We start from the raw sequence: 144,179 nt of genomic DNA, 5'->3' as shown, positions 1-144,179 counted from the left end.
GATATTGGGAGAAGGGGAGTAGTGGGGGCTGTGGAGTTGGGATATTTGGAGATAGGTGAGTGGTGGGAATGTGGAGAAGGGATATTTGGAGATCGGGGAGCGGTGGGAGTGGGGAGAAGGGCTATTTGGAGATAGGGGTTGTGGTGGGAGTGGGGAGAAGTGATATTGGGAGAAGGGGAATGGTTGGGAGTAGGGAGGTGGGATATTGGGAGACAGGGTAGCCGTGGTGATTGGGGAGTAGGGCTATTTGGAGATAGGGGAGTGGTGGGAGTGTGGAGAATGGATATTTGGAGATAGGGGAGTGGTGGGAGTGGTGAGAAGGGCTATTTGGAGATAGGGTTTGTGGTGGGAGTGGGGAGAAGGGATATTGGGAGATAGGGGAGTGGTGGGAGTGGGGTTGTGTGATATTGGGAGAAGGGGAATGGTTGGGAGTAGGGAGGTGGGATATTGGGAGATAAGGGAGTCGTGGGAGTGGGGACGTGGGATATTGGGCGATAGGGGAGTGGTGGGAATGGGGAGGTGGGATATTTGGAAATTGCTGAGTGGTGGGAGTGGGGAGGTGGGATGTTTGGATATAACGGAGTGGTGGGAGTGCGGATGTGGGATATTTGGTGATAGGTGAGTGGTGGGAGTGGGGAGGTGGGATATTTGGAGATAGGGGAGTGGTTGGGAGTGGGGAGGTGGGATGTTTGGATATAACGGAGTGGTGGGAGTGTGGAGGTGGGATATTTGGTGATAGGTGAGTTGTGGGAGTGGGGAGGTGGGATATTTGGAGATAGGGGAGTGGTTGGGAGGGGAGATATTTGGAGATAGGGGACTGGAGGAGAGCGGTGTGTGGTGGCATATTTGGAGATAGTGGAGTGGTGGGAAGTGGGGAGGTGGGATATTTGGAGATAAGTGAGTGTTTGGGGGTGGGGAGTTGGGATATTTGGAGATAGGGAGTGGGGAGGGGGGATATTTGGAGACGGCGACTGGTGGGAGTGGGGAGAAACGATATTTGGAGATAGGGGTGTGGTGGGGAGTGGGGAGGTGGGATGTTGGGAGACGGGAGTGGTGGGAATTGTGGAGTTGGGATCTTTGGAGATGGGGGAGTGGTGGGAATGGGGAGGAGGGATATTTGTTGATAGGGGATTGGTGGGAGTGGGGACGTGGGATATTGGGAGAAGGGGAATGATTGGGAGTAGGGAGGTGGGATATTGGGAGACAGGGTAGCCGTGGTGATTGGGGAGTTGGGTATTTGGAGATAGGGGAGTAGTGGGGATTTGTGGAGTGGTGGGATATTTGGAAATAGAAGAGTGGTGGGAGTTGGGAGGTGGGATATTTGGAGATAGGGGAGTGGTAGGAGTGGGGAGGTGGGACATTGGGAGATAAGGGAGTCGTGGGAGTCGGGAGGTGGGATATTGGGAGATAGGGGAGTGGTGGGAGTGGGGAGGTGGGATATTTGGAAATTGGTCAGTGGTGGGAGTGGGCAGGTGGGATGTTTGGATATAACGGAGTGGTGGGAGTGGGGTGGTGGGATATAGGGAGAAGGGGAGTAGTGGGGGTTGGGGAGTTGGGATATTTGGAGATGTTGAGGTGGGATATTTTGAGATAGGGGAGTGGGGATGTGGGATATTTTGAGATAGGGGAGTGCTGGGAGTGGGGAGGTGGGATATTTGGAGATGGGGAGTGGTGGGAGTGGGGAGTTGGGATGTTTGGAGATAGGGGAGTGGTGTGGAATGGTGAGGTGGGATATTTGTAGACGGGGCCTGGTCGGAGTATGGGAGGTGGGATATTTGGAGAGAGGGTAGTGCTGGGAGTAGGGAGGTGGGATATTTGGAGAGAGGGTAGTGGTGGGAGTGGGGAGAAGGGATATTTGGAGATAGGGGAGTGGTCGGAGCGGGGAGAAGGGCTATTTGGAGATAGGGGTTGTGGTGGGAGTGGGGAGAAGGGATATTGGGAGAATGGTAGTAGTGGGTGTTGGGGAGTTGGGAGTGGTGGGAGTGGGGAGAAGGGATATTTGGAGGTGGGGGAGTGGTGGGGAGTGGGAAGGTGGGATATTGGGAGAAGGGGAGTAGTGGGGGTTGGGGAGTTGGGATATTTGGAGATAGAGGAGTGGTAGGAGTGGGCAGAAGGGATATGTGGAGATAGTGGAGTGGTGTGAGTGGGGAGAAGGGATATTTGGAGGTAGGGGAGTGGTTGGGAGTGGGAAGGTGGGATATTGGGAGAAGGGGAGTGGTGGGAGTGGGGAGAAGGGATATTTGGAGATAGGGGAGTGGTGGGGAATGGGGAGGTGGGAAATTTCCAAATGGGGAATGGTTGGGAGTAGGGAGGTGGGATTTTGGGAGATAGGGGAGTGGTTGGAGTGGGGAGGTGGGATTTTGGGAGACAGGGGAGTGGTGGGAGTGGGGTAGAGGGATCTTTGGAGATAGGGGAGTGGTGGGACTGGGGAGGAGGGATATTGGGAGATAGGGTTGTGGTTGGAGTGGGGAGGTGGGATATTTGGAGACAGGGGACTAGTGGGTGTTGGGGAGTTGGGATATTTGGAGATCGAGGAGTGGTGTGAGTGGGGAGAAGGGAAATTTGGAGATAGGGGATTGGTGGGAGTGGGGAGAAGGGAATTTTGGAGGTAGGGGATCAGTGGGGAGTGGGAAGGTGGGATATTGGGAGTAGGGGAGTAGTGGGGGTTGGGGAGTTGGGATATTTGGGGATAGGGGAGTGGTGGGAGTGGGGAGAAGGGATATTTGGAGATAGGGGAGTGGTCGGAGTGGGGAGAAGGGCTATTTGGAGATAGGGGTTGTGGTGGGAGTGGGGAGAAGGGATATTGGGAGATAGCGGTGTGGTGGGAGTGGGATGGTGGGATATTGGGAGAATGGGAGTAGTGGGTGTTGGGGAGTTGCTATATTTGGAGATAGAGGAGTTTTAGGAGTGGGTAGAAGGGATATGTGGAGATAGTGGAGTGGTGGTAGTGGGGAGAAGGGATATTTGGAGGTAGGGGAGTGGTGGGGAGTGGGAAGGTGGGATATTGGGAGAAGGGGAGTGGTGGGAGTGGGGAGAAGGGATATTTGGAGATAGGGGAGTGGTGGGGAATGGGGAGGTGGGAAATTTCGAGATGGGGAATGGTTGGGAGTAGGGAGGTGGGATATTGGGAGACAGGGTAGCCGTGGTGATTGGAGAGTTGGGCTATTTGTAGATAGGGGAGTAGTGGGGATTTGTGGAGTGGTGGGATATTCGGAGATAGAAGAGTGGTGGGAGATGGGAGGTTGGATATTTGGAGATAGGGGAGTGTTGGGAGTGGGGAGGTGGGATATTGGGAGATAAGGGAGTCGTGGGAGTGGGGAGGTGGGATATTGGGAGATAGGGGTGTGGTGGAAGTGGGGAGGTGGGATATTTGGATATTGGTGAGTGGTGGGAGTGGGGAGGTGGGATGTTTGGAGATAACAGATTGGTGGGAGTGGTGAGGTGGGATATTTGGAGATAGGTGAGTGGTGGGAGTGGGCAGGTGGGATATTTGGAGATAGGGGAATGGTGGGATTGCGGAGGTGGGATATTTGGAGATAGGGGAATGGTGGGGTTGGGTGGTGGGATAACTGGAGATAGGGGAGTGGTGGGAGTGGGGTTGTGTGATATTGGGAGAAGGGGATTGGTTGGGAGTAGGGAGGTGGGATATTGGGAGATAAGGGAGTCGTGGGAGTGGGGACGTGGGATATTGGGCGATAGGGGAGTGGTGGGAGTGGGGAGGTGGGATATTTGGAAATTGCTGAGTGGTGGGAGTGGGGAGGTGGGCTGTTTGGATATAACGGAGTGGTGGGAGTGCGGAGGTGGGATATTTGGTGATAGGTGAGTGGTGGGAGTGGGGAGGTGGGATATTTGGAGATAGGGGAGTGGTTGGGAGTGGGGAGGTGGGATGTTTGGATATAACGGAGTGGTGGGAGTGTGGAGGTGGGATATTTGGTGATAGGTGAGTTGTGGGAGTGGGGAGGTGGGATATTTGGAGATAGGGGAGTGGTTGGGAGGGGAGATATTTGGAGATAGGGGACTGGAGGAGAGCGGTGTGTGGTGGCATATTTGGAGATAGTGGAGTGGTGGGAAGTGGGGAGGTGGGATATTTGGAGATAAGTGAATGGTTGGGGGTGGGGAGTTGGGATATTTGGAGATAGGGGAATGGTGAGGGTGGGTGGTGGGATAAGTGGAGATAGGGAGTGGGGAGGTGGGATATTTGGAGACGGCGACTGGTAGGAGTGGGGAGAAACGATATTTGGAGATAGGGGTGTGGTGGGGCGTGGGGAGGTGGGATGTTGGGAGACAGGGGAGTGGTGGGAATTGTGGAGTTGGGATCTTTGGAGATGGGGGTGTGGTGGGAATGGGGAGGAGGGATATTTGTTGATAGGGGATTGGTGGGAGTGGGGACGTGGGATATTGGGAGAAGGGGAATTATTGGGAGTAGGGAGGTGGGATATTGGGAGACATGGTTGCCGTGGTGATTGGGGAGTTGGGTATTTGGAGATAGGGGAGTAGTGGGGATTTGTGGAGTGGTGGGATATTTGGAAATAGAAGAGTGGTGGGAGTGGGGAGGTGGGATATTTGGAAATTGGTGAGTGGTGGGAGTGGGGAGGTGGGATGTTTGGATATAACGGAGTGGTGGGAGTGGGGTGGTGGGATATAGGGAGAAGGGGAGTAGTGGGTGTTGGGGAGTTGGGATATTTGGAGATGTTGAGGTGGGATATTTTGAGATAGGGGAGTGGGGATGTGGGATATTTTGAGATAGGGGAGTGCTGGGAGTGGGGAGGTGGGATATTTGTAGACGGGGCCTGGTCGGAGTATGGGAGGTGGGATATTTGGAGAGAGGGTAGTGCTGGGAGTAGGGAGGTGGGATATTTGGAGAGAGGGTAGTGCTGGGAGTAGGGAGGTGGGATATTTGGAGAGAGGGTAGTGGTGGGAGTGGGGAGAAGGGATATTTGGAGATAGGGGAGTGGTCGGTGAGGGGAGAAGGGCTATTTGGAGATAGGGGTTGTGGTGGGAGTGGGGAGAAGGGATATTGGGAGATAGCGGAGTGTTGGGAGTGGGGTGGTGGGATATTGGGAGAATGGGAGTAGTGGGTGTTGGGGAGTTGGGATATTTGGAGATAGAGGAGTGGTGGGAGTGGGGAGAAGGGATATTTGGAGGTAGGGGAGTGGTGGGGAGTGGGAAGGTGGGATATTGGGAGAAGGGGAGTAGTGGGGGTTGGGGAGTTGGGATATTTGGAGATAGAAGAGTGGTAGGAGTGGGTAGAAGGGATATGTGGAGATAGTGGAGTGGTGGGAGTGGGGAGAAGGGATATTTGGAGATAGGGGAGTGGTGGGGAATGGGGAGGTGGGAAATTTCGAGATGGGGAATGGTTGGGAGTAGGGAGGTGGGATATTGGGAGACAGGGTAGCCGTGGTGATTGGAGAGTTGGGCTATTTGTAGATAGGGGAGTAGTGGGGATTTGTGGACTGGTGGGATATTCGGAGATAGGGGAGTGGTGGGATTGGGGAGGTGGGACATTGGGAGATAAGGGAGTCGTGGGAGTGGGGAGGTGGGATATTGGGAGATAGGGGAGTGGTGGGAGTGGGGAGGTGGGATATTTGGAGATTGGTGAGTGGTAGGAGTGGGGAGGTGGGATGTTTGGAGATAACAGATTGGTGGGAGTGGTGAGGTGGGATATTTGGAGATAGGTGAGTGGTGGGAGTGGGCAGGTGGGATATTTGGAGATAGGGGAATGGTGGGATTGCGGAGGTGGGATATTTGGAGATGGGGAATGGTGGGGTTGGGTGGTGGGATAACTGGAGATAGGGAGTGGGGAGGTGGGATATTTGTAGACGGGGACTGGTGGGAGTGGGGAAATGGGATATTGGGCGATAGGGGAGTGGTGGGTGTGGGGAGGTGGGATATTTGGAAATTGCTGAGTGGTGGGAGTGGGGAGGTGGGATGTTTGGATATAACGGAGTGGTGGGAGTGGGGTGGTGGGATATAGGGAGAAGGGGAGTAGTGGGAGTGGGGTTGTGTGATATTGGGAGAAGGGGAATGGTTGGGAGTAGGGAGGTGGGATATTGGGAGTTAAGGGAGTCGTGGGAGTGGGGATGTGGGATATTGGGCGATAGGGGAGTGGTGGGAGTGGCGAGGTGGGATATTTGGAAATTGCTGAGTGGTGGGAGTGGGGAGGTGGGATGTTTGGATATAATGGAGTGGTGGGAGTGCGGAGGTGGGATATTTGGTGATAGGTGAGTGGTGGGAGTGGGGAGGTGGGATATTTGGAGATAGGGGAGTGGTTGGGAGTGGGGACGTGGGATGTTTGGATATAACGGAGTGGTGGGAGTGTGGAGGTGGGATATTTGGTGATAGCTGAGTTGTGGGAGTGGGGAGGTGGGATATTTGGAGATAGGGGAGTGGTTGGGAGTGGGGACGTGGGATGTTTGGATATAACGGAGTGGTGGGAGTGTGGAGGTGGGATATTTGGTGATAGCTGAGTTGTGGGAGTGGGGAGGTGGCATATTTGGAGATAGTGGAGTGGTGGGAAGTGGGGAGGTGGGATATTTGGAGATAAGTGAGTGGTTGGGGGTGGGGAGTTGGGATATTTGGAGATAGGGGAATGGTGAGGGTGGGTGGTGGGATAAGTGGAGATAGGGAGTGGGGAGGTGGGATATTTGGAGACGGCGACTGGTAGGAGTGGGGAGAGAAACGATATTTGGAGATAGGGGTGTGGTGGGGAGTGGGGAGGTGGGATGTTGGGAGACAGGGGAGTGGTGGGAATTGTGGAGTTGGGATCTTTGGAGATGGGGGAGTGGTGGGAATGGGGAGGAGGGATATTTGTTGATAGGGGATTGGTGGGAGTGGGGACGTGGGATATTGGGAGAAGGGGAATTATTGGGAGTAGGGAGGTGGGATATTGGGAGACAGGGTAGCCGTGGTGATTGGGGAGTTGGGTGTTTGGAGATAGGGGAGTAGTGGGGATTTGTGGAGTGGTGGGATATTTGGAAATAGAAGAGTGGTGGGAGTTGGGAGGTGCGATATTTGGAGATAGGGGAGTGGTAGGAGTGGGGAGGTGGGACATTGGGAGATAAGGGAGTCGTGGGAGTGGGGAGGTGGGATATTGGGAGATAGGGGAGTGGTGGGAGTGGGGAGGTGGGATATTTGGAAATTGGTGAGTGGTGGGAGTGGGGAGGTGGGATGTTTGGATATAACGGAGTGGTGGGAGTGGGGTGGTGGGATATAGGGAGAAGGGGAGTAGTGGGGGTTGGGGAGTTGGGATATTTGGAGATGTTGAGGTGGGATATTTTGAGATAGGGGAGTGGGGATGTGGGATATTTTGAGATAGGGGAGTGCTGGGAGTGGGGAGGTGGGATATTTGTAGACGGGGCCTGGTCGGAGTATGGGAGGTGGGATATTTGGAGAGAGGGTAGTGCTGGGAGTAGGGAGGTGGGATATTTGGAGAGAGGTTAGTGGTGGGAATGGGGAGAAGGGATATTTGGAGATAGGGGAGTGGTCGGAGCGGGGAGAAGGGTAATTTGGAGATAGGGGTTGTGGGTGGGAGTGGGGAGAAGGGATATTGGGAGATAGCGGAGTGTTGGGAGTGGGGTGGTGGGATATTGGTAGAATGGGAGTAGTGGGTGTTGGGGAGTTGGGATATTTGGAGATAGAGGAGTGGTGGGAGTGGGGAGAAGGGATATTTGGAGGTAGGGGAGTGGTGGGGAGTGGGAAGGTGGGATATTTGGAAAAGGGGAGTAGTGGGGGTTGGGGAGTTGGGATATTTGGAGATAGAGGAGTGGTAGGAGTGGGTAGAAGGGATATGTGGAGATAGTGGAGTGGTGGGAGTGGGGAGAAGGGATATTTGGAGGTAGGGGTGTGGTTGGGAGTGGGAAGGTGGGATATTGGGAGAAGGGGAGTGGTGGGAGTGGGGAGAAGGGATATTTGGAGATAGGGGAGTGGTGGGGAATGGGGAGGTGGGAAATTTCGAGATGGGGAATGGTTGGGAGTAGGGAGGTGGGATATTGGGAGACAGGGTAGCCGTGGTGATTGGAGAGTTGGGCTATTTGTAGATAGGGGAGTAGTGGGGATTTGTGGACTGGTGGGATATTCGGAGATAGAAGAGTGGTGAGAGATGGGAGGTGGGATATTTGGAGATAGGGGAGTGGTGGGAGTGGGGAGGTGGGTCATTGGGAGATAAGGGAGTCGTGGGAGTGGGGAGGTGGGATATTGGGAGATAGGGGAGTGGTGGGATTGGGGAGGTGGGATATTTGGAGATTGGTGAGTGGTAGGAGTGGGGAGGTGGGATGTTTGGAGATAACAGATTGGTGGGAGTGGTGAGGTGGGATATTTGGAGATAGGTGAGTGGTGGGAGTGGGCAGGTGGGATATTTGGAGATAGGGGAATGGTGGGATTGCGGAGGTGGGATATTTGGAGATGGGGATTGGTGGGGTTGGGTGGTGGGATAACTGGAGATAGGGAGTGGGGAGATGGGATATTTGTAGACGGGGACTGGTGGGAGTGGGGAAATGGGATATTGGGTGATAGGGGAGTGGTGGGAGTGGGGAGGTGGGATATTTGGAAATTGCTGAGTGGTGGGAGTGGGGAGGTGGGATGTTTGGATATAACGGAGTGGTGGGAGTGGGGTGGTGGGATATAGGGAGAAGGGGAGTAGTGGGAGTGGGGTTGTGTGATATTGGGAGAAGGGGAATGGTTGGGAGTAGGGAGGTGGGATATTAGGAGATAAGGGAGTCGTGGGAGTGGGGATGTGGGATATTGGGCGATAGGGGAGTGGTGGGAGTGGGGAGGTGGGATATTTGGAAATTGCTGAGTGGTGGGAGTGGGGAGGTGGGATGTTTGGATATAATGGAGTGGTGGGAGTGCGGAGGTGGGATATTTGGTGATAGGTGAGTGGTGGGAGTGGGGAGGTGGGATATTTGGAGATGGGGAGTGGTTGGGAGTGGGGAGGTGGGATGTTTGGATATAACGGAGTGGTGGGAGTGTGGAGGTGGGATATTTGGTGATAGGTGAGTTGTGGGAGTGGGGAGGTGGGATATTTGGAGATAGGGGAGTGGTTGGGAGGGGAGATATTTGGAGATAGGGGACTGGAGGAGAGCGGTGTGTGGTGGCATATTTGGAGATAGTGGAGTGGTGGGAAGTGGGGAGGTGGGATATTTGGAGATAAGTGAGTGGTTGGGGGTGGGGAGTTGGGATATTTGGAGATAGGGGAATGGTGGGGGTGGGTGGTGGGATAAGTGGAGATAGGGAGTGGGGAGGGGGATATTTGGAGACGGCGACTGGTGGGAGAGGGGAGAAACGATATTTGGAGATAGGGGTGTGGTGGGGAGTGGGGAGGTGGGATGTTGGGAGACAGGAAAGTGGTGGAAATTGTGGAGTTGCGATCTTTGGAGATGGGGGAGTGGTGGTAATGGGGAGGAGGGATATTTGTTGATAGCGGATTGGTGGGAGTGGGGACGTGGGATATTGGGAGAAGGGGAATGATTGGGAGTAGGGAGGTGGGATATTGGGAGACAGGGTAGCCGTGGTGATTGGGGAGTTGGGTATTTGGAGATAGGGGAGTAGTGGGGATTTGTGGAGTGGTGGGATATTTGGAAATAGAAGAGTGGTGGGAGTTGGGAGGTGGGATATTTGGAGATAGGGGAGTCGTGGGAGTGGGGAGGTGGGATATTGGGAGATAGAGGAGTGGTGGGAGTGGGGAGGTGGGATATTTGGAAATTGGTGAGTGGTGGGAGTGAGGAGGTGGGATGTTTGGAGAGAGGGTAGTGGTGGGAGTGGGGAGAAGGGATATTTGGAGATAGGGGAGTGGTCGGAGCGGGGAGAAGGGCTATTTGGAGAATGGGAGTAGTGGGTGTTGGGAAGTTGGGATATTTGGAGATAGAGGAGTGGTAGGAGTGGGGAGAAGGGAAATTTGGAGATAGGGGATTGGTGGGAGTGGGGAGAAGGGAATTTTGGAGGTAGGGGAGCAGTGGGGAGTGGGAAGGTGGGATATTGGGAGTAGGGGAGTAGTGGGGGTTGGGGAGTTGGGATATTTGGGGATAGGGGAGTGGTGGGAGTGGGGAGAAGGGATATTTGGAGATAGGGGAGTGGTCGGAGTGGGGAGAAGGGCTATTTGGAGATAGGGGTTGTGGTGGGAGTGGGGAGAAGGGATATTGGGAGATAGCGGTGTGGTGGGAGTGGGATGGTGGGATATTGGGAGAATGGGAGTAGTGGGTGTTGGGGAGTTGCTATATTTGGAGATAGAGGAGTTTTAGGAGTGGGTAGAAGGGATATGTGGAGATAGTGGAGTGGTGGTAGTGGGGAGAAGGGATATTTGGAGGTAGGGGAGTGGTGGGGAGTGGGAAGGTGGGATATTGGGAGAAGGGGAGTGGTGGGAGTGGGGAGAAGGGATATTTGGAGATAGGGGAGTGGTGGGGAATGGGGAGGTGGGAAATTTTGAGATGGGGAATGGTTGGGAGTAGGGAGGTGGGATATTGGGAGACAGGGTAGCCGTGGTGATTGGAGAGTTGGGCTATTTGTAGATAGGGGAGTAGTGGGGATTTGTGGAGTGGTGGGATATTCGGAGATAGAAGAGTGGTGGGAGATGGGAGGTTGGATATTTGGAGATAGGGGAGTGTTGGGAGTGGGGAGGTGGGATATTGGGAGATAAGGGAGTTGTGGGAGTTGGGAGGTGGGATATTGGGAGATAGGGGAGTGGTGGGAGTGGGGAGGTGGGATATTTGGAGATTGGTGAGTGGTGGGAGTGGAGAGGTGGGATGTTTGGAGATAACAGATTGGTGGGAGTGGTGAGGTGGGATATTTGGAGATAGGGGAGTGGTCGGAGCGGGGAGAAGGGCTATTTGGAGAATGGGAGTAGTGGGTGTTGGGAAGTTGGGATATTTGGAGATAGAGGAGTGGTAGGAGTGGGGAGAAGGGAAATTTGGAGATAGGGGATTGGTGGGAGTGGGGAGAAGGGAATTTTGGAGGTAGGGGAGCAGTGGGGAGTGGGAAGGTGGGATATTGGGAGTAGGGGAGTAGTGGGGGTTGGGGAGTTGGGATATTTGGGGATAGGGGAGTGGTGGGAGTGGGGAGAAGGGATATTTGGAGATAGGGGAGTGGTCGGAGTGGGGAGAAGGGCTATTTGGAGATAGGGGTTGTGGTGGGAGTGGGGAGAAGGGATATTGGGAGATAGCGGTGTGGTGGGAGTGGGATGGTGGGATATTGGGAGAATGGGAGTAGTGGGTGTTGGGGAGTTGCTATATTTGGAGATAGAGGAGTTTTAGGAGTGGGTAGAAGGGATATGTGGAGATAGTGGAGTGGTGGTAGTGGGGAGAAGGGATATTTGGAGGTAGGGGAGTGGTGGGGAGTGGGAAGGTGGGATATTGGGAGAAGGGGAGTGGTGGGAGTGGGGAGAAGGGATATTTGGAGATAGGGGAGTGGTGGGGAATGGGGAGGTGGGAAATTTTGAGATGGGGAATGGTTGGGAGTAGGGAGGTGGGATATTGGGAGACAGGGTAGCCGTGGTGATTGGAGAGTTGGGCTATTTGTAGATAGGGGAGTAGTGGGGATTTGTGGAGTGGTGGGATATTCGGAGATAGAAGAGTGGTGGGAGATGGGAGGTTGGATATTTGGAGATAGGGGAGTGTTGGGAGTGGGGAGGTGGGATATTGGGAGATAAGGGAGTTGTGGGAGTTGGGAGGTGGGATATTGGGAGATAGGGGAGTGGTGGGAGTGGGGAGGTGGGATATTTGGAGATTGGTGAGTGGTGGGAGTGGAGAGGTGGGATGTTTGGAGATAACAGATTGGTGGGAGTGGTGAGGTGGGATATTTGGAGATAGGTGAGTGGTGGGAGTGGGCAGGTGGGATATTTGGAGATAGGGGAATGGTGGGATTGCGGAGGTGGGATATTTGGAGATAGGGGAATGGTGGGGTTGGGTGGTGGGATAACTGGAGATAGGGGAGTGGTGGGAGTGGGGTTGTGTGATATTGGGAGAAGGGGAATGGTTGGGAGTAGGGAGGTGGGATATTGGGAGATAAGGGAGTTGTGGGAGTGGGGATGTGGGATATTGGGCGATAGGGGAGTGGTGGGAGTGGGGAGGTGGGATATTTGGAAATTGCTGAGTGGTGGGAGTGGGGTGGTGCGATGTTTGGATATAACGGAGTGGTGGGAGTGTGGAGGTGGGATATTTGGTGATAGGTGAGTTGTGGGAGTGGGGAGGTGGGATATTTGGAGATAGGGGAGTGGTTGGGAGGGGAGATATTTGGAGATAGGGGACTGGAGGAGAGCGGTGTGTGGTGGCATATTTGGAGATAGGGGAGTGGTCGGAGTGGGGAGAAGGGCTATTTGGAGATAGGGGTTGTGGTCGGAGTGGGGAGAAGGGATATTGGGAGATAGCGGTGTGGTGGGAGTGGGGAGAAGGGATATTTGGAGGTAGGGGAGTGGTGGGGAGTGGGAAGGTGGGATATTGGGAGAATGGGAGTAGTGGGTGTTGGGGAGTTGCTATATTTGGAGATAGAGGAGTTTTAGGAGTGGGTAGAAGGGATATGTGGAGATAGTGGAGTGGTGGGAGTGGGGAGAAGGGATATTTGGAGGTAGGGGAGTGGTGGGGAGTGGGAAGGTGGGATATTGGGAGAAGGGGAGTGGTGGGAGTGGGGAGAAGGGATATTTGGAGACAGGGGACTGGTGGGGAATGGGGAGGTGGGAAATTTTGAGATGGGGGAGTGGTGGGAATGGGGAGGAGGGATATTTGTTGATAGGGGATTGGTGGGAGTGGGGACGTGGGATATTGGGAGAAGGGGAATTATTGGGAGTAGGGAGGTGGGATATTGGGAGACAGGGTAGCCGTGGTGATTGGGGAGTTGGGTATTTGGAGATAGGGGAGTAGTGGGGATTTGTGGAGTGGTGGGATATTTGGAAATAGAAGAGTGGTGGGAGTTGGGAGGTGGGATATTTGGAGATAGGGGAGTGGTAGGAGTGGGGAGGTGGGACATTGGGAGATAAGGGAGTCGTGGGAGTGGGGAGGTGGGATATTGGGAGATAGAGGAGTGGTGGGAGTGGGGAGGTGGGATATTTGGAAATTGGTGAGTGGTGGGAGTGAGGAGGTGGGATGTTTGGATATAACGGAGTGGTGGGAGTGGGGTTGTGGGATATAGGGAGAAGGGGAGTAGTGGGGGTTGGGGAGTTGGTATATTTGGAGATGTTGAGGTGGGATATTTTGAGATAGGGGAGTGGGGATGTGGGATATTTTGAGATAGGGGAGTGCTGTGAGTGGGGAGGTGGGATATTTGGAGATGGGGAGTGGTGGGAGTGGGGAGTTGGGATCTTTGGAGATAGGGGAGTGGTGTGGAATGGGGAGGTGGGATATTTGTAGACGGGGACTGGTGGGAGTAAGGGAGGTGGGATATTTGGAGAGAGGGTAGTGCTGGGAGTAGGGAGGAGGGATATTTGGAGAGAGGGTAGTGGTGGGAGTGGGGAGGTGGGATATTTGGAAATTGGTGAGTGGGGGAGTGAGGAGGTGGGATGTTTGGAGAGAGGGTAGTGGTGGGAGTGGGGAGAAGGGATATTTGGAGATAGGGGAGTGGTCGGAGCGGGGAGAAGGGCTATTTGGAGAATGGGAGTAGTGGGTGTTGGGAAGTTGGGATATTTGGAGATAGAGGAGTGGTGGGAGTGGGGAGAAGGGAAATTTGGAGATAGGGGATTGGTGGGAGTGGGGAGAATGGAATTTTGGAGGTAGGGGAGCAGTGGGGAGTGGGAAGTTGGGATATTGGAGTAGGGGAGTAGTGGGGGTTGGGGAGTTGGGATATTTGGGGATAGGGGAGTGGTGGGAGTGGGGAGAAGGGATATTTGGAGATAGGGGAGTGGTCGGAGTGGGGAGAAGGGCTATTTGGAGATAGGGGTTGTGGTGGGAGTGGGGAGAAGGGATATTGGGAGATAGCGGTGTGGTGGGAGTGGGATGGTGGGATATTGGGAGAATGGGAGTAGTGGGTGTTGGGGAGTTGCTATATTTGGAGATAGAGGAGCTTTAGGAGTGGGTAGAAGGGATATGTGGAGATAGTGGAGTGGTGGTAGTGGGGAGAAGGGATATTTGGAGGTAGGGGAGTGGTGGGGAGTGGGAAGGTGGGATATTGGGAGAAGGGGAGTGGTGGGAGTGGGGAGAAGGGATATTTGGAGATAGGGGAGTGGTGGGGAATGGGGAGGTGGGAAATTTCGAGATGGGGAATGGTTGGGAGTAGGGAGGTGGGATATTGGGAGATAGGGGAGTGGTTGGAGTGGGGAGGTGGGATTTTGGGAGACAGGGGAGTGGTGGGAGTGGGTAGAGGGATCTTTGGAGATAGGGGAGTGGTGGGACTGGGGAGGAGGGATATTGGGAGATAGGGGTGTGGTTGGAGTGGGGAGGTGGGATATTGGGAGACAGGGGACTAGTGGGTGTTGGGGAGTTGGGATATTTGGAGATCGAGGAGTGGTGTGAGTGGGGAGAAGGGAAATTTGGAGATAGGGGATTGGTGGGAGTGGGGAGAAGGGAATTTTGGAGGTAGGGGAGCAGTGGGGAGTGGGAAGGTGGGATATTGGAGTAGGGGAGTAGTGGGGGTTGGGGAGTTGGGATATTTGGGGATAGGGGAGTGGTGGGAGTGGGGAGAAGGGATATTTGGAGATAGGGGAGTGGTCGGAGTGGGGAGAAGGGCTATTTGGAGATAGGGGTTGTGGTGGGAGTGGGGAGAAGGGATATTGGGAGATAGCGGTGTGGTGGGAGTGGGATGGTGGGATATTGGGAGAATGGGAGTAGTGGGTGTTGGGGAGTTGCTATATTTGGAGATAGAGGAGTTTTAGGAGTGGGTAGAAGGGATATGTGGAGATAGTGGAGTGGTGGTAGTGGGGAGAAGGGATATTTGGAGGTAGGGGAGTGGTGGGGAGTGGGAAGGTGGGATATTGGGAGAAGGGGAGTGGTGGGAGTGGGGAGAAGGGATATTTGGAGATAGGGGAGTGGTGGGGAATGGGGAGGTGGGAAATTTCGAGATGGGGAATGGTTGGGAGTAGGGAGGTGGGATATTGGGAGACAGGGTAGCCGTGGTGATTGGAGAGTTGGGCTATTTGTAGATAGGGGGAGTAGTGGGGATTTGTGGAGTGGTGGGATATTCGGAGATAGAAGAGTGGTGGGAGTGGGGATGTGGGATATTGGGAGATAAGGGGAGTCGTGGAGTGGGGAGGTGGGATATTGGGAGATAGGGGAGTGGTGGAAGTGGGGAGGTGGGATATTTGGAGATTGGTGAGTGGTGGGAGTGGGGAGGTGGGATGTTTGGAGATAACAGATTGGTGGGAGTGGTGAGGTGGGATATTTGGAGATAGGTGAGTGGTGGGAGTGGGCAGGTGGGATATTTGGAGATAGGGGAATGGTGGGATTGCGGAGGTGGGATATTTGGAGATAGGGGAATGGTGGGGTTGGGTGGTGGGATAACTGGAGATAGGGGAGTGGTGGGAGTGGGGTTGTGTGATATTGGGAGAAGGGGAATGGTTGGGAGTAGGGAGGTGGGATATTGGGAGATAAGGGAGTCGTGGGAGTGGGGACGTGGGATATTGGGCGATAGGGGAGTGGTGGGAGTGGGGAGGTAGGATATTTGGAAATTGCTGAGTGGTGGGAGTGGGGAGGTGGGATGTTTGGATATAACGGAGTGGTGGGAGTGCGGAGGTGGGATATTGGTGATAGGTGAGTGGTGGGAGTGGGGAGGTGGGATATTTGGAGATAGGGGAGTGGTTGGGAGTGGGGAGGTGGGACATTGGGAGATAAGGGAGTCGTGGGAGTGGGGAGGTGGGATATTGGGAGATAGGGGAGTGGTGGGAGTGGGGAGGTGGGATATTTGGAAATTGGTGAGTGGTGGGAGTGGGGAGGTGGTATGTTTGGATATAACGTAGTGGTGGGAGTGGGGTGGTGGGATATAGGGAGAAGGGGAGTAGTGGGGGTTGGGGAGTTGTGATATTTGGAGATGTTGAGGTGGGATATTTTGAGATAGGGGAGTGGGGATGTGGGATATTTTGAGATAGGGGAGTGCTGGAGTGGGGAGGTGGGATATTTGTAGACGGGCCTGGTCGGAGTATGGGAGGTGGGATATTTGGAGAGAGGGTAGTGCTGGGAGTAGGGAGGTGGGATATTTGGAGAGAGGGTAGTGGTGGGAGCGGGAGAAGTGATATTGGGAGATAAGGGGGTGGTTGGAGTGGGGTGAGGGATATTGGGAGAAGGGGAGTAGTGGGTGTTGTGGAGTCGGTATATTTTGGACATAGAGGAGTGGTGGGATTGGGGAGGTAGGATATTGGGAGAAGGGGAGTAGTGGGGGTTGGGGAGTTGGTATATTTGGAGATAGGGGACTGGTCGGAGCGGGGAGAAGGGCTATTTGGAGAATGGGAGTAGTGGGTGTTGGGAAGTTGGGATATTTGGAGATAGAGGAGTGGTGGGAGTGGGGAGAAGGGAAATTTGGAGATAGGGGATTGGTGGGAGTGGGGAGAATGGAATTTTGGAGGTAGGGGAGCAGTGGGGAGTGGGAAGTTGGGATATTGGGAGTTGGGGAGTAGTGGGGGTTGGGGAGTTGGGATATTTGGGGATAGGGGAGTGGTGGGAGTGGGGAGAAGGGATATTTGGAGATAGGGGAGTGGTCGGAGTGGGGAGAAGGGCTATTTGGAGATAGGGGTTGTGGTGGGAGTGGGGAGAAGGGATATTGGGAGATAGCGGTGTGGTGGGAGTGGGATGGTGGGATATTGGGAGAATGGGAGTAGTGGGTGTTGGGGAGTTGCTATATTTGGAGATAGAGGAGCTTTAGGAGTGGGTAGAAGGGATATGTGGAGATAGTGGAGTGGGTGGTAGTGGGGAGAAGGGATATTTGGAGGTAGGGGAGTGGTGGGGAGTGGGAAGGTGGGATATTGGGAGAAGGGGAGTGGTGGGAGTGGGGAGAAGGGATATTTGGAGATAGGGGAGTGGTGGGGAATGGGAGGTGGGAAATTTCGAGATGGGGAATGGTTGGGAGTAGGGAGGTGGGATATTGGGAGATAGGGGAGTGGTTGGAGTGGGGAGGTGGGATTTTGGGAGACAGGGGAGTGGTGGGAGTGGGGTAGAGGGATCTTTGGAGATAGGGGAGTGGTGGGACTGGGGAGGAGGGATATTGGGAGATAGGGGTGTGGTTGGAGTGGGGAGGTGGGATATTGGGAGACAGGGGACTAGTGGGTGTTGGGGAGTTGGGATATTTGGAGATCGAGGAGTGGTGTGAGTGGGGAGAAGGGAAATTTGGAGATAGGGGATTGGTGGGAGTGGGGAGAAGGGAATTTTGGAGGTAGGGGAGCAGTGGGGAGTGGGAAGGTGGGATATTGGGAGTAGGGGAGTAGTGGGGGTTGGGGAGTTGGGATATTTGGGGATAGGGGAGTGGTGGGAGTGGGGAGAAGGGATATTTGGAGATAGGGGAGTGGTCGGAGTGGGGAGAAGGGCTATTTGGAGATAGGGGTTGTGGTGGAGTGGGGAGAAGGGATATTGGGAGATAGCGGTGTGGTGGGAGTGGGATGGTGGGATATTGGGAGAATGGGAGTAGTGGGTGTTGGGGAGTTGCTATATTTGGAGATAGAGGAGTTTTAGGAGTGGGTAGAAGGGATATGTGGAGATAGTGGAGTGGTGGTAGTGGGGAGAAGGGATATTTGGAGGTAGGGGAGTGGTGGGGAGTGGGAAGGTGGGATATTGGGAGAAGGGGAGTGGTGGAGTGGGGAGAAGGGATATTTGGAGATAGGGGAGTGTGGGGAATGGGGAGGTGGGAAATTTCGAGATGGGGAATGGTTGGGAGTAGGGAGGTGGGATATTGGGAGACAGGGTAGCCGTGGTGATTGGAGAGTTGGGCTATTTGTAGATAGGGGAGTAGTGGGGATTTGTGGAGTGGTGGGATATTCGGAGATTAGAAGAGTGGTGGGAGTGGGGATGTGGGATATTGGGAGATAAGGGAGTCGTGGGAGTGGGGAGGTGGGATATTGGGAGATAGGGGAGTGGTGGAAGTGGGGAGGTGGGATATTTGGAGATTGGTGAGTGGTGGGAGTGGGGAGGTGGGATGTTTGGAGATAACAGATTGGTGGGAGTGGTGAGGTGGGATATTTGGAGATAGGTGAGTGGTGGGAGTGGGCAGGTGGATATTTGGAGATAGGGGAATGGTGGGATTGCGGAGGTGGGATATTTGGAGATAGGGGAATGGTGGGGTTGGGTGGTGGGATAACTGAGATAGGGGAGTGGTGGGAGTGGGGTTGTGTGATATTGGGAGAAGGGGAATGGTTGGGAGTAGGGAGGTGGGATATTGGGAGATAAGGGAGTCGTGGGAGTGGGGACGTGGGATATTGGGCGATAGGGGAGTGGTGGGAGTGGGGAGGTAGGATATTTGGAAATTGCTGAGTGGTGGGAGTGGGGAGGTGGGATGTTTGGATATAACGGAGTGGTGGGGAGTGCGGAGGTGGGATATTTGGTGATAGGTGAGTGGTGGGAGTGGGGAGGTGGGATATTTGGAGATAGGGGAGTGGTTGGGAGTGGGGAGGTGGGACATTGGGAGATAAGGGAGTCGTGGGAGTGGGGAGGTGGGATATTGGAGATAGGGGAGTGGTGGGAGTGGGGAGGTGGGATATTTGGAAATTGGTGAGTGGTGGGAGTGGGGGAGTTGGGATGTTTGGATATAACGTAGTGGTGGGAGTGGGGTGGTGCGATATAGGGAGAAGGGGAGTAGTGGGGGTTGGGGAGTTGGATATTTGGAGATGTTGAGGTGGGATATTTTGAGATAGGGGAGTGGGGATGTGGGATATTTTGAGATAGGGGAGTGCTGGGAGTGGGGAGGTGGGATATTTGTAGACGGGCCTGGTCGGAGTATGGGAGGTGGGATATTTGGAGAGAGGGTAGTGCTGGGAGTAGGGAGGTGGGATATTTGGAGAGAGGGTAGTGGTGGGAGCGGGGAGAAGTGATATTGGGAGATAAGGGGGTGGTTGGAGTGGGGTGGAGGGATATTGGGAGAAGGGGAGTAGTGGGTGTTGTGGAGTCGGTATATTTGGACATAGAGGAGTGGTGGGATTGGGGAGGTAGGATATTGGGAGAAGGGGAGTAGTGGGGGTTGGGGAGTTGGTATATTTGGAGATAGGGGAGTGGTGGGAGTGGGAGAAGGGATATTTGGAGGTAGGGGAGTGGTGGGGAGTGGGAAGGTGGGATATTGGGAGAAGGGGAGTAGTGGCTGTTGGGGAGTTGGGATATTTGGAGATAGAGGAGTGGTGGGAGTGGGGAGAAGGAATATTTGGAGATAGGGGATTGGTGGGAGTGGGGAGAAGGGATATTTGGAGGTAGGGGAGTGGTGGGGAGTGGGAATGTGGGATATTTGGAGATAGGGGAATGGTGAGGGTGGGTGGTGGGATAAGTGGAGATAGGGAGTGGGGAGGTGGGATATTTGGAGACGGCGACTGGTAGGAGTGGGGAGAAACGATATTTGGAGATAGGGGTGTGGTGGGGAGTGGGGAGGTGGGATGTTGGGAGACAGGGAGTGGTGGGAATTGTGGAGTTGGGATCTTTGGAGATGGGGGAGTGGTGGGAATGGGGAGGAGGGATATTTGTTGATAGGGGATTGGTGGGAGTGGGGACGTGGGATATTGGGAGAAGGGGAATTATTGGGAGTAGGGAGGTGGGATATTGGGAGACAGGGTAGCCGTGGTGATTGGGGAGTTGGGTGTTTGGAGATAGGGGAGTAGTGGGGATTTGTGGAGTGGTGGGATATTTTGGAAATAGAAGAGTGGTGGGAGTTGGGAGGTGCGATATTTGGAGATAGGGGAGTGGTAGGAGTGGGGAGGTGGGACATTGGGAGATAAGGGAGTCGTGGGAGTGGGGAGGTGGGATATTGGGAGATAGGGGAGTGGTGGGAGTGGGGAGGTGGGATATTTGGAAATTGGTGAGTGGTGGGAGTGGGGAGGTGGGATGTTTGGATATAACGGAGTGGTGGGAGTGGGGGTGGTGGATATAGGGAGAAGGGGGAGTAGTGGGGGTTGGGGAGTTGGGATATTTGGAGATGTTGAGGTGGGATATTTTGAGATAGGGGAGTGGGGATGTGGGATATTTTGAGATAGGAGAGTGCTGGGAGTGGGGAGGTTGGATATTTGTAGACGGGGCCTGGTCGGAGTATGGGAGGTGGGATATTTGGAGAGAGGGTAGTGCTGGGAGTAGGGAGGTGGGATATTTGGAGAGAGGTTAGTGGTGGGAGTGGGGAGAAGGGATATTTGGAGATAGGGGAGTGGTCGGAGCGGGGAGAAGGGCTATTTGGAGATAGGGGTTGTGGTGGGAGTGGGGAGAAGGGATATTGGGAGATAGCGGAGTGTTGGGAGTGGGGTGGTGGGATATTGGGAGAATGGGAGTAGTGGGTGTTGGGGAGTTGGGATATTTGGAGATAGAGGAGTGGTGGGAGTGGGGAGAAGGGATATTTGGAGGTAGGGGAGTGGTGGGGAGTGGGAAGGTGGGATATTTGGAAAAGGGGAGTAGTGGGGGTTGGGGAGTTGGGATATTTGGAGATAGAGGAGTGGTAGGAGTGGGTAGAAGGGATATGTGGAGATAGTGGAGTGGTGGGAGTGGGGGAGAAGGGATATTTGGAGGTAGGGGTGTGGTTGGGAGTGGGAAGGTGGGATATTGGGAGAAGGGGAGTGGTGTGAGTGGGGAGAAGGGATATTTGGAGATAGGGGAGTGGTGGGGAATGGGGAGGTGGGAAATTTCGAGATGGGGAATGGTTGGGAGTAGGGAGGTGGGATATTGGGAGACAGGGTAGCCGTGGTGATTGGAGAGTTGGGCTATTTGTAGATAGGGGAGTAGTGGGGATTTGTGGACTGGTGGGATATTCGGAGATAGAAGAGTGGTGAGAGATGGGAGGTGGGATATTTGGAGATAGGGGAGTGGTGGGAGTGGGGAGGTGGGTCATTGGGAGATAAGGGAGTCGTGGGGAGTGGGGAGGTGGGATATTGGGAGATAGGGGAGTGGTGGGATTGGGGAGGTGGGATATTTGGAGATTGGTGAGTGGTAGGAGTGGGAGGTGGGATGTTTGGAGATAACAGATTGGTGGGAGTGGTGAGGTGGGATATTTGGAGATAGGTGAGTGGTGGGAGTGGGCAGGTGGGATATTTGGAGATAGGGGAATGGTGGGATTGCGGAGGTGGGATATTTGGAGATGGGGATTGGTGGGGTTGGGTGGTGGGATAACTGGAGATAGGGAGTGGGGAGATGGGATATTTGTAGACGGGGACTGGTGGGAGTGGGGAAATGGGATATTGGGTGATAGGGGAGTGGTGGGAGTGGGGAGGTGGGATATTTGGAAATTGCTGAGTGGTGGGAGTGGGGAGGTGGGATGTTTGGATATAACGGAGTGGTGGGAGTGGGGTGGTGGGATATAGGGAGAAGGGGAGTAGTGGGAGTGGGGTTGTGTGATATTGGGAGAAGGGGAATGGTTGGGAGTAGGGAGGTGGGATATTGGGAGATAAGGGAGTCGTGGGAGTGGGGATGTGGGATATTGGGTGATAGGGGAGTGGTGGGAGTGGGGAGGTGGGATATTTGGAAATTGCTGAGTGGTGGGAGTGGGGAGGTGGGATGTTTGGATATAATGGAGTGGTGGGAGTGCGGAGGTGGGATATTTGGTGATAGGTGAGTGGTGGGAGTGGGGAGGTGGGATATTTGGAGATGGGGAGTGGTTGGGAGTGGGGAGGTGGGATGTTTGGATATAACGGAGTGGTGGGAGTGTGGAGGTGGGATATTTGGTGATAGGTGAGTTGTGGGAGTGGGGAGGTGGGATATTTGGAGATAGGGGAGTGGTTGGGAGGGGAGATATTTGGAGATAGGGGACTGGAGGAGAGCGGTGTGTGGTGGCATATTTGGAGATAGTGGAGTGGTGGGAAGTGGGGAGGTGGGATATTTGGAGATAAGTGAGTGGTTGGGGGTGGGGAGTTGGGATATTTGGAGATAGGGGAATGGTGGGGGTGGGTGGTGGGATAAGTGGAGATAGGGAGTGGGGAGGGGGATATTTGGAGACGGCGACTGGTGGGAGAGGGGAGAAACGATATTTGGAGATAGGGGTGTGGTGGGGAGTGGGGAGGTGGGATGTTGGGAGACAGGAAAGTGGTGGAAATTGTGGAGTTGCGATCTTTGGAGATGGGGGAGTGGTGGTAATGGGGAGGAGGGATATTTGTTGATAGCGGATTGGTGGGAGTGGGGACGTGGGATATTGGGAGAAGGGGAATGATTGGGAGTAGGGAGGTGGGATATTGGGAGACAGGGTAGCCGTGGTGATTGGGGAGTTGGGTATTTGGAGATAGGGGAGTAGTGGGGATTTGTGGAGTGGTGGGATATTTGGAAATAGAAGAGTGGTGGGAGTTGGGAGGTGGGATATTTGGAGATAGGGGAGTCGTGGGAGTGGGGAGGTGGGATATTGGGAGATAGAGGAGTGGTGGGAGTGGGGAGGTGGGATATTTGGAAATTGGTGAGTGGTGGGAGTGAGGAGGTGGGATGTTTGGAGAGAGGGTAGTGGTGGGAGTGGGGAGAAGGGATATTTGGAGATAGGGGAGTGGTCGGAGCGGGGAGAAGGGCTATTTGGAGAATGGGAGTAGTGGGTGTTGGGAAGTTGGGATATTTGGAGATAGAGGAGTGGTAGGAGTGGGGAGAAGGGAAATTTGGAGATAGGGGATTGGTGGGAGTGGGGAGAAGGGAATTTTGGAGGTAGTGGAGCAGTGGGGAGTGGGAAGGTGGGATATTGGGAGTAGGGGAGTAGTGGGGGTTGGGGAGTTGGGATATTTGGGGATAGGGGAGTGGTGGGAGTGGGGAGAAGGGATATTTGGAGATAGGGGAGTGGTCGGTGTGGGGAGAAGGGCTATTTGGAGATAGGGGTTGTGGTGGGAGTGGGGAGAAGGGATATTGGGAGATAGCGGTGTGGTGGGAGTGGGATGGTGGGATATTGGGAGAATGGGAGTAGTGGGTGTTGGGGAGTTGCTATATTTGGAGATAGAGGAGTTTTAGGAGTGGGTAGAAGGGATATGTGGAGATAGTGGAGTGGTGGTAGTGGGGAGAAGGGATATTTGGAGGTAGGGGAGTGGTGGGGAGTGGGAAGGTGGGATATTGGGAGAAGGGGAGTGGTGGGAGTGGGGAGAAGGGATATTTGGAGATAGGGGAGTGGTGGGGAATGGGGTGGTGGGAAATTTTGAGATGGGGAATGGTTGGGAGTAGGGCGGTGGGATATTGGGAGACAGGGTAGCCGTGGTGATTGGAGAGTTGGGCTATTTGTAGATAGGGGAGTAGTGGGGATTTGTGGAGTGGTGGGATATTCGGAGATAGAAGAGTGGTGGGAGATGGGAGGTTGGATATTTGGAGATAGGGGAGTGTTGGGAGTGGGGAGGTGGGATATTGGGAGATAAGGGAGTTGTGGGAGTGGGGAGGTGGGATATTGGGAGATAGGGGAGTGGTGGGAGTGGGGAGGTGGGATATTTGGAGATTGGTGAGTGGTGGGAGTGGAGAGGTGGGATGTTTGGAGATAACAGATTGGTGGGAGTGGTGAGGTGGGATATTTGGAGATAGGTGAGTGGTGGGAGTGGGCAGGTGGGATATTTGGAGATAGGGGAATGGTGGGATTGCGGAGGTGGGATATTTGGAGATAGGGGAATGGTGGGGTTGGGTGGTGGGATAACTGGAGATAGGGGAGTGGTGGGAGTGGGGTTGTGTGATATTGGGAGAAGGGGAATGGTTGGGAGTAGGGAGGTGGGATATTGGGAGATAAGGGAGTTGTGGGAGTGGGGATGTGGGATATTGGGCGATAGGGGAGTGGTGGGAGTGGGGAGGTGGGATATTTGGAAATTGCTGAGTGGTGGGAGTGGGGTGGTGGGATGTTTGGATATAACGGAGTGGTGGGAGTGTGGAGGTGGGATATTTGGTGATAGGTGAGTTGTGGGCGTGGGGAGGTGGGATATTTGGAGATAGGGGAGTGGTTGGGAGGGGAGATATTTGGAGATAGGGGACTGGAGGAGAGCGGTGTGTGGTGGCATATTTGGAGATAGGGGAGTGGTCGGAGTGGGGAGAAGGGCTATTTGGAGATAGGGGTTGTGGTCGGAGTGGGGAGAAGGGATATTGGGAGATAGCGGTGTGGTGGGAGTGGGGAGAAGGGATATTTGGAGGTAGGGGAGTGGTGGGGAGTGGGAAGGTGGGATATTGGGAGAATGGGAGTAGTGGGTGTTGGGGAGTTGCTATATTTGGAGATAGAGGAGTTTTAGGAGTGGGTAGAAGGGATATGTGGAGATAGTGGAGTGGTGGGAGTGGGGAGAAGGGATATTTGGAGGTAGGGGAGTGGTGGGGAGTGGGAAGGTGGGATATTGGGAGAAGGGGAGTGGTGGGAGTGGGGAGAAGGGATATTTGGAGACAGGGGAGTGGTGGGGAATGGGGAGGTGGGAAATTTTGAGATGGGGGAGTGGTGGGAATGGGGAGGAGGGATATTTGTTGATAGGGGATTGGTGGGAGTGGGGACGTGGGATATTGGGAGAAGGGGAATTATTGGGAGTAGGGAGGTGGGATATTGGGAGACAGGGTAGCCGTGGTGATTGGGGAGTTGGGTATTTGGAGATAGGGGAGTAGTGGGGATTTGTGGAGTGGTGGGATATTTGGAAATAGAAGAGTGGTGGGAGTTGGGAGGTGGGATATTTGGAGATAGGGGAGTGGTAGGAGTGGGGAGGTGGGACATTGGGAGATAAGGGAGTCGTGGGAGTGGGGAGGTGGGATATTGGGAGATAGAGGAGTGGTGGGAGTGGGGAGGTGGGATATTTGGAAATTGGTGAGTGGTGGGAGTGAGGAGGTGGGATGTTTGGATATAACGGAGTGGTGGGAGTGGGGTTGTGGGATATAGGGAGAAGGGGAGTAGTGGGGGTTGGGGAGTTGGTATATTTGGAGATGTTGAGGTGGGATATTTTGAGATAGGGGAGTGGGGATGTGGGATATTTTGAGATAGGGGAGTGCTGGGAGTGGGGAGGTGGGATATTTGGAGATGGGGAGTGGTGGGAGTGGGGAGTTGGGATCTTTGGAGATAGGGGAGTGGTGTGGAATGGGGAGGTGGGATATTTGTAGATGGGGACTGGTGGGAGTATGGGAGGTGGGATATTTGGAGAGAGGGTAGTGCTGGGAGTAGGGAGGAGGGATATTTGGAGAGAGGGTAGTGGTGGGAGTGGGGAGAAGGGATATTTGGAGATAGGGGACTGGTCGGAGCGGGGAGAAGGGCTATTTGGAGAATGGGAGTAGTGGGTGTTGGGAAGTTGGGATATTTGGAGATAGAGGAGTGGTGGGAGTGGGGAGAAGGGAAATTTGGAGATAGGGGATTGGTGGGAGTGGGGAGAATGGAATTTTGGAGGTAGGGGAGCAGTGGGGAGTGGGAAGTTGGGATATTGGGAGTAGGGGAGTAGTGGGGGTTGGGGAGTTGGGATATTTGGGGATAGGGTGGGATATTTGGGGATTTGGGGTGGGAGTGGGGAGAAGGGATATTTGGAGATAGGGGAGTGGTCGGAGTGGGGAGAAGGGCTATTTGGAGATAGGGGTTGTGGTGGGAGTGGGGAGAAGGGATATTGGGAGATAGCGGTGTGGTGGGAGTGGGATGGTGGGATATTGGGAGAATGGGAGTAGTGGGTGTTGGGGAGTTGCTATATTTGGAGATAGAGGAGCTTTAGGAGTGGGTAGAAGGGATATGTGGAGATAGTGGAGTGGTGGTAGTGGGGAGAAGGGATATTTGGAGGTAGGGGAGTGGTGGGGAGTGGGAAGGTGGGATATTGGGAGAAGGGGAGTGGTGGGAGTGGGGAGAAGGAATATTTGGAGATAGGGGAGTGGTGGGGAATGGGGAGGTGGGAAATTTCGAGATGGGGAATGGTTGGGAGTAGGGAGGTGGGATATTGGGAGATAGGGGAGTGGTTGGAGTGGGGAGGTGGGATTTTGGGAGACAGGGGAGTGGTGGGAGTGGGGTAGAGGGATCTTTGGAGATAGGGGAGTGGTGGGACTGGGGAGGAGGGATATTGGGAGATAGGGGTGTGGTTGGAGTGGGGAGGTGGGATATTGGGAGACAGGGGACTAGTGGGTGTTGGGGAGTTGGGATATTTGGAGATCGAGGAGTGGTGTGAGTGGGGAGAAGGGAAATTTGGAGATAGGGGATTGGTGGGAGTGGGGAGAAGGGAATTTTGGAGGTAGGGGAGCAGTGGGGAGTGGGAAGGTGGGATATTGGGAGTAGGGGAGTAGTGGGGGTTGGGGAGTTGGGATATTTGGGGATAGGGGAGTGGTGGGAGTGGGGAGAAGGGATATTTGGAGATAGGGGAGTGGTCGGAGTGGGGAGAAGGGCTATTTGGAGATAGGGGTTGTGGTGGGAGTGGGGAGAAGGGATATTGGGAGATAGTGGAGTGGTGGTAGTGGGGAGAAGGGATATTTGGAGGTAGGGGAGTGGTGGGGAGTGGGAAGGTGGGATATTGGGAGAAGGGGAGTGGTGGGAGTGGGGAGAAGGGATATTTGGAGATAGGGGAGTGGTGGGGAATGGGGAGGTGGGAAATTTCGAGATGGGGAATGGTTGGGAGTAGGGAGGTGGGATATTGGGAGACAGGGTAGCCGTGGTGATTGGAGAGTTGGGCTATTTGTAGATAGGGGAGTAGTGGGGATTTGTGGAGTGGTGGGATATTCGGAGATAGAAGAGTGGTGGGAGATGGGAGGTTGGATATTTGGAGATAGGGGAGTGTTGGGAGTGGGGATGTGGGATATTGGGAGATAAGGGAGTCGTGGGAGTGGGGAGGTGGGATATTGGGAGATAGGGGAGTGGTGGAAGTGGGGAGGTGGGATATTTGGAGATTGGTGAGTGGTGGGAGTGGGGAGGTGGGATGTTTGGAGATAACTGGTGGGAGTGGTGAGGTGGGATATTTGGAGATAGGTGAGTGGTGGGAGTGGGCAGGTGGGATATTTGGAGATAGGGGAATGCTGGGATTGCGGAGGTGGGATATTTGGAGATAGGGGAATGGTGGGGTTGGGTGGTGGGATAACTGGAGATAGGGGAGTGGTGGGAGTGGGGTTGTGTGATATTGGGAGAAGGGGAATGGTTGGGAGTAGGGAGGTGGGATATTGGGAGATAAGGGAGTCGTGGGAGTGGGGACGTGGGATATTGGGCGATAGGGGAGTGGTGGGAGTGGGGAGGTAGGATATTTGGAAATTGCTGAGTGGTGGGAGTGGGGAGGTGGGATGTTTGGATATAACGGAGTGGTGGGAGTGCGTAGGTGGGATATTTGGTGATAGGTGAGTGGTGGGAGTGGGGAGGTGGGATATTTGGAGATAGGGGAGTGGTTGGGAGTGGGGAGGTGGGACATTGGGAGATAAGGGAGTCGTGGGAGTGGGGAGGTGGGATATTGGGAGATAGGGGAGTGGTGGGAGTGGGGAGGTGGGATATTTGGAAATTGGTGAGTGGTGGGAGTGGGGAGGTGGGATGTTTGGATATAACGTAGTGGTGGGAGTGGGGTGGTGGGATATAGGGAGAAGGGGAGTAGTGGGGGTTGGGGAGTTGGGATATTTGGAGATGTTGAGGTGGGATATTTTGAGATAGGGGAGTGGGGATGTGGGATATTTTGAGATAGGGGAGTGCTGGGAGTGGGGAGGTGGGATATTTGTAGACGGGGCCTGGTCGGAGTATGGGAGGTGGGATATTTGGAGAGAGGGTAGTGCTGGGAGTAGGGAGGTGGGATATTTGGAGAGAGGGTAGTGGTGGGAGCGGGGAGAAGTGATATTGGGAGATAAGGGGGTGGTTGGAGTGGGGTGGAGGGATATTGGGAGAAGGGGAGTAGTGGGTGTTGTGGAGTCGGTATATTTGGACATAGAGGAGTGGTGGGATTGGGGAGGTAGGATATTGGGAGAAGGGGAGTAGTGGGGGTTGGGGAGTTGGTATATTTGGAGATAGGGGAGTGGTGGGAGTGGGGAGAAGGGATATTTGGAGGTAGGGGAGTGGTGGGGAGTGGGAAGGTGGGATATTGGGAGAAGGGGAGTAGTGGCTGTTGGGGAGTTGGGATATTTGGAGATAGAGGAGTGGTGGGAGTGGGGAGAAGGAATATTTGGAGATAGGGGATTGGTGGGAGTGGGGAGAAGGGATATTTGGAGGTAGGGGAGTGGTGGGGAGTGGGAATGTGGGATTTTGGGAGAAGCCTACTAGTGGGGGTTGGGGAGTTGGGATATTTGGAAATAGGGGATTGGTGGGGAATGGGGAGGAGGGAAATTTTGAGATGGGGAATGGTTGGGAGTAGGGAGGTGGGATATTGCGAGACAGGGTAGCCGTGGTGATTGGGGACTTGGGCTATTTGGAGATAGGGGAGTAGTGGGGATTTATGGAGTGGTGGGATATTTGGAGATAGAAGAGTGGTGGTAGTTGGGATGTGGGATATTTGGAGATAGGGGAGTGGTAGGAGTGGGAAGGTGGGACATTGGGAGATAGTGGAGTGGTGGGAGTGGGGAGGTGGGATATATGGAGATTGGTGTGTGGTGGGAGTGGGGAGGTGGGATGTTTGGAGATAACGGAGTGGTGGGAGTGGTAAGGTGGGATATTTGGAGATAGGTGAGTGGTGGGAGTGGGGAGGTAGGATATTTGGAGATAGAGGAGTGGCAGGGACTGACGTCAAGGGCTATTTGGAGATATGGGAGTGGTTGGGAGGGGAGATATTTGGAGATAGAGGACTGGAGGAGAGCGGTGTGTGGTGGCATATTTGGAGATAGTGGAGTGGTGGGGAGTGGGGAGGTGGGATATTTGAGGATAAGTGAGTGGTTGGGGGTGGGGAGTTGGGATATTTGGAGAAAGGGGAATGGTGGGATTGGGGAGGTGGGATATTTGGAGATAGGGGAATGGTGGGGGTGGGTGGTGGTATCAGTGGAGATAGGGAGTGGAGAGGTGGGATATTTTGAGATGGGGAGTGGAGGGTGTTGCGAGGTTGGATATTTGTAGGCGGGGCTGGTGGGAGTGGGGAGGTGGGATATTTGGAGTTAGGGGAGTGGTGGGGGTGGGGAGATGGTATAATTGGAGATAGTGGAGTGGTTGGAGTTGCGAGGTGGGATATTGTGAGATAGGGGAGTGGTTGGAGTGGGGAGGTGCGATATTGGGAGACAGGGGAGTGGTGGGAGTTGGGAAGAGGGATCTTTGGAGATAGGGGAGTGGTGGGAGTGGGGAGGAGGGATATTTGTAGATAGTGGAGTGGTGGGAGTGGGGAGAAGGGATATTTGGAGATAGGGTTTGTTGTGGGAGTGGGGAGAAGGGATATTGGGAGATAGGGGGGTGGTTGGTGTGGGGTGGAGGGATATTGGGAGAAGGGGAGTAGTGGGTGTTGTGGAGTCGGTATATTTGGACATAGAGGAGTGGTGGGAGTGGGGAGGTAGGATATTGGGAGAAGGGGAGTAGTGTGGGTTGGGGAGTTGGTATAATTGGAGATAGGGTAGTGGTGGGAGTGGGGAGAAGGGCTATTTGGAGATAGGTGTTGTGGTGGGAGTGGGGAGGAGGGATATTTGGAGATAGGGGAGTGGTGGGAGTGGGGAGAAGGGATATTTGGAGGTAGGGGAGTGGTGGGGAGTGGGAAGGTGGGATATTGGGAGAAGGGGAGTAGTGGCTGTTGGGGAGTTGGGATATTTGGAGATAGAGGAGTGGTGGGAGTGGGGAGAAGGAATATTTGGAGATAGGGGATTGGTGGGAGTGGGGAGAAGGGATATTTGGAGGTAGGGGAGTGGTGGGGAGTGGGAAGGTGGGATTTTGGGAGAAGCCTACTAGTGGGGGTTGGGGAGTTGGGATATTTGGAGATAGGGGATTGGTGGGGAACGTGGAGGAGCGAAATTTTGAGATGGGAAATGGTTGGGAGTAGGGAGGTGGGATATTGGGAGACAGGGTAGCCGTGGTTATTGGGGACTTGGGCTATTTGGAGATAGGGGAGTAGTGGGGATTTGTGGAGTGGTGGGATATTTGGAAATAGAAGAGTGGTGGGAGTTGGGAGGTGGGATATTTGGAGATAGTGGAATGGTGGGAGTGGGGAGAAGGGATATTTGGAGGTAGGGGTGTGGTTGGGAGTGGGAAGGTGGGATATTGGGAGAAGCGGAGTGGTGGGAGTGGGGAGAAGGGATATTTGGAGATAGGGGAGTGGTGGGGAATGGGGAGGTGGGATATTGGGAGATAGAGGAGTGGTGGGAGTGGGGAGGTGGGATATTTGGAAATTGGTGAGTGGTGGGAGTGAGGAGGTGGGATGTTTGGATATAACGGAGTGGTGGGAGTGGGGTGGTGGGATATAGGGAGAAGGGGAGTAGTGGGGGTTGGGGAGTTGGGATATTTGGAGATGTTGAGGTGGGATATTTTGAGATAGGGGAGTGGGGATGTGGGATATTTTGAGATAGGGGAGTGCTGGGAGTGAGGAGGTGGGATATTTGTAGACGGGGCCTGGTCGGAGTATGGGAGGTGGGATATTTGGAGAGAGGGTAGTGCTGGGAGTAGGGAGGTGGGATATTTGGAGAGAGGGTAGTGGTGGGAGTGGGGAGAAGGGATATTTGGAGATAGGGGAGTGGTCGGAGCGGGGAGAAGGGCTATTTGGAGATAGGGGTTGTGGTGGGAGTGGGGAGAAGGGATATTGGGAGATAGCGGAGTGTTGGGAGTGGGGTGGTGGGATATTGGGAGAATGGGAGTAGTGGGTGTTGGGGAGTTGGGATATTTGGAGATAGAGGAGTGGTGGGAGTGGGGAGAAGGGATATTTGGAGGTAGGGGAGTGGTGGGGAGTGGGACGGTGGGATATTGGGAGAAGGGGAGTAGTGGGGGTTGGGGAGTTGGGATATTTGGAGATAGAGGAGTGGTAGGAGTGGGTAGAAGGGATATGTGGAGATAGTGGAATGGTGGGAGTGGGGAGAAGGGATATTTGGAGGTAGGGGTGTGGTTGGGAGTGGGAAGGTGGGATATTGGGAGAAGGGGAGTGGTGGGAGTGGGGAGAAGGGATATTTGGAGATAGGGGAGTGGTGGGGAATGGGGAGGTGAGAAATTTCGAGATGGGGAATGGTTGGGAGTAGGGAGGTGGGATATTGGGAGACAGGGTAGCCGTGGTGATTGGAGAGTTGGGCTATTTGTAGATAGGGGAGTAGTGGGGATTTGTGGACTGGTGGGATATTCGGAGATAGAAGAGTGGTGAGAGATGGGAGGTGGGATATTTGGAGATAGGGGAGTGGTGGGAGTGGGGAGGTGGGACATTGGGAGATAAGGGAGTCGTGGGAGTGGGGAGGTGGGATATTGGGAGATAGGGGAGTGGTGGGAGTGGGGAGGTGGGATATTTGGAGATTGGTGAGTGGTAGGAGTGGGGAGGTGGGATGTTTGGAGATAACAGATTGGTGGGAGGGGTGAGGTGGGATATTTGGAGATAGGTGAGTGGTGGGAGTGGGCAGGTGGGATATTTGGAGATAGGGGAATGGTGGGATTGCGGAGGTGGGATATTTGGAGATGGGGAATGGTGGGGTTGGGTGGTGGGATAACTGGAGATAGGGAGTGGGGAGATGGTATATTTGTAGACGGGGACTGGTGGGAGTGGGGAAATGGGATATTGGGCGATAAGGGAGTGGTGGGAGTGGGGAGGTGGGATATTTGGAGATAGAGGAGTGGTGGGAGTGGGGAGGTGGGATGTTTGGATATAACGGAGTGATGGGAGTGGGGTGGTGGGATATAGGGAGAAGGGGAGTAGTGGGAGTGGGGTTGTGTGATATTGGGAGAAGGGGAATGGTTGGGAGTAGGGAGGTGGGATATTGCGAGACAGGGTAGCCGTGGTGATTGGGGACTTGGGCTATTTGGAGATAGGGGAGTAGTGGGGATTTGTGGAGTGGTGGGATATTTGGAGATAGAAGAGTGGTGGGAGTTGGGATGTGGGATATTTGGAGATAGTGGAGTGGTAGGAGTGGGGAGGTGGGATATATGGAGATAGTGGAGTGGTGGGAGTGGGGAGGTGGGATATATGGAGATTGGTGTGTGGTGGGAGTGGGGAGGTGGGATGTTTGGAGATAACGGAGTGGTGGGAGTGGTAAGGTGGGATATTTGGAGATAGGTGAGTGGTGGGAGTGGGGAGGTAGGATATTTGGAGATAGAGGAGTGGCAGGGACTGACATCAAGGGCTATTTGGAGATAGGGGAGTGGTTGGGAGGGGAGATATTTGGAGATAGAGGACTGGAGGAGAGCGGTGTGTGGTGGGATATTTGGAGATAGTGGAGTGGTGGGGAGTGGGGAGGTGGGATATTTGAGGATAAGTGAGTGGTTGGGGGTGGGGAGTTGGGATATTTGGAGAAAGGGGAATGGTGGGATTGGGGAGGTGGGATATTTGGAGATAGGGGAATGGTGGGGGTGGGTGGTGGTATAAGTGGAGATAGGGAGTGGAGAGGTGGGATATTTTGAGATGGGGAGTGGAGGGTGTTGCGAGGTTGGATATTTGTAGGCGGGGACTGGTGGGAGTGGGGAGGTGGGATATTAGGAGATAGGGGAGTGGTGGGGGTGGGGAGATGGTATAATTGGAGATAGTGGAGTGGTGGGAGTTGCGAGGTGGGATATTGTGAGATAGGGGAGTGGTTGGAGTGGGGAGGTGCGATATTGGGAGACAGGGGAGTGGTGGGAGTTGGGAAGAGGGATCTTTGGAGATAGGGGAGTGGTGGGAGTGGGCAGTGGGGATATTTGGTGATAGGGGCGTGGTGGGAGTGGGGAGAAGGGATATTTGGAGATAGGGGAGTGGTGGGGAGTGGGGAGGTGGGATATTGGGAGACAGGGGAGTGGTGGGGGTTGGGGAGTTGGGATCTTTGGAGATGGGGGAGTGGTGGGAATGGGGAGTATGGATATTTGTAGATAGGGGAGTGGTGGGAGAGGGGAGAAGGGATATTTGGAGATAGGGTTTGTTGTGGGAGTGGGGAGAAGGGATATTGGGAGATAGGGGGGTGGTTGGAGTGGGGTGGAGGGATATTGGGAGAAGGGGAGTAGTGGGTGTTGTGGAGTCGGTATATTTGGACATAGAGAAGTGGTGGGAGTGGGGAGGTAGGATATTTGGAGGTAGGGGAGTGGTGGGGAGTGGGAAGGTGGGATTTTGGGAGAAGCCTACTAGTGGGGGTTGGGGAGTTGGGATATTTGGAGATAGGGGATTGGTGGGGAATGGGGAGGAGGGAAATTTTGAGATGGGAAATGGTTTGGAGTAGGGTGGTGGGATATTGGGAGACAGGGTAGCCGTGGTGATTGGGGACTTGGGCTATTTGGAGATAGGGGAGTAGTGGGGATTTGTGGAGTGGTGGGATATTTGGAGATAGAAGAGTGGTGGGAGTTGGGATGTGGGATATTTGGAGATAGGGGAGTGGTAGGAGTGGGGAGGTGGGACATTGGGAGATAGTGGAGTGGTGGGAGTGGGGAGGTGGGATATATGGAGATTGGTGTGTGGTGGGAGTGGGGAGGTGGGATGTTTGGAGATAACGGAGTGGTGGGAGTGGTAAGGTGGGATATTTGGAGATAGGTGAGTGGTGGGAGTGGGGAGGTAGGATATTTGGAGATACAGGAGTGGCAGGGACTGACGTCAAGGGCTATTTGGAGATAGGGGAGTGGTTGGGAGGGGAGATATTTGGAGATAGAGGACTGGAGGAGAGCGGTGTGTGGTGGGATATTTGGAGATAGTGGAGTGGTGGGGAGTGGGGAGGTGGGATATTTGAGGATAAGTGAGTGGTTGGGGGTGGGGAGTTGGGATATTTGGAGAAAGAGGAATGGTGGGATTGGGGAGGTGGGATATTTGGAGATAGGGGAATGGTGGGGGTGGGTGGTGGTATAAGTGGAGATAGGGAGTGGAGAGGTGGGATATTTTGAGATGGGGAGTGGAGGGTGTTGCGAGGTTGGATATTTGTAGGCGGGGACTGGTGGGAGTGGGGAGGTGGGATATTTGGAGATAGGGGAGTTGTGGGGGTGGGTAGATGGGATATTTGGAGATAGTGGAGTGGTGGGAGTTGCGAGGTGGGATATTGTGAGATAGGGGAGTGTTTGGAGTGGGGAGGTGGGATATTGGGAGACAGGGGAGTGGTGGGAGCTGGGAAGAGGGATCTTTGGAGATAGGGGAGTGGTGGGAGTGGGGAGTGGGGATATTTGGTGATAGTGGAGTGGTGGGGAGTGGGGAGGTGGGATATTTGAGGATAAGTGAGTGGTTGGGGGTGGGGAGTTGGGATATTTGGAGAAAGAGGAATGGTGGGATTGGGGAGGTGGGATATTTGGAGATAGGGGAATGGTGGGGGTGGGTGGTGGTATAAGTGGAGATAGGGAGTGGAGAGGTGGGATATTTTGAGATGGGGAGTGGAGGGTGTTGCGAGGTTGGATATTTGTAGGCGGGGACTGGTGGGAGTGGGGAGGTGGGATATTTGGAGATAGGGGAGTTGTGGGGGTGGGTAGATGGGATATTTGGAGATAGTGGAGTGGTGGGAGTTGCGAGGTGGGATATTGTGAGATAGGGGAGTGTTTGGAGTGGGGAGGTGGGATATTGGGAGACAGTGGAGTGGTGGGAGCTGGGAAGAGGGATCTTTGGAGATAGGGGAGTGGTGGGAGTGGGGAGTGGGGATATTTGGTGATAGGGTAGTGGTGGGAGTGGGGAGAAGGGATATTTGGAGATAGGGGAGTGGTGGGGAGTGGGGAGGTGGGATATTGGGAGACAGGGGAGTGGTGGGGGTTGGGGAGTTGGGATCTTTGGAGATGGGGGAGTGGTGGGAATGGGGAGAAGGGATATTTGTAGATAGGGTAGTGGTGGGAGTGGGGAGAAGGGATATTTGGAGATAGGGTTTGTTGTGGGAGTGGGGAGAAGGGATATTGGGAGATAGGGGGGTGGTTGGAGTGGGGTGGAGGGATATTGGGAGAAGGGGAGTAGTGGGTGTTGTGGAGTCGGTATATTTGGACATGGAGGAGTGGTGGGAGTGGGGAGAAGGGATATTTGAAGGTAGGGGAGTGGTGGGGAGTGGGAAGGTGGGATATTGGGAGAAGGGGACTAGTGGGGGTTGGGGAGTTGGGATATTTGGATATAGGGGAGTGATGGGGAGTGGGCAGGTGGGATCTTTGGTGATAGGGGAGTGGAGGGGAGTGGGGAGGTGGGATATTTGGAGACAGGGTAGTCGTGGGGATTGGGGAGTTGGGCTATTTGGAGATAGGGGAGTAGTGGGGATTTGTGGACTGGTGGGATATTTGGAGATAGAACAGTGGTGCGAGTGGGGACGTGGGATATTTGGAGTTGGGGAGTTGTGGGAGTGGGGTGGTTGGACATTGGGAGATAAGGCAGTGGTGGGAGTGGGGAAGTGGGATATTGGGAGATAGGGAGGTGGTGGAACTGGGGTGGTGGGATATTTGGAGATAGGGGAGTGGGGGGAGAGTGGAGGTGGGCTATTTGGCGATAGGGGAGTGGTGGGAGTGGGGAGGTGGGATATTTGGAGGGGAGTGGTGGGAGTAGGGAGGTGGGATATTTGGAGATAGAGGAGTGCTGGGAGTGGGGAGATGGGATATTGGGAGATAGGTGAGTGGTGGGAGTTGCGAGGTGGGATATTGGGAGATAAGGGAGTGGTTGGAGTGGGGAGGTGGGAAGTTGGGAGACAGGGGAGTGGTGGGAGTGGGGAAGAGGGGTCTTTGGAGATAGGGGAGTGGTGGGAGTTGGGAGGAGGGATATTTGGAGATAGGGGGGTGGTGGGAGTGGGTAGGTGGGATATTTGGAGATAGGGGAGTGGTGGGGAGGCAAGATACTTGGAGATAGGGGAGTAGAGGAGAGTGGTGGGGGAGTTGGGATCTTTGGAGATGGGTGAGTGGTGGGAGTGGGGAGGAGGGATATTTGGAGATAGGGCAGTGGTGGGGAGTGGGCAGGTGGGATATTGGGAGAAGCGGAGTAGTGTGGGTTGGGGAGTTGGGATATTTGGAGATAGGGGAGTGGTGGGAGTGGGGAGAAGGGATATTTGGAGATAGGGGAGTGGTGGGAGTGGGGAGAAGGGATATTTGGACATAGGGGTTGTGGTAGGAGTGGGGAGAAGGGATATTGGGAGATAGGGTAGTGCTGGGAGTGGGGTGGCGGGATATTGTGAGAAGGGGAGTAGTGGGTGTTGGGGAGTTGGGATATTTGGAGATAGAGGAGTGGTGGGAGTGGGGAGAAGGGATATTTGGAGATAGGGGAGTGGTGGGAGTGGGAGAAGGGATATTTGGAGGTAGGGGAGTGGTGGGGAGTGGGAACGTGGGATATTGGGAGAAGGGGTGTGGTAGGATGGGGTGAAGTGGGACATTGGGAGATAAGGGTGTCTTGGGAGTGGGGAGGTGGGATATTGGGAGATTGGTGAGTGGTGGGAGTGGGGAGGTGGGATATTTGGAGATAACGGAGTGGTGGAAGTGGGGAGGTGGATATTTGGAGATAGGTGAGTGGTGGTGGTGAGGAGGTGGGATATTTGGAGATAAGGGAGTGGCGGGGACTGACTACATGCGATATTTGGAGATAGGTGAGTGGTGGGGAGTGGGGAGGTGGGATATTGGGAGATAGGGGAGTGGTGGGATATTGGGAGATAGGGAGGTGGTGGAACTGGGGTGGTGGGATATTTGGAGATAGGGGAGTGGGGGGTGAGTGGAGGTGGGCTATTTGGAGATAGGGGAGTAGTGGGGATTTGTGGAGTGGTGGGATATTTGGAGATAGAAGTGGTGGGAGTTGGGATGTGGGATATTTGGAGATAGGGGAGTGGTAGGAGTGGGGAGTTGGGACATTGGGAGATAGTGGAGTGGTGGGAGTGGGGAGGTAGGATATATGGAGATTGGTGTGTGGTGGGAGTGGGGAGGTTGGATGTTTGGAGATAACGGAGTGGTGGGAGTGGTAAGGTGGGATATTTGGAGATAGGTGAGTGGTGGGAGTGGGGAGGTAGGATATTTGGAGATAGAGGAGTGGCAGGGACTGACGTCAAGGGCTATTTGGAGATAGGGGAGTGGTTGGGAGTGGAGATATTTGGAGATAGAGGACTGGAGGAGAGCGGTGTGTTGTGGGATATTTGGAGATAGTGGAGTGGTGGGGAGTGGGGAGGTGGGATATTTGAGGATAAGTGAGTGGTTGGGGGTGGGGAGTTGGGATATTTGGAGAAAGAGTAATGGTGGGATTGGGGAGGTGGGATATTTGGAGATAGGGGAATGGTGGGGGTGGGTGGTGGTATAAGTGGAGATAGGGAGTGGAGAGGTGGGATATTTTGAGATGGGGAGTGGAGGGTGTTGCGTGGTTGGATATTTGTTAGCGGGGACTGGTGGGAGTGGGGAGGTGGGATATTTGGAGATAGGGGAGTGGTGGGGATTTGTGGACATGGGATATTTGGAGATAGAACAGTGGTGCGAGTGGGGACGTGGGATATTTGGAGTTGGGGAGTCGTGGGAGTGGGGTGGTTGGACATTGGGAGATAAGGGAGTGGTGGGAGTAGGGAAGTGGGATATTGGGAGATAGGGAGGTGGTGGAACTGGGGTGGTGGGATATTTGGAGATAGGGGAGTGGGGGGAGAGTGGAGGTGGGCTATTTGGAGATAGGGGAGTGGTGGGAGTGGGGAGGTGGGATATTTGGAGGGGACTGGTGGGAGTAGGGAGGTGGGATATTTGGAGATAGAGGAGTGGTGGGAGTGGGGAGAAGGGATATTTGGAGATAGGGGAGTGGTGGGAGTGGGGGAAGGGATATTTGGAGGTAGGGGAGTGGTGGGGAGTGAGAACGTGGGATATTGCGAGAAGGGGTGTGGTAGGAGGGGGTGAGGTGGATATTTGGAGATAGGTGAGTGGTGGGGGTGAGGAGGTGGGATATTTGGAGATAAGGGAATGGTAGGGAGTGGGGAGGTGGGATATTGGGAGACCGGGTAGTCATGGGGTTTGGGGAGTTGAGCTATTTGGAGATAGGGGAGAAGTGCAGATTTGTGGAGTGGTGGGATGTTTGGAGATAGAAGAGTACTGGGAGTGGGGAGGTGGGATATTGGGAGATAGGGTAGTGGTGGGAGTGGGTACGTGGGATATTGGGAGATAGGGGAGTGGTGGGAGTGGGGAGGTGGGATATTTGGAGGTAGGGGAGTGGTAGGAGTGGGGAGGTGGGATATTGGGAGATAGGGGAGTGGTGGGAGTGGGGAGGTGGGATATTTGGAGGTAGGGGAGTGGTAGGAGTGGGGATGTTGGATATTTGGAGATAACGGAGTGGTGGGAGTGGGGAGGTGGGATATTTGGAGATAAGGGAGTGGCGGGGACTGACGACGTGCGATATTTGGAGATAGGGGAGTGGCGGGGACTGATGACGTGTGCTATTTGGAGATAGGGGAGTGGTTGGGAGGAGTGATATTTGGAGATAGGGGACTGGAGGAGAGCGGTGTGGGGTGGGATATTTGGAGATAGTGGAGTGGTGGGAGTGGGGAGAAGGGATATTTGGAGGTAGGGGAGTGGTGGGGAGTGGGAAGGTCGGATATTGGGAGAAGGGGTGTGATAGGAGGGGGTGAGGTGCGACATTGGGAGATAACCGAGTCTTGGGAGTGGGGAGGTGGGATATTGGGAGATAGGGTAGTGGTGGGAGTTTGTACGTGGGATATTGGGAGATAGGGGAGTGGTGGGAGTGGGGAGGTGGGATATTTGGAGGTAGGGGAGTGGTAGGAGTGGGGAGGTGGGATATTGGGAGATAGGGGAGTGGTGGGAGTGGGGAGGTGGGATATTTGGAGGTAGGGGAGTTGTAGGAGTGGGGATGTTGGATATTTGGAGATAACGGAGTGGTGGGAGTGGGGAGGTGGGATATTTGGAGATAAGGGAGTGGCGGGGACTGACGACGTGCGATATTTGGAGATAGGGGAGTGGCGGGGACTGACGACGTGTGCTATTTGGAGATAGGGGAGTGGTTGGGAGGAGTGATATTTGGAGATAGGGGACTGGAGGAGAGCGGTGTGGGGTGGGATATTTGGAGATAGTGGAGTGGTGGGAGTGGGGAGATGGGATATTTGGAGGTAGGGGATTGGTGGGGAGTGGGAAGGTGGGATATTGGGAGAAGGGGTGTGGTAGGAGGGGCTGAGGTGCGACTTTGGGAGATAAGGGAGTCTTGGGAGTGGGGAGGTGGGATATTGGGAGATAGGGGAGTGGTGGGAGTGGGGAGGTGGGATATTTGGAGGTAGGGGAGTGGTAGGAGTGGGGATGTTGGATATTTGGAGATAACGGAGTGGTGGGAGTGGGGAGGTGGGATATTTGGAGATAAGGGAGTGGCGGGGACTGACGACGTGCGATATTTGGAGATAGGGGAGTGGCGGGGACTGATGACGTGTGCTATTTGGAGATAGGGGAGTGGTTGGGAGGAGTGATATTTGGAGATAGGGGACTGGAGGAGAGCGGTGTGGGGTGGGATATTTGGAGATAGTGGAGTGGTGGGAGTGGGGAGAAGGGATATTTGGAGGTAGGGGAGTGGTGGGGAGTGGGAAGGTCGGATATTGGGAGAAGGGGTGTGGTAGGAGGGGGTGAGGTGCGACATTGGGAGATAACCGAGTCTTGGGAGTGGGGAGGTGGGATATTGGGAGATAGGGTAGTGGTGGGAGTTTGTACGTGGGATATTGGGAGATAGGGGAGTGGTGGGAGTGGGGAGGTGGGATATTTGGAGGTAGGGGAGTGGTAGGAGTGGGGAGGTGGGATATTGGGAGATAGGGGAGTGGTGGGAGTGGGGAGGTGGGATATTTGGAGGTAGGGGAGTTGTAGGAGTGGGGATGTTGGATATTTGGAGATAACGGAGTGGTGGGAGTGGGGAGGTGGGATATTTGGAGATAAGGGAGTGGCGGGGACTGACGACGTGCGATATTTGGAGATAGGGGAGTGGCGGGGACTGACGACGTGTGCTATTTGGAGATAGGGGAGTGGTTGGGAGGAGTGATATTTGGAGATAGGGGACTGGAGGAGAGCGGTGTGGGGTGGGATATTTGGAGATAGTGGAGTGGTGGGAGTGGGGAGATGGGATATTTGGAGGTAGGGGATTGGTGGGGAGTGGGAAGGTGGGATATTGGGAGAAGGGGTGTGGTAGGAGGGGCTGAGGTGCGACTTTGGGAGATAAGGGAGTCTTGGGAGTGGGGAGGTGGGATATTGGGAGATAGGGGAGTGGTGGGAGTGGGGAGGTGGGATATTTGGAGATTGGTGAGTGGTGGGAGTGGGGAGGTGGATATTTGGAGATAGGTGAGTGGTGGGAGTGGGGAGGTGGGATATTTGGAGATAAGTGATTGGCGGGGACTGACGACGTGCGATATTTGGAGATTGGGGAGTGGCGGGTACTGACGACGTGTGCTATTTGGAGATAGGGGAGTGGTCGGGAGCGGAGGTATTTGGAGATAGGGGACTGGAGGAGAGCGGTGTGGAGTGGGATATTTGGAGATAGTGGAGTGGTGGGGAGTGGGGAGGTGGGATATTTGGATATAAGTGAGTGGTGGGGAGTGGGGGAGGTGGGATATTGGGAGACCGGGTATTCGTGGGGGTTGGGGAGTTGAGCTATTTGGAGATAGGGGAGAAGTGGGGATTTGTGGAGTGGTGGGATGTTTGGAGATAGAAGAGTGCTGGGAGTGGGGAGGTGGGATATTGGGAGATAGGGGAGTGGTGGGAGTGGGTACGTGGGATTTTGGGAGATAGGGGAGTGGTGGGAGTGGGGAGGTGGGATATTTGGAGGTAGGGGAGTGGTTGGGGGTGTGGAGCTGGGATATTTGGAGATAGGGGAACGGTGGGGTTGGGGAGTTGGGATATCTGGAGATAGGGGAATGGTGGGGGTGTGTGGTGGGATATGTGGAGATAAGGAGTGGTGGGAGGTGGGATATTTTCAGATAGGGGAGTGGTGGGTGTGGGAGGTGGGATATTGAGGGACGGGGAGTGTTGGGGTTTGGGTAGGTGGGATATTTTGAGATAAGGGAGTAGTGGAGAGTGGGGAGGTGGGATATTGGGAATTAGGGGAGTGCTGGGAGTTGGGAGGTGGGATATTTGTAGATAGGGGAGTGGTGGGTGAGGAGGTGGGATATTGGGTGATATGGGAGTTGTGGGGTGGGGTTGTTCCGATATTTGGATTCAGGGGAGTGGTGGAGGTTGGGGAGATGGGATATTTTGAGATAGGGGAGTGGTGGGGAGTGGGGAGGTGGGATATTGGGAGATAGGGTATTTGTGGGAGTGGGGAGGTGGGATATTTGGAGATAGGGGAGTGGTGTGAGTGGGGAGAAGGGATATTTGGAGATACTGGAGTGGTGGGAAGTGGGGAGGTGGGATATTGGGAGATGGGAGTGGTGGGGGTTTTGGAGGTGGGATATTTCGAGATAGGGTAGTGGTGTGGAGTGGGGAAGTGGGATATTTGGAGATGGGGGAGTGGTGGGAGTGCGGAGGTGGGATATTTGGAGATAGGGGAGTGGTGAGGAGGTGAGATATTTGGAGACAGTGGAGTTGTGGGTATTTGGAGATAGGGGAGTGGTGGGAGTGGAGAGGTGGGATATTTGGAGATAGGGGAGTGGTGGGGAGTTGAGATATTTAGAGACAGTGGAGTTGTGGATATTTGGGATATTTGGAGATAGGGGAGTGGTGAGAGTGGAGAGGTGGGATATTTGGATTCAGGGGAGTGTTGGTGGTTGGGGAGAATGGATATTTTGAGATAGTGGAGTGGTGGGAGTGGGGAGATGGGATATTTGGAGATAGGGGAGTGGTGGGGTTTGGGCAGGTGGGATATTTCGAGAAAGTGTAGTGGTGGGGATGTGGGATATTTGGAGACAGGGGAGTCGTGGGGGTTGTGGAGGTGGGATGTTTGGAGATAGCGGATTGGTGGGGAGTGTGGAGGTGGGATCTTTGGAGATTGGGGAGTGGTGGGTGTGGGGAGGTGGGATATTTGTAGATAGCGGAGTGGTGGGTACTGTGGTGGTGGGATATTTGTAGATAGAGGATTGGTGGGTACTTTGGTGGTGGGATATTTGGAGATATGGAGTGGTGGGAGGTGAATTTTCTTGGAACAGCATATGACACCTCACTGCATATAAAAATAAATAGCAGTAGTAAACATTAGCTCTCCCTGAGCCTGCTCTGGTTTCAATGTCATTGCTGATCTTGTGACTTAAATCTAGTTTTGTAAACTGTCCCCATACAATTTCATTCTCTTCATTTTGAGAATGATCAGCCTTGAATTGACTCTGTGACATAGCCTCCACTCTCTTGAGCTAAATAGTTACCAAAAAATTATGTTCCTCGGTCCGTATAAAGTGACAAAGAGTGGAATAATGCAAAACATGATAGAATCAATCCATTTTCTCAACCTTGTTCACATCGACCTCAGGGCAGCAATTTGTATTTATCTCATCTTACCATATTTGGTCCATAGCCTTCTATGCCTGAACAATTCAAGTGCTCATACAGACACTTAAATGCTGTCAATGCCTCTGCTTTCTAGCAGTGCATTCTGCCTACTCACCACTCTCTGGGTGAAAATGATCTGCTTTAATTCCCCTCTAAATCTTTTACCCCTTAGCCTAAGCCCATGTCCTCAAGTTTTGGTCGTCTCTGATGAGAGGAAAATATTATGCACTTTACGCTATCTACAGCCTTGTACATTTATATATGTCAATTATAACCCCTCTAATCCTCCTCTACTCCAGGGAAAGCAGATTTATCCTCGTCAGTCTCCTCACACCTGGAATATCCTATCCCAGGCAATATACTAATGAATATCCACACTGCCTCCAGTGTTATCACATTCTTCCTATAGTGTAGTGAGCAGAATTGCACATAGTACCTCAGCTGAGGTCTAACAAATATGTTATGAAGTTATATTCAGTGGTCTGACTAATGTGATCAGCATCTCATATAATAATAATAATAATAATAATAATAATAATAATAATAATAATAATAATTATAATATATACTTTATTGATCCCAAGTGGGAAATACTTTCATTACAGTAGTAATATTTAAAAACACACTTAGCAGTGTGCAGACCTAACTAATAATAAAGTACAGAATAATAGTATACACAATAGTAATTTACCAATTTGTAATAATTTACAATAATGTGTAAAATAATGTACAAAATAATAAAGCAGAGACTGTTATACCATGATGTGTGTTCTCCTGTTGCACAGAGATGAATTATTGTATATACTTATTGCATTTGGTAGGAAGGATTTTCTGTAATGATCCTTGTGACAGCGGAGCTGAATGAGTCTGTTGGAAAGGGTGCTCCGCTGCTTATTCAGTTGATCATGGAGAGGATGTGCCAGATTGTCCATAATGGATAACAGTTTGTTTGGTGACCTCCTCTCCACCACTAGCTCAAAAGAGTTAGTACCATCCTAACCATATCATCTACCCACTCTGCAACCTTTTTGCACACCAAGGTACATCTGTTCCTCAATATTCCGTAGGACCTACCTTGTGCCCTAGCCTCATTAGTACACAGAGCACCTATCTGGATTAAATTTCATCTGTCATTTCTCAGTCCATTCACTAGCACTTTGATATCTCCCTGTAGTGTAAGATTATCCACCGTACTGTCAAGTGTCATCTGCAAACTGATTACATCACCACATTGTACATTCAAATCATTTACATATACTCAGAGCCATTTTATTAGGTAGGCCTGGCCTGCTTGTTAATGCAAATATGTTATCAGCCCATCATGTGGCAGCAACTCAATGCATAAAAGCAGCAGACAAGGTCAAGAGATTAAGTTATTGTTCAGAATGGGGAAGAAATGTGACCGGGGAATGATTGTTAATTTGAGTATCTCAGAAACTGCTTATTTCTGCAATTTCCACACACAAAGATCTCTAGTGTTTACAGGGAATGGTGTGAAAAGCAAAAATCATGTAATGAGTGGCAATTCCATGGGCAAAAGTGCCTAGTTAATGAGAGAGGACAGAAGAAAATGGCTAGATTGGTTCAAGCTGACAGGAAGGCAACAGTAACTCAAATAACCATGTGTTACAACAGAGGTGTGCTGAAGAGCATCTCTGAATACACAAAACATTGAATCTTGAAGTAAATGGGCTACAGCAGCAGAAAACCATGAACATACACTCAGTGGCCACTTTATTAGGTAAAGGAGATAGCTTACAAAGTGGTCATTGAGTGTATATTACAAACATTTAGGTTTCTAGCACCAATTCTGACAAAATACCCCCCATCCCGACAAAATACCACCTGTCACAGGCATCTAATCAAAAATTCAGCTGCAATAATCACCTTAATATTTAGCCAGTCTTGGAGTAAATTTGCCAGCATGCCAGGAATCCTATGAACCTAATGTTTTAAAATTGTCTCCACAGTGGTACCTCATTGAAATTCTTTTTGAAGTCTATGTAGGTCACTGCTTTGTCCTCATCAATATACTGTGCTATGCTACTTCTTAAAAAAATACAACCAGTAATAAAATTTTTGCTCAGCTTTCTGTTTCATGTCAAATGGAATATCATTGTCCAGGACTTCTTGTGCATCTCCAGTTAAACTTGCATTTTTAGAAGTGTTGAAATTCTAAGACCACAATTAAACACAGAATAAAATTAAATGTCAGGAATCTTTCATCTTTACTGAGGTTCAGGAGAAATTCTAGAGGAGGACTTTTACAGAGGCAGACTATAATTAGGGTCACTGCAACGTAGAATACCGATAATTCATAATCCATGCCCACATCCTGTGGGTTACTTATGTACGGACATCTTAACCTTATCAAGAGTAATAAGCTATGCTGAAAATCCATTATGTAAGCATGCATTTTGAATTCGTCACTTGTTAAGTTTTCTTTGCTGAAACATAACTTTGCATAAAGACAAGAAATGTTTATTCCAGCAAGTATATACTTTATTTATCTGTTACAAGGCACAGTTTGTTCAAATTGTAACCCTGTTGGACTGAACACTTTCTAAAGAGTGGAACACAAGTTTTTTATCCATTAGGTTTTGCTGAATTTTGCATTTAACATTAGCTCAGCTTTGCCAATATATTTGGCATTAATACGTAGCTTCAAAGTTGTTGCTGTTGACTCTGACATCAGACAAAACGGTGAGGACATGTTCCTAAATGTATTGCTTAACTGGGAAAATATGTTTGTGATTAGGTAATATGTTCATATTTAAAGATTTAGAGACATTTTAACTACATGTATCATGACCCTGCAATTGAGTCTATCAAATTTCCAGTATGTCTTTTTGCTATCACAAGGCATGTGTTAAAACATTAGAAAGATATTGATTCAGTTTTTCTAGTCTTTGTGGCCTTAAAAGATTCCTTCCTTTCTGACTTTATCTCCTGCTTCAATTCACTCCTACGCTTCAACCAAAGAGTCCTATGAAGGGGTGAATTATTGTGCAAATTATGAGTATATTTCCTAATATTGGATTTTTATTTTGTAAGTATCACAATGAAACAATGGGATCATTTTTGCCAAAAGACGTCAATGTAAATTAGATAATGAGAACATATAGAAGAGAAATAATCAAATAATACCTCTAATAAAGAAAATGTATCTTCCCAAGGATAATAGTTCTAATAAAATACAGTGAAATAATTTATGGTATTCATTGCTTATTGATTTTAATTCATGGAAATATCCCTTGGAGTCTTTGATTACTAGTCTTGTACTAACCATACTGTTCAATAAAAGTAGTAAAATATGAAAATTATAATGGATGTTTAATTTAATCCCTTTTTAAAGAGATAGATAACAAATGCATCTTTATCAGCATTGACAAAAATAAAAACAGCTCAGAAGTAGTAAGAGTATCTGTTCTTAATGGAAGTCTACTGTAGAATAGTTTGTAATTTTGCAGGAGAGGCTCATTATTTTAGTATTTCATTCTCCTCTGGACTTGCTGATTTTACACTAAAGGTCTCTACTTATGAGATTACTGCTCAAATTAATAGTTCATAACAATAAGATTAGTAGCAGCTGCTTATGGGTATGTATTTCCCAGTCTTCAGTCTATTGATATACAAGCACCTTGGCTGAGCCTATAAGTGTAAAAATCTGTCAGCTGATAACTGTAAAGTAGCACAGTGAGCCCTGTAATCTCTTGTCACTGCTTTTGTCTCTTGTTTTTCAAATATTCTGTTTTATTTGCAAGATCCTCACAATAGGAAACAATTCAAAAGCAAAATATTGCAGTCCCAAGGCACCTGAAATAGAAACGAGAAGTTTTTGTGAACAATAAATTAATAAACAGTCTAATATATTTTATGTTCCTTGTTTAGTAAAACTATTCTGACATTTCAAGATGCCATTTTTGTTCACAGAATGAGATCAATATTCCATCATATACTCTACAGAAAATTCCAGGTTATTCAAGGCAGACAAATTAATTTATAATTCACCTAATTTTGTCTCCCTCTTTTAGTTAGGAATATGACATGAATAAAACATTATTCCTAAGGCGAGGTAAGTTTAGACTGGTATCTTCAGAGATTATTTACTGATCCTTAGTTCATTTCATTGACAAATTTAGTTCTATCATCCTACGGAAGTTGTCCTTGAAATTTTAGTTACTTCAAGATGTTTGGCAACAAGAATTCCAGTGTGTCATCATTACCACATTGTCTTAGTTTCCACTCGGACAACTCTTAACAAATCATTGCATTAAAGCTTTAAGCCTGAAGTTACCTCATCAGCATATTAGTTGAATCAGCAGCTGAATATTCTCATAATCAGTTGGAAACCTGACTTTGAAATCTGCTGTTTATTTTAGAACGTGTTCAGGTGTGCTGCCTTCCACTGGACTGACCTGGTCAGCAAAGACCTCTGTCGTCCAGTGCAATCCGCAGAAACAAGTCCTACACAAAGAATTTCTTTGACAGTTGGTTGAGCAATGACAGAGGGTCGGCTGATAACCTTCACAGCCTAGCTCTTGCAGGAGCTCCTCTGCTGGGTTACATGAGGAATTCAAGATAAAAGGTCGATGTCCTAAGAGGACAAATTAGCTGAGCAGAGAGTCCTGAACTTTCATACAGTTACAAGGATAAAAAAATCATCAGGCCCAAGTCAAAAATGTAGCTTTTAAGTGAAAGGCCGATACCATTGTCTGAACACCGTCCTCTAGGATGGAAGTAAGAATTGTACCCTGTTGTGATCGGTGCCATGGAGATGATATCGTTGCAGGCGTAGGAAGGGAGGGATGACCCCAGTGAGAGTGAATACCTGAAAATGGAAACATTGGATGTTATAATGAACAAATAATGAATCACCCTGTTGCTGGAATAAATAAGTTAAATGTTTTCACTATCAAGAGGAACACACTTGCACCCATTATTTTTCTACTGAGATATAGTTTGCCTGGTGATGCACCATCAATAACTCTCTCTGAGACGTAAAGGTGAGATATCGGCTTTTATTGACTGGAAGAAGGAACAAGCAGTGGTTGACCACCATACTACATCCTGGAGACTGAGAGGCCGGGCTCAGACCTCAATCGCCTTTATACCGGGGTCTGTGGGAGGAGCCACAGGAGCAGTCAGCAGGGGGCGTGTCCAGACAGGTATATGTAGTTCACCACACCTGGCATACAGAAAATATATGTTGCAGAACTCTCAATCTATGCTGGTGAGCTTTCCTCTTTTCTAAATCCTTTCTGGTGGTAGAAGCTGCAGATGCACTCCATGGATATGCAAATAATTTGCAGCACAGTTCATCACTAATAAACAAAGTGGAGTGGTACTACTAAAAACACACAGAGACACAGTCCATTGGCAAGTGTTGCTTCTGAGCTCAGTCTGTTTCAAAGATAGAGATGCCTTTTGTGAGCTTCCAAGTGAATATCAGTCACAATCAGTTGAGTGCAATCAATGACATAGGATTTCCCAATTTGTTAGACCTGTGAAGATTTAAGGACATGTTATTTAGTATTTTGCTGGATCCTCTGAAAGCCTTGGCAGAGAGAGATTTACTGCAAATATCCACATTTTTTTGTCTTATTGCTAGTTTTACTTGATCTCGCCTCGTATCACAGAGGCATACATTACACAGTGGCAAGTCACATAGAATCCATAGGTCTGTTCCTAGGCATCCTACTCTGGAACCGGTGGAAAACATTCTACCTACTGTTTCCTTGGAGCTTTCTAAAATGATAAGGTAGTGAGGACGTGATTACTGTGGAGGATGTTGTGTCAAATAGTTCACTGCATTTAAGCATCAAATCAATTTAGAGTATGCACGGTGTGGATGTAGAACAGAGCTCCCAAGATGCAGTCGAACACTTCCAGTTCTATTGACTATATCAGATCTATTTTCTCATGCTTGTCTTCTGATGTAGTGTGGGATGCTTCCTGTACACTGTTTTTGCAGCCCCAGTAATGTGTATAATTTATAACCCAGCGAGGAGCCCACACTGGATGGTGTGCAATGACAATGGGCTATGTCTAGTCTAGTGCTGTATCTGAATTAAATTTCTAACTTTTTAACATCTCTATCATTTAGCTTCCCCACTAAGTGCTGCAAACCATCTCAATGTTTCTCTTCCCAGCCTTTTCTGAGTTCCCCTCAAATCTTCCATACCCAGTTTCTTTAGTGCAAAAACTCCATAATTCCATATCCCCCTTTTTCTTTCTTTTGATGCTTAACTCCAAAGCTATCTGTTATCTCTTGGTTGTGAAAATGTCATTAAAGTTAGAATGAATACTTTTAGATTCTGCAGAGCTTTTGCTTCTTTGCAAAGCTATTGAGAGGTATTAAGGTTATGCAAATTAATTGGTGATGTAATCTGTAATGTTGCTGCCAGCCATTTGGCCCTTTGAGTCTGCTCCACCGTTCAATCATGGCTGATCCCTTTTTACCCCCCTCAGCCCCTCTCTCTGCACTTCTCCCTGTAACCTTTGATACCATGGCCAATCAAGAACCTATCAATATCTGACTTAAGTACCCCCAATGACCAGGCCTCCACAGATGCCTGTGGTAACAAATACACTACTCTCTGGCTAAAGAAATTTCTCCACATCTCTGTTTTAAATGGATGCCACTCTATCCTGACACTGTGCCCTCTTGTCCTAGACTCCCCCAGCATGGAAAATATCCTTTTCACATCTACCCTGTTTAGGCCTTTCAACATTCGAAAAGTTTCATTGAAATTCTCCCTCATCTTTCTAAATTCCAGTGAATACAGGCCTGGAGCCATAAAACATTCCTCATATGATAACCATTTCATTCCCAGAATCATCCTTGCGAACCTCCTCTGGACCCTCTCCAATGCCAGCACATCTTTTCTCAGATGAGGAACCCAAAACTGTTCACAATACTTAAGGTGAGGCCTCACTAGTGTCATATAAAGCCTCAGCATCACATCAGGCTGTTATATTCTAGATCTCTTGAAATAAATGCTAAAATTGCATTTGCCTTCCTCACCACGGACTCAACCTGCAAGTTAATCTTTAGGGGGTCTGCACTAGGACTCCCAAGTCCCTTTGCATCTCAGATTTTTGGATTTTCTTCCTGGTTGGAAAATAGTCTACACATTTATTTCTACTACCAAAGTGCATGACCATGCATTTTCCAAAATTATATTTCATTGCCATTTTCTTGCCCGTTCTCCTAATCTGTCTAAGTTCTTATGTAGCCTACCTATTTCCTCTACACTACCTTCCCCTCCACTAATCTTTGTATCATTTGCAATATTGGCAACAAAGTCATCTATTCCATTATCTAATCATTGATATACAGCATAAAAAGAAGCGGTCCCAACACTGACTTTTGTGGAACACCACTAGTCACTGGCAGCCAACCAGAAAAAGATCTTTCTATTCTCACTTGCTGCCTCTTACAAATCAGCCAATGCTCTAACCCTATCAGTAACCTTCCTGTAAGACCATGGGCTCCTAAGTTGGTAAGCAGTCTCATGTGAAGCACCTTGTCCTATGTCACCAAGTACTCCATAATCTCATCCTTAACAATTGACTCCAACATCTTCCCGAACACTGAGGTCCACAGTGAAGACTGATGCAAAATACTCATTTAGTTCATCTGTCATCTCTTTGTCCCCCATTTTCATTTCTCTGGCCTCATTTTCTGGTGTCCGATATCACTCTCATCTCTCTTTTATTCTTTATATACTTGAAAAAGCTTTTTCTATCCTCTTCGATATTGTTTGCTAGCTCAGTTTAATATTTCATATTTTCTCTCTTAATGATTCTTTTAGTTGCTTTATTGTGCTGTTCCTCTTCAAGAGAAGAGGATGTCCTCTACACAGAAGAACTGAAGAAGTTGGAATGTCCCATTGAGGCACACATGGTCCCTTTAATCCTGTAGAACCACTCACTGGGGTTGCGGACACACTGGCAATGAAGTTAGGATGCATGGAAAACTCTAAGTCACAGAACGTGAGACTGCATGGGTTTGAATCTGGAAAACTGGCTAAAGAATGTATGCACTGGAAACAAAAGGTTATAAATAGGAGGTCTAGAATCGGACTGTCACTGAAAGATCGAGAATCTTTTCTTTATTCACTAAATTTATAAATTCTTGAACCTTGCCATTCCTGTTGTTTTACTTCACAGGAACATGTGAGCCCTGAACTCTAATCAGCTGGCCTTAAACATCTCCCACATGTCAACTGTGGACTTAGCCAATAACAACTGCTCCCCAGCTCCTGCCTAATATTGCTGTAACTGCCTTCCCCAATAGGGCACTTTTCTGAAAAATGGTTCTTTAAAGAATTGTTAAAGCTTACAGAGTTATGATCCTTGTCCCAAAGTGTTCTCCCATGGAAGCTCCAATCACCTGGTCAGGATCTTTTTCCAATACAAGGTTTAATATGGATTTAACAGGGACTATATACACACAGTGTCAATGACTGGGATATAGAATACTACATATTAATTCAGAGCACTTCCTGTAAGTACCTTCTAATACTTCCCTTTATGATTAAGCCAGGACATATTTTGAAACTGAGGATGACTTTGCATGAGCCATATAAGAAATTGCAGGAGACACGTCAATGTGACCTACAGCAAGGCAGGTAAAATTAGCTGGCAAACACGAGGAAATCTGCAGATTCTGGAAATTCAAGCAACGCACACAAAATGCAGGTGGTACCTGATCTGCTGCGTTCCACCAGCATTTTGTGTGTCTTACTTAAAATTAGCTGGATTTAATGTTAAGGAAGACAGACATATGGCCTTTTTGTCACTGGAGGTGTGACCTATTGACCAACCAGGGAATGATCAAATGGAGACATAAAAGATGGTCTCCAGAGCACGTCAAGATTATATCCTGGACAACATATGCTTTCAGCACCTAGATATGGTGCAAATGAAGTCTGATGCCTTGGACAGGTTGAGCCATAACAATATGAAACTTTAATGAAGATCACCAGAAGACCATAAGACTATAAGACAAAGGAGCAGAAGTCGGCCATTTGGCCCATCGAGTCTGCTCTGCCATTACATCATGAGCTGATCCAATCTCCCCTTTAGTCCCATTCCCCCACCTTCTCACCATAACCTTTGATGCCCTGACTACTCAGATACCTATCAATCTCTGCCTTAAATACACCCAATGACTTGGCCTCCACTGCCACCAGTGGCAACAAATTCCATAGATTCACCACCCTCCGGCTAAAAAAAGTTTTTGGCATCTCTGTTCTGAATGGGTGCCCTGCAATCCTCAAGTCATGTCCTCTTGTACCAGACTCCCCCACCATGGGAAACAACTTTGTCACATCAACTCTGTCCATGCCTTTCAACATTCGAAATGTTTCTATGAAGTCCCCCGTCATTCTTCTAAACTCCAAGGAGTACAGTCCAAGAGTGGTCAAGCGTTCCTCATATGTTAACCCTCTCATTCCTGGAATCATTCCATCACATTGTCATAGAAACCCAGCAAACTATAGGAGATGTTAACAGCCCAAGGAGATCATAGGGAGAATGATCATCAATCAACGTCCATATCAATTAAGGAAACAGAACTACAGTGAAGATCATGAACAAAAAAGCCAGAGTTGCTGTTGGGTTTATAAACTCAAAGATATTGGATCGCGTTGTTAATGTCAACTCTTCTTATTTTAAGAGCTAAATGGGTAGCAGGGTGGAGTGCTGTTGGTATGCTGATGAGTTGTTGAAGATAGTGATGTCATGGCCATGCAGGAATATCCCCTGTAATTACTGCAAGTAGACCTATTTTTCCCTGAGCTATAGGGAACAACTGAATAAACAGCCAAGTTCTGTATAAGTTCCTGAGGTAGTCAGAACTCTGTTGCACACTCATCACTGTGCAGACACTTCAACATGATAATTATTATGTGAAATATTGTCCTTGCCTTGCAAATATTCTGGTATCTCAAAAGAAAATATGTGCTGAATTCATGCCAGACAAAAGGGATAATATATGGTTTAACAAACAGGGAACAGCATTTACTGGGAAGTCTTACAAGAGTCAGCAGTTAAGGCCCTAATTTATTTATGATGCATACACTGTAAGTTGTCATTTGCCTCTGATGTTCTCACCACCTGTGATTGTTAGAATAGAGTAATAGGTGTAACTATATTATTATGCACATGTTTGGACCCAATGCCGTTCAATGGGTAGACATTTCTTCAAACCCACACGGTCTCAGGCTATGCATTGGACTCACAATGTAATCTTAAATGAGTTATCCAAAACTGAACCAAATTTTAGCCACAATCCTTATTAACACGCTTTCATCCACTTAAAAGGCTGGTTATTTTAATATTACTACTGAAGAGGGTTGTTAAATCATGCAATTCATGGTTGATATGATGAAATGTATGCAGATACAGTGCTAATAACCGCAGTGTTGGAAAAGCAGTACAGCTCCTTCTGACTCCAAAGGTTGTTAAATTAAATTTTCAAAAGTTAGCCTTTAATTTCTGACTAAGGTTGTTTGTTAAGAATCCTGCATGTTATGACCCTGACATTTGCCCAGTACACAGGAGCAAGATTTTTATGAAGTGAATCAACATAGGTAACAATCTTTTGTTTACACTTAAGTACAGAGAAAATAAAAGAAGTGCAGATGATGGAAATACAAAAATAAAATTGGAAAATTCTAGATGAACTCAACAAGTCCAGTAGCAGCTGTGGAGTTTTGACAAAAGGTCCTAACATTAACTCTTGTTCCATTTTCCACAGCAGCTGCCTGACCCACCAAATATTTTACACACAAGGTGCACTGCAGATGCTGTGGTCAAATCAAGACGTACAAAAAAGCTGGATGAACTCAGCAGGTTGGGCAGCATCTGTTGAAAGGAAAATATCCACCAAATATTTTCTTCTTTTTCAGAATCAGAAGTAGGTTTATTATCAACATAAAAGATTCCACAGATGCTGGAAATCTTGAGCAACACACACAAACTCAGCAGGTCAGACAGTATCAATGGAGAAAACTAAATAGTTGATGTTTCGGGCCAAGACCCTTTATCAGGACTGGAAAGGAAAGGGCAGAAACCAGAATAAGAAGGGGGGCAGGGGAAGGAGTACAAGCTAACAGTTGTAGGTGAGACCAGGAGAAGGTGGCGAGTGGGGGAGAGTGGATGAAGGAAAAAGCTAGGAAGGGAGAGGTGGAAGAGGTAAAGGGCTGGAGAAGAAGGAGCCTAATAGGAGAGGCCAGTGGACCGTGGAAGAAAATGAAGGAGGAGGGTAAACCAGAGTGAGGTGATGGGGAGATGAGAAGAGAAAGGGTGAAAGACTAACCAGAATGGGGAATGGAAAAAGGGAGAAGGAGGGAGAGGGGAAAAATTAACAGAAGCTGCAGAAATTGATGTTCATGCCATCGGGTTAGAGGCTACCCAGAAGGAATTTAAGGTGTTGCTCCTTGAACCTGAGTATTGGCCTCCATGTGGCAGTAGAGGTGACCATGGACAGACATGCTAGAGTGGGAATGGAAGTTGAGTTGAAGTAGGTAGTCACCGGGAGATCCTGCCTTGTGTGGCAGATAGGGTGAAGGTACTCGACAAAGCACTCCCCAGTCTACATTGGTTCTCATTGATATAGAATAGGCTGCACTAGCAGCACCGGATGCAGTAGGTGACCCTTGAAAGACTTGCAGGTGAAATGTTGCTTCACTTGGAAGGACTGTCTGTGGTCCTGAATGGTGGTAAGGGAATTGGTGCAGGGGCAGGTGTCCCACTTGTCACACTTGCAAGGATGTACCTCCTGCACCTAATAAAATGGCCACCAAGTGCACATTTGTGGCCTTCTGCTGATGCAGCCTATCCACTTCAAGGTTTGATATGTTGTGTATTCAAAGATGCTCTTCTGAACACCACTGCTGTAACACGTGATTATTTGAGTTACTCTCATCTTCCTGTCAACTGGAACCAGTCCAGTCATTTTCTCTGGACCTTCCTCAAAACTACTGCTCACTTGGTTGTTTTTGCACAATTGTCAATAAACTTTAGAGACTGTTGTGTATGAAAATCCCAGGAGATCAGCGGCTTCTGACATACTTAATCCATTCCATCTGGCACCAACAATCATGCCACAGTTAAAGTCACTAACAATCACATTTCTTTCCCATGTTGATATTTATTTTGATCAACAGCTGAAGCTCTTGACCATGTCTGTAGCTTATATGCTGCCACATGATAGGCTGATTAGATAGTTGCAGGTGTACATAGTAAGATGGCACTGAGTGTAAGTGCAAAGAGGGACATCGTGGGGAGGGACGAGTGTTTATTATTGCTGACATATGTCATTAAACCTGTTGTTTTGTGGCAGCCACACAGTGCAATATATAAAAATTATTCTAGATTACAATATGAAACTTAAAACATAAATAAATTATGCTAAAAGAGAGCAAAGTGGTATGGTAGAGTTCTTGGGCCATGGACCATTCAGAAATCTGATGGCAGAGGGGAAAGAAGCTGTTCCAAAAATACTGAGTGTAGGTCTTCAGGCTGTTGTACCTCTCCCCGATGGTAGTAATGAGAGGGGGGCATGTCCTGGATGGTGAGGGTCCTTAATGATGGTTGCCACATTCTTGGACACTGCTTTTTGATGATGTCATGATGTCCTTGATGGTGGGGAGCTAGTGCCCAGGATGAATAAATAAAAATATAAATAAATAAATATTTTAATTTAAGATTTAAGGTATAAAACACACATTTTAGGTGGATACTGGCGTCACATGTGAAATGGTGGTGAAAACTATGGGTGTGACATCTCTTAGGCCTATTTTATGGTTCCCACACTCTGATTTTCGCTCCAATTCATGTATCCAGGTGACCTGGGAGGAAATGACTCACGGTGGTCCAGAAGATTCTGCGTTGGAACTAAAATACTTGTCATACTCATAATAAATGAGGTAATAGAGCCATATACCTGAGTTTGCCAACAATCCAAAGATAAATAGCGCAGTAAGTAATGCAATTCACGTGTAAAACTACAAACTAAGTGACTTGGTAAAACTGGCTATTGGGTTTTAACAAGAATCAACGTGACATTTACAAATGGCCCTTGTTAGGGCAAATTGGCTTTGAAAGGAGTAAGTAAAGTTTCTTAGAATTTTACATTTTCTGAGTAATATGCTTACAGAGCTAAAATGAATAAAATGGAAAAAATTACACATTTCCTCACAATTTTTAGGATATTTAGAGAGTTTGATGAAACAAATATAACATCTTATGGCAGTTGTGAAGATCAATATGAATACAATCTTGAAATCAGAGCCAAGCAACTCTGTAAAAAAGATACAAATGAATTCCCCCTTAAATGTAAGGGAGCAGTTAGCAGACCTTTACTATTGGAAGGTGTAGGTGTGAACTGAATCAACATGAAGGAGACCTGAGAATTGATAAGATATTTGTAAATACTTCAGGGGACAAAGATTAAGAAATTACATTTATGTGAAGTTAATTATTCACTTGCACCTTCATGAATTGAATCAGATCAGAATCACCGGCATGTGACATGAAATTTGTTAACTTAGCAGCAGCAGTTCAATGCAATACATAATCCAGCAGAGAGAAAAAAGTAATATAAATAAAATAAAAATAATAATAAATAAACAAGTAAATCAATCATGTGTATTGAATAGATTTTTAAAAAATGTACAAAAACAGAAATACTGTATATTAAGAATAAGTTATTTATTACTAAAGATTCAATGTCCATTTAGGAATCGGATGGCAGAGGGGAAGGAGCTGTTCCTGAATCACTGAGTGTGTGCCTTCAGGCTTCTGTACCTCCTCCCTGATGGCAACAGTGAGAAAAGGGCATGCCCTGGGTGCTGGAGATCCTTTAATTGCATTAGGCTCTGAACCTACCTAGGTGTGATCAATACAGCACTCACTCGTCTATTTAAGCCTTTTCTTTCACTTAATTAAGGCCAATTTCCTTTCCCTTCATGCAAAATCAGCTAGGCAAATTAATAATACAGATGAATTATAAATAGAAACTAGAATTTAGTGTTTCTCCATTCCCTTCCCCCTCCTTTTAACTTTACCCCTCATCTTTTCTCAAGTCCTGCTGAAGGGTCTCGGCCCGAAATGTTGATTATACTCTTTTCCATAGATGCTGCTCGGCCTACTGAAGTTCTCCAGGAGTTTGTGTATGTCACTTGGATTGCCAGCATCTGCAGGTTTTCTCCTATGTGTGACTAGAATTTATCTTATTGTTCTTTTTGTTTGATTATTATGTTACTCATAAGGTAAGTAATTTACACTGGATTATAATGATCAACATTTATGGGGAATTCATTAGATGAACCTTGATTAGGAGATATAGACCTGTAGACAGAACTTATATGATAAATGTCAATATTCCACTCATTTCTAAAGCCACAGTAATATATGAAATAGTCATTAATAAGCAAACTATTTGAGGTGAAAATCACTAATAAGTTAGAGAAGTTATCTTTAATTGCCTTAAGGATTGTGTTGCTTTATTCTATGATCTACCAATAAGAAAGTTGTCATGATACATGACCGGATGCTTCTTTCCTCTCCACCACACCCATCTCATGTACAGTCCTTTGTGCCACTTCTTCTGTTTACTGGTGAGCTGCAAATTTCTTGACTGCTGTTTAAAGTCATAACTAACTTCAGTGAAAACAAATAATGCTATCTTGCTGATTTTTGCTGTCACTTTATAGCTAATAATTGGGCAGCATAAATCAAAATACACCCAGAAAACAAATAAACCTTTATGCCATCAATTATGCTGTTCAAAGAGTGTTACGTGCATAAAGAAATGGTTTAAAAATCTGTGGAGACAGTGGGATAGCTAATGTTTTAGTTGTGAGCCCATGGAGAGGAGATAATCAGTACTGAGAGGGGTATGGCATCTAAAAATTTGGCAAACTTCTAGAAATGTGTGGTGGTGAATATATTGATTGGCTGTGTCACAGCCTGGTATGGAAGCACCAATGTCCTTGCATGGATAATCTGACAAAATGTAGTGAACACAGCCCAGTCTATCAGGGTAAAGCCCTCCCCACCACTGAGCACATCTACAAGGACTGTTGTTGCAGGAAAGCAGCATCCATCATTGGGGACCTTCACCACCCAGGTCTTGCTCTCTTCTTGCCACTGCCATCAGGAAGAAGGTACAGAAGCCTCAGGACTTGTACCACCAGGTTCAGGAACAGTTAAATATATAAAATACTTTTGGATAGGTACGTGGATAGGAAATGAGGGATATAAGTTTAATGCAGGCAAATGGGATTAGTGCAATTAGGCATCAGGGTTAGCATGCATAAGGTAAGCCATAAGGGCCCACTTCTGTGCTGTGTGTGTTGTGCCTTTGCGACTACATATCAATTAAATAAAAGCACGCACACAGGAGATGGCTTTAACTGGTGCTTTCCCATTCCAGCAAGAGAGAGAGAAGGTGAGAGAACAGTGTGCATGCTTAGACAACTGATCATACATAATGCTAAGTGGAGTCATTGTTCCAAAAGAAATAGATCCATATGTTACACTTCCTCCCCTTTTAGATTAACACAATTTAAACTGTATATGTACCAAACATTCAATTTCCCTTTCCAAACCAAATTCAAATAAACATGCTTTCACAATAACAGTTCACTGTTCTAAAGATTCAGTCTTTTGTTTGGCACTCTGTTTATTTTATGATAGCGCCTCTGGAGTGGCACTAGGTTTGGTACATGTCTTGTTTAAGACAATGTTCTTGGTTGCTGTCAGTGACATGATCTTCACTGAGAGGTAAGTCTGGTGGCTGTAATTTGTCCATCTTGTTGGATGTAGTCAGCTCAGTTGTGTTCTTTGGTTGAGCATCCAGTATCTGCTCCACAGGACGTCTCCACATATGATCTCCGACATCCACTGTGTACATCAGTGGTCCAGTCCTGGGCATTATCCTACTGGGTGTCCACTTGTCCTCTCGGTAATCAAATGCTAGGACTTCCTGTCCAATCTCAAAGCTCCTTGCTGCTTCACTTGGCAACTGATTGAACTATTTATTCTGCACTTTCCTCTGTAGATCTGGTTTCAGGAGGTCTATGTGAAATCTCAGATTCCTGCTCATGAACAGCATTGCAGGTGTTTGATATGTCGTCATATGAACAGAGTTCCAATATACAAAAAGGAAGTTGTCCACCTTGTGCTGTAGAGAAAGGTCCTCCTTGTCAATTGTTTTAATGGACTTCTTCAATGTTTGGATAAATCTTTCAGCTAACCCATTCATTGCTGGGTGGTGAGGAGCTGACTTGAAATGTCTGATACCATTTTTCCTCATGAACAGTTGGAATTTTTCTGACGTGTATTGTGGTCTGTTGTAACTCCGAATTTGTTCTGGTAAGCCATTTCTGGTGAAGGTAGTCTTCAGGGCACCGACAATCTTTGCAGAGGTGGTTGACTTCATCAGAATGACCTGTGGCCACTTCAAGCATCAAAAGCAATCAGGAATACGTACTTTTATATGTACTTTTTGCCACGGTGAAGACGGCCACTCCCATGGGTGTAACAGTGTCTATGGGAGTGCATTTTGGACGTTTTGGCATCCCGAACAGGTTTTGGACAAATTTTCAATCTGTTTATCTATTCCCAGCCATCACACATAACTCTGAGCAAGACTCTTCACCTTGACAGTACCCAAGTGACTTTCATGCAGATTCTCTAACACAGTTTAAAGGGAACCACACTACGAGATCCACACATCAGTGTTCTTTGACATACTGACTGTTAGTCTTCTTAGTAAGAGCTCTGGAAACATAGTGCTACCATGAGCTGACTATCCTTGCATGGTGATTTCATAGACTTTTGACAATGTTGGGTCATTCCTTGTTTCCCTTTGTATTTCCGATTTTGTTATAGGCAACTGGTCCACCAGCACATTGTGGAACACTTCTGCTGGGTCACAGTATGAAGACTTTTCTTCTTCAGTTGCCAACAGTGGAAAATGTGACAAGCCATCAGTGTTGCTATGTTGGTTCGTACCCTTGAATTCTATGTCATATATAACCATATAACAATCACAGCACGGAAACAGGCCATTCCGGCCCTCCTAGTCCGTGCCGTAAGAGTCATAAGAGTGGACTTCTAGGAATAGTGTCCAATGTTGTAAACAGGTAACAGTCATCATTGGAATTCCCTTCCTGGGATTGAAATGGACACAAGGTGATCTGTCACTAGCATAAACTTTCATCCGTAAAGGTAGCGGTGGAACTTCTTTATTCCCCATACTAGACTAAGGGGCCTCTTGTTGATTTACGTGTCACGTCCACAAAATGAATGGATAGTCTCTACCCCTATCGGGGAACGGGTATTGCCGATGGAATGGGCACTTGCCGGTGTAGTGGGCAAATTGTCTCTTAATGTTAGGGCATTTTCCAATTGATGTCATAAGGACCCTGATTCAGTATTTCAATCCCTTTTCAGGAAGGTGGCAAAGAGGGATGTGAAGCGTTGGATGTTAATTGTAATTGAGAACGTGAGCTATGATCAGACCAATGACATTCACCGTGACTAAAAACACAGGAATGTGCCATCGTCGTGAACTTTACTCTATGTGCCTATCTTCTCTGGACAGACCCGGGCGTCTCGGATAGGTTGGAAGTTGTGGAAGTAGTTGCATTCTGCGCTTGTCAGTGATCTTGGAACAAACCCAATCAGATATTCAGATCCATCTTTCATAATGTGTGACAAAATGGCTCCAATGCCATAAGGGGACGCATTGCATACCAGTCTGATGGGCAGCAATGAGCCGTAATGGGTGAACAGTTAATTGGATTCTATTAGTGTCTTTGTTTCACTGAATGCTCTTTCACATCTTTCTGACCATTCCCACTTTGCTCCTGTCTGTAACACTGCGATCAATGTGTACAGCACCATAGTAACAATGTTTGGGAGGAACTGGAGGTAGTAGTTTACAAGGCCCAAGTATGACCTGAGTTGTGACACATTTTCTGTTTGGGTGTCTGTAGCACTGCTTCATTCTTCTCTTGTGACTTATGTAAGCCATGCTTGTCAGTGACATGCCCACAATATGAGATTTCATTCCTGAAAAACTCACATTTCTCTCTTTAAACGCAGACCATACTCACTCAACCTGGTAAGCACTTTACCAAGATTCTGGAGGTACTCTTCATCATTTTTGCCAATCGTGATGATGTCATCAAGGTAACATTGTGTCCTGGGATACCTTGGAGCACCTGGTCCATTGTTCTTTGTCAAATTGCTGGAGCTGATGTGATACCAAAGACAAGATGATTATACTGGAATGGTCCCTTCTGAGTGTTGATTGTGAGGAACTTCCTGCTCAACTCCTCAATCTCCATCTACAGATAGGCTTCTGACAAGTAAATCTTTGAAAACCTCTCCCCACCTGCCAAAATGCAAAAATGTCTTCTATTCATGGCAGGGGATACTGCACAGTACACAGATTGGGTTGATGCTCACTTTGGAATCCCCACTTATGTGAATGGCTCTGGCCTTCTCTTTCTTGATCAACAGGACAATGGACATGGCCCAATCTCTCCACTCAACCTTGGAGAGAATTCCAGATGCCTCCAAGCTCTGCATTTCAGCATCCACTTTAGGACATAGAGCGGAGGGCACTGGATGTACTTTACGGAATCTTGGTGTTGCTCCATTCAATTCTGGCCTTCATGCCTTTGAGTTTACCAATCCCCTTCTCAAACGCCTTCTCATTAGCCTTAAACAGCTGAGACACTCTCTGCTACCATTCGGGCTGCTGTTGTCTGTTGATGCCACACTGAGAGCTTTGACTGAGTGTCAGTCTAGTTGGATTTTTCTCAACCATTCTCGTCTGAAAAGTGTTAGCCCTCCAATTTTCAATACAGGTATCTCAATGCTGTGTTTAGCCTCCATATATCACATTCACTTCCTGTTTACCTTTGGCAGCTCTTTCTTGCCTGTGCAGGTCTTTAGCGTCACTGAGGTTTTCTCTGATGGTATCTTAGAGTATCTTAGAGAACAGTCTGTATGGACAATGCTGACCTTGTACCCAGCTCCTTTTTCAGTTTTACACCAAACTCATCTATGGTGATTCTATATGATTTTGTGATCTGCTTCAGTAATACTATGCAGGCCTAGGCATGACAGCTCACTTTTGTCAGGTTCTGTGTTGTCTGATTCTGTTTCACATTTGGTCACAATACATTTGCTGCATTTTCTGTTTGAGACTTTTCACTCAGTTGTGTTTTTGTCTGCCTTGCACACTCTCTCTATGTGACTTTGTCTGGGACACTTTCTGCAAACTTTTTCTTTGAACCAACAGTCATTTGCACCATGGGAGGATTCGCACACATAGATCAAATTTTTGGCTTTTTGCACCATTCAGGGATATTTGTGCATTTCACAGTCTAACCTTCTTTAGGTCTGCTGCATCCTTTTCTGCAGCCTCACACAATCCTGCAACGGTCAATGTTCATTCTTTCTGCTAGTAGTCTCTTCGGAGCGCTTTGACTATGCATACCACATACAAGCTTGTCCCTTAATGCATCAGAAAGCCCACCTCTAAAGACACAAACCGGGAAAGTTTGCGCAGTTCTGCAATGTATTCAGAAAAGCTTTCATCCTTTGCAAAACTGTAACAATTTTGTTGAATGTGTCGCTTGCTGGCATTTCAGGGGTTACTAAATTGCGTAAGAGACTGTATGTTCTTGCACCCCTTAAGCTAAATAGTGTGGGGGGGGGGGGCTTTCTTTTCTTCAACCACGCCATTTGCCTTCCAATACAGTTTAACCCTCTCGATATATGACTCCCAGCCTTCATTAGTGCTATCAAATCCATCAACTTCCCTGACTGAAGCCATCACCATGTGGGTTTTACTTTAAATTTGCTAGTTGCATCTTTCACTGTGTACTTTGCAGTGTACTCATGCATCCCTTTGTTAGTGTTCATGACAGCCTTACATACTGCTTAACTCCTTCCTCTCACTGTCTTGTCTCAGAACTGTCCGTGTAGTTCATGATATGTTCTGACATTCAGGTTCGTACTCATTGCCAATTTGTTGTGTCTTTGCATCTACATATTAATTAAATTAAAACACACCTAGGAGATGGCTTTGACTGGTGTTTTCACAATGCAGCGAGAGAGAGAGAGAGAGAGAGAGAGAGAGAGAACAGTGTGCGTGGGTTACCAACAGATCAATGTGCATGCATAGATAACAGTTCATACATAGTGCTAAAGGGAGGCATTACTTTAAAAGAAATCAATTCATATATTACAGTATGTTTCTATGACTCTAGCTCAAGTCTAGGTGAGTTTATTGTCATATGAGCAAGCACAGTGAAGTACAGGTACATGGAAAAACAAGCTTGTAACAGCGTCTCAGGAACATAAGTTCATAAAACACACAGAGCATAAATTATACATACACTCAGTGGCCATTTTATTAGGTACACCTCTACACCTGCTTGTTAATGCAAGTATGTGATCAACCAATCATGTAGCGATAATTCAATGCATAAATATACGCAGGCATGGCAAAGAGATCCAGTTGTTGTTCAAAGCGTACATTAGAATGTGGAATAAATAGGACCTAAGTGATGTTGACCATGGAATGATTGTTGGTGCCAGATTGGGTGGTTTGAAATCTCAGAAACTGCTGATCTCCTGGCATTTTCATGCACAATAGTCTCTAAAGTTTACAGAGAATGATGCAAAAAAACCCAACATTAATAAAACACCTGGTGAGTGCCAGTTCTATGGGTGAAAACACCTTTTTAATGAGAGAAGGTCCGAGCAGAATGGTCAGACTGGTTCAAGCTGACAGGAAGGTGACAGTAACTCAAATAACCACACGTTACAACAGTGGTGTGTGGAAGAGCATCTCTGAATGCACAACACATCGAATCTTGAAGTGCATGGGCTACAGCAGCTGAAGACCATAAACATGTGGAGGTACCTAATAAGGTGCCTACTTTATGTACATTTGTAATTGTTCTTTGTTAGAGAAATATGTACTTTGTGAATAAGTAATGTGAAGTACTCAACTTGTAAGTGTTGGTGGTAAGATGAAGTGAAATCAAGTTTTAAGATGTTCAAAAAATCTATTGATCCTCAACATTGCCAGACCACAGTCTGAACATATGGATAACACATACCGTTTCCCTTTAAGACAGTGGTTCACAAACCTTTTTGGTTTACCATCCCCTTGGCTCTAAGACCACAACCACAGTGCCCCCTCTCCCTTTCTGGCCATTACATAAAAAACTATAAAGAATTTTGATTTACGATCCACAGTGAAAGAAATTAGGAACTTCAAATTCAAAGCAATGACAAATAATTGCAAAAATTATTCAAATCTACTTCAAGCTACAAATAAAATTATTTATTTAATCACAGCAAAAACAATTTTCATCAACAACTTTAGAGCGTTCTTTAGAAGTCTAACTATTCACTACTTCATTGCTTTTTCACTTCTCATTGAGATTGATGGGCTTGGTGCAATGACTTCAATTTCTCAACATCAGGCTGAAAGTCACTCAGAAAGAGTCGCAGATTCCCATGCTCAGTAATTTTTCAGTCTATCTCATGCTTTGAAACAAGTTGGGTGACTGCAATGAAACTGTGCTCCACTAAATACGATGCTAGAAAGGCAATAAAGAACACCTTGACCTTTTTCCACGGTGCAGGATAGTGTTCAGAGATTTCTTTCTACTAACAAATGATTTTATGAACTGTGGCTTCAGCTCAAAGTCTTTCTGTAGTAAGTCAGTTATTCCTCCATCTTTCCTGTTAATTCCTTATTGCAAGTGTGCAGAAATGGATTAATTATCAAATTTAGAATGTGGATTGAGAGAAGATCCTGAAATCTCTCTGACATGTCTCTGTGCAGCTCCTCCAGGAGGGTACAGTATACTTAAATTAAAGACCATCATCTGGCATTCTTTCTTGCCCTTCCAACAGAGGCTCGGAAATTGGAAAAGGTTGCAATGCACTATGTTGCACATAAATAGCATGAACGTAGACAGAAACAAGGAGATGACTGATTTGACTACTTTGATAAGATTCAAATAATTTTTTTGCAATTGAAGATTGAATTCATTAAACAGGGAATAATTCTGACAAATAAACAATGTCATGCCTAATATTCTTGAGTTGATTACTGAATGCAGCACATGAGTCTTCAGAGAATTTTATCACAGTTTCAAAAAGCACAGAAAGCATCTCAGGCAATTTCGAGAAGCACCTGACTTCTGAGTGCAACGGCAATCATCCAAACTGTTCATTATTTGCAATACAAAGCTCTTGAAATAGCCGAGAATTGAGAGCATGGGACATGAGGTTATGCATTGCTGTGATAACAGTATTTAATGATTTGTACAGCGATCACTTAGGGGTTTTTTATGACAATATGTTGTCTTTGAATTATACGGTGTTAGGTACAGCCTTTTTACAATGAAGTTATAACTCCACGGTGGTGTCCTGTCATTGAAGGTGCCCTATCTGTGCAGAAGCAAGATTGTTGGTGAGTGGAATGTCCTTTTCTTTGAAAAATTGCTCAACAACCCAAAATATTGACTTCCGCTTCTTATCTGTTTCTACTCCCCTTGCAAATAACAACTCTTGAACCGTGCTTTCATCTTTTATGAAGCAAACAAAACCAAGAAGCAAAGATTTGTTGCCTGACAAATTTGACTCATTCAACTGTGAAGGAAATTCTGTTGTCCTAAATTTATTGCACAATATGTCTTCCACATTCTCAGACCATTTATCTATTCATCTTTGAAGAGAAGTTGTCAGTTAGTGGAATTTCTTTAATTATTTGGTCTGGTGACTTATCCAAAACTGTAGTCAGAACCTCCCTTATTGCAGACAGAATCTGTTCTTCTCCATTTGTATGGGGCTTTCCTGATTTAGCAATGAGCAATGAAAAGCTGTATGAAACACACAAACCATCACCGTTTAACTGTAAAGTGCTCCCTAACTTGTTTTTAAGTGTATTCCGTTTCTGAAAGTTTTCACAAAGTGACTGAAAATAAGTCAAGCTCTTGTTTGCTTTATCAGAGTGTATTCTCTTCAGATGCTCAGGGGTCTGAATGGTTCCATTATGTCATTTGAAAAAAACACCTTCACACAACAGACTCATTGGCTGCTGTTGGCTGCTTGGTGCTGGTATAAATCCTATTTCAGAAACTCCACGTTATACTGGCTGTACTTCTTTTTGGTTCGGTTTGCTTATGCCATTTTTGTTATGGACTAACAAACACGGTCAATCACCTATTGTTTACATCCAATCTCAAGTGCTGCAATCAATAAAGGGGAATGTTATGACATCGTTGTAGCTCAGGCAAAACCTGACTCTAGGCCTGAAGGTGCATTAAGTGGGGCAGCGATATCTTGGTTGGGTTGTGGGCTAGAGAAATACAGTCAAGACCATTTGAAAGAGCAGATTCTGAACTGTACCCTATTCAACTCCATATCCTAATTCACAGCAATTTCATCGCTGCGTGATTAGTGTATGGGAATCATACTAGCTAACACTATACTAAACTAGAGAAAGGCAATAATGCATAAGCCAAGCCTGGAAAATAACATGGTTTCTTCAGTCCAGAATTCTCATGATATGCCATATACAGAAGTGTCACATTGCTTCTCAACAAATATAATGCGTTTCAAGCAAAGTCTAAGAGAATGGCGGTTTAGCAAGAGTTGAGGTGATTATGTGATTCTAATCAATTATGAGGCACTGAGCATTAAATACTCACAATAAGTAATTCATTTTTAAAATTAAGCCTGTAATCCTTCAGTTGCCCTCCCCCTTGCTACTGAGGAACCCCACCGCCCCCTTAAGAATTCTCAATACCCCTGGGGGGAGGGGGGGGTATCTTGCTGATGAATGTACAGTCTCTGAAAAATAAAACTGAAGACCTCAGAGCAAGCTGGCAGTACCAGAGGCAGATCAGGAACCACTGTGTACTTTGCTTCACAGAAACAAGGATCACCTCTCCCATATTGGATGCAGCACTGCAGCCCGAGAGCTTCACCATCCACTGCATGGACAGAACAGCAGAGTCTCTTAAAGGTAGAGGGAGCGGAGTAACATCATGGTGCACAGACATGGTGGTTCTGTCTCATCTCATCTAGCGGTCAGGTATTGTCTATTTTATCTGCTGAGGGAATTTTCCTCCATCATCCTGGTAGCAGTGTACATTCGACCGTTGGCCAATGTCTGGCGGGCACTGAAGGAGCTGAGCACTGTGATCAGCTCTCATGAAACAGTTCACCCTGATACCTTCCCAATCCACCAGGCCAGAAGTCTCAAACCAACTACCACTAACATATCACCTGTGGGATTGGAGAAGCCAACACACTTGACAACTGTCATACCAACATCAAGCACACTTATGCCAGCATTTTGGCAAGTGTGATCGCCTGGCATTACTTGTAATCCTGGTGTACAGTCTGAGACTGAGGACAGTGGTCGTGGTGAGGGTCACAAGGTCAAGGGAGGCTGAGGAGTACCTACAGGACTGCTTTGAATCACTGGACTGGACAATATTCAGGGATACATCAGAATGAATATGCTACTGTTGGCTCTTACTGAATCAAGATCTGTACGAATGAGTGTGTGCCTTTCAGAGCATACTGGACATAGGCAAAACAAAAGCCATGGTTGAACTAGGAGATTCACATTCTGCTGAGGGTTAGATCTGTGGCATTCAAGCTCGGTAATCCAGATCTATACAAGAAGTCTAGGTACAACCTACAGAAGGCTTTTGTTAGGATGAAAAATCAATTCCAATTTAAGTTAGAGATGGAATTGGATGAATGTCAGCTCTGGCAGAGTTTGAGGCCATTACTTCCTACAAGGCAAAGCCGAACACCATGGAATAGCTGTAATGGTTCTTTCCCAGATGAACTCAATGTCTTTTATACATGTTTTGAAAGGGAGAATAAAACAACACTTGTACAAATCCCTGTGGCATCTGGCAACCCTGTGATCTCTACCTTGGAGACCAACATCAGAACATCTTTCAAGAGGGGGAATCCTTGGAAGACTTCAGGTCCTGATTGTGTACCTGTTAGGGCTTTGAAAACCTGTGCCAACAAACTGGTGGGAGTGTTTAAGTACTTCTGTCGCTGGAGCTTTCCACCAGCTTCACAGGAACATCCAAGAAAAGCAGGTGAACTGCCTCAATGACTATTGCCCAGATGCCCTCACATCTGCGGTGATGAAGTACTTTGAGAGGTTGGTCTTGGCCATAATCAACCCCTGTCTGAGCAGGGAGCTGGACCCACAGTAGTTTGCCTACTGCCACAATAGGTGGATGCAACGCATTGGCTCTCCACTTAGCCTTGGACTATCTGGCCAACAGCAATATCTACGTCAGGCTGCTGTTTATTAATTGCAACTCAGAATTCAACACCATCATATCCCCTACTAACCAACAAGCCTCAAAATTGGTCCTCTGTACCTCACTCTGCAAGTGGATCCTTGATTTCCTCATTGGAGACCATCACGGTAGAATAGCAGTTAGCGTGACACTGTTATTGCTTGGGGTGTTCCAGAGTTCAGAGTTCAATTGTGGAGTTTTTCTGTAAGGAGTCTCTGTATGTCTTTCCCGTGGAATGCGAGGGTTTTCTCCTGTCCTCCGGTTTCCTTCTACTGTTTAAAGGCATACTGGGTAGGTTCATTGGTCACTATACATTGTCCCGTAATTAGGTTAGGTTAATCTGGCTTGTTGGGGCTTTCTGGGGTGGCATGGCTCCGGAAGGCCAGAAGGGCCTACTCTGCACTGTATCACTAAATAGATAAAGTCAATTCAGATTGGAAATAACATCTGTTCCTCACTGAGATCAATACTGGCGCACTTCAGGGATGTGTGCTCTACTCTCTTTACATCCATGACAGTATGGCTAGGCACAGCTCAAACACCGCCTATAAATTTGACAATTACTGTTGTTGGTAGAATCTCAGATGGCGACGAGGAGGTGTACAGGAGTGAGATGGATCATCTGGTTGAGTGGTGTTGCAACACTAACATTGCACTCAACATCAGTAAGACCGAGGAACTGATTGAGGACTCAGGAAGGGGAAGCTAAGGGAATACACACCAGTCCTCACCGAGGAGTCAGCAGTGGAATGGGTGAGCAGTTTCAAGTTCCTGGGTGTCAATGTCTTTGAAGTTCTAATCTGCAGCCAACATATTGATAAAATTACAAATAAGGAATAATAGCGGATATATTTCATTTGGAGTCTGAGGATATTTGTTATGTCATCAAGGAATCTAGCAAATTTCTACGGAGATTACATTCTAACTGGTTGCATCACCATCTGGTATGGAGGAGCCACTGTACAGCATCAGAAAAGCTGCAGAAGCTTGTAAACCAGCCAACTCTGTCATGGGCACCAGCCTCCCCAGCATCAAGGACATCTTCAAAAATGCAATGCCTCAAAAGGGTGGCATCCATAATTAAGGACACCCATCACCCAGGACATGCCCTCTTCTTATTACTACCATCAGGGAGGAAGTATGAGAGCCGGAAGACACACATTCAGTGTTTTAGGAACAGCTTCTTCCCCTCTGCCATCAGACTTCTGAATGGACAGTGAAGCCATGTACACTACTTTACTATTGTTTTCACTTTCTTTCTGTACTGCTTATTTAATTATACACACACAGAGTACCTATATCAATATATATACATTTTTTCTTATCTTATTGTAATTTATATATTTTTTATGTATTACACTGTACCACTTCTGCAATATCACGTTATATCGTCATATGCCAGTTTTATTAAACTTGAATCTGATTCAAACATGACACTTTCTATTTAGTTAATTGTGAAGAATCTAGGTTATGAATGCGACCTGCTGCTTTTCAGCTCAGCTGCATTCCCTGCAAGAATAGAGCTGTTTTGCATTTATACATAGCCAAATAAGGTGAGTGACAACAGCAGTTCTGTTCCCCACTCTGAACTCAGTATAAACATAGCAGCTATTTTGTAAACTATTTATCAAAATTAAACTTATTCTAGGCATTATAAATGTTATGGGGAATTTTAATTTTTCCACAATAATGGCAGTTGTTGAATTCTAGCTCCTTAATTATTTAGAAAATATTACTTTACTCTGACTAATCTATTACACACATAGTGAAATACGGCATTGCATGTGTCCAACGTTATGCAAATCTGGATGTAACTACTTTCCGTTGAGATAAAAAATCCAAACAAGTTGACTATGGTATTTGAATAACTGTTATTAAACTGTTTTATGCTTGTTTCAATATGAGATGCTTAATGGTATTTATGAAAGAAGTACTACTGTTCAATTACTCTCATAACCAGGGAAGATTGACAAAGCTACAGAGGAGTAGTGTTAATTCTGGAAAGATGAAAGGAATCACTATAAGAAGCTCTGACTGAAGATTTCAAGCTATTAAAAATGGATAATTGATTCTAATTCAGTAAATTGTTCACTCCTATTAAAAATCCAAAGACAAACCAGTAAAAGTGGGATTGAATGGACTTGGAATAGGTGGCAGTGATTGCCAAAACTACTTTTAATACAATATAATTAAGGCTTGTGCAAGTTTCCATTGAAACCTATTAATGTGAAGAGTATAAATATGCAGAAAACCCAGTAAGATGCATTTCAGAAGAGATTGAAGAACACTATGAATAGACGGATAAGTGCTGGGTACTTAGAATTATTATAACAAAGGAAAAGATTATGGAATTATTTTTTATGTTTTAATGTAGCAGTTATAATACACTGGGAGACTTGCCAAGGACAAGACAGAAGGCATTATTGAGGACATTCAACACTGATGGAAGCCCTGAGTTACAAATCAATCAGAACCAGTAAGCAGAGAAGATCTGCTCCCTTAAGGAGCATTAGTGGACTAAGAAGATTCTTCTTGACAATCAAAAACTTTGTGAACACTAATTGTGTTTTATAATTACCAATGATTTTAATTGTAAACTTGCGGTAGGATTTGAATTTTACCACAGTCCCATTACCATAAATTCCATAGCTTGAGGTGGAAGATCCTTCAAGATTTTGGAAGGATTCAGTGATAGCTTCCCAATTTATGGTCTCAAGGCAGTCAACAAGGAGTATTATTTATAAATACCTACCACTGCTACCTCTCTACAAAATTTGTATGCTAATATATACAGTGATTTCCGGTTAGTTGGGACACATTGGGACCAGTACATTTTGGCCCAATTAAATGGCTTCTCCAATTAGCCAAAGTTTCATGTAATTAGTTAAGGTATAAAAAATACAAACTCAACTGAGGAACAAATTATGTATTTAAATTAAAAACAATCAACAAAGTACTACCAATACACTGTGATACTATAAAACTGTGTATTAGTTCCTAATAGTTATTCATGGATGAATTGAAATGTACTTTTGTTGAAGGCTATAATTTCCTAGATAACTGGAAATCACTTCTTTGCCATTTTCCTTCTTTTGCTCTCCTTTAAGGGTTTTGGCTTTGTTTGCTGAGTTAGCAGTCTGGCTGTGTCAACTGCAGATGCCCATCTGCATGTGTAGCCACTGAGATTTTCCCCAGGTATCTGGGTTTTAGTAGTGTCACAACTGATACGGACATCAATGGGTGACAAAATCTATTTGTGGTTGTCAGACTGTCCACAAAGAAGCACAATTATGGATAGCTGGCACTGTCCCTTTAAGGATTCTGGCCTGCTCCACTAATTGGCGGTCATGTTTTGGCACTGAGATTTAAACACCTGAACTCTGGTTTGGTGCTCCATCGTCAACTGAACTTTGGTTTAATGTGGTTTTGATTCTTGTATAGTCTCATCAAGTTCCCATCTAGCATCTAGTTAAGAACCCTGTTCCTGTCTCAGTCTTAAAATAGTGTCTCAATTCGAGTCTCCGATACTCCAGCACTTGGCTCCTCACCATCCTCACCTTGGTCTCCTATCACATAGAATCAGAATAGGCTTCATATTGCTGCCATTTGCCTTGAAATTTGTGGTTTTGCAGCAGCAATGCAGTGCGATATGTAATAATGAAAAAAACCTAAATTACAGTAAGGAAATATATAAAAATAATTTAAATAAATCATGTGAAAAGAGAACAATACTTAGAAAAAAAGGAGATTCATTGTCCATTCAGACATCTGATAATGAAGGGGAAACAGCTGTTGCCAAAACAATGAGTGTGTGTACCTCCTCCTTGCGGGTAGCACTGAGAAGAGAAGAGGGCATGTCTTGGGTAATGGGGGTTCTTAATAACGGGTGCACCTTTTGAAGACACCCTCAATGCTGGGGAGGCTAGTGCCCATGATGGAGGTGGCTGAGTCTGCAACTTGCTGCTGCTTTTTCTGAGCCTGTGCAGTGGCGCCTCCATACCTGATGGTGATACAGCCACTTAGAATGCTCGCCATAGTCCATCTGTAGAAACTTGCTAGATTCTTTGATGACATACCACATTGTCTCAAAGTCCTAATGAAATATAGCTGCTGTTGTGCCTTCTTTGTAATTGCATCAATAAGTTTGGCCCAGGATAGAACTAGAGAGACGTTGACGTCCAGGAACTTGAAACTGATAACCCTTTCCACTGCTGATCCCTCGGCGAGGATAGTGTGTGTTCCCTCGACTTCCCATTACTGAAGTCCACAATCAACTCTTTTGTCTTACGAGGTTGTTGCTGTGACACCACTCACCAGCTGATCTATCTCACTTCTGTGCACCTCCTCGTCAACATCTTAAATTCTGCCAACAATAGCTGTGTCATTGGCTAATCGGCCATTTTGCTGTCTCTTTTTGCCACTTGCTGTTTTCTGCTTTTTTTGTGTTCTGCTGAGCGTTGTGTGCATGCTGCCTTTTCTCAAAGCTGCCTTTTCTCAAAGCTCCCTTCTGGAAAGTGCTACAGGGCTATCAGAACAAAAACTTCACACCATTTTAGTAGTTTCTTCCCCCAGGCAGTTAATCTGATCAACCACTCTGGTTAGCTACCACCACCCCTTCTATTTACCTCAATCACTGCATGGCACTGTAAACACTTAAAACCACTTTTTATAAAGCTGCTTACATTGTAAATACATACTGGTATTTCAGTAAAGTATTTATTCACATTTTTTCCATATCCGTACTTTAACCACTAACTTTATTTTTTCTATAATTGTTTATCCTTTATAATTGTTGAATGCTGTTATCTTTTCTGTCAACTCATAACAGCAAATTCCTAATACATGTAATTGTACAGCCAATAAGTTTAATCCTTGTTCCTTGATCCTATGTTGATGCTGGAACATGTAGCAACACTTGTAGGCAACCCCCAGCACAACCTTAGGTGTTTAAAAACGCGAACACGAGAAAATCTGCAGATGCTGGAAATTCAAGCAACACACACAAAATGCTGGTGGAACACAACAGGCCAGGCAGCACCTCTAGGAAAAAGTACTGTCAACGTTTCAGGCCAAGACCCTATATACCTCCATCCCTCACCTAGAAGGTCTCAAAGCTCTCCGCTTCTTTTTGGATTCCAGACCTAACCAATTCCCCTCTACCACCACTCTCCTCTATCTTGCTGAATTAGTTCTTACTCTCAATAATTTCTCCTTTGGCTCTTCCCACTTTCTCCAAACTAAAGGTGTAGCAATGGGCACCCATATGAGTCCCAGTTAAGCCTGCCTTTTTGTTGGCTTTGTGGAACAGTCCATGTTCCAAGCCTATACGGGTATCCGTCCCCCTCTTTTCCTTCACTATATCGACGACTACATTGGCGCTGCTTCCTGCACGCAAGCTGAGCTCATTGACTTCATTACCTTTGCCTCCAACTTTCACTCTGCCCTCAAATTTACCTGGTCCATTTCCGACACCTCCCTTTCCTTTCTTGATCATTCTGTCTCTATCCCTGGAGACAGCTTATCTACTGATGTCTGCTATAAGCCTACGGACTCTCACAGCTACCTGGACTATTCCTGTTCCCACCCTGTCTCTTGCAAAACTGCCATCCCCTTCTCACAATTCCTCCATCTCCGCCGCATCTGCTCTCAGGATGAGGCTTTTCATTCCAGGATGAAGGAGATGTCTTCCTTTTTTTAAAGAAAGGGGCTTCCCTTCCTCCACCATCAACTCTGCTCTCAAATGCATCTCCCCCATTTCACGCACATCTGCTCTCACTCCATCCTTCCACCACCCCACTAGGGATAGGGTACTCCTTGTCCTCACCTACCACCCCACCAGCCTCAGGGTCCAACATATAATTCTCCGTAACTTCTGCCACCTCCAACGGGATCCCACTACCAAGCACTTCTTTCCCTCCCCCCCTTTCTGCTTTCTGCAGGGATTGCTCCTTATGTGACTCCCTTGTCCATTCGTCCCCCCCATCCCTTTCTGCCAATCTCCCTCCCGGCATTATCCTTGTAAGCAGAACAAGTGCTACACCTGCCCTTACACTTCCTCCCTCACCACCATTCAGGGCCCCAGACAGTCCTTCCAGGTGAGGCGACACTTCACCTGTGAGTCAGCTGGTGTGGTATACTGTGTCCGGTGCTCCCGGTGCAGCCTTCTATATATTGGTGAGACCCTTCAGATGAACACCTACGCTCGGTCTGCCAGAGAAAGCAGGATCTCCCAGTGGCCACACATTTTAATTCCACGTCCCATTCCCATTCCCATGGATTGATATACCTCCTCTACTGTCAAGGTGAAGCCACACTCAGGTTGGAGGAACAACAATTACTATGACAGGTTCCCGCTCCCCCCCTTAAACTTCTTGATAGAGATCGGAAAGAAATGGCAATGGACAAAGCAGTGTGAGGTGGCTTTCTAAATGGTAAAGGAAATGCTAACATTAGACAATGTATTCACACATAATGATCCACATTGACCAGTGAAGGTTGTCTGTTTTGCCTCTCCTTATGGTATAGGTGCAGGGTGCAGTCATGTCACATGTTATGAGTGATGGAAGTGAAAGCCTCATAGCCTTTGATTCCTTTACCACAGCAGAGAAAAATCACACACAGATTGACCGAGAGGCCTTGAATCTGGCTTGGGATGTAAAATTATTTAACTTGGATGGGAGAGAGTTTACCCTCATTATTGATCATATTGATCATTATTGAACAAGTGTTCATCTTCAATCCATAGAAGAGTGTTCTACTAACAGCAGCAGCACAAATACAGAAATAGGTTTTATTTCTTGGAGGGTACGATGATAAGGTCAAATTCAAGAGGACAACTAATCATGCAAATGCTGATGGATTGTTCTGTTTACCCTTGGAAAAGCAAATACCTGAAAAATTTACAAAAGGTCACTCTTCTTGTTGTGTTTTCCTTAATGCAAATCAGATGTCTTCCTATTATGACAGAGATGATCAAAAAGGAAACCAGTAAACATCCCACACTGTCTCAGGTCTAACTAATAATCCAAAATGACTGAAATGTGCAGAGGAAATTCAATTCCTCCATTTTTACCAGTTCCAGAATGAACTTGCCTTTGATAGGGAATGCCTTCTGTGGGGATTGACAGTTGCTGTCCCATCCAAGCTGAGAGCTAACGTCTTTAAAACTTATTCATCGCTACTGTTGTGGTTTATAAATCTGGAAATTAATTGAATGAAAACCACAGGAGCTCGGGAAAACATGTCTACTCCCTTGTACTAATTGAAGCGTGCACTAATGACATGATGACCTATTGACGTATGCCATTCACATACTTAGTACTTATAACCCACAATGAATTACACAAACAACAAAGAATGTTTAATCAAACAATAGATTTACAATATTACTGAAATATTAAATACAGAACACTTCACTTTTCTATGAAGCAATCCAATCTCCTTTTCATCTCCCAGGTTTTCAGAAGGTGGAAAAGGCAGTAGGCTAAGCTCACATCTCGAATGTTTAAAAATGAGGTACTCAGCTTCATTAGAATATTTAAATTACCATTCATCCTCCTGGGTATCAGTAGGCCTTTAGCTGTCTGAACCACCCCCATTAAAAACTGGAAGGGGACGAATTGGAGATAGGTAGTGCTCGTGTTTAAGCTCCAAACTTACTTATTTTTGCATTTGAAGTTTAATATTTTTGAAGCAGGAATAGGAACAAAAACAGAAAACAAAACAGGGAAATGCAAAGCAATTAATCAGAACTAATAAAATAAGCAGATTAACACATACAAAATGCTTGAGAAACTCAATGCGTCAAGCAGCATCTATGGAGGAAAATGAACTGCCGATGTTTTGGGACAAGACCTTTCATCAGGAGTGGAAAGGAAAGGAGCAGAAGCCAGAATGAAAGAGGACAGGGAGGAGCAGGAACAGGAGTCAGCAGGTAATATGCGAATCCAGGTGAGATGGGAAAGGCAATGGGAAGATCAGGATATTGAGTATAAAAGCTGAGTATTTATGTTGCATCTGTATAAAACTTTGGTTTAACAACAGTTTGGTCACCTTATTATAGGCCAAGAAGTAGCAGTCTTAGAAAGGGTGCAATAGTAATTTACCAGGATATAGACTGGATTGGTGTTTATTAGCTGTAAGTAAAAGTTGGGCAAAGATGGATAGTTTTATCTGGAAAATTGGAGGCTGAGGGATGATCTGATCAATGTACATAAAATCATGTGATGCACAAATATAGTTGACAGCCTGTTATTTTACCAAATTGGAAAGAACTAATACTTGAAAGCATAGTTTTAAGATATTGTTTGTAGGTTTAGAATGTGAGACATGTTTTTTACAGGAAGTGGTGGGTGCCTGTGATGCAATGCTTGAGGAAGAAAATGCGTTCACAATATTTAAGAGGCCTTTGGCCGAGCATGGGAAATATCTCAGGATCTACAGAAATGGAATGGTTGCAGGTCATTTTCAATCCCAAGATATTGCAGAAGAAAAGAAAAAAGATTTATTATCTGAGGGAAGGAACATAGTCAGATGGAGGTGTCCAGTTTGGGAGGGAATGTGAGAGAAGAGTTACATCCAGAAGAGAATCCACTTGTCCAAAACTACAATTTGACCTTTGAAGCATTGCAGAATGTCTAGTGGGGTACCAAGAGATTTCCCAATGCTTGTGTTACTGGGACACTTTCCCAATCAGAGCATAGGTTTGTAGTATTTCAAAAGATAAAGTGATATACAGTTTATTACCTATGTGACTGATGTCAGCCATTTCCACATCCTTAACTGAGCTTGCCACACCAGTTAATCATTATCTAGTGTCTCGAGCGTGGTAACCCCAGGTGGCTTACTCAGGGAGCTAGGACAATCAATATTATTTGTTGCACCTTTACACTGTCTTTAACATCAGTAGACAAACTTTCATCCCTTTCCTCCCATCCCAAACCTTTCACGAGAGAAAGCATCTAACAAAGTCTGATGTGAAACCATTGAAGAAATATTTTATTACTAATAAAGAACATGGCCATATTGGAAATTTTCAAGGAAAATAAGAGCTTACAAAAGGTTCAAAAAACCAGGCGATGATAGAGATCTAGAAGATTACAAGGTGAGTAGGAAGGAATTTAAGAATGAAATTAGGAGTGCCAGAAGAGGCTATGAGAAGGCCTTGGTGGACAGAATTAAGGAAAACTCCAAGGCTTTCGACAAGTATGTGAAGAGCAAGACGATAATACGTGAGAGAATAGGACCAGTCAAGTGTGACAGTGGAAAAGTGTGTATGGAACCAGAGGAGAGAGCAGAGGTACTATATGAGTACTTTGCTTCAGTATTCATTACAGAAAAGGATCTTGGTGACTGTAGGGATGACTTAGAGTGGATTGAAAAGCTTGAGTACATAGACATCAAGAAAGAGGATGTGCTGGAGCTTTTGGAAATCATCAAATTGGATTACTCTCCAGGACCAGATGAGATGTACCCCAGGCTACTGTGGGAGGTGAGGGAGGAGATTGCTGAGCCTCTGGCAATGAACTTTGCAGCATCAATGGGGATGGGAGAGGTTCCAAAGGATTGGAGGGTTGCAGACATTGTTCCCTTATTCATGAAGGGGAGCAGAGATAGCCCAGGAAATTATAGGCCAGTGAGTCTTACTTCAGTGGTTGGTAAGATGATGGAAAAGATCCTGAGAGGCAGGATTTATGAACATTAGGAGAGACATAATATGATTAGGAATAGTCAGCGTGGCTTTGTCAAACGCAGGTCATGACTTACGCGCCTGATTGAATTTTTTGAGGATATGACAAAACACATTGATGAAGGTAGAGCAGTAGATGGGTTTCATCAACCCCATGTAAGGGTTATTGAGAAAGTAATGAGGCATGGGATCCAAGGGGACCTTGTTTTATGGATCCAGAATTGGCTTGCCCACAAAAGGCAAAGAGTGGTTGTAGATAGTCATATTCTGCATGGAGGTCGATCACCAGTGGTGTGCCTCAGGGATCTGTTCTGGCACCCCTAATCTTCGTGATTTTTATAAATGACCTAGATGAGGAAGTGGAGGGATGGGTTAGTAAATTTGCTGACAACACAAATGTTGGGGGTGTTGTGGATAGTGTGGAGGGCTGTCAGAGGTTACAGCGGGACATTGATAGGATGCAAAACTGGGCTGAGAAGTGGCAGATGGAGTTAAACCTAGATAAGTGTGTGGTGGTTCATTTTAGTAGGTCAAATATGATGACAGAATATAGTATTAATGGTAAGACTCTTGGCAGTGTGGAGGATCAGAGGGATCTTGGGGTCTGAGTCCATAGGACACTCAAAGCTGCTACGCAGGTTGACTCTGTGGTTAAGAAGGCATACGGAGCATTGGCCTTTATCAACTGTGGGATTGAGTTTAGGAGCTGAGAGGTAATGTTAAAGCTATATAGGATCCTGGTCAGACCCCATTTGGAGTACTGTTCTCAGTTCTGGTTACCTCACTACAGGAAGGATGTGAAAACTATAGAAAGGGTGCAGAGGAGATTTACAAGGTTGTGGTCTGGTTTGGGGAGCATGCCTTATGAGAATAGGTTGAATGAACTCGACCTTTTCTCCTTGGAGCGGTGAAGGATGAGAGTTGACCTGATAGAGGTGTATAAGATGATGGGAAACATTGATCGTGTGGATAGTCACAGGCTTTTACCCTAGGGCTGGAATGACTAATATGAGAGGGCACAGTTTTAAGGTACTTGGAAGTAGGTACAGAGGAGATGTCAGGGGTAAGTTTTTTTATGCAGAGAGTGGTGAGTGTGTGGAATGGGCTGCCGGCGATGGTGGTGGAGGCGGATACGATAGGGTCTTTTAAGAGACTCCTGGACAGGTGCATGGAGCTTAGAAAAACAGAGGACTATGGGTAACCCTATGTAATTTCTAAAGCAAGTACATGTTTGGCACAGCATTGCAGGCTGAAAGGCCTGTAGTGTGCTGTAGGTTTTCTATGTTTCTAAAGTTTTAAAAGGACTTCACAAAGGTAGAAAGCGACAAGACACATAAAATGCTGGAGGAACACCGTGGCCAGGCGGCGTCTGTGATGGAGGGTCTCCGCCTGAAAACTCGACTGTTTACTCTTTTCCATACATGCTGCCTGGCCTGCTGAGTTCCTCCAGCATCTTGTGTGTATTGCTTAGATTTCCAGCATCTGCAGATTTTCTCATCTGAGAGTTGACTAAGTGAGGAGAGCCCTGCCCTGATTGCCAATTGTGGAGAGATTGGGTAAGATTTTCAAAGCAGCTTGCCTTTTGGTATGGCACTCCTTAAGAAAATGTCTTTTTTACTGAATATTTGGTATGTTACATGAATTTAGTCTTCCCGGTGAAATCCTGGAAGCTCACAGTGCACAGTATGTGGCTAACATTCATACATTAGTTATTCTTGTGTCTCTGAAGGCTTGGAATTGCACCATAGCTTTATTAAATGACAATGTACCATTGAATGTATAGTAATTTGCATTGACCATTTTTGAATGAGGATTGCTTAATTTACATCTAATGTACATGAGTAACCCGGGGCCTATCAAATTACTATTGAACCACAGCAGTGATATTAATTAGGTATATGTGAAACCGGCGCACTCACAGGCACAACAGCACTGAGTCACCAAAATGTTTGTGTCAAAGCTCAAAGTAAATTTATTATCACAGTTCATATACAACCCTGAGTTCCAGTTTCTTGGGGGCATACTCAATAAATCCATAATAAAATCAATGAAACTTTGGCATTTAACCAGTGAAGAAAATATAACATTTAATAACAATAAATAAATAGGCAATAAATATCAAGAATGTGGGATGAAGAATCATTGAAAGTGAGTCCATAGGCTGTGGGAACATTTCAACGATGGGGCAAATGAAGTTGAGTGAAGTTATTCCCTCTGGTTCAAGAACCTGATGACTAAGGAGTAATAACTGTTCGTGAACCTGGTGGTGTGCATCTTGAAGCTCCTGTACCACCTTCTGATGGCAGAAGTGAGAAGCGAGCATGTCCTGTGGTGGGGGTCCATGATGATGGATGCTACTTTCATGTGACAATGCTCCATGTAGATGTGTTGAACGGTGGGGAGGGCTTTACCTGTGATGCACTGGGTCGTATCCACTACTTTACAAAGTGGTGATGAAACACTGACGAAGATCCAAGAGTTACATCAAGCAAGGGTTTCTATTCCATAAGAGACAATGTGTTGATTGTGACCTAGCATGTAATGCACCCTTTGACATGTGTGCAGGAAATCCTTCATGTGGGTGAAAAAGAGCAAAAAAAAGCAGCTATTCTATTAATTTATTCAAAAGACAGAGCTGAGTTCAATCCATTAATTGCATTGTACTGCAATCTAGTATTTGTAATGATAAAGTCAAATGTTGAGCATAGCAGTTAATGAAAACGTAGCCAATAAATTTAGAAATTATTCTCCTTTCAGCATTGCTAGTCCACCTTGATTGTATAAAGTAGGGAAACCAGAATGGTCTATGATTTTTCCATTCAATAATCCTATGAAAGATTTTGTTAGGAACAATATATTTTCTACCCAGTAATATGGCATATCTGTATCATATTGTAGTTCAATTGCATTTCAGCCTGTTGAACTGACTTTTTCATTCAATGGTCACTACTTTTGCTCCTTGTCACTCTCCTAAACAAACATCATATCCCTTCATTCCTTTCACTAAACCTAAGTATCTCTGTCCTAAGTAAACACAGTGACTGAGCCTCCACAGAGCTCTTGGCTAGAAATTTTTCAAAGATTCACAACCTACTATTGGATTTCCACTTCATTGATGTGCTTAACGATTGACTCATTTTGAGACTTGGACCTCTGATTCTAGACAACTCAGCTGGGAGAAAATATCATGTGATCATCTTTTTATCATGTCCCAGAATTTTGCAGGTTTCAGTGAGATCGCCTCTTATTCTCCTTAGCACTCAAGAGTGTAGATCTGGTCTCCTTCTTACCTCTTGGATAATTCCACCTTCTTTTCAGGAATCTGGTCAATTCTTTTTTTGCACACCACACCTCTCTCTCTCACATGTATATTCTTCCTTATGTAAGGAGTCCTGACCTGTATACAATATTTCATGTGTGAAAATCAAATAAACCGTAGATTTTGGAAAACTAAATTAAAAACAGAAAATGCTGAAAATATTCAGCAGGTCAAGGCTCTCTCTGGCAAGAGAGGCATAGCTAATACTAAGTGAGGGACCTATAGTCAGAACTGCTTGTACTTCCACTAGGGCCTAATATGATTTCAGTATGATACCTTTTTCTTACACTCAGAATTTCTTCCAATAAAAGCAGATGTATTATTTTGTTTCTCAAATTCTTGCTCTTCCTACATATTAACTTTCGATGATTCAAAGATGCCAATTTTCTAGCATCATTCATGTATGTGTTGACGGTGTCAATGTATGCCGTGCTCTTTCCTGCTTGCAGCAATGGTGTTCAAACTATTACACTTTGAATACACTGTAAAAAGAGGAGCAGGATTGTTGGAAGAGATAAATTAAAAACATACTCAACAGAATATTGATGTATTCCTGTCTGCAAGTGCCTGCCTGTGTTTTTGATATTGCACATACTTTTTACGGACATTGTTAGATCTCACTGTACTTCTGGTAAGCTTGTAAAATCATGCGTTGCTCAGATATGCTGTGATCTCTGCCTGAATAATGAGGCAAATTTCACAGTGGGATAGACTCTGTCTTGGTGTGGGATTTAATTTGTGAGGATGTTTTAGGGATGTGAGTAGGCAGAAGGTAGGGTCCACACTGAAAACGTGAATATTCCCTCCCCAACCGTTTTTCTCCAGCTGCACAATAACCTTTTATGCTGCTGAACAGAGGCTGCCACAGAGAGAGTTCTTCAAGTCTGGGACATAGCTCCCAGCAGAGGTTATGACTGCAGACAGTTATAGGCAACAACCTGTGGGTCTCATTTTAATGTAACAGTCTGGATGAAAATGACTCTAGCAATATTTTTGAAGATTAATTTTCCCCCTGCTAATTGGGAGTCAGCACTAATTGCACTGCTGGTTTAATGAATCAAATAAGGATGAAATCCAATTACTAGTTGTATGACTCTATCCTTGACATCATCTGTTTCCTGACGCTAACCTGAGACATGAAAATGTAACTTTATGGAATTCTCCCATACATTTTTAAAGCATTTCAAAAATGCTTCATGGCATTAATTTATAATGCATTATATGTTCCATTAGTTTAATTATGGGGTGTTTCAGGGTTATTCATTAATGAAATGAAAGAACTATAGTACATGAATGCAAAGCAATATGATGAGGGTAGCAAAAGGAAATGCAGATTTCTGGCTTACAGAGAAATTGACCTAAAACTGTTCTCAGGAACAGATCCCTTGAGTGATCAGGGAATTTCCAGCACGGTTATCAAAAAGATCAAAACTAGTGTGCACAATTTATGAAAGAAGTCTATTTCTCATGGGTTTTGGAACACTGACCAGTGATAGAAGCTACTTTATTGATTTACAAGGTGAGACTTGAACATGTGGGAACAGGTGAGATCAGGTTCCACACCAAGCTCATAATTGTGACCATTCACCTGTGAAGACTACACCTGCACTACAAGAATGCCAGCATTTCCTTTTGCCTTTTATGGTCAGCAAACATTAGCTCATACTTTCAGAGATGGATGTTGTAATCAAGTACTAGTTCTAGCTCAACATGTTTTACAAATAGGTTCTGAGTTGCGTCACAGAGCAAAGATACATTCATTCAAGCTGTTGGCATGCTGAGCTACTTTGCTGATGTAAATGGGTCCCCTCCTTTGCCAAAAATTTTGCTGGGTCAGCTATCAACTGTCTGGGCTTTCTATACCAGTCCTCTTCGAGGCAAAAACAAGTTGTATTACTTCTTTCAATATGATTTTCTTTTGAGGTAGCTATTTGAAAGAACATGTATTGTATCCTAAATACTGCATTTTGTTTTATTAATGATTGGATGAAATGTGAGGGAAAAGACAAATTTTAGCAGAGTCTCACGTGAAATTTTAACGTATGAAAATGAGGTTCCAAACTTTATAATCTCACAAGTTTACGATGTCTGATGCCAGCTTTGCCCTGGCATTAGCGGCCAGTATGTGACGCTTCTTGGAACACAAAATTATGCCGCCGCCTGAGAATGAGTTTGTATATTCTCCCTGTGACTGCATGGGTTTCCACCAGACGCCCCCGTTTCCTCCCATATTCCAGAGTGTGTGGGTTAGTGGGTTAATTGATCACATGTGTGAGTGGGTGGCATGGGCTGGAAGGGCCTGTCGCGTGCTGTATCTCTAAATAAAGTAAAAGGAAAAAGGCTTTGCCAAAGCCGCATGCAGAATGGCATTGGAGACGTACAAGTTCGGGGGACATGAAAGATGTGAAAATCTTGAGGAATGTTAGTGTCATCGAAAAGTATACACAGACCACACTACATCATATGACAGATATTTCCTTTCATCTGAAGGTAATTAACACAAGACCTAACTACCGATTACACAAATTATTTCAATACCTTTGTAGGAATGTTATAAGGTTGGCCAAGAATAGGAGGGCCACATGGACGGATCAGTTTAGTGCAACACAAGTGCTTGCAATTTTGGTTTCTGTGATCTACATAGAAGCAGAAACATAGAAAACATAGAAAACCTACAGCACAATACAGGCCCTTCAGCCCACAATGCCGTGCCGAACATGTCCCTACCTAAGAAATTACTAGGCTTACCCATAGCCCCCTATTTTTCTAAGCTCCATGTACCTATCCAAAAGTCTCTAAAAAGACCCTATCATATCTGCCTCCACCACAGCTGCCGGCAGCCCATTCCACGCACTCACCACTCTCTGCTTAAAAAAACTTACCCCTGATATCTCCTCTGTACCTCCTCCCCAGCACCTTAAACCTGTGTCCTCTTGTGGCGACAATTTCAGCCCTGGAAAAAAGCCTCTGACTATCCACACGATTATCTTACACACCTCTATCAGGTCACCTCTCATCCTCCATCACTCCAAGGAGAAAAGGCTGAGTTCACTCAACCTATTCTCATAAGGCATGCTCCCCAATCCAGGCAACATCCTTGCAAATCTCCTCTGCACCCTTTCTATGGTTTCCTCATCCTTCCTGTAGTGAGGTGACCAGAACTGAGCACAGTACTCCAAGTGGGGTCTGACCAGGGTCCTATATAGCTGACAACGTTACCTCTCGGCTCCTAAATTCAATTCCATGATTAATGAAGGCCAATACACCATACGCCTTCTTAACCACAGAGTCAACCTGTGCAGCTGCTTTGAGCGTCTTATGGACTTGGACCCCAAGATACCTCTGATCCTTCACACTGCCAAGAGTCTTACCATTAATACTATATTCTGCCATCATATTTGACCTACCAAAATGAACCACTTCACACTTATCTGGGTTGAACACCATCTCCCACTTCTCAGCCCAGTTTTGCATCCTATCAATATCCTGCTGTAACCTCTGACAGCCCTCCACTCTATCCACAACACCTCCAACCTTTGTGCCATCAGCAAACTTACTAACCCATCCCTCCACTTCCTCATTCAGGTCATTTATAAAAATCACGAAGAGTAAGGGTCCCAGGGCAGATCCCTGAGGCACACCACTGGTGACCAACCTCCATGCAGAATATGACCCATCCACAAACACTCTTTGCCTTCTGTGGGCAAGCCAGTTCTGGATCCACAAAGCAATATTCCCTTGGATCCTATGCCTCCTTACTTTCTCAATAAGCCTTGCATGGGGTAAGCCTTGCTGAACTCCGTATACGCTACATCTACTCTCTTCCTTCATCAGTGCGTTTAGTCACATCCTCAAAAAATTCAATCAGGCTCCTAAGGCACGACCTGCCCTTTCCAAAGCCATGCTGACTTCCTAATCATATTATACCTCTCTAAATGTTCATAAATCCTGCGTCTCAGGATCTTCTACATCAACTTACCAACCACTGAAATAAGACTCACTGGTCTATAATTTCCTGGGCTATCTCTACTTCCTTTCTTGAATAAAGGAACAACATCTGCAACCCTCTGATCCTCCGGATTAAATGTTTAAACCATTTAAAAATTTACTGGGAATAAAATTTTCATTAATAACTTTGGTATGCTACAGAGCTATGTACCAAATAAAAACAGTACAGGCTACCCCCCAGGCATGATTGGGGGTATGCCTGGGGGGCATAAATTGGAAAATACACAAAAATCCCTTGAGATGACAACTACCTCCACAGTATTGTAATGAATGGCATCAAAAGCACATAAGACTGATAATAAAGATCAACTGGGAAAGTGTTGCGAGGGGAAACTAGTTTTGCCATTCAAAGGAACAAATATGTGTATAGTATTCTTAAATTAATAATATTATAGGAACTCAATCTTATGAACAGGAGCTCATTAGTCTGGTGTTCATAACCAGGAGGCAGCCTGTGCAGTCAGCACAACTTACTTTGGAGTAGAATCAAAGAGTCATACCGAGATATACTGTAGCATGAACACAAGCCCTTTGCCCAAGGCGTCTGCAGCAATCATCAATCATCTATTTACTCTTACCCTATGTGAACACAATTTTTTATACCTGCTGCCACCCACCCCCAACCCCCTACCCCACCAATTCTCATTAACTTACCCCAGATTCTACCACTTCCTTCTACATCTGGGGCAATTTGCAGTGAACGATTAACCTACCTTTTGAAAGTTAACCTTTCAAGATGGCACTGAGCTGCGGTCTCTGTCAAGATCAGGGCTCATACTTAGTTTTTTTTTAGCTTTTTTAAGGGGAGTTGAAGTTCAGTTTAGGGTTTAGGAACAACGATGTGGGGAGATTTGAGGTCAGATTAGGGTTTAAAGAGAGGGATGTGGAGGAGTTGGAGGTCCGTCCTCCACTTCTCACTCAACATTCTGTGCTCTAAGTCCACTGATATGGATGGGTAACAAAAGGCATTCACAGTTCAAGCCTCAGCTCTGTGGTTGAAGTCCATCAATGTGGACGGGTGATGATGGTCTGCAGACCGGGCTCTGGTCTGCGCTTGAAGACTAGTGATATGGACGGGTGATGAAGGCCATTCCACACTCAAAGGCAGTGAGCAGGAGACACTAGAACTGGTTAGTCAGTGATAGATAGATAGATAGATAGATACTTTATTCATCCCCATGGGGAAATTCAACTTTTTTCCAATGTCCCATACACTTGTTGTAGCAAAACTAATTACATACAATACTTAACTCAGTAAAAAATATGATATACATCTAAATCACTATCTCAAAAAGCATTAATAATAGCTTTTAAAAAGTTCTTAAGTCCTGGCGGTAGAATTGTAAAGCCTAATGGCATTGGGGAGTATTGACCTCTTCATCCTGTCTGAGGAGCATTGCATCGATAGTAACCTGTCGCTGAAACTGCTTCTCTGTCTCTGGATGGTGCTATGTAGAGGATGTTCAGAGTTATCCATAATTGACCGTAGCCTACTCAGCGCCCTTCGCTCAGCTACCGATGTTAAACTCTCCAGTACTTTGCCCATGACAGAGCCCGCCTTCCTTACCAGCTTATTAAGACGTGAGGCGTCCCTCTTCTTAATGCTTCCTCCCCAACACGCCACCACAAAGAAGAGGGCGCTCTCCACAACTGACCTATAGAACATCTTCAGCATCTCACTACAGACATTGAATGACGCCAACCTTCTAAGGAAGTACAGTCGACTCTGTGCCTTCCTGCACAAGGCATCTGTGTTGGCAGTCCAGTCTAGCTTCTCATCTAACTGTACTCCCAGATACTTGTAGGTCTTAACCTGCTCCACACATTCTCCATTAATGATCACTGGCTCCATATGAGGCCTAGATCTCCTAAAGTCCACCACCATCTCCTTGGTCTTGGACCCAGAGTTTGATCCTGTAACTTGTCTGGAGTTTGGGATCTTGTCACTGGCTGGTTCAGTTTTTGTTACCAAAAATCAGAGCATGAAGGTCAATCAGAAGTCTGGAAGTTGAAGCCCGATGGCTGGATCTTGGAGACTAGAGTTGGAGATCTGTCTTGGTGTTGGAGGATTGTCTGTGTGTTTGGGTGGATCTGAGGGAGGAAAGAGGTTTGTTTTGCCATTATTGTTTTGTTGCTTGTTGAGTTCTGCTTTACTGTCTTCTGCTGAGCATTATGAGCCTGCTAAATTGTGGCAACACTTGCGGGCTACCCCAAGTACATCCTTAGGTTGTGTTCATTGTTAATACAAATTATCTGAATCTGTATCTGAATCTGAACTCCTGTCACCTATTTTGTGAGGTAGTGCCTCCACCAGCTGCACCATAGTGCTGCCATAAATAATAACATAAGGCAGTAAATACTGCCTGCTTTGTCACCTTGTAAGATCATGCTGCTGGACTTCAACTAAGTTATGTAATTTTTCACGTGACCATATTCATGGTCATCTGATCACCTCTCGCTCGGGACACTGACTTCAATGGAATAAAAATTGCATTGACTGTACGACTGTTGGGGAAAGCAACCAATTGTATCCTATTGAAGAAATTCTATCAGGCTTGACAGGAAACATAATTTCATGTGCCAATTTTGTAACTTTTAATAATGACAATCTTAATAGACTTAATTAATCATTTATGCAGAATGCTCCCTGAAAAAGTCCTTGTGTTTTGACGATGCCTTTTGCAAATTTAAAAAGTGGTTCACAATTGGTTTGGTACTTCTTCAGCTCTAAGATGCTTTTGGACTTTTGGACCACAGTTAATATTTCATTTTTGCAAGGTCCCAAAGTAGCAAAGAAATAGTGACCAAAATACATTACGCTAGTGATGCTGTTTGAAGGATGTATACTGGTGAGGACACTAAAGTGGAACTTCCTGTTCATGTTTGATAGTGTCATTTACATCCTTCTGAGAGGCCAAAAGAGTTCTCAGTTTAACATGGCTCAGTTATCCTTCGGAGTTTTAGCAAGATTTTGTCTTTTGTTTTTATTTTTTAGAGATACAGCACGGTAACAGGCCAACAAGCTCATGCCACCCATTTACACTCTTGTGACTAATTAACCTACTAACCCGTTCATCTTTGGGATGTGGGAGGAAACCAGAGCACCTGGAGGAAACCCATGTGGTCATGAGGAAAGTGTGCAAACTTTTACAGCCAAAGGCGGGAATTGAACCCGGGTTGCTGTTGCTGTAATAGCATTTCACTAACCACTACGCTACCATGCTGCCACACAAGTGCTATGCTTTTCACTGGTGAGCAGGTACTTTGTGCTTATCATAGCTGAAGGAGGAATATTTGTCAGACTATCAAAGCAGAACTCCTTTTACGGAAAGGCAAAAGTGCAAGACCTGGGAAAGATATGAAAACGAATGAGAATTAACAAAAAAGTTACATTGGTTCATCAGGAGCCAACTTTGTCAGTTAGCACTGGAGGTGAAGTGGAGAAGATTTTATGTTATTTAAAGTTATTTAAAGCAATAAAATTATAGATGACACCATTTTCATGAGAAATAGTCAGAGAGAGGCCAAGTGGTGGTTCCTTGCAATTGTCTAGAGATAACAAACTCATGGATGTACAGATAAATGGACAATCTTTTTAAGTAGATTTAGTTGCTCTAAGAGTTGGCACAATGATTCAAGCCCTGAGCAGAAATTTTCCTTACATTCATATTGCCATTATAGAGAAATCCTTTTAGGAAATTGCAACCCTGAGAAATCTCAGTGAATCCATAGGGTCACCTGGTTCACATAGAATCATAGCAAAATTGTGATGCTGAAGAGGTGAAAAAGCTTATTTTGTCTGAGTCATATAATAAAAAATTATTCAGACTATAACTATTTCCAGCTCTGGTTCCAAAGTGAATGAACATTCCAAAAAGAGATTTATTTGCCACGGTCTTTTCATTTACATATCTCTTTGTAAATCAATGCTTCTTATACTGTAACATTGTCTTCAATGCTGTTTTGTGTCTTTGTGTCATCGGTAAACTTCGATGGCTATGTTTGCCTCATCAGATAACAGAAGAGAGCACCCCTGTGTATGATGCAAGCAACCTTTGTATAATCGGTAAACTTCAATGGGTGCCTCTCTGTCTTATTGTTTAACCAGTTCAACTCGTCTTTCAGCTTGCGTCCTCAAGATTCAAGATTGTTTAATATAATTTCCTGTTAAGTGTAAGGGGAGTGAACTTGTTGCTATTCCAGATCAGATGGAGCTAAAAAAACCCCACAAAAGATAAATAACACAATAATAATAGTAAAACACACCCAATAGATACAAATACAAAAGATAGCTTCTATACATTGATTGCATGTCCATAAAGTCTCACTGGGTTGTACATAGGTGACTGACATATACAAAAAAATAGTGGTGGATTTAGTGGGTGGAGATGTCTTATTGCTTGGGGTAAGTGATTGATTTTGAATCTGGTGGTCCTGGCATGGATGCTATGTAGTCTTCTCCCCAGAGGGAGTGGGACAAGCAGTCCATAAGTAGGGTGTGTGGGATCCTTTGTGATGTTACTGGCCCTTTCTGGCTACTTTTTCAACAGATATGTTCTCGATAGCAGCTAGGCTGGTGCCAGTGATGCACTACCAGTTGCAGAGCTTCCTGTCTGCCGCAGTGCACTTTCCAAACCAAGCAGTGATGTAGCTTGTCACGATACTTCTCTACTGTGCATCTGATGGGAGTATGGATGTGCAAAGTCCAGCCCTCTTCAGCCTCTTCAGAAGGCAGAGGCATTGGTGAGCTTTCTTGTCAGTGTGAGATGTGTTCTGGGACCAATTGAGCTTGTGTATGGTATGGACTCCCTGGAGTTGGAAACTACTTGTTGTTTCCACAGCTGTACTGCTGTACTGCTGATATAAAAGGGGGTGTGAGTGGTGGGAGTCCTCCTGAAAGCCATAAGCACTTGCTTTGTCTTGTTGACATTAAGGAAGAAGTTATTTGCTTGGCACGAAGCCTCAGTCTCTTCCATCTCCTCCCTGTAGGAGGAGTTGTTGGTGATGAGCCCCATCACTCTCGTGTCATCAGCGAACTTAACAAAGTGAATATTTGGGCGTTTAGCCGTGCAGCTGTGCGTGAGCAGGGTGTGCAGAAATGGGCTCAGCACACAGGCCTGGAGGGGCACCAATGTTGAGGATAATGGGGAGGGAGGAGCGGTTCCGTTCCGGAATATCTGAGGTAATTTTTTTAGGAAGTCCAACACCAGTTGCACAGAGGTGTATTTAGACGAAGGGGTATGAGGAGTTTGTTCACCAAGGTCTGTGGGAAAATATTGCTGAATGCTGAACTGAAATCCAGAAACAACATTCTGACATAGGTGTCCTTGTTTTCTACGTGCGTCAGAGGCAGGTGCATGACAGATTCTCTGATATCTGTCATAGAGCGGTTCTTTCGGTAAGCATATTGATGAGGATGCAATATGGCAGGAATGGAGCTTTTGATGCGTGCCATTACCAGCCATTCAAAGCACTTCATGGTGATTGGCATCAGTGCCACTGGGCATTGAGTTTTTGGTACAGGGGTGATGGTGGCTAATTTGAGGCATATGGGAAAAGCGAGGTGTTGAAGATGTCTGTGAAGACATCAGTGAGCTGATGGGTACACCTTCTGAGTACCTGGCCTAGGATGTTGTCTGGCCTGGCCATCTTACAGGGATTGTCTCTCTGCAGAGTTCTTCTCAGGGCATAACTGTTCCAGACAGTGGCTGCTCACCTGGAAGGGGGTTAGCTTTGGTGTCTGGTGATGTGTTGCATGCCTCGAACCATGCATAAATGTTACTTAGAGCATTAGAGAGGAAGGTGTCATTGGTATAGTCAATGCTGTTTTCCCTTGTGTAGTCAGTAATGCTCTCAAACCCAGCCACGTATGCTGGGGGTCACTATCAGACAGGTTCCAGAGTGTTTTGTACATAGGTGATCTTTGCCATCTTGATGCCTAAGATAAGGTTTCTCCTGGTTGCTTTGAGAGCTGTTCTGTCACCAAAATTAAAGGCAGCATCTTAGGCTTTTAGTAGGGAGCTCACCTCTGTTTTCAGACAGGGCTTCTGGTTGGGCAGTGAGATGACCATTCTTACACATTTGCTGACGAGGCTGATGACAGATGAGGCATATTCCTTGGGGTCTTTGCCTACTCTGTTTGTGGTGGCCTCCTTCAACATCTGCCAGTTGGTCCATTCAAAACAGGCGTGAAGCATTGGGATTACCTCATTAGGCCTGATTTGAGTTTTACACATCTGGGCTGGAGTTTGTTTCTCTGTTGGTTCAGAGTCTCATGGAATGACGATGGTTTCATTCATTCTGCCCCAGAGCTGATTCACCACACCCCCGTATCTAAAATTATGCAGAAATGCTTTGAAGGGTGCTTCCACCAGCACTTTACCTTTCAATTTGCTCCTGGGTTTGATGTGATTAACACACTGTTCTTTGAACTCTGACAATTGATTTTCAATGCTCCACATTTTATTCCACAACAAAATATGTCTGAATTGAAGTCTGGATTTTTGCTGTATTCTCCATTTTCTGATCACCGCCACGATAAATGTACCTTTGTCATTTCAGTATAACCAGACTTTGCTAACAATTTTCCTCATGTCAATTTACTAACACTTTGTCTGCCACCTGGTTTCAAAACCATCATTTCCATTTCCAATTCCCTCTCCCCCTCCCCCCAGCCTTTTAGATCATAGAACATGGAACAGTACAGCACAGGCACAGAGCTTTTGGCCTATCATGTTGGGTAGAACTAATTAAGCTGATGGCACCCAACCTCTTAGAAAAATAGAGAGCTATGGGTAACCCGAGGCAATTTCTAAAGTAAGTACATGTTTGGCAGAGCATTGTGGGCCAAAGGGCCTGTATTGTGCTGTAGGTTTTCTATGTTTCTATGTTTTCTGCCTGCACATGGACGATGTCCTGCCATTTTGTTGCACATTCATGTTCCTGTCTAATAGTCTCCTAAATACTTTCATCATTTCTGCCTCCACCAACACCCTGGCAAATAACTTTCTCTGTAAAATTCTTGCCCTGTACGTCTCCTTTGAACTTCCCCTTTCTCACCTTAAATGCTTGCCCTCGAGAATTAGTCATTTTGACCTTGGGTAAAATATACTGGCTGCCTACTCTATCTAAGCCTCTTGTAATTTTATTAACTTCTAAGAGGCCTTTCTTTCGCCTCCACCAGAGAAACAAACTTTATTTGTCCAACACCTCCTAATAGCTCATGTCCTCTAATCCAGGGTGTATCCTGGTAAGCCTTTTCTGCATCCTCTCCTTAGCCTCCACATCCTCCATTTAATGGTGCAACCAGAATTGAATACAGTTCTTCAGACACAGATTAACCTTTCATGAATTTTCTTTATTTTTTTCTCTTTTTTTTTAACTACACCAAGACAACTCACCTCCCCCCCCCCCACCCTCCTGTCACTGTAGCACTCTTTTTTCCATACTTTGGAGTCACTTCCTTTAATTTTTCACACTTTATGGAGGTTTTTTAAATATCCTATTGACCTTCTTATCTTCCTGCGACCATGTCAGATTATACTGTCTCTTGGTCAAGCCAACAGCTGCTCCCAAACTCTCCTGGTGTTCTTCAAAATGTCTATTAAAGTATTTTTATAAGTAGCGATCCCAAATATCCCAAAACTCTTGCTGAACTTTCCATCACTTTTGCCCATTTGGAAAGAATCTTCTGAACTAATGAAAAACCATCAACCTGAACATGTTAACTTGGTTGTTCCTATATAGATGCTGACTGTCCTACAGAGTATTTCTGACATTTTCTGGTTTTGTCTCAACATCTGCCGTTTTTTCTCTTTTTGTCCAATTTACTGTTTCTTTTCTCCACTCTAAATTGGCATATTTTACGTACATCTCCCAGCACCTGTATCTTCCTTAACGAGGGTTGGTGTTGTTAAGGATAGTGTAGAAGGTTGTCATAGATTGCAAAGTGACATTGATGAGATGCAGGTCAGGACGCAGAAGTGGCAGATGGAGCTCAATCCAGGAAAGTGTGAAACAATGCACATTGGAAGGTTGAAGGCAGAATAGAGGGTTAATGGCAGGATTCTTAACAGTGTGGAGGAATGGAAAGATCATGGGGTACACATCCATAGAACCTGCCAAGTTGCAGTGCATGTTGATATGGAGGTTAAGAAGGTGTGTGGTGTGTTGGCCTTCATTTGTTGGGGCATTCAGTTCAAGAGCTGCAAGGTAATACAAAACTCTAGTTAGACCACACTTCAGATATTGTGTTGCATCTGATCACCTCATTATAGAAAGGATGTAGAAGCACTAGAGATGGTGCAGATGATATCTACCAGAATGCTGCCTGGATTAGAGAGTATATTCTACGCAGATAGATTGAGCGAGCTAGGGATTTTGTCTTTGGAGTGAAGGAGGATAAGAGATGACCTGATAGAGGTGCACAAGATGACAAGAGACACGCAGAGACCTTTTCCATGCGTGTGGAAATGGATAATACGAGGGGGTATAAATTTAAGTTGTTAGGAGGAAAGTTTAGGGGCTGTCAGAGGTAGGTTTTACAGAGATTTGTAGGTATGAGATGTGTACTAAGAGGATTTGAGGCACAGACAGATACATCGGGGATATTTAAGAGATAGGCAGATGAATGAGATAAAAATGGTGGGCTTTGTGTGAAAGAAGGGTCAGATTGATATTAGAGTAGGCTAAGAGTTGGCTGATCATCATGGGACAGAGTCTGTGATGTGCTCTATTGGTCTATGTCCTATGGTCTCAAAAATCAAGGGTAAGGAATTTATGGATTTCTTTGCTGCCATGGTGAGACCAGCTGTCCTTGTTGATCCTCTCCTGCTAGCCCACCAACTGAGACATTTAACACTACTTATCCATAAACACAAATAATTCTTGTTTCTTTCCTGTGTTAACTCATGCTCTTTATAGTGTCATCTCAGTTCTATTCTGAATAAATTGGCAACCACCAAATGTTTCCTCTTGGACGACATATTACAGAATAGTTCTCAATGGCTCTGTCTCAGGTAGTGTTTTCTCCTCAAATTTAACACACCTCAATAAAAACATACATTTCTATCCTTTTAACCATCACCCTAAACAAAATCTTTCAACATATTGTACCTTTCCAAATTTCTGCCCCTCTTACCAAGGTTTCCTTCTTTGAATACTTTAATCAGATTTCTGTATATGATTAATCCTCTCTGAATGTTGCTAATGATATATTTGGGATCATGAATTTATTCCTCCTTGTCCTTTGACAAACTGCAATTACTTGCAATTCTTATGCATGACCTTCCAGCCGACAAGGAACTCATGTGACTAATTCCATTTTTACCTATTCAACTGCAACCAGAGCATCACCGGAAATGGCTTTTCACCCTAGCTGTGTTAACCTCATTGTTTCCTGTCGACAACATCTCATCTACAAGTTTACCCTTAGCAATGTCATCCGAAAGAGCATTAGTTTCCACTTACCCTATGCAATGGTGATACCCAGCTTTATTTTGCCACCACTTCTCTTGAACCTCACAATAGCTCTATCTTGTCCATCTCTGTTGAGTCATCCAGTATTGGATATGTTGACAGTACTCCTACGTAACATTGGAATGACTGAAAACAAGATCATCAGCTCCTGTCATAAAATCTGTTTCCAAGTACAATTCTTTCATATCTTGGTAACTTATTTGAAATGGAATGAGATGATTTTCAATCTTTTGGCGATACATGAGAAGATCTCCAGACCAGATATCTGTCCAGTCTTTCACGTAGTCTACTTTCACCCTGTAATAAGAACTGAAGCAATAATTCTTCCCTGCTTCTGATTACCTGTTGCGGAACCCTTGTCTATTTCTTTCACACCTCTCCTGATTCTTTTCATGAACTCCTTTACTGGCCTCCCTCATTTCAATTTCAAAAAAGTCAAACGTACACTACCTTACTGTTTATTTCAGAATCCCCTAATATCCCTGTGCTTGCTGGCATACACTGGATACTAATAACGTACTGTATACCATGGATTTGAAATCTTGGTTTTATTTTGAAATCCTCCATTGCCTCTTTTCTAACTGATCTGCTATTAGGGAATGAGACAGGGCAGGTGACAGAAGATTGTGTCGAGGAACACTTTGCATCCAGTGATGGTAATACCATTAGTTTCAAGGCAATTATGGAAAGCAATAGGTCTGATCCTCGGGATGAGATTCTAAATTGGAGAAAGACCAATTTTGATGGTATCATAAAGTGTCTGGCAAGTGTGGATTGGGCCAGGCTATTTTCTGGCAAAGGTGACATTTTGAGAGTACAAAGCTTGTATGTACCTGTCAGAATAAAAGGCAAGGATAACAGGTTTAGGGAACCTTGGTTTTTGAGAGATATTAAGGCTCTGATTAAGAGAAAAAGGAGGTGCATAGCAATAACAGGCATGCAGGAACAAATGAGGGACTTGGGGAGTATAAGAAATGCAAGAGATCATTTAAGAAAGAAATCAGGAGGGCTAAAAGAAGGCAGGAGATTGCCCTAGCGGACAAAGAGAAGGGGAATCCTAAGGGCCTCTACAGATACACTAACAGCAAAAGGATTGCAAGAGACAAAACTGATCTCTGGAAGATCAGATTGGTAATCCATGTGTGGAGCCAAGAGAGATGAGGGAGATCCTAAATGGATTTTTTGCATGTGTATTTATTCAGGAGACAAACACAGAGATTATAGAAGTGAGGCAAAGTAGCAGCAAAGTCATGGACTGTTTACAGATTACAAAGGAGGAAATATTTGCTGTTTTGAGGCAAATTAAGGCATTCAACTCCCCAGGGCCTGACAAGGTGTTCCCTCGGACCCTGTGGGAGACAAGAGAAAAACTGCAAGGGCCCTGGCAGAGATACTTAAAACATCCTTAGTGACAGGTGAGGTACTGAAGGATTACAGTATAGCTAATGTTATTCCCATGTTTAAGAAAAGCTTGTAGAATAAATCGGTGAACAAGAATATACCAGGACATTATAGGTGATTGAGCCCGACATCGGGAGTGAGAAAGTTATTGGAAGGTATTATAAGAGACCGGATATATGAACATTTGGATAGACATGGACTGATTAGGAATAGTCAGCATGGCTTTGTGCATGGTAGGTCATGTTTAATCAATCTGAAGTTACCAGGAAAGTTGATGAAAGCAAGGCAGAGGATGTTGTTTATATGGACTTCAGCAAGGCATTTGACTAGATCCCATGTGGGAGGTTTCTCAAGAAGCTTTAGTCACTTGGCATTGGGGGGGGGGGGGAGATTTGATAGAGCTGTACAAAATTATGTGGGGTATAGATGGGTAAATGATCGCAAGCTTTTCCCACTGAGATTGGGTGAGACTAAAAATAGAAGTCATGGATTAAGGGTGAAATGTTAAGGGGAAAATGAGGGGGATCTTCTTCACTCTGAGGGTTGTGAGAGTGAGGAATGTGTTGCCAGTGGAATTGGTGGATGTAGGTTCAGGTTCAACATTTAAGAGAAAATTAGTTAGGTACATGAATGGTAAGGGTACGGAGGGTGATGGTTTTGGTGCAGGTCAATGGGACTAGACAGGTTGAATAGTTCAGCATGGACTAGACAGGTTGAAGTGTCTGTTTCTGTGCCGCAGTTTTCTATGATTTCTATATAACATCTATAGACATTCCCTTGGTCATCCTTCAATCTACTTAGACAACACACTCCTTCCAAATCTATGCTGATTCTCTTGTCAGCTGAAAATCTTTGTTGCTTTTAGCCACTTTATCCATAATTAAAGATACCAGTAATTACAAGACAACGGATGTTAGACTGACCGTTCAATAATTATTCTGTGACCTTTCGGGAAAAGTAAAAGACACATGGAATTCTTCAATCGAAAGTAGTAGCCCTAGATCAAGGGAATTATGGCAAGTTGTCTATGCCCTGGGATAAAAACATTCCAGTAATGGGAATTTTTCACTCATTACTGTAATTTTGCCAATATTAAGTTTTCTATGTCTCTGATTCACAAGCATATCAGGCAATCTCTTCTTCCCAGGGCTGAAATGGCTAGCATGAGAGGGCACAGTTTTAAGGTGCTTGGAAGTAGGTACAGAGGAGATGTCAGGGTAAAGTTTTTTTTTTTTTTACACAGAGAGTGGTGAGTGCCTGGAATGGGCTACCGACGACGGTGGTGGAGGTGGATATGATAGGATCTTTTAAGAGAGTCCTGGATAGGTACATGGAACTTAGAAAAGTAGAAGGCTATGGATAACCCTAGGTAATTTCTAAGCTTTGTGGGCCTGTATTGTGCTGTAGGTTTTCTATGTTTATTTTTCTAGATCATGTAATTATTCAATACAATATTCTACTATTAGTTTTATAGGTTTTTTACATAGCATTTTCAATTCTTGCATCATTTGTTTAGATTGAACACATGTACCATACATAGAATCCAGGTTGAAATTTTAATATGCAAAGAGGCGACACAAATCTAAAGACATGTAAGTAGCAACTTTGAAAAAACACTGGAGATGAATTACTAAGAAAACATCCTCCTGAAATTGTTGTATGCTCATAAATCTTTCTGGAGCAATAGTTATAGTGAAGGAGAGAGATTTTCTATTTTAAGTTATAAGAGAAACGGAAAGTCTCTGTTCAGAGGCTACTGCTTTCACAGATATTCAATAATCACCGTACAATTAACAATAATTGTGCATTTAAGAAAAAATGTGTTAGGAATGCAGTATAACCAGTCAGGAAAACTGCAGAATACATCTTGCTTATGGAAAGATTTAAATTTGTTATCAATACAGTCTTCTTGTCTGTGACAATTTTTATTTTTGTTAAAGCTGAAAAGTGGCCCTTAAGAAAATTCTTACAATGTGTGTGATGATATCATTTTTAGTATGTGCATTAGTGCCAAACAAGTCAAGCAGTGTCAAATAGGTACAAGAAACAATCGACCAGAGGAATTCAGTAGGTCAAGATGCATCTGTAGGGAGAAAGGAATTGTCAAATGTTTTCAGTCAAAACCCTGCTTCAAGAGCTGTTTCTCCCAACACGTATTGCTTGACCTGCTGAGTTCCTCCAGTAGATTGTTTGTTACTCCAGATTCCACCAAATGCCATCTCTTATGTCTCAGGTGTCAAAAAACACACTGCATGTTTTATCCATGTTAATATTTTCCTTGATATGTCTTTTTAGCTTATAGGAATTATACCTGCATTTTGGAAATCCTTGGAAATCTTTTATAAGAGTGAGTTTTAAATGTGGTTTAGAACTTTATATAAATTTAAACGTGTATCACTACAGATAAATGAACTGTGTTTAAATTACTTTATTAGCTGGAAGCATCTCCTCCTTGGTAGGAAGGGGGACCCACTACTCTATTAGTGGGTATTGGCAGCTAATCTCACCATGGGGGATAAACAGGGAAGTGAAAGAGCCTTTGAAGATTAGGTGGCTACAGAAAACCTTGCCTTACTGAGGGTACGTTTAGCTGTCGATATCAGATGGGTCTCAAGGTCTTTGTTTGAGCTTAGAACTTCACAGACAGCAGACCCAATACCATCACACTAATACTGTTGTCATTACTTACTAATTTATGGCTAAAATTATAGACATTGATAATAAGTCAACAGCACATTTGTTTTGAGTAACAGATACATCACTGAGATGCAGGCCATTCCTCCCTCCTCCAAAACCTCCTCAGTCCCCAGCTGCCAGTGCCTTTAAAGTGCTCTTATTGGAATGCAGATCACATTTAAATCCTATGACAAATGCCATTTGGTGTGGGGGCTATGATACAGAAAGAAGAACTGTGGAGGACTTGTATTATCTAAAACAAGAGCTATGAGACAATTTCACTGGTCTTTAGGCCAACAATTCTTCGCAGTTTAACTTTGTTACATTAAGGAACATGATAGATGAAAGAATAACTGTTAATTAGCCATTTCTCTCACAGTCACGATGCACAAGCTATGAGTTTTATGCGATATTTGCAACTTCACAAAGATGATGAATAAAGTCCAGCTGCTGAGAAAGGATTGTCCTGTAACAGCTCCGATACTTCAAATGGATCCCCCTATTTAAAGTGTAACACATCCAGAGTAAAAAAAATCTGAAATAGCAAAACCCATCACTTATTATAAAGAAGAGCCTTCTACAGTTAACATCTTGTGATCAAAACCACTCCCTGCTTTTGATGCAAAGCAATGTAAAAAATGTCAGCGAAAGAAATATTATATCACATTAAGAGCTTGAGTGGGATGGTTATTGCAGCTGCTTGCCAATATTCAATTATCTCTGCAACTATTACTTTTTGGAATTCTGAAAATTTGGAAATTTACAGCAGTCTGATCACCTACATAGATTTGTTCCCCAACACTAACATGGGTGATAACAATTTAACAAGAAACTCAGCCGGCTTGGAGATAGCAAAACCCACCTGAAAATGTGGCATTCCAAAATACTATTCAAACCCCACAAGTGCTGCTTGCAGATTGAAATAAAATTTTTCCAGAATACAAATACCCACACACTGAGTCAACAGGAAGTTTAGGTATGGCAACCAGAAATTAAACTGCAATTTGCAGCCTTCAAACAACTGGCATTCATTACCCTGCAGGTATTGCAGATGTCTATCCTTGTCAGAAATGTGGAATTTTCCTAATTTATTTCATTGGGAGCTGACAATTTTGCATGGAATTATGTCTAGTGTAATACATAAAGTGCACGTTCATGATCAAGAAAGATCATATATGCTTTTGTTGTCTTTCTGTTCACTATAAATGATCTAGATTTACACAACAAGAACCCCATGTACAAATTAAAAGTATCAGGTTACTCTTTTTTTAATAGTTGCTTAATAGTTATATGGGCTTACCTCAGAGCATATTTGACACTCAGCTATTTTTGCCTTACTTGTTGATGTATATGGGTGAATATTGATGAACAGCTGATTACCTCTGCCTAGATACTTCAAAAATTTTGAACTAAATCATGATTCACATCATCATTTTATGAAAAGTCAAACAAAGCACTTACTTCTTAGAAATTCAAATGGAAAAGGTGTTTTATATTCTAAGCACTGAGTTTTATGACATTTATTATTGTTTCTTGAAAAAAATTAACACATTCTTGTTCTTTTCCAACTTATTTCGCAGGTATTTCAAAAATTAATCACTCGTCGTCTTATATCTTTCTGCAAAGACAAGCTTAGCCTTAATTAATCACAACTTCGCAGTTTGCCTGGCTTTCCTTCTCTTTGTTTAACAATGAAGATAATTGTGTTATGCAGCCAGGTTATATGCCAAATTTCCCAATGTTTTTAAAGTATGCTATTTGTAAATTTAGCATGCTGAGAATGTTACACTGCACATAGAGGTTCTGAGGTTAAAAGTTTGGCATATTGTCAAGATTCCATAGGTGTCAGCACTGGGCCCTCATTTATTCATATGAACTTACCCCTTTATTGTGACTTTAGTACCTCCAAGGATCTGCCTGATGCTAGATGAACAAATTCAGGCAAAGCACCTGAGCATGCAAATCTTGGCCTTCAAACTTGCATATAATATTGCTATCAGTGGGATGGGCACACACAGAAATGCTGAAGAATTTTATCCATCAGAATTTACTGGTACGGCTGCGGTGCGGCCATAGGTAAGTCTCAGACTATGAAACTACATGTCAAGATGACTAGTGCGACCAGTTCAGTCAGTTTCTCTGGTTTCAATGAACATTACTCACGGCTGTCTTGTCAGTTTTAGAACAAACAAATGTTCCAGGCGCCAAAAGAAAGGAATATTTTTCTATACATATTTTAGATTTTCAATACGCACACAGAATTTAACTCACAGTTTTTCCTTAAGCAGACAGCAACTATTGCATTTCTTGCACCCCTTCAAACAATACCAGGGTAAGTTTGAGGAGCAGCATCTTATCTTTTAACCAAATTGGCAGGACACAACATTGAATCCATTAATTTCCCATAATCAGTCTGCATCAGAACTGCTGAGGGGCAAGATAAACACTATTCTTCATTTGCACAGTTGCTGCCTGATGTACTGAGTAACTCCAGCATTCTCTTTTATGTTTGATTTCAAGAAACTGCAGACTTTTTGAATCTCACAGTTTGAATATTTCTCCTTTCTCCACTGTATTTCAGTCATTTCCTTCTGTTTACATCTCCTTCAGGCAGATTAACTGTGACTGACAAACATTCATCACCAGCTCTTGACTGGCAGTAGCATCGTGTGGGCCTTTCAACCTCTATTGGTCCCTACCCCATCACAGACATTCCCTTGCTTCTTCCACACCCTCCTCCTGCTCTGTACTTTAGAACATGTCTGATTTCTAACTTTTCCTGAATCTGATGAGAGATTATCAGCTTGTAACATTGATTATGTTTGCCTTTCCAGTGATGCTGTCTGACTTTGAATCTGAGAGTCCTAGAATCATAGAATCATTTGGCATGGAAAGAGGTCCTTCTATTCAGTTAGTCCATGCTGAACAAGGTGCCCATCTAAGCTAGTCCCGCTAGCCCATGTTTGACCCTTATCCCTCTAAAACAGTGGTTCCCAACCTGGGGTCCACAGACCCCTTGTTTAATGGCATTGGTCCTGGCATAAAAAGTTGGGACGTCCTGCTTTCCTATATGTGTACCTGTCCAAATGTTTTTTTTAAAACATCATTAATATATCCTTAGCCACTTCCTGTGACAGCTCATTCATACAGAGACCACCCACTGGGTGAGACTAGAACTAGGGGGCGTAGCCTCAAGATTCGAGGAAGTAGACTTAGGATGGAGGTGTGGAGGAACTGCTTTTCCCAGAGAGTGGTGAATCTGTGGAATTCTCTGGTCAATGAAACAGTGGAAGCTCAGTAAATATATTTAAGACAAGGTTGGATAGATTTTTGCATAGTAGGGGAATTAAGGGTTATGGGGCAAAGGCAGGTAGGTGGAGATGAGTCCATGGTCAGATCAGCCATGATCTTATTGAATGGCGGAGCAGGCTCGATGGGCCAGATGGCCGACTCCTGCTCCTATTTCTTATGTTATTATGTTCTAAGTCACTCCTTAGATACCTGTTCAATTCTCCTCTCTCACCTTAAACATATGCACTACAGAAATGGAGTCATACTGTCATATAGCATAGAATCAGGTGCTCACGAAGATGTCTGTCTGAGCTAGTTTCATTTGCCTGTGTTTGCCCATACCCCTCTAGGCCTTTTCTATCTATGTACTTGTCCAAATATCATTTAAACATCATAATTCTTCCTGCCTCTACAGCTTCTTCTGGCAGTTTGTTCCATATACCATTCATCGTCTGCATAAAAAAGTTGCCCAAGGTATGTTTCAAATCTTTCCTCTCTCACCTTTAATCTATGCCCACTTGTCTTAGACTCCCCAACCTGATAAAAAGACAATGACTATCCACTTATCTATCCACCCCATGACTTTACTACAAGATTTTCCTTCAACTTCCTATACTCCGGGTTAAGAAGCCCAGCCTATCCAGCCTTCCCTTAAAACTCAAGCCTTCCTGTCCAGAAACATATTCTTGGGTTGTTTCTGTACATCCTTCATATAGCTGAGTGATGCTGAGAATTTCCGGTAATTTATATTTCTAATTTGGAATTCAACCATCTGTTTTGTTTTGCTTTTCAGTAACTATAAATCTGGCTGGTGGTGCAGTGACATCAGCACTGGACCTCAAGGCAGATGGTCCAGAGTTCAAACCCAGCTGGGACCCAACCTGGACAGCAGCAGTTTCTGCGTGGAAGAAATGCCTGGCCATCTACTTCTCTATTTTGCCATGAAAACCCTATGGTCTATGAGGTCACAAAGAGTCGGACTCAACTTAACAACTGATCAACAACAAACTATGAATTTGACCTGGGAACTGGTACTCAGAGCCTATTTGTTCTGATTACAAGTTGGTGCTGAATAAACTTTTGAATTTTGGTTCTGGATGAAGTTAGAAACATCGAAACATAGAAAACCTACAGCACAATACAGGCCCTTTGGCCCACAAGGTTGTGCCAAACATGTCCCTACCTTAGAAATTACCAGGGTTACCCCTAGCCCTCTATTTTTCTAAGCTCCATGTACCTATCCAAAAGTCTCTTAAAAGACGCTATCATATCCTCCTCCACCACTGTTGCCGGCAGCCCATTCCACGCACTCACCACCCTCTGCATAAAAAACTTACCCCTGACATCTCCTCTGTTCCTACTCCCAAGCACCTTAAACCTGTGCCCTCTTGTGGCAGCCATTTCAGTCCTGGGAAAAAGCCTCTGACTATCCACACAATCAATGCCTCGCATCATCTTATACACCTCTATCAGGTCACCTCTCATCCTCCGTCGTTCCAAGGAGAAAAGGCCGAGTTCACTCAACCCATTCTCATAAGGCATGCTCCCCAATCCAGGCAACATTCTTGTAAATCTTCTCTGCACCTTTTCTATGGTTTCCACATCCTTCCTGTAGTGAGATGACCAGAACTGAGCACAGTACTCTAAGTGGGGTTTGACCAGGGTCCTATATAGCTGCAACATTACCTTTTGGCTCCTAAATTCAATTCCACGATTGATGAAGGCCAATACACCATATGCCTTCTTAACCACAGAGTCAACCTGTGCAGCTGCTTTTAGCGTCCTATGGACTCGGACCCCAAGATCCCTCTGATCCTCCACACTGCCGAAATGAACCACTTCACACTTATCTGTGTTGAACTCCATCTGCCACTTCTCAGCCCAGTATCGATGTCCTGCTGTAACCTCTGACAGCCCTCCACACTATCCACAACACCCCTACCCTTTGTGTCATCAGTAACCTTACTAACCCATCCCTCTACTTCCTCATCCAGGTCATTTATAAAAATCACGAAGAGTAAGGATCCCAGAACAGATCCCTGAGGCACATCACTGGTCTCTGACCTCCATGCAGAATATATCCCGTCCACAACCAGTCTTTGCCTTCTGTGGGCAAGCCAGTTCAGGATCCACAAAGCAATGTCACCTTGGATCCCATGCCTCATTACTTTCTCAGTAAGCCTTGCATGGGGTACCTTATCAAGAGCTCAAAGAAGGTTCGACACTGTCCCATGTAATCCTGCCACCAGTCACATCCTCCCTCTTTCCTCCAGCTTTCTCTGTTCCCCATGCCATCTGCTTTCTACAGGGACCACTCTCTTCATGATTCTCTGGTCCAGTCACCATTGCCAGCTCCATTCCCAGCAGTTTTCCCTGTAACTGTAGAAAGGAACACTATTCCTTCATCTCCTGAGCCACACACACCAAGTGCTGGAGGAACTCAGCAGGCCAGGCAGCATCTATGGAAAGGTATGAAGAGTTGGCTTTCAGACTGAGACCTTTCAACCTTCATCTCCTTGCTTACCACCTTTTATGAACCTAAATTTGAGATGAGGAGTTTACCCATACCTCATCCAACCTCTGCAATGTGCCCTCCTATGCACTGGAGAAACCAAGCATAGACTAGGTGACCATTCTGCAGGACACCTGTCCATCTTCTGGTTACATGTCATTTTAACACTTGATCCCACTCCCAGACCAATCAGTTTGTCTTTGCCCTTCTCCATTCCTGTGGTGAGGACAAACACAAATTGGAAGAACAAGATCTTATATTCCACTTGGACTGCTTTCAACTGAATGATATGAACGTTGAGTTTTCATGTGTCAGATTACCCACACCCTCAGGACTTTTGCTCCCTGACAAGCACTTGTTCAACTAGGTTTCTTATTCCTTTGTCAACATCCTTCTGCAACTGGTTCCATTCCCCCACCACCCCCTCTTCATCCCACTCCACCTATCTTCTACCAGCCTCAGAAACAATTTCCTTCGTACTGCTATTTACCAGCATTCTTTCATCTTTGCTTTCAGCCCTGATGCAGGGTTTTGTCCTGAAATGTTGATTCATAAGTTTTGCCTCTACCAGAGCTGATGAACCCGCTGAGTTCTTCTAGTGCCTTCCTTTCTGTTTTATTTTTTGCTGGAATTGCTTGGATTTGACATTTCTCTTTAGGATATTTGATGTTTGAATTGGATCTAACTTGGATACAATGTTATTATTGAGTGACTTGCCATCTTTACCTGGTTCATCTTTTGTGGGATTATTTGATCAATGTGAACACATCAATTTTATCACCATATTTAACTAGATATCTCTTGGTGCCTTAAACATTTACAATGATTCTTAATTCCCACTTAGTTGAGACTGATTTGCGGGGGTGGGGTTTAAAACAAAGATATTAAACTTGAAGCTGCAAGCTTTCTGATTAGTTTCATAATATTATGAAACACAAGTTCCATTATTTCCATTCAGATGAAAGTCCAAACATGTCGATCACGTTTTCACTTCCAACGGCAGAGTATGATTCTTCATGAACCATCTGATGACTCCATGGCCAGATCAGCCATGATCTTAATGAATGGTGGAGCTGGCTTGATGGGCCAGATTGCCTACTTCTTCTGGTATTTCATACGTTGAATATAAGACCATAAGTCAAAGGAGCAGAAGTCAGCTATTCGGCCCATCGAGTCTGCTCCACCATTTTAACATGAGCTGATCCACTCTCCCACTTAATCCCACACCCCCACCTTCTCACCATAACCTTTGATGCCCTGGCTACTCAGATACCTATCAATCTCTGCCTCATATACACCCAATGACTTGACCTCCACTGCTGCCCGTGGCAATAAATTCCACAGATTCACCACTCTCTGGCTAAAAAAGTTTCTTCGCATCTCTGTTCTGAATGGGTGCCCTTCAATCCTTAAGTCTTGCCCCCTTGTACTAGACTCCCCCACCATGGGAAACAACTTTGCCACATCCACTCTGTCCATGCCTTTCAACATTCGAAATGTTTCTATGAGGTTCCCCCCTCATTCTTTTAAACTCCAAAGAGTACAGTCTAAGAGCGGTCAAATGTTCCTCATATGTTAACCCTCTCATTCCCTGAATCATTCTAGTGAATCTTCTCTGAACCCTCTCCAACGTCAGCACATCCTTTCTTAAATAAGGAGCCCAGAACTGCACACAGTACTCCAAGTGAGGTCTTACCAGTGCCTTATAAAGCCTCAACATCACATTCCTGCTCCTATATTCTATTCCTCTAGAAATGAATACCAACATTACATTTGCCTTCTTCACCACCGACTCAACCTGAAGGTTAACCTTAAGCATATCCTGCACGATGACTCCCAAGTCCCGTTGCATCTCAGAACTTTGAATTCTCTCCCCATTTAAATAACTGTCTGCCTGCTTATTTCTTCTACCAAAGTGCATGACCATACAATTCCAATATTGTATTTCATTTGCCATTTCTTTGCCCATTCTGCCAATCTATCCAAGTCTCTCTGCAGACTCTCTGTTTCCTCAGCACTACAGGCCCCTCCACCTATCTTTGTATCATCAGCAAAGTTAGCCACAAAGCTATGTATTCCATAATCCAAATCGTTGATATACAACATAAAAAAGAAGCGGCCCCAACACAGACTCCTGTGGAACACCACTGGTAACTGGCAGCCAACCAGAATGGGATCCCTTTATTCCCACTCTCTGTTTCCTGCCAATCAGCCAATGCTCTATCCACGTATGTAACTTCCCCGTAATTCCATGGGCTCTTATCTTGTTTAGCAGCCTCCTTGTCAAAGGCCTTCTGAAAATGCAAATACGCAACATCCACTGCATCTCCCTTGACTAGCCTTCTTGTAATTTCCTTAAAAAATTGCAATAGGTTTGTCAGGCAGGATTTTCCTTTAAGGAAAACATGCTGAGTTCTGCCTATCTGTCATATGCCTCCAGGTACTCCATAACCTCATCCTTGACAATCGACTGCAACAACTTCCCAACCACTGATGTCAAGCTAACAGGTCTATAATTTCCTTTTTGCTTCCTTGCCCCCTTCTTAAATAGCAGAGTGACATTTGCAATCTTCCAGTCCTCCGGAACCATACCAGAATCTATTGACTTTTCTAAGATCATTGCTAATGCCTCCGCAATCTCCACAGATACTTCTTTCAGAGCACAAGGATGCATTCCATCTGGTCCAGGAGATTTATCTACCCTTAGACTATTCAGCTTCCTGAGTACTTTCTCTGTCTTAATTGTGACTATACACACTTCTCTTCCCTGACACCCTTGAGTGTCCAGTATACTGCAGATGTCTTCCTCAGTGAAGACTGATGCAAAATACTCGTTAGTTCCTCCCCCATTTCCTTATCTCCCATTACAATTTCTCTAGAATCATTTTCTATCAGTCCTATGTCTACTCTCACCTGTCTTTTACTCTTCATATACTTGAAAAAGCTTTTAGTATCCTAGAACCATAGAACCATAGAACATTACAGCACAGAAACAGGCCTTTTGGCCCTTCTTGGCTGTGCTGAACCATTTTTCTGTCTAGTCCCACTGACCTGCACCTGGGCCATATCCCTCCAAACCCCTCTCATCCATGTACCTGTCCAAGTTTTTCTTAAATGTCAAAAGTGAGCCCGCTTTCACCACTTCATCTGGCAGCTCATTCCACACTCCCACCACTCTCTGCTTGAAGAAGCTCCCCCTAATGTTCCCTTTAAACTTTCCCCCCTTCACCCTTAACCCATGGCCTCTGGTTTTTCTCTCCCCTGGCCTCAGTGGAAAAAGCCTGCTTGCATTCACTCTACCTATACCCATCATAATTTTACACACCTCTATCAAATCACCCCTCATTCTCCTATGCTCCAGGTAATAAAGTCCTAACCTATTCAACCTTTCTCTGTAACTCAGTTTCTCAAGTCCCGGCAACATCCTTGTAAACCTTCTCTGCACTCTTTCAACCTTATTAATGTCCTTCCTGTAATTAGGTGACCAAAACTGCACACAATACTCCATATTCCGTCTCACCAATGTCTTATACAACCTCACCATTACCTTCCAACTCTTATACTCAATACTTTGATTTATAAAGGCCAATGTACCAAAAGCTCTCTTTACAACCCTATCTACTTGTGACGCCACTTTTAGGGAATTATGTATCTGTACTCCCAGATCCCTCTGTTCTACTGCACTCCTCAGTGTCCTACCATTTACCTTGTATGTTCTAACTTGGTTTAACCTTCCGAAGTGCAATACCTCACACTTGTCCACATTAAACTCCATCTGCCATTTTTCAGCCCTTTCCTCCAATTGGTCCAAATCCCTTTGCAAGCTTTGAAAACCTTCCTCATTGTCCACTGCACCTCCAATCTTTGTATTATCAGCAAATTTGCTGATCCAATTTGCCACATTATCATCCAGATCATTGATATAGATGACAAATAACAATGAACCCAGCACTGATCCCTGTGGCACACCACTAGTCACAGGCCTCCACTCAGAGTAGCAATCCTCCACTACCATTCTCTGGCTTCTTCCATCGAGCCAATGTCTAATCCAATTTACTACCTCTCCATGTATACCTAGCGATTGAATCTTCCTAACTAACCTTCCATGCGGGACCTTGTCAAAGGCCTTACTGAAGTCCATGTAGACAATATCCACTGCCTTCCCTTCATCCACTTTTCTGGTAACTTCCTCGAAAAATTCTAATAGATTGGTTAAACATGACCTAGCATGCACAAAGCTATGCTGACTTTTTCTAATAAGTCCCTGTCTATCCAAATACTTGTAGATCCTTTCTCTTAGTATTCCTTCCAATAATTTACCTACTACCGATGTCAAACTTAAACCGGCCTATAATTTCCTGGCTTACTTTTTGAGCCTTATTTAAACAACGGAACTACATGAGCTAACCTCCAATCTTCCGGCACCTGACCCGTGGATACCGACATTTTAAATATTTCTGCTAGGGCCCCTGAAATTTCAACACTAGTCTCCTTCAAGGTCCGAGGGAATACCCTGTCAGGTCCTGGGGATTTATCTACTCTGATTTGCCTCAAGACAGCAAGCACCTCTTCCTCTTTAATCTGTATAAGTTCCATGACCTCCCTACTTGTTTGACTTGTTTCCATAGACTCCATTCCAGTTTTCTTAGTAAATACAGATGCAAAAAACCCATTTAATCTCCTCTTTGATATTATTTGTTAGCTTCCTTTCATAGTTCATCTCTTCCCTCTTAATGGCCTTCTTAGTTTCCTTTTGTAAGCTTTTAAAAACTTCCCAATCCTCTGTCTTCCCACTAATTTTTGCTTCCTTGTATATCCTCTCCTTTGCTTTTACTTTGGCTTTGACTTCTCTTGTCAGCCACAGTTGGATCCTTTTTCCATGCGAAAATTTATTCCTTTTTGGAATATATCTGTGTTGCACCTTCCTCACTTCTTGCTTAAACTCCAGCCACTGCTGCTCTGCCGTCCTTCCCACTAGTGTCCCCTTCCAGTCAACTTTGGCCAGTTCCTCTCTCCATGCCATGGAGTAATTTCCTTTACTCCACTGAAATACCTACACATTGGATTTCAGCTTCTCTTTCTCAAATTTCACAGTAAACTCAATCATGTTATGATCACTGCCTCCTAAGGTTCCTTCACTTCCATCTCTCTAATCACCTCTGGTTCATTACACAATACCCAATCCAGTACAGCCGATCCCCTAGTGGGCTCAACAACAAGCTGTTCTAAAAAACCATCTCGTAGACATTCTACAAATTCTCTCTCTTGAGATCCAGTGCTGACCTGATTTTCCCAATCCACTCACATGTTAAAATTCCCTACAATGATCATAATGCTGCCCTTCTGGTGAGCCTTTTCTATTTCTATCTTCTAAAATTCTTATTATCATCAACATATAACCTGCAGCACCAGGGGTCCCAACACATTCGACCACTGCTAAACCATGCCAGACTACATTTTGGTAAATCTGATCACTTGGCCATCCTACTCCTACCTGCTAAAGAGTATAGCTCTGGAGATTAGGACAACAAAGAGGTGGTTACAGAGGGCAGAGGAGTGGCTACAGGATTGCTTCATGCAGTTGGACTGGGCCTTGTTCAAGGATTCATCGGAGAATCTCAGTGAATACACTATTGTTGTCACAGACTTTAATAAACAGCTGTGGATGAGTGTGTCCCCACAAAATCATTCAGAGTCTTCCGCAACCAGAAGCCCTGGATGAAGCATGAGATCCACAATCTGCTGAGGGCCAGATCAGTGGTGTTCATATCTGGCAACCAAGTAAAATGCAAGAGGTCCAGGTACAATCCCACGTGCAAAATGCAACTCCGAATTAAACTTGAATAATGAAGGATGCTCAACAGCTGTGCAAGGTTTGAATGTTATTACCTCCTGCAAAGTGGAACAAGGTTTTACTCCCAGGTGAGCTCAGTGCCTTCTATGCTTGCTTTAACCATCAAAATATGGAGGAACCTTAACGAGCTCCCACAGCCCTGATGACACCATGATTTCAGTATCAGAGGCTAACATGAGAGCAACCTTCAGAAAGATGAACCCATGGAAAGCATTTGGCCCCGATGGGGTGTCTGACTGAGTACTAAAGACCTGTGCTGATCAACTGGCTGGAGTGTTCACTGAGATATTTAACCTCTCACTTCGACAGTCTGAGGTACCCACCTGTTTCAAGCAGGCTTCAATTATACCGCTGCCTAAGAAGAATGAGATAACCTGCCTCAATGACTATTGGTCCAGTAGCACTTACATCCACTGTAATGAAGTACTTTGAGGGGTTGGTGAGGAAGCATATCAACTCCTGCCTGAGAAGTGACCAGGATCTGCTTCAGTTTGCCTTCTGGCACAACAGGTCCAGAGCAGATGCCATTTCATTGACTCTTCATTGAAGCCTGGAAGATCCGGACGGGAAAGATGCATAATCGAGATGTTCTTTATTGACTACAGCTCAGCATTCAATACCATCATCTCCTCAAAACTTATTAATAAGCTTCAAGTCTTTGGGGTCAAATCTCATGCAATTACATCTTTGATTTCCTCACTTTCAGAGCCCAGTCTTTTAGGATTCCTTCAGAATTTCTATCAGCGCATGTGCACCACAAGTCTACTCCTGTTCTACTCACTTTATACTTATGACTGTGAGGATAATTGCAGCTCCTGTGACATATTTAAGCTTGCTGAGAAAATTTCTTTTATTGGAAGATTTAAAAGTGATGATGAATCAGCACATAGGAGGGAGATTGAAATCTGGCTGTTGTAGCTTAACAAAAACCTATCACTCTATGTCAGCAAGACCAAGGAGCTGATTATTGACTTCCGCAGGTGAAAACCAAAGGTCCATGAGCCAGTCCTCATCAGGTGATCAGAGGTGAAGAGGGTCAGGAAATTCCTTGGCATTAACATTTCATAGGATCTGTCCTGGGCCCAGCATTTAAGTGCCATAACAAAGAATGCATGGCAGTGCTCTACTATCTTAGAAGTTTGTGAAGATTTGGCATGATATCTAAAACTTTGACAAACTCCTGTAGATGTGTGGTGGAGATTACTGTATATTGACTGGTTGCATCACAGCCTGGTATGGAAACACCAATACCCTTGAGTAAAAACAACTACAAAAAATAGTGGATGTGGCTCAGTCCATCACAGATAATGGCTTCCCCACCATGGAGCACATTTACACAGAGTGCTGTTGTAGGAAAGCAGCTTCCATATTAAGGACCATGCCCCCTTCTCACTGCTGCCATCAAGAAGGTGGTACAGGAGCCTCAAGACCCACACCATCTTGAAACAGTTATTACCCCTCAGTTATTATCCCCCCAGGCTTTTGAACCAAGGGGGATAACGGAATTGTTGCCTCATCCTGTGGACCCACTTTATCTCATGTTCTTAATATTTATTGCTTATTTATTATTATTATTATTATTATTATTATTATTATTATTATTATTTATTTTATTCTTTTGTATTTGCACCGTTTATTGCCTTCTGTACATTGGTTGTTTTCCCATCCTGTAGGGTGGGCTCTTTCATTGATTATAATGTATTTCTTGGAGTTACAGTGAATGGCAGCAAGAAAATGATTCTCAGGGTTGTATATGTTGATATACATGTAGTTTGATTATAAATTTACTTCGAAGTTTAAACTTATTACACCACCAATCATGCACCTCTTGCAGTTCTTAAAACCTAAAGCATGAGGAGTAATGTTAATCAAGTTGTTTGTTTGATTTGATGGTCATGTACTCGGCTCTCAGCTGTGGCTCCAAGTAGCTGTTTGCATGCATCATCAGCCACACCCCGGTACACCGCTATGACCGGTGGGCTAAACCAGGTAAGGGTGGCCGGTGGCCTCATGAGATAGGGACAAGCCTGTTCTAGAATATAAAGTCTGGTGGACTAGCTGAATGAGATCCACAGCAAGATCCCACAGCCAGGAAGGTTGTACTGCAATGCTCTGTGGCGAGCGAAAGACGAGACAAGGCACAGAAGATGTCATGGTCATCCATCGCAACCATGGTATACCCCAGTTTGTGATACTTGTTTGTACCAGTGCACCCGGAATTCTGAGATCGAGAGTGGCTTTTCTAATGTGAAAACTCTCCCACATAGTTCTTCCTGTCATCGTCTGCTGACTATTTTCATTGATATTTAGTTCTGCACAGACATGGAAGAAGTCCAATTTTGTGGTCATGTTGATTGTGACTAAGTACCAGATACTGTTTGTCATCTGCAGCTTGAAAGGCAGCTTGTTTCTCCACATCAATGCGCTGTTTTGTCTCCTTATGCACAACCATGGTATGTTTTTAGTTTGATGGTACTTTCCATAAAATGTGCCTGGCTGAACATACAACATGTCTCTATCAGAAAGTCTGCACAGGTTTCAATTCACATATCCACAGAAAAGTTGATCATATACAGTGCACCTTCATTTAAAGGTCACCTTGTTTCCTGCCATTACTGTGGCTTAGATACTGTTCAATCTCAGCACTTTATTTTTCTGAAGTTCTCTTGACATCTGAAATTCTATAGTTGAAGTAAGTTAATATTATCATGTGCCTTTGAACAAAATGAGTTGTATGATATGAACAATACGATAGGATTTAGTTGAAAGGATCACAGGAGGAGATTCATGTGGAGTGTAAATTACAGTTGGGCTGAATGGCCTACACTGTGGTGTAGAATCTGTTTAATTCTACATAACAGCTCCTGCCTTTCACTCAGACTCAGTTGATTGAATGCAAAAACAAGCAAATACTTGAAAGGTAGGTAATGCACAAACATACATATCCAGGCAAGAATACTTGTCTATATTTCATTCTTGCACTGTAAGAATTGCCAAAATAGAGAACAATTTTAATTTCAGTCTTTCCCACAGCTCAACAGTTATGAAAGAATAGAAATAAATGTCCAGGCATACATATGCAATGAATGAATAGAATGTTTAACTTTTTTTATCATTTGACTTGTTTTGTCAACAGACTAAAACTTCTAAATGCCAATCAATTAAGAAAATACATAGTACCGTTTAAACATGCCTCTTTGTGAAACAAGCTTAGCTTGGCTCCTTGGTTTATTCAGGTGTTCTAGAAACACTGCAACTTGCTGACAAGAGCCGATCAAGCTAATGAAAAGCATAGATAGCATTTGAACAAAGTGACTGTCAATATGGATTGAACAAGACTTCTGAGAAATAACCCATGCTTTGAAAATAATGCTTCATATCATCAAGTACATTGAAGACCTACAATTAAAGGCCTTGAATTATAGTTCAGAGATTAGTGTGCAAACATTTAATGGATTGAGATGAAATTCCTTCTTTCACTATTTTAACTTAAAATCCTATATCACTCTATCAAAAAGAGGTTAAAACAATAGAATAAAGAATATTTTGAAGCCATAAGGGTAATTTTAATTCAATTGGTCCATTAGTAACTAGATACATCTGAAATTAAAATGACTACCTCAAGAGAACTACTTTGTTCTCACACAGTTTATGTTTGCGGCCACAAGCACTTACAAAATGGGACTTCTTAACTTGAAGTACCCCAAGCACATAATCTGCTGAGCTTCCTAAAGTCCTGCCGAAGGGTTTCTGCCTGAAATGCCGACTGCACTTTTTTCCAAAGATGCTGCCTGGCCTGCAGCATGTTTCCTCCAGCATTTTGCTCGGCTTTCCAACATCTGCAGATCTTCTCCTGTTTTTGAGCTCCCTTAAGTGTGGACCTAATGCAAATGCAGTGTAAACTCTGATTTACTACCTTAAAATAGAGTTATAGTCGAGGGAATTGTTCTCTCTCTTGTGCCTCATAACTTTTAATTTACCTGCAGGAGTTATGATGAGGGAACATTGCTAATTGAACTATGCTGTGCAGCTTGCTTTCCTCTTGCTCTACAGTAAACACAATGAAAATTCAACATATCTAACATGGTCTTATTACATAAATTACATTACCTTACATTAAACTAATCATATTATAAATTCTATTAAATACATCATAAACGTGGTCTTTATTTAAATTTCCTAAGAGTGTTTAAAGTGTATCCCAGACATTTTTGGTAATGATATGGGAATTCCATAAGGGAGAATTTCTGTTACCTGAACTGCCATAATGTCAAGAGTGGCTCATACATAAGCATTTTCAAGGTGGATAATATTGTGTAGTACAAACATGAACCTGTAATCCTGTGCAATTCTGTATATGCCTCATGAGACAACTGATGATTGAAGAAATTCATCTCGTTATACGTTCCTCTAGCAACACTTTCCACTGTTTAACCATTTTGGCATTCATGCAGTGTTCCAGTCATGGACGAATGCACATCCTGGCAGGAGACTGAAACAGGTTTGATCTTGGATGATCTGCCAGTAGAATCATGATCCATCAGGCAGCATACACTAGCTATGGTAGTCAGGGCCGAAAATCTGTTGACATTCGTTTGCAACTTCTAAGAAGTATATGTGAACACACAGACTATAAAGCAACACTTTCACACCAATAATCTGTTCATAAATCAACCACGCTCAACATTCTTTGCATCTGCCATAGGGACACAATGGTGGTATTTCACTTCTAAAATGCACTACAGCTATTCACCCAGCAGCACTTCCCAATCATTCCAACTCCACGAGAAAGGTCAAGGGTAGCAGGTAACATGGGAACATCACCACTTGCAGGCTTCCATCCAAGCCACACACCATCCTGAGTTGAAATACACTATCAGTCCTCCATCACCACAGGGTCTAAATTCTGGAGCTTTCTGTCCAAACTTCACTAAGATTACCTTCACCAGCAAGATCACAGTGATCCATGGAGGCAGATCAACAACATTTTCGCTTGGGCAATAAACTTTGTCTTTGCTGGTAATATACAGATCTCAAAAATTAACTAATGAAAAATTTGTTTGCTAAGTCTAGGTACTAGTACTTGCCATCCAATAGCTTGTGGAAGGTCCATCACTAGAAGATTGCAGCAGGTCAGTGAGGTGGCTGAGCAATTAGAACAATTAGGACAACAAATACAGGCCTTGCCTGAAAAATTTATAAATTAAGTAAAATAATAAACTACATCAAATGTTATCAAGGTTAGGCTCTTTCATTTGAAGAGAACTTTATCCACGTTGCATTTCCTTTGAATCTGTATAGATTAATTCTATACCTGTATGAGGGGCATGAAGCGGATAAATGTGCATTGTCTTGTTTTCAAAACTGGGGACTGAGGAACCAGAGGGCATGGGTTCAAGCTATGAAGGGAGAGATTTAATAGGAACCTGAGGGGAAACTTTAACCTGGGGTTTAGTCAGTATAAGCTGCCAGGGGAAATGGTTGACGTAGGAACTTTAACGGCATTTAAAAGATACTTGTTCAGGTACGTAGATAAGAAAGCTATAAAGTGATATGAGCCAAAAACTGCTTAGATCAGAATCTTGATCAGCTTGGATAATTGGGCAGTTTTCTATGCTGTTTGGTCTATAACTATGACTTCATGGGAAATTCGGTTTCAAATTTCATTGTGAGGATGAATGAACCGATTAGAATCATGAGTTTAAACTAATCTGCCCAGGAGGAATTGTCTGGGTGTGTATTTAAGGTGAATTATGAATTGGATCCTGCTATCTGCTGACTAATCAGGATTTTTACAAAACAACAGTGTCTATTTGGAAACACCCCAGCAAAAATTATAAAGTATCTAATGAGTATCTTTAAATCAGGTTTCCATCAAGTGACTAGAACTGCTATTTTAGCTGGCAAACTGAAATTTCTGTTAGTGGTTGATGTTCCAGCTTATGGCTATGCTTCTTAGCAAGTATTCAATAAATTTCCATACTTCCTTGCAAAGTAAGAGGAGACCATCAGTTCCATCAGTTCCATGCTGGTTTACAGAACTTTGCCACTTCCCCTTATTTTCCCTGTACTCCCACCATCTCCCCCCAGATTCTACCATGTACCATTGCTACCCAGATTTTACAACATCAGCTCCCCCAGATTCAACCATCTGCCTATACAACAGGAGCAACTTTAAGTAGTCAATCAACTTTAAAAATACTGCATACCTTTGAGATGTATGACGAGCTGGAGCGTCCAGAGAAAATTCTGATGGTCTCAGGGGGAGTGTGCAAACTCCACATACACAGCATTGGAGGTCAGGACTGAACCCGCCTCACTGCTGGTCTCATGCAGCAACTTTACAAGCTGCAAAACTGTGCCAGTTAAATTGGCCTTAGAAAGTGACTGGTGAGGCCGGAGCAAAATTTAAGGTGGCTTTCTACTTCATCTATTAATATTAGAACTAATTTTCTGCCTTTTTAGTTTACTGCTTTGTCAAGGAACTTTAGAAGTTGAAAATTGCTCCACGTTGATTTTTGCGATTTCAGGACCTGAGAAATTACAGTAAGATGGCGACACATTCAGATGCAGCGGCCACACTGGGTCCAATCAAGTGTGTATTTGATTGTTTTGTATGCCTTTTTTTTTAAACAATCAGAAGTTAGTGCAGGATACTAAGAACATCTAGTAACGTGGACCTATCCCATCAGCAAGTTGGTTGGTAGTGATGGAGCTGGACTTATTGCCTGGTGTTTTCTACTGTTGGACAGTGCACTGTCCAAGAATAGGTGAAAGTGATTGCCTTAGATATTTTTGTGATTACAAGGCAAGGCCAAGTTGGACATTGGTAATGTAGAATACTACAAGTCCGGTTCATGGTTCAATGGCAAGACTAACGAATGGTGGTGGTGGGGGGTGGTGGGGGGGGGGGAGGGTGGCTGCATTACCTCAGTTGTGGGAATGACTAGACCCAAACTACGGGTTCTCCAATGGCAGCTGATTAAGAGAGGAGAGGCTGTGGTAGTTTGGGAGAGCCTCTGTTGGGTGCGCTGGAATCTTTACTTAGGCTGGGGCTGGCCCCATCTGTCAGTGCTGCTCTCCAGTGTTTGCTCAATGGAAGAACAAGCTGGATCATGACAATGTACCATCAATTCTACAGTCATGCCACTCAGGAACTTGAGCTATATTGTAACTGTATTTTTTTTCCAGAAATTGTAACCATATGTACCATTCGTGCTCTGTGCTATCTGCTGTTGGTAATGTGTTTTGCAAGTTGGCCCCAGAGGAACACTGCTTCGTTTGGCTATGTTCATGTGTAGTTGAAGGATAATTAAACTTGAACTGGAACTTTACAGTTAAAGATAGCTCTCTATTTCTATTTCCTTATTCGGGAGTGGTTGTAGAAAGAACAATATCACCAACTTCTAACGTGTTTTTCCCAACAGAAGGAAAAAACTTGATGATGATGTTACCCAGCCTACAGAACTGGAATTAAAGGAAGCATCCTATGACAACAAAAATTTGAGTAAAAGTTGAAAAAGCTAGAAGAAAGACAGAAAGGCCAGAGTGATTGATATTTCACTGGGTTAATTGAACAGTTTAATTCACCCGGCAATAAGGTTAGAAGAGCTCTTTAAAATTAATAAACCATATTTCATGCAACTGCAATGGTCAACATTGTTTGGTTTATTTTTTTTTAGGATGCAGACAATTTGAAAATGCACACCAATTAATTACAATAAAATTAGTAGCAGCAGGAGATTAAACTGAAGTCTTTTGACATCAAGTGATATAAGGATGAAACTGGTCTTCTGAAAGTATGTGGGATCTGTCCTGGGACCGTCATGCAGGAGCCATCATAAAGAGAGCATGACAGTACCTCTACACAGATACAGCATGTCATCTAAAACTTTGAAAAGACTTCTATAGATGCACTGTGGAAAGTATTTATTCTGATTGTATCATGACCTGGTGCTAAATCTTGAATGCCCAAGAATGGAAAAGCCTACAAAATTGGTGGATACAACCCAGTGCATCACAAGAAAAGCCCTTCACACTATTGAGGACATCTACAAGGAGTGCTGCCCCAAGAAAGCAACATCAATCATCAAGGAACCCCACCATGCAGGCCACGGACTCTTGTCACTGCCATTGGGAAGGATGTGCAGGAGCCTTATGTCCCACACCACCAGGTTCAGGAACAGTTATAACCCTTCAACCATCAGGATCCTGAACCAGTGTGGATAACTTAACTCACCTCCACACTGAACTGATTCCACAAGTTATGAACTAAATTTCAAGCACTCTACAACTCATGTTCTCATTATTACTTATTTGCTTATTTAAATTATCATTTATCATTTGCACAGTGTGTCTTTTGCATGTTGATCATTTGCCAGTCTTTGTGTGTTAGTTTTTCATTGACTGTGTGTTAGAATTTCTCTGTTGTGCTGTAAATGCCTGCTAAAACTGAATCTCAAGGTAGTATATGGTGACATATATGTACTTCAATTATAAATATACTTTGAACTGTGTTGGCAAAAGTACTCAAGAAGTCCTTTGACAGTGTGACTGATTTTGTTTTTCTGCTGAAATTAACACTAGGAAAGGATGTAGTCCTTCATTGACCTGTCCTTTGGGTGATCCTTGCTATGATGCACTAATACGCAGTCTAACATTTCTTCTATTAGGTATTTTCCAAATTTTCTGATTTTTTTTTCATTTTGCAAGTATTCCAATGTGAAAACATGAAATCTGCAACATGAGGAGGTTGATTAGTGGGATGGGGAAAGGAAGTGAGAAGAGGAGTGTGGGCACTAAAAATAGGAAAGGTATATATTTTTATTTTATTTATATATTCTTACATCCAAGGGAATAAAAATCTTTATGTTGCATCTCCATTGCAATAAAGAGGGGAAATGTGGGAGGATAGTGTCCAAAAGTAAGATTGTATACATAACTGTTTTGTATACCTGTATGTACAGTTTGATACAAGATCAGATTAATCACCAGTCCAATGACGGTCTGCTGAAAGAAGCTGTCCCAGAACCTGTTGTTCCCAGTCTTAATGCTGCGGTACCATTTGCCAGATGGTAGCAGCTGAAACAGTTTGTGGTTGGGGTGGCTGGAGTCCCTGATGATCCTCTGGGCCCTTTTTATGCAACTGCTGCTGTAAATGTCCTGAATAGAGGAGAGTTTACATCCACAGACGTACTGGGCAGTCTGGACCACTTTCTGCGGTGTTCTGTGATTTAGGATAGAACAGTTCCTGTACCAGACGATGACACAGCCAGTCAGGATGCCCTCTATGGTGCCCCTGTAGAAAGTCCTGGGGATCTGGTTACTCATGCCAAATTTCTTCAGCCGTCTAAGGTGAAAGAAGCGCTGTTGTGTATTTTTCATCACATAGCTGATATGTACAGATCAGGTGAGATCTTTGGTGATGTGTATACCGAAGAACTTAAAACTATTCACCCTCTCAACTACAGTCCCATTGATGTCAATAGGTGCTGGCCTGTCTATGTTCCTCCTGTAATCCATGATCAAATCTTTCATTTTTTTGACATTGAGGGAGAGGGTGTTTTCTTGGCACCACTGCATCAGGGTGTTGACTTCTCCTCTGTAGGCTGTCTCATTATAGTTGGAAATATGGCCTACCAATGTCATGTCATCTGCAAATTTCAGCTGACTGGAGCTGCGTGTGGTAACAGAGTCGAGGGTGTATACGGAGTAGAGGAGGGAGCTCAGATCACAGCCCTGGAGGCTCCTGTGTTGAGGGTGAGAGGGGCAGAGGTAATGGAGCCTGTCCTTACTACCTGCCGATGATCCAACAGGAAGTCTAGGATCCAGCTACACAAGGTGGGGTGCAGGTCAAGGTCTCTGAGCTTCTGTTGAGCCTGGGGGGAATTACGGTGTTGAAATCTCAACTGTAGTCTAAGAACAACTTTCTAACATAAGCATCCCTCTTTTCCAGGTGAGTGAAGACGATGTGTAGTGTTGTGGCTATGGCATCATCTGTTGGTCAGTTGTGGCAGTAGGCGATTTGTAAGGGGCCCAGTGTTGATGGTAGCATGCTGCAGATGTAGTCCTTGACCCGCCTCTTAAAGCATTTGCTTATGATTTACGTGAGAGCAACAGGACGCCAATCGTTCAGATATGTTACTTTGGTTTTCTTTGGTATAGGAGCAATGGTGAATATTTTGAAGCAGGAGGGCACGACACACTGGGTGAAGAAGAGATTAAAAACGTCTGTAAACAGACCAGCTAGCTGTGCCATGCACACCTCGTGTACTCGTTCTGGGATGCTCTCTGGCCCGCTGCCTAGCGGCTGTTGACGTGCTGGAATGACCTACTTAACCTCTGCCTTGGAGATGATCAAGGTGCAGGTCGTGTCAACGGCTCTCCTTGGGGATTCAGTGTCAACGACTTCAAAACGAGTGTAAAAAAGATCTAGCTCGTCCAGGAGAGAGACAGTGATGTCGGCTGAGATGGTGTGCGGACCTTGTGTGTCGTTGGTGCAGAGTTGTGTCTGGATTTTGTATACGTGGAAGAGGAGCAAACAAGCCGATACCAATAACAATTTGCAGGAGAGCAAGACTTCGTGTGTGCAGAGAGCTTAGTACAGTTCACTGGCTTGCCTGTGATGTTAATAATATTTTTCTCCTATCTTGTCAGATATTTACCTGCCTAAACTGAAACTTCACTACCTAGCACACAGTGATGACATTCTATGAAGTGATATACAATTAGTTAAATCTGTACCTTATAGGAAGTGCCAGACACATACAATTAAGAAAAATATTGAGATATACGTTTTCTAATCTCCTTCATCAGTTGAGATGTACTTTGATTTCTCCTTCACATTTGTTGCTATCTAAGATCTCTAATTGAAAGATAATCTTACATAAGCATATTTACACTTCCCTGTTTATTTACTCTTGTTGTTAGGATACTGACATCATGTTACTATAATCACTTCCTCCAGCATTCACGCTGCTCAGAGCATAGATTAACTCATGAGGTGTGTAATTTGAGGATCTCCTAATATGGTTAGCACCTCTGCTCATGTACACCACATCAACTCTTGCTGTCGTCAGTCAGCTCCAGCATTAGGTGAGGAGGCTTGACAGATATGTACTCAGTTAACCGCAGTTAGTCATAGGACCTGTTAAACTGTACCACACGTTTATGATCTTAAACATTCTGAAAAATGTTACACAATAAAACAGAGCTCAGTTCATATTACATTTTCAATTTCTATTTAAACAATATCTGAAAGCGTTGAACCAGGACTCCCTAACACAAACGAAGTGGATGCTTATGATAGTTTTCTGCCAAAAGCTACTGCCACAATAATAAAACTAATAATTTTATTATTACGGGAATAACTGCCCAGAATTTTCTCACAGTTGTTCCCTAGTTTATGTGGTAACCTTGCAGGCAATTACTGTTTCTTCTGGGTTTTGTGTGGAATTACTACCTCATAATCCTATCTAAAGTTTGGTTGCAATTCTCAAGGAGTGCCATGTTAAAGAGGTGCCATCTTCTGAATGAAATATAACATTGCTCAGGTGAACATGGAAATTTATATGCAAAGAATAATGTGAATTCTACAGGTCAATATTTAAGTTCCAACCATGACTTCTTAAAAAAGTTATGAATGAGCCATTTATTTCAGTAGACAATGTTAAGACAACTGCCCTGCCCCAAAGAGAGCCATATGAGGTCATTCTCACCCTTGGCCATCAGGTTCTGTAATGAGTCAACCTATAGCCGGGAAAATGATTTTGTAATCTTTGACTTGTAAATCTTGTACATCTTAATTTTAAGGTAGCTTTTTTTTTTGCATCATGCACAAAATGCTGGAGAAATTCAACAGGCCAGGCACAATCTATGGAAAAGACTACAATTGATGTTTTGGGCCGAGACCTTTCATGAAGACACATCCTGATAAATGGTCGTGGTCTGAAATGACCATTCCAGCATCTGCAGATTTTCTCTTGATTTTTCAAAAAAAATTCTTGCTTCTCTTCTAATATTTGTGTAACTGAGCACTTGTAATGTTACTGTGAGACTGTAATTTCCTTTGGGATCCAAAAAGTATCTATCTATGGAAATCAGCTGCTGTTTTTGCATTAGCTGGAACAATCTAATATTTTATTTTCTGCCTTTTGAAACACATATCCAATTTTCCTTCTAAGGGATATTTAAACACTGCTTTAAGATAAAGTAATCTGAGCCATTATCATCGATAATAATTGCTACCCTCAAGATAAAAAGTCAAACTTTGAATGGGCGAATTAAGTTGGACACAATCTCTTGCCCTAACCCTTCTACCCACATGATTCCCTTGGCAGTATCAACCTTTCACAAATCTGTTCGCTGAAACAAACTGGAAGTTTCATTCACATACCTGTCCTGTGAAGTGGAACAGTCCACCAGAGTCAGCCAGACCTCAGACATCATCCTGAAGAAGGGTCCTGGCCCGAAACATCGATGGTTTATTCATTTCCATAGATGTTGCCTGACCTGTGGAGTTCCTCCAGTATTTTGTGTACGTTGCCTCAGACAGCCTTGATGGTACTTGTCAGCTGATAATCAGAGACAACTAAAGGTATTCAAACATTACAAAGATTAAAATATTAAGAAAATTAATAATAAATTACATCAAAGCGCAGTCCAACTGTTCCACTGTGTCTACCTCATTCAAACGATTGGAGGTTTGAAACTCAGGGAACAGTATGGAGTACCTTAGTTGAGAATAACAGAGCTGTGCTGTCAGCACTGAAACCAGCGGTGAAGCACAGCATCCAATACACTAGCATCTGACCGCCAATCCATTCGATACATTGGTGCAAGTTACGAATGCACTGACCCATACATTGCAGTCAGTCTACATCTACCCAGAAGAAGAATAAGCCTTTCTAGTCAAAAAAAAAATATCCTGGCCATTGTTTGCAAATGTTTCAACCAGTAATGCAATTTAGGGCAAATGAAGTAGATATCATTCTTTAAGGTAAAAAACTTATTTCATTGTAAATGATAACTGGACCTCTTTTGCACATTCATAATATTATTAAATGTCCAATTTAGGCTGAGGATTATTCTGTTTTTAATAATGCATTGATTAACATGCTCAGGTAAGGCTTTTCTGTGCACTATTTTAAATGAATAATTAATATGTTCAAAATAAATGGTGAACAACCTGCATTAAAGTAGTGCACTTCAGAATTTAATGTGAACATATTAGCAAATTCACTGTAAGTACTCTTAAAGCAATGTCTCCCACCGTACTTCTTTAACAAGCAGGAACGGGTAGCTGAGAATGATTTGCAGCAGATGCAAGGTCTATTTTTGAAACTGCATCCCCTGGTGGTCCAGTGGATTTAGATTCACCTAAGTTCCTTGGTGGTCTTATTTGTGTTTGAGTGCAGGTGGGGCGGATGGTGGGAGAGGCTGCTTGAGAGCTACTTGGTGGTCTTGTAAGGAAAGCCACAATGGTGATTCTTCATCTCTTCCTTTGGGAAAAAAAACAAATAAGAATATAGAATAACATTTTGAAAGAAGCATTATAGAGTTTAGAGTTCAGAAAATTAAATTCACTAAATAATCTCCGGAAAGAGCATTTAATTAAACAATACAACTTTTATATTATTTGCAGATGTTTTTACAATTATACATTCCAATAATACTGGTTTCTTTAATATAGGTATATCATTTGCATCTTATTTATAGAAAGCAGCAAGGCTGATTCTTTCCATTCTTCCCTCTAGCTTGTCCTGTGCCATTATGCTGAAAGCAATTGACTTATTACGTAGCACAAGCACTGCTTCTTTGAAACCCCTGTGTTTGTGTTGTGGTTTTCTACCGCATAGATGATATATTGAGGATTTGACCCACAGCTGCGTATATCTCACTTGGAACAGCCAGGGTATATTCAAGCCTTTGTGAGCAGCAAACTACAGCAAGATAACTAAGAGCAACCAAAGCTTAAAGTAACTGCCCTCTTACCTTGTATGTACTGGGTCATCAATAAAGATGTCAATTGTGTAACTATATTTAAATAAAAACAGCTGTTATTAGATCGACCATTCTGGTTTTGATGAATTAGTGATTCAAGTGCTCTAGATTCTGCATCATTCCGAGTAGAATGGGCAAATATAATACTGTTTTTCATAAAAGAAAGGGGGACAAGTAGGAAATCTGCAGGTCAGTTAACTTTTCATTAATCATTGTCTAATTGCTGAAATCAATTGTTAAGGATGTGGTAACAAGGAGCTCAGAAAATCATGATTAATTAGACTTTGCACAGCGATGAAAGGGAAATCATGCTTGACAAATCTAAGGAAGCTTTTAGCATACTTAAGCATCAAGGTAAGAAAAGGAGAACATGAGCACGTCATACATTTCAGTTTCCAAAAATCATTTGATAAAATACCGTAGAAAGTATTTTAATAGAACAAAGGTCTCATGAGGTTTTATATTAGTATGGATTGGTGATTGTTTAAAGTTCTGAAACAGGAAATAGAAATAAATTAGTCAGATTCATCTTGGAAGACTTAATAGTGGGTGCCAAAAGAACCTCTGCTTGGGACCTGAGCATCAAAATCTGACTTGATGATAAATGAGAAAGCAGGGTGAGCAGAGTCAAGTTTGCCCTCAATTAGAAACTGAATGAGAAATAAAGACTTTCCTTTAAGTTATGTTGTGGCATGAAGATGACTCAATGCTTTTTACAACTAGTGCATTAACTTTTTGCAGTGTTGTCATGTCGTAAATCTCAGCTGCTTGAATGCAGTAAGCTCTGGCAAGTAAAAATATGATGAGAGTTAATTTTATTTAGGCCGTTTTTGATGAATAAATGTTGGATTGCACTCGTGGGAGTAGTTACCTGTTCATCTTTCAAGGAGCACTATGGAATATTGTTTTATTTACTTAAGAGTGCAGTTGGATCTTTGTTTTAACATCTCCTCGAGAGGATGCACCAACACTGCAGCACTCCCTCAGAACTGCACTGCAGCATTATAAACCCTTAAGACATAGGAGCAGACTTTGGACATTCAGCCCATCGAGTCTGTTCTGCCATTCAATCATGGCTGATTTATTTTTTTCTCAACCCCATTCTCCTGCCTTCTCCTTGTAATTTTTGACACCCTTACAGTTAAGAACTTATTGACCTCTGCTTTAAATATACCCCATGACTTGGCCTCCACAACTGTCTGTGACAATGTATTCTACAGATTCACCACCCTCTAGCTAAAGAATTTTACAGTGAGATCCCCCTCATCCTTCTAAACTGAAATGAGTACAGGCCAAAAGGCATCATTCTCATTCTTTGATCACTCTCATAAACTTCTGGTAAACTCTCTGCAATGGCAGCACATCCTTCCTGAGAGATAGGGCCCAAAGCTCCAAATGCCGACCGACCAACAAATTATAAAGCTCAGCATCACACCATTGCTTTTATATTCTAGTTCTTTCAAATTGCACGTTAACATTGCGTTAGATCATGTGACGATAAGACATAGGAGCAGAGTTAGGCTATTCGGGTCTGTTCTGCAATTCAGTTATGGCTAATTTATTCTCTCTCTCAACCCCATTCTCCTGCCTACTCCCAGTAACCTTACTAATCAAGAACCTATCAACCTTCGCTTTAAATATACTCAATGACTTGGCTGCCACAACTATCTGTGGCATTGAATTACACAGACTCACTACCTTCTTGCTAAAGAAATTCCTCCTAATTTCTGTTCTAAAGGTACATCCAACTATACCAAAGCTATGCCCACTAGTCCTAGACTCCCCTAGTATAGGAAATATCCTCTCCACATTCACTTAATCTGTCATTCACTTTTGATATTCAATAGGTTTCAATGGGATCTCCCCTCATTCTTCTAACTCCAGTGAATACCAGGTCCAGAGCCATCAAACCCTCCTCCTACCTTAACCTTTTCATTCCTGGAATCATTCTTGTAAACATCCTCTGGACCTCTCCAATGCCAGCACATATTTTTTTAGATAATGGGCACAACTGCTCACAATACTCCAAGTGCAGTCTGACCAATGCCTTATATAAAGCCTCAGCATTACATCCTTGCTTTTTATTCTATTCCTCTGAAAATGAATACTAACATTGCATTTGCATTCCTTACCACAGACTCAACCTGCAAGGTAACCTTTATGGAATGTTGCACAAGGACTCCCAAGTTCCTTGGCACCTGATTTCTGAATTTTCTTTCCATTTGGAAAAGTATACAGCTTTATTCTTTCTACCCAAGTGCATGACCTTCAAGTGACTTCCCTACACCATATTCCATCTGCCACTTCGTTGCTCGTTCTCCTAATCTGTCTTAAGTCCTTCTGCAGCCTCCCCACTTCCTCAACACTATCTGTCCCTTCAGCTACCTTTGTATTGTCTGAAAAACTGGCCACAAAGCCATCAATTCTGTCATCCAAATCATTGGCATATAATGTGAAAAAAAGCAGTCCCAATACTGACCCCTGCGGAATACTACTAGGCGTTAACAAGGTGCCACACATGAAAAGCCAACCAGGAAAAACTCTCTTTATTCTCACTCTTTACCTATTGCCAGTCAGCCAATCTTCTATCCATGCTAGTGTTTACCTGTAAAACAATAGGGCTCTATATTGTCTTCCTCACTGCCAAATGAATCTGCAAATTTTCATTTATGGAATTCTGCACCAGGATCTCAGAATTCTATCCCCATTTAGAAAGCAATTTATGCCTTTATTCTTTCTACCAAAATGCATGACCATACACATCCCTACACATATTCCATCTGCCATTTCTTTGCCCATTTCCAACATGTGCAGGTCTTTCAATAAATACCCTGCTTCCGCACAGTACCTGCCACTCCATCTAATTTGTAATCTCTGCAAATTTAGCCAAAAAAGCCATCAATTCCATCATCTGGGTCATTAATGTACAGTGGGAAAAGTAGTAGATCCAACACCAGGCCCTGCAGAAGATCACTAGTCAGCCAACCAGAAAAAAGCTCCCTTATGTCCACTTTTTGCCTTCTGGTAGTCCATTAATCTTCTATATATTAGTGTCTTTCCTGTAACACCAAGGGCTCTTATCTTGTTTAGCAGCCTCATGTGCAGCACCTTGTTAATGGCTACATCTTTGTGTTTGAGTGTTGTGTGAATACACTCTCTCTTCAGGCTCAGATTGTAATGATCCAAAATACCATCCAGGTCATACTCTTGCCTCATTACTACCATCACAGAGGAGGTACAGGAGCCCGAAGACCTACACTCAATGATTCAGAAGCAGCTTCTTCCACTCTGGACAGTTTCATCAGGTTTCCGAACAATTCATGATCCATGAACACTACCTAATTATTCCTTTCTTTGCACTATTTATTTTGTAATGTATAGTAATTTTATCTCTTTACACTGTGCTATAGCTGCAAAACAACACATTTCATCCACATAAGATGGTGATAAGAAATCGATAAATTCAATTGGTATAATATTTTATTATTACTGAGATACAGTGAAAAGATTGTCTTGCATACCCTCCATAGAGATCAAATCATTACAATGGTGCTTTAAGGTGATACAAGGTAAAACAATAAATACAATGCAGAATAAAGTGTTACAGTACAGAAAGTGCAGTTCAGGTTAGACTGAAAGGTGCAAGTTGCGAGTTAGATTATGAGGTCAAGAGTCCATTTTACCATATTAGAGGAACTTTATAACAGTGGGGTAGAAGTTGTCCCTGAGCTTAGTGCTATGTACTTTCAGGCTTTGTATCTTCTGCCCAATGGGAAGGGGTAGAAAAGGGAATATCTGTGGGGGTGGGGGCTTTGATTTTGCTGGCTGCAGAGGCAGTGGGAAGAGTAGACAAAGGCGACTGAGAGGGAGACTGGTTTCTGTGATATGCTGAACCGTGTCCATACCTCTCTGCAGCTTCTTGTCGCCATGTGCAGATCAGTTGCTATGCAAAGATGTGATGCATCTGGATAAGATATTTTCCATGGTGCAGTGATAAAAATTTGTCAGGATCAACTGAGACACACCCAAATTCTGTAGCCCCCTGAGGAAGCAGGCTCGCTGGTAAACTTTCTTGTCTGTGGTGTCAATGTGGTTGGACCAGTGTGGGTCATTGGTAATGTTCAATCCTTGGAAACTGAAGCTCTCAGCACTGTTGATTCAAGCAGGACCACGTGCATTTCCCTCCACCTTCCCTGACGTCAATGACTTTTGTTTTGCTGACTGTCAGATACGTGGGTTATGGTCAAAGAACAAATGGCTGGAGTTGCCTACCACTTTAGTGCAAGAGTGTTTACTAGGTGTGCCAAAAATCAAACTTACAAAAGTTAGTGAAAATAGTGAAAAGAAAACTGCTAATATTTACAAAAAAATTTACCAGAAAACACCGTAGTAGCTCCATACTTCGTCCAGTGAGAACTCTGTGGCAGCCCTGATCGTTCTCTTCTTCAGTGAAGGTGATGATCTCCTTTTCATTCAGCACCAGGACATAGCATCTTTAATTACCACAAAGTGGTACTCATGAATTAGAATATGATGCACCCCACATTGTAGTTACAATCATATTACAAAATAAGCAGAAGTATCTATCTTAAGTACAGTACACAAACAACACATGTGCATTTACACATCCCCATTACTAAAGAATTGGAATATTTCTCAACGTATGGTGGAAAAGGCACCATAAAGCCAATCTAAGTGCATCAGTTCGATGTAGGACCCATTATCAGAATCAGAATCAGGCTTATTATTACCGGCATGTGACGTGAAATTCGTTAACTTAGCAACAGCAGTTCAATGCAATACATAATCTAGCAGAGAGAAAAAAGTAATATAAAATAATAAAATAAAATGATAATAATAATAAATAAACAAGTAAATCAATTACTTACATTGAATAGATTTAAAAAATGTGCAAAAACAGAAATACTACATATTAAAAAACTGTGAGGTAGTGTCCAAAGATTCAATATCCATTTAGGAATCAGAGGGCAGAGGGGAAGAAGCTGTTCCTGAATTGCTGAGTGTGTGCCTTCAGGCTTCTGTACCTCCTACCTGATGGTAACAGTGAGAAAAGGGCATGCCCTGGGTGCTGGAGGTCCTTAATAATGGACGCTGCCTTTCTGAGACACCGCTCCTTGAAGGTGTCCTGGGTACTTTGTAGGCTAGTGCCCAAGATGGATTTACAACCCTCAACAGCTTCTTTTGGTCCTGCGCAGTAGCCGCTCCATACCAGACAGTGATGCAGCCTGTCAGAATGCTCTCCAGTGTACATCTATAGAAGTTTTTGAGTGTATTTGTTGACATGCCAAATCTCTTCAACTTCCTAATAAAGTATAGCCGCTGTCTTGCCTTCCTTGTAACTACATCAATATGTTGGGACCCCAGGTTAGATCCTCAGAGATCTTGACATCCAGGAACTTGAAACTGCTCACTCTCTCCACTTCTGATCCCTCTATGAGGATCGGTATGTGTTCCTTCGTCTTACCATTCCTGAAATCCACAATCAGCTCTTTCGTCTTACTTTACTGACCTTGAGTGCCAGGTTGTTGCTGCGACACCATTCCACTAGTCGGCATATCTTACTCCCGTAGGTCCCCTCGATATAATGCAAATATATTGGAGGAAGACATTGAAGTGGTTACGACTGCAAAATGTCAAAGGGGGGGGGGGGGGGGGGGGGGGTGTGTGTGTGTGTGTGTGTGTGTGTGTGTGTGTGTGTGTGTGTGTGTGTGTGTGTGTGTGTGTGTGTGTGTGTGTGTGTGGACTGCATTTACCGAGTGCTCACTGTCACACTGACATTGAGGGATAGGCTGTTGTCATGACACCGTGTCACTCAGCTCTCTACCTCCTTCCAGTACTTCAGACATGGCTGTCTACAGTGGTGTCATCTGCAAGCTGGCAGATTGGGTTAGAACAGATTTAGTGCATTTGTCAGTGTCAAGAGCTGAGGATACAGCCTTGTGGGGATCTCGGCATTGTGAATAATTGTATCAGAGGTGTTGCTGCCGAGTAAAGGATCTAGTTGCAAAGGGAGGTACTAAGTCCTAGATTTAGGAGTTTCGAGATGAGCTCGTATTGAAGGTAGAGCTGTGTCTTTACTGTCCAGATGCTCCAGAGATCAGTGTGTAGATAGGTATATGTTGTCAGCCATAGACCTGTTTCTGCAGTCTATGAATTGTGGTGGGTTGAAGTTGTCTGGGAGGCTGGAGTTAATGCACGTCAAGACCCACCAGCTTACTGAAACATTTCATGATGATGGATGTCAGAGCCACTGGGCAGTAGACATTCAGTCAGGTTACCTCGTTTCTCTTAGGTACCAATTCTAATTCTGAAAGCCATCTGAGTAAAACAATTCTTTTTGCACAAGATGCTTGGTGCATTTGATCCATTTAAGTGGCTCTCAAAGTAGGGTGTTTAATTTTGTCATGACAAAGCAGGAAAACAAAGGGAATCTTGGGGATGAGATTCTTTTTAGTTTGTTTAGTTTCTGCAGCAGATGCAGTTAGACATGATCTGCAATTTAACCAGCCTGTCAGCATAATAACAAGAACATAAGAACTTTAAGCAGGAGTAGGTCATTAGGTTTTGTGTCTACTCTGACATTAACTCTGGTACTATAATATATTCCCGCACAAACCCATATTCCCACAGAATCCCATTTTCCCACACTATCCCATACTAACACCCCACATATTCCCACACCAACCCATTTTTCCACAGAATCCCACATTCCCACACTACCCCATATTCCCACAGAATCCCATATTCCCGCACTATCTTATATTCCCATACTAACCCCCCGACATATTCACACACTAACTCATTTTCCCACACTATCCCATTTCCTCTGGTTCTCCCCCTCCCCCTTTCTTTCTCCCTAGGCCTCCCGTCCCAGGATCCTTTCCCTTCTCCAGCTGCGTATCCCTTTTGCCAATCACCTTTCCAGCTCTTAGCTTCATCCCTCCACCTCGTGTCTTCTCTTATCATTTCGGATCCCCCCCTCCTACTTTCAAATCTCTTAAACTATCTCTTCTTTCAGTTAGTCCTGACGAAGGGTCTTGGGCTGTAACATCGACAGTGCCTCTTCCTATAGATGCTGCCTGGCCTGCTGTGTTCCACCAGCATTTTATGTGTGTTGCTTGAATTTCCAGCATCTGCAGATTTTCTTGTGTTTGCATCCTTCATGATGTTACTGGCTCTTTTCCAGCACCTTTCTCTACATATGTCCTGATGGCAGATAGGCTGGTGCCAATGCTGTGTAGGGCAGTTTTGAATACCCACTGTAGAGACTTCCTGTCTGCCACAGTTCAGTTTCTGTACCAAGCAGTGATGCATCTTGTCAGGATGCTCTACTGTGCATCTGTAGAATGATGTGGATATGGACATGAAAAGTCCATCTCTCTTCAGCCTCCTCAGAAAGTAAAGGTGTTGATGAGATTTCTTGACTGTGTAGGATGTGTTCTGGGACCGTGAAAGGCTGTGTGATGTGCACTCCCTAGAGTTTGAAACTACCTTCAGTTTCTGCTGCTGTGCCACCAATGTAAAAGGGGGGGGGCAGGGTGGGGTGTGAGTGGTGCAAGTTCTCCTGAAGTTGATAGCCATCTCATTTATTTTGTTGACATAAAGGATGAGGTAATTTGCTTGGCACTAGGCCTTGTGAAGAAAGTAATGTTGGTGAGATTTCTACCAAATAATTTCTTTCCTATTCCTTATGTAAGAAGGGGATCAGAAAATACATTATGCTTACCTAGAATCTGTGATCACCTTTTGAAAAAATCTCACTACGTTATAGAATTACAAAACTAAGCATAGATAGTTGTGAAAGCTGATTCTGATTGTAATAAGCCTATTAATTAGATCAGAATAAGAAAGGCAAGCTTATATATATTAAAACTAACATATAATATCCACAGATGATAGTGTGATAAGCCTAATTTATACAAATATCATAATTTTCAGGAACATAAAATGTCCTTTTTCATTAAAAGGAACCCCATCTTCAATTTCTTTTATGTCAGGCAAATATTTTTCAAGCTGCTTCTTACTGCCTTTTCAAAAGCCTCTAGTTTACAAGTTGTTTTGCAGCACAACTGATGGATGAAGATTTGCATGCTTCAGATGCAAGGGTAAATGACAAATGAGAACTTTGCATGTTTAATAGATTAAAAGGAGAACTGCGCTGTTTTCATTTGTTTGTGACGGAACAGCACCATGAACTTCCAACCTCAAGAAGTTTATCTTTTATAAAAGAGAAATTAACAGCCCTTCTCAAGTCAAAGCTGTGCAATTAATCTTTGCTTGGAGGAGAGGACAGATTTGTGAGAGTGGGTGTTACATTTCACAGAAGTTTGACTGCGCCAAGCTTGTTGGTTCTGACTTCTCCAAGCCTCTTGTCTCATAGAGAAGAACCAGAAAGCAGGCAGTGGGATGTGGAAACTGAACGTTAAGCTGCTGATCCTAGAGAACACTAAGAAACTAGAAAGGGGGTACACAAGTTGGAGAACCTGAAACCCTTCTTTGAATCCCCTGTTCTCTGGTACGAAGCAACCAAGGAGATCAACAAGAGGTTCTTCATCCACAAACAGGTTCAGAAAGCAAAGCAGGGTCAGAGGGAACTGCATAAACTCCAGACAGAGTTGCAGGAACTTCCCCTTCTGCAGTTGAAGGGGGTGGATGTGAGGGAAGAAATCCAAGAAGTGAAAAGCCGGCAAGCCCTGCATTTCACCGCCAAATCCTCCAAGATTACCTTCCAATCCAGGGTCACACCATAGAACAGGATGAGGCGTGCTCACATTTCTTTTTCTAGACTGTTCACAGGGGAGCTCTGTGATCCACAGTCTTAAGGAAGAGGATTGCTCAGTAGCATCCTCACTGATGGATATATTGAGGACCTGTGGTCCTTCTATGCGAGAAAGACCACAGACACCACAGCCACCCAGATATGCCTGCATCTATTACACAGGTGTTATGCAACAGCAAGTGGGAGAGTTTGAACTAGCCACTGACACTGGAAGAGCTGACTGGCTGTATCCGTTCCTTTGACATGAATAAAACTCCCAGAAGTGAAGGCTTATCAGCTGAATTCTACTCATCTCTGTGGGACTGGATGGGCCCAGACCTGCTGGAAGTGTACAATGCAATGTTCAAAGCTGGCAGCACGTTGGACTCCATGAGAAAGGGCATCATTATTCTCATCTATAGGCAGAAGGGAAAAGGGATGATGTTAAGAATTGGAGACCTATTTTGCTCTTGAATGATGATGGTAAGATCCTGAGCAAGGCCATCACCAGCAGGGTGAAGTCTGTTCTGGGACCAAGCCTCTGCTGCTGAGGGACATCGCTACCCACATGCAGGACAGGGTGGTGGTGGCCTGCCTGGTCAGCTTGAACCAACAGAAAGCCTCTGTCAGGATATTACACACGTACAGTATGTGATGAAGTACTCTCCAAAATGCGATTTGGGAAGGACATTTGGAATTGGATCCAACTGCTCTACAAATCAATGAGTGGGAATCAGAGAGCTTCCCCATCAAGTCTGAAATCAGGCAGGGTTGCCCAATCTCCCCATCTTGTTTATGTGCTGTACAGAACCCTTAGCTAAAACCATCAGGAAGGATGAGAGAATAAGCAGGTGATGCAGCGAGGCAATTGGAAATCTCCCTGGACATTGGCAACTTCATCGTCTTCTGCTCAGATCCAAGGCCAGCATCAGTGACCAGTTTGAGTTGGCATCAGGGGCCAGGGTTAACCACATGAAGAGTGAGGTCATGCTCTTCAGCCATTGTCCTGGCCAGTCCACTATCCCCTTCACCATCAGGTCTGATTACATGAAAGTGCTGGAGATCTGGTTAGGAGGGGCTGAGGTGTGCAACAATAATTGGCTGGAGTGGACTAGGAAGACAAAACAGAAACTGGGACTGTGGGGAGTGCACTTGCTCTCGATTACAGGGAAGAAATTGGTCATCAGGTGTAAGGTGCTCTCAGGGCTGCTGTACCTGGCACAGGTGTGGTCCATCCCCTGCTCCTCCAGGTTGGGAATCACCCGAGTTGTCTTCAGGTTCACCTGGGGATCCAAGGTGGTGCAGGTAAGAGAGGTCACAATGCATAAGTCATGGACAATGGGGGCAAAAACATGCCCAATGTTGCTGTCACCCTGATGACCACCTTTTTGTGTAGCTGCATCAATGTCTGCGTGGAACCTAAATATGTGGCACTAAGAACCACTGCGTGCCAAGGTTCTACCTGACCCAGTGTTGTGAAGGATGGGTCTAGCTCTGTTGGTGTGCAACGTCCCAGTCAGCAAGACGATGCTGAACTACCTGTCCTTCGCAGAGAAGTTCAACACCTTTGACCACAAGAGCATCAGGCAGTGGTCAGCAAGGCACATTCTGCAGACACTGCAGGAGAAGGATTCAATGGACACAGTGGGGTGGTTTCCTAAGTAGATGGTCCAAACCATCTGGCAGAATTCCTTATTGCCAAACTTCACCAGTAGGCACAAAAACCTTGTCTGACTGGCGGTGAGAAGGGCCCTCCCTGTCAGATCCGATTTGCATGGCCCATTGCAACAAAGCCCACAACTTGCTGCTCTTGGAGTGACTTCGGTGGGGAAGAGATAATAGCTCATCTCTTTGCACACTATAGGCTTGTGAAGTGAGTCTGGAGAAAGATGAAAGGGCCTGCGTGGTGCTTCATCCTGTCAGAGAACTCTCTGATCTCACGGTCTGTTCCCGGGGCAGACATGGAGCTAAACATCAAACGCTGCTGGAAAATCACCAACATAGCTCGTTGGTCCACCAGCCATTGAGATAATGTCCATGGAAGAAAACTGCTGATGGTCACTTTCCAGGCTGCTGGAGTATGTGCTGAGGGGTGCACTGAAGTCTGGTGCAGCCACTGCAAGGGCTCAGTGGGGAAAGACCATGGTATATGGTCCTCCTCCTACTGGAGAGGGAGAGGGAGAGGGAGAAGGGGGACCCCCCAATCATTGTAGTATTCAATATAAAACCTCAGAGTGCCACTTGAGTGGCAGCAGTGCTAGAACAGTCGGAAATGCATTGACTATGTACGTAAAGAATTGAAAGACGTGGAATGGCTTATTCTAGTAAATAATTTTTACTATGAATAAAGTTTATTTTGTTAACTAAAAAAGCTTGTTAGCTCAGTTCTTCTAATTTCAGAAGCAGGTCTGGAAGGCAGCATTGCAGCAGTCCGAAGCGATGGGCCATCCGAGAATCACAGAAATTTATTGCATAGGTCATTAGGTCCATCATGTTCAGACCTGTGATAAAAAGAGCTGTAGTAAATTAGAATCACTAGTCCATCTTTGAATTGGTACTTTAGGTACTGGATCCCAGATTGCACTGTGTGGGCCCTGATCACGTCCACTGCTGTGTATCCAAAGGAAAGCTCAGAAGGAAAAGGAAATAATGAGCTTTCAGAATTAAAATGCCACTGACAGACACATTAACCTTACTTACCTGCATAAATCTGGCAGAGCCAACAGAAGCTGACAGGTACCATAGTTAGGTTTGATATGTACATTCCTAAGACATTAAACATTGGATGGATCAGACTGGGTTTAAAAGAAAGTACTAATCACTGCCATTGGATTTTATTTGACTATATTAATCCATTGTTTAAAATAAACACACTAGCCCCCAGTTTCCACTCCCTAGAAACATGGAAACATAGAAACATAGAAAATAGGTGCAGGAGTAGGCCATTCGGCCCTTTGAGCCTGCACCACCATTCAGTATGATCATGGCTGATCATCCAACTCAGAACCCTGTACCTGCTTTCTCTCCATACCCCCTGATCCCTTTAGCCACAAGGGCCATATCTAACTTCCTCTAAATATAGCCAATGGACCGGCCTCAACTGTTTCCTGTGTCAGAGAATTCCACAGATTCACCACTCTCTGTGTGAAGAAGTTTTTCCTCATCTTGGTCCTAAAAGGCTTCCCCTTTATCCTTAAACTGTGACCCCTCATTCTGGACTTCCCCAACATCGGAAACAATCTTCCTGCATCTAGCCTGTCCAATCCCTTTAGAATTTTATACGTTTCAATAAGATCCCCCCTCAATCTTCTAAATTCCAGTGAGTATAAGCCTAGTCGATCCAGTCTTTCTTCATATGAAAGTCGTGCCATCCCAGGAATCAATCTGGTGAACCTTCTTTGTACTCCTTCTATGGCAAGAATGTCTTTCCTCAGATTAGGGGACCAAAACTGCACACAATACTCTAGGTGCGGTCTCACCAAGGCCTTGTACAACTGCAGTAGAACCTCCCTGCTCCTGTACTCAAATCCTTTTGCTATGAATGCCAACATACCATTTGCCTTTTTCACCGCCTACTGTACCTGCATGCCCACCTTCAATGACTGGTGTACAATGACACTCAGGTCTCGTTGCACCTCCCCTTTTCCTAATCGGCCACCATTCGGATAATAATCTGTTTTCCTGTTCTTGCAACCAAAGTGGCTAACCTCACATTTATCCACTTTAAATTACATCTGCCATGAATTTGCCCACTCACCTAACCTATCCAAGTCACCCTGCATCCTCTTAGAATCCTCCTCACAGCTAACACCGCCGCCCAGCTTCGTGTCATCTGCAAACTTGCATTTAATTCCCTCGTCTAAATCATTAATATATATTGTAAACAACTGGGATCCCAGCACTGAGCCTTGCGGTACCCCACTAGTCACTGCCAGCCATTCTGAAAAGGTCCTGTTTACTCCCACTCTTTGCTTCCTGTCTGCAAACCAATTCTCTATCCACATCAATACCATACCACCAATACCGTGTGCTTTAAGTTTGCACACTAATCTCCTATGTGGGACCTTGTCAAAAGCCTTTTGAAAATCTAAATATACCACATCCACTGGCTCTCCCCTATCCACTCTACTAGTTACATCTTCAAAAAATTCTATAAGATTCGTCAAACATGATTTTCCTTTCACAAATCCATGCTGACTTTGTCCGATGATTTCACCTCTTTCCAAATGTGCTGTTATCACATCTTTGATAACCGACTCTAGCATTTTCCCCACCACCGATGTCAGACTAACCGGTCTATAATTCCCCGGTTTCTCTCTCCCTCCTTTTTTAAAAAGTGGGGTTACATTAGCCACCCTCCAATCCTCAGGAACTAATCCAGAATCTAAGGAGTTTTGAAAAATTATCACTAATGCATCCATTATTTTTTGGGCTACTTCCTTAAGCACTCTGGGATGCAGACCATCTGGCCCTGGGGATTTATCTGCCTTTAATCCTTTCAATTTACCTAACACCACTTCCCTACTAACATGTATTTTCCTCAGTTCCTCCATCTCACTAGACCCTCAGTCCCTTACTATTTCCAGAAGATTATTTATGTCCTCCTTAGTGAAGACAGAACCAAAGTAGTTATTCAATGGTCTGCCATGTCTTTGTTCCCTATGATCAATTCACCTGTTTCTGACTGTAAAGGACCTACATTTGTCTTGACCAATCTTTTTCTTTTCACATATCTATAAAAGCTTTTACAGTCAGTTTTTATGTTCCCTGCCAGCTTTCTCTCATAATCTTTTTTCCTTATCCTAATTAAGCCCTTTGTCCTCCTCTGTCGGTCTCTGAATTTCTCCCTAGTCCTCAAACTGAAGAGATTGTGCAAATGCTGGAAACCCAGAGTAACACATACAAAATGCTGGAGGAACTCAGCAGGTAGTATCTTGGAGAGGAATAAACAGCTGATGTTTCAGGCTGAAACCCTTTATCAGGAAGGGAAAGGAAGAAGGAAGAAGCCAGAATAAGAAGGTGGAGGGGGGAAGAGGTAGGAGTGCAAACTCAAAGGGGAAAGTTGAAGCCAGGAGCGGGGCAAGTAAGTGGGTGGGGGAGGCGTATAAGTTGAGAAACTGAGAGGAGAGAGAAGGAAAAAGTAAGGGCCTAAAGAAGAAGGAATTTGATAGGAGAGTAGTGTGGACAATGTGGGAAAGGGAAGGAGGAGGGACATCAGGGAGAGCTGATAGACTGGTCAGTAGAAGAGAAGAGAAATTTTAAAAAGATGGGAGACAGAAATGGAGAATGGAAAAAGAGTGAAGTAAAGGGAGAACTTAGAGAAATTGATGTTCATGCCGTCAGCTTGGAGGCTACCCAGATGGAATATGAGGTGTTTCCCCTCCAACCTGAGGGTTGCCTCATCATGGCAGTAGAGGAGACCATGGAGCAGCATGTCAGAATGGGAATGGGGAGTGAAATTGAAATGGTTGGCAATAGGGAAATCCTGCCTATTGCAGACAGAGTGAAGGTGTCCGACAAATCTGTCTCCAAACCTACGTTTGGTCGCACTGATATAGCAGAGGCCATACCAGGAACACTGGACACAGAGATGATCGCAACAGTCCTCCAGCATTTTGTGCGTGTCACTCTAAAATTAACATGCTGTTTTCTCATTTCCACTTCTCATGAAGGGTCTTCAGCTTAAAACATTTGCCGTCTTTCTCTTTCCAAAAGAGATTGACAGAGTCTTTCCTACATTTGTTCTTTTTTTCGATCTTGTTTGTCACCCCTTCCCATCTGCGTAACCACCTCCAGTTTCTACACCCCTCCTGATCTATAAACCTTTCCCAACAACTACATCCTCCTTATCTTGTAACTTGTTCCAGATTCTAAACTCCTCCTTAAATTTGTAACCCCCTTCAACTTCTGCACTCTTTGTCTGTGACCCACAAGGCTATCCTCAGCCCTTATTATACTGCCTACACACTCATGACTGTTTGGCTAAATTCTGCTTAAACTCTATTTAAATTTTGCAGACAATTCCACCATAGTGGACCAAATGTCAAACAATGAGACAGAATACTGGATGATGATAAAGAGAGCTTAATGACATGATGCCAAGATAACAACCTTACCCTCAATGTGAGGGAAACAAATGAGCTGATCATTGACTTCAGAATGCAGGGCAAAGAACATGCCCTCTCTGCATTAAGTGTGAGAACTTAATGGAAAGTCTTTTAGACTTTTAGGAAAGTCTTCCCATGCACAGTAATGTTAGGAGAGACACAAACAGAGTACTGGGGTCCATCAGCCCTGATGTAGCTTTCTTTGCCCAAGGAGCTCAGGGTTTGGCAGGTAATTGTGTCTGCTTCATAGTTACTGGGGTCTTTGCTGAACTCAGACCAACCCCTCTGCCTGCTCCTCCACTGGTTTCCAGCAAATGTCTGCAGGCTCTGTGATGTCATGGTGTTGACATCACTTCAAATTCCAGAAATTAATAATGTAAAAATCACCTTGGCAACAATGAACATTGAGCAATCAGTTTGTGGTTTAAAAAATTCATAGGGTTCAATCACTTCCTTCCAGGGAAGCCTACTGTCCTCACCCAGTCTGACTGATATGTGAGTCCACATTCAACAATTCTTAGATACCTTCTGAGATAACTTACTACGTCATTCAATAATATCATTCCAGCAATGTCCAAGCAAATTCAGTAAAATAGTTTGTAATACACGCTGTAGTCAATATCTCTGCAGCCATCTAAGAGTTTCTTTGGTTTGCGTTTTAAAAAATATCTTTAGTACTTGCTGTTGTGTTCTTTATACGTACCGTGGGTTGCTCATAAAGAAACATATTCTGGAAGAACATAACTAGAACTTGCATTTAATAGCAAACAGCGACCACGCTTTACGTTTCCATGCTTCTCGATCATTCTATGATTTCTGCGCATGCTCATAACTCTGTCTAATCACGTTCTTACACATGACATGTGATATCACCACATCTTCTTTTCCTTAAAAAGAAAAACAATTAGCAACATTAATCAAAACAAACGCATAATTCAACATGTCTCTATCAGTCTCTCTGGGGGTTTATGAACACGAGTAGACCTTCTAAGTGGTTCACACAGTTCTTATGTTTCATTGTTATTTTCATGTTTCGTCTCGTCTGCATCCGTTAACTGAATCTCTGAAGTTGGCTCTTTCTTGAGGTCTTTGTGATTTCTTCTTACCACTGCTCCTTCTTCTGTTTGGACCATCTCTGATCTGGGTCATATTTGTTAAGTATTGTAGCTTTCTGTGTCCATGTGTTCATTTTGTCCTGTATCCTCACTTCATCTCCTCAGTGCAGTTCAGGTAATGGATGAGAACATCTGTCAAAGTATGTTTTCTGCTTTGCTTTGTGTTCATCTTTCCATCTTTTCACTTGTTCTCCTCCCTCTGTTCTCAGAAGGCTTTCATCTATTGGCAGATTGGATCTCAAATGGCGTCCCATCAAGAGCTGAGCGGGTGAAAGCCCACATTCAAGTGGAGTTCCACGATAGGCTAACAAAGCTTTATAAAAATCACCTCCATTATCTTTTGCTTTGTGCATCAGTTTCTTGATAATTCCTACAGAATTCTCAGCTAACCCATTGGACTGAGGGGAAAATGGACTAGATGTTGTATGAACAAAGCCCCATTCCTGAGCAAAATGTCTCATACATTCACCATTGAATTGTAGACCATTGTCTGTGAAAACTTCATCAGGTGCACCACGTCTGGAAAAAACTGATTTCATGCATGTATTTACATTTTCTGCTGTGTTCTGCTCAGACCACACACTTCAGGATACAAGGAGTAGTAATCTGTTATTAATAGATAATCTTTGTTGTCAGCTACAAAAAGATCAATGCCTACCTTCTGATAAGGTAGGACTAGGATGTGGATGCAATGGTTCCTTAGGGTTGCTAGGTTGGTAATTAAAGCATATTCGACAAGAAGACATCAATTCTGCAATTTCTTGATTCATCCTGGGCCAAAACATCACTTCCTACGCCCTTCTCTTACACTTCTCAATACCTGAGTGGCCTTCGTGAATTTTCCCAAGCATTTCTTTTCGGAGACTTTAAGGTATCACAATTCTACAACCTTTGTACTACAACCTTTTCCCATCCATAACAGACAGTTCTGGTTTGTGGTTCCAATATTCTTGTACTACTGAGGTACAGTCATGCCTATTATCTGGCCATCCATCCAACACCACTTGTATTACCTGACTGAGAATGTTGTACTTCTCTGTCTCAAGACGCAGCAGTTCCAACTTTTTGGGAGCAATAGGTACAGTTTCCATGACCACATCAATGAATACCTGAACATCAATAATGTTCCTGTGACTGTCTTTTGTTGTTGGATCCACAACTCTAGAAAGTGTGTCAGCCATGTACATGAATTTTCCAGGTGTGCATGACACATTCAATACATATCTTTGCAATTTGATCACCATTTGCTGAATACGCAGAAGACAGTCACTTAAAGGTTTGTTGAACAATGCAATCAGAGATTTATGATCAGTTTCAACATCAATAGATCGCCCTGACACAAACTGATGGAATCTCTTACATGCAAACATAATGCTGAGCAATTCTTTTTCAATTTGGGCATACCTTGTTTCTAGATCGGATAATGCACAAGATGCACATGCCACTGGTAGCCATTCCTGATCATGTTTCTGGAGTAATACTGCCCCTATGCCTGACTAAGGTGCATCACATCAGATTTTAATGGGTCTCTCAGCATCATAGAATTTCAACACAGGTTCTTTGGTGAGCACTTTCTTGAGATTTTGCCATGCTTTCTCCTGTTCATGATTCCAGCTCAAATCGTTGTTCTTTTCTGTTAGCTGCCTTAATTGAGCAAGCTGTTCCGAAAGATTGGGTATGAATTTTCCCATGTAGTTGACCATTCCCATAAACCTTTGAACATCCTTTTTACATTGCGGTCTTGGCGTGTTCTCAATAGCAGAAACCTTCAATGGATCAGGATACACACCCTCTTTGCTGATGATATCACCCACAAAGATAAGTTCAGTCACTCCTAGCTGACATTTGTCTTTATTCAACTTCAGGTTTGCCTTGGGTGTTGCCTCAAAGACTTGTCTGAGTCTAGCATCATGCTCTTGATGATCCCCAAACAATAATATCATCCATGGAAGTATCTATGTCTTCAAAGTGTTCATATAACATGTGAATGGTTTTATGGTACACTTCAGGAGCTGATTCAATTCCAAGCGGAAGTCTAAGAAAACAGTATCTGACAAAAGGAGTGTTAAAGGTACACAATTTTTAACTCAGTTCATCTAAGTTGAGCTGTCAGAATCTGGAGAATGCATCTAATTTACTAAAATACTTTGCATTAGTAAACTGTGACATAATTTCTTCATGAGTATGCAATGTGAAATGCTCCCTTTTAATGGCTCAATTCAAGGCTCTTGGATCTAAGTAGATCCTCAGTTTTCCATTTTTCTTATCAACAATAACAAGCGAATTGACCCATTCAGTCAGTTCATCAAATTTTTTTATAACTCCTACCCATTCCATTCTGTCAAGTTCTGTTTTTGGTTGATCACATAATGCAAAAGGTACATTTCTACATGGATGTACTATGGGTGCACTGTGTTGTCAATTTTAATCGAGTGCTCTCCTGGAAGACAACCAAGCCCTTTGAACAAGTCCTCATACTCTTTCATCAATTCACTGTATTCTGACTCTGTGTCACTGTTCAGGACTAATACTCTTTTCACCAAATTCAGTCTCTCACAGGCAGATAAACCAAGTATTGACTGTACATTTTTTGGCACCACCACAAATGAAAGTGTGTGCACAATATTTTTGTGTGATACTTTCACCACACATGTTCCTTTAACTGGAATGTCTGCACCTGAATACCCAGTCACTTTTATATTTGTCTGATGTGGCTTTGGTCTTGGCTTTAAACTCAGATTCTGCAAGAACATTTACTTGTGCTCCAGTATCCAGTTTAAACAGAATATTGTTTTGGTTCACTTGCAATGAAATAGTCCAGTCAGTCTTACTTTGTTTGCTTTCACAAAGCACATCTATATAAAACTCCTCATGTTCATTTCCAAACACTCCATTTACGTGTTATATTTCCTTCCTATTTCTGCAACAGTGTGAAAAATGATTACTCTTACCACAGTGATTGCACATTTCTCCATACGCTGGATGCTTTTTAGGTCGGTGCTCTCGCCCACAGTGATCACATAGCTTTTTTCTCTCAGATGGCGTCTTGCTCTCTGTCGGTTTTGTTGCCGTTTTATTATTTTTTCTAACATGTTTGCGCTTTTCCACAGTGTCTAGGTAGCTCTCAATAAAAAAGTGTTTTACATTTGTTTCATGTCATTGAATAGTTTCTGGTATAATTTTAAAAATGACATTTCACAAGGTTGGAAGAAGAATCTTGATAAACCAGTCCGCTGCATTGTAAAGACATAAAGAATCCCATTGATCGTGAGCTCATAATGTACCTTTGCAAATTTCGTTGATTGATCCAGATAAGTCCTCATGGTACTTGGCTTTGAAGCTTGACCTCTTTATCTGGAAATACATTGCTTAATATTTGTGCAATGAAAAATTCCTTACTATTCATTCTAAAGATTTGAGTTAGAGTTATCATTGCCTGTGTCTATTCTCACCAGTGAATTTTAAATCATTTCCTTCGTGGTGTTCACCAGACCACAAGGCGCATGAATCTTAAAAGTGTTAGTAATTGATCCAAAATAAGGAACTACTGATTTTGCCTTGTTAACTCTTTGCTAGCAATAGTCACAACTCTCAGAGATTCAGCCTGTGAGTTTGCCAGTAACCAATTACATTGATATCCCAAGTGCTAGGGTCCAGGAGGTCTCTGAGCAGTTGTAGAATATTCTTGGAGGGTGAGTAGCTGGAGGTTGTGGTACATATTGGTACCAATGACATAGGCAGGAGAGAGGTAGAAGTCCTGCGCAGTAAGTTTAGGGAGTTAGGGAGGAAGCTGAAGAGCAGGACTTCCAAGGTGGTAATCTCCGGGTTATTTCCAGGGCAACGAGCTAGGGAAGGTCAGAACAGGAAAATAGCACAGGCGAATGAGTGGCTGAGGAGATGGTGCATGGGGAGGGTTTCAAGTTCTTGGATCATTGGAGGCTTTTCCAGGGAAGGGTGACCTGTACAAGTGGGATGAGTTGCACCTGAACTGGAGGGAAACCAACTTATTAGGAGAAACCCTCCTGATGAAGGGTTTCGGCCCAGAATGTCGTCACTACCTCCTCCCATAGATGCCGTCTGGCCTGCTGAGTTCTGCCAGCATTTTGTGTTTTTATTTATTTCCAGCATCTGCAGATTCACTCGTGTTGCCTTATTAGGAGGAAGGTTTGCTACTTCTATTGGGTAGAGTATAAAGTAGATTTGTAGGGGGATAGGAACCAAAGGAAAGAGGCAGAGGATGCG

The 144,179-nt window shown here is 44.8% G+C and overlaps 1 long non-coding RNA gene across 1 annotated transcript; it reads right to left on the bottom strand.

The window, feature by feature from the left end:
* Window positions 1-44,615: 44,615 nt before the first annotated feature.
* Window positions 44,616-122,520, bottom strand: LOC140734067 (uncharacterized). Its single transcript, XR_012100460.1, has 3 exons — window positions 122,330-122,520; window positions 47,016-47,137; window positions 44,616-46,122 (listed from the first exon to the last, which is right to left on the bottom strand). It is a non-coding gene; the product is annotated as an uncharacterized lncRNA (long non-coding RNA).
* Window positions 122,521-144,179: the final 21,659 nt, after the last annotated feature.

This window comes from Hemitrygon akajei, chromosome 10, assembly GCF_048418815.1.
Source record: "Hemitrygon akajei chromosome 10, sHemAka1.3, whole genome shotgun sequence".
In the NCBI taxonomy this organism is placed as follows: domain Eukaryota; kingdom Metazoa; phylum Chordata; class Chondrichthyes; order Myliobatiformes; family Dasyatidae; genus Hemitrygon; species Hemitrygon akajei.
This window is presented reverse-complemented; position numbering and strand designations above follow the sequence as displayed.